The sequence below is a fragment of the Babylonia areolata genome, chromosome 26 (assembly GCF_041734735.1).
Source record: "Babylonia areolata isolate BAREFJ2019XMU chromosome 26, ASM4173473v1, whole genome shotgun sequence".
NCBI lineage: Eukaryota > Metazoa > Mollusca > Gastropoda > Neogastropoda > Buccinidae > Babylonia > Babylonia areolata.
In genome coordinates this window covers 45,857,247-46,001,425 of record NC_134901.1, presented here as the reverse complement: position 1 = coordinate 46,001,425, position 144,179 = coordinate 45,857,247, and the positions used below count along the sequence as shown (strand labels likewise).

General features: G+C 43.6%; 3 protein-coding genes across 5 annotated transcripts; 2 read left to right on the top strand and 1 right to left on the bottom strand.

Annotated features, from left to right (window-relative positions):
- The first annotated feature begins 3,446 nt into the window (after positions 1 to 3,446).
- LOC143300429 (katanin p80 WD40 repeat-containing subunit B1-like) lies at positions 3,447 to 35,023 on the top strand. Of its 2 annotated transcripts, none has more exons than XM_076614079.1 (20): positions 3,447 to 3,613; positions 4,525 to 4,655; positions 5,797 to 5,914; positions 6,251 to 6,351; positions 7,285 to 7,326; positions 7,640 to 7,723; positions 11,594 to 11,709; positions 13,604 to 13,675; positions 15,844 to 15,994; positions 18,800 to 18,853; positions 19,114 to 19,190; positions 21,263 to 21,298; positions 25,460 to 25,581; positions 26,156 to 26,206; positions 27,465 to 27,538; positions 28,376 to 28,534; positions 31,535 to 31,611; positions 32,441 to 32,515; positions 33,460 to 33,576; positions 34,746 to 35,023. In XM_076614079.1, the coding sequence occupies exons 1-20, from the start codon at positions 3,577 to 3,579 to the stop codon at positions 34,876 to 34,878; spliced, it is 1,827 nt and encodes a 608-aa protein (XP_076470194.1). In that variant the 5' UTR covers positions 3,447 to 3,576; the 3' UTR covers positions 34,879 to 35,023. The 2 variants fall into 2 exon arrangements, with proteins under 2 accessions (XP_076470194.1, XP_076470193.1); XM_076614078.1 differs by having other exon boundaries at positions 28,373 to 28,534.
- Positions 35,024 to 48,223: 13,200 nt separating this feature from the next.
- On the bottom strand, positions 48,224 to 92,169 carry LOC143300454 (core-binding factor subunit beta-like). Of its 2 annotated transcripts, XM_076614139.1 has the most exons (7): positions 92,044 to 92,169; positions 84,213 to 84,299; positions 76,788 to 76,907; positions 70,679 to 70,795; positions 64,922 to 65,038; positions 49,145 to 49,342; positions 48,224 to 48,360 (listed from the first exon to the last, which is right to left on the bottom strand). In XM_076614139.1, exons 1-7 carry the CDS (start codon positions 92,119 to 92,121, stop codon positions 48,334 to 48,336), a joined length of 744 nt encoding a protein of 247 aa, XP_076470254.1. In that variant the 5' UTR covers positions 92,122 to 92,169; the 3' UTR covers positions 48,224 to 48,333. The 2 variants fall into 2 exon arrangements, with proteins under 2 accessions (XP_076470254.1, XP_076470255.1); XM_076614140.1 differs by lacking the exons at positions 48,224 to 48,360; positions 49,145 to 49,342 and adding an exon at positions 56,779 to 57,033.
- Positions 92,170 to 100,289: 8,120 nt separating this feature from the next.
- Positions 100,290 to 126,766, top strand: LOC143300547 (phagosome assembly factor 1-like). Its single transcript, XM_076614299.1, has 14 exons — positions 100,290 to 100,469; positions 101,815 to 101,897; positions 102,341 to 102,424; positions 106,148 to 106,191; positions 107,702 to 107,781; positions 109,339 to 109,418; positions 111,174 to 111,280; positions 112,865 to 112,980; positions 115,422 to 115,498; positions 117,541 to 117,681; positions 120,949 to 121,031; positions 123,444 to 123,552; positions 125,220 to 125,351; positions 126,626 to 126,766. Exons 1-14 carry the CDS (start codon positions 100,406 to 100,408, stop codon positions 126,719 to 126,721), a joined length of 1,296 nt encoding a protein of 431 aa, XP_076470414.1. The 5' UTR covers positions 100,290 to 100,405; the 3' UTR covers positions 126,722 to 126,766.
- The last annotated feature ends 17,413 nt before the right edge of the window (positions 126,767 to 144,179 follow it).

The window sequence follows — 144,179 nt, the reverse complement described above, 5'->3', positions numbered from 1 at the left end:
GTCAGGTCTGGTTGTGCCTGTGGTTCCACAGTGACACAGGCTGCCTTGGTGGTGGTCATCATTGCCATGCCTTGTCAATACTGGCAGAAGTTATTTCCACAAGAGTTATAGATGTAAAGTTTGTGATGGTATCAGTATGTTGCAGCTAGCGTGTTGACTCATTTCTGTGAGCAAGATTTTACATTTGACTGTTTTTATCCATTCCTTTAGGCAGCCATATTTGTGAGAGAGCAGAGCATCATGAGTATGTTTGTGTTCACACCAAACACTCACTGGATAAAGCGATGTTTAGAATGTACATAATGGTCTGGCTGTGCATGCGAATGCACTGGCAATGAAAGACAGCACTGGCCAGTGTCAACATGAGTTGTATTGACCTGAGAAATGAGAACAATCTCCACCTTTAACATCACAGGCCCAGGCAGGTTTTGAACCATAGGCCTGACAGCTCCTCGGGATGTAATACTGACATGCTAACCTCCACGCTGTCTTGCTGGTTGTGTTAGTGTTATGTTGTCAAGTTGTTCATTAAGATCTGTTGGTGGTGAGTCTCAACGCAGAGTTGATAAACTGAAACTGGTCCCAGTTCTTTTTATTGCTCATTTCGTTACACCACACTTTACTTTTGTCTGGGGTTTTTTTTTTCATGTGTCATTGTTTGCTTCTGTTGCGAAGATATGTGAATTTGTAAAAACATTTTTTAAAGTAAATGGATGAAGATGAAAAAATAATTGATGTTATAAAATGACAAGCAACAGACTTTTTTGTTTTTTGCATCATTGAAACAAAATTATGTATTTTCAGAAATTTGTTTGAAAGATGTGTCTGCAGTAGTCATTGATTATGGTTGGTATAATTTAATGACGGTACAGAGTGAGATCTGAAGTTTGTTTTGGGAAGGGTTTTGCCATAACTCTGCTGCACTACTTTTGCTTTGCGTGAGGTTTTGTAGCCATAAATCTGTACTGGTCTCAGTGCAAGATTTATTGCTCGAAATCTGACATCAGTCTTGTGTCGTGCAAAGGTTAACAGCTGAAATCTGTTGTAGATATAGTGCAAGGTTTATTGCCATTGCACTGATATTGCTTCTTTTTTTCTTCTTCTTTTTTTGTTTTTTACTCTCTTTTTTTTCTTTTTTTACAAAATTTATTGTTGGTGCTTGTCTTAATGTGTGCAAGATTCATTGCTTAACCCCTCTGTTTGTGCAAGGTTTATTGTCATGAATCAATGCTTTTCTCTTCCTTTGTACAAAGTCGGTCTTATAGATCTGTTATTTTTCACTAGTCTTGCTTTGTGCAGAAATCTTATAGATCTGTTATTTTTCACTAGTCTTGCTTTGTGCAGAAATCTTATAGATCTGTTATTTTTCACTAGTCTTGCTTTGTGCAGAAATATATGTTGGCTCCGTCTTGTTTGTTTTCTTTTTTCTTTTTTTCATAAAGAAATGTTGTAATTATATTATTGCCAAAGACCGGTTGGTTCTGACATTTGTTTCTGCTGATACTTTTGACACCAATTGCTGTTGACAAAACAGTGAAGTAGACCGTGACCAAAGCAGTAATGGCTGTAACACTACCAGACCGGTCACAGCTGTATTGGAGGTAGAGGGAAACAATAGACTGTGCAAAAAGCTCAAACAACGGTTTATTTTTTGTTGTTTTTGTTTCATTGTTTATTGCTCTTTTTTTTCTCTTTTTTTTTTTTTTAATGAACTGGTGGTAACAGTCTTGTACATTGCCAGTCAGTATAACCTTGGGGTCAGTGAGGGGAGTGTATCATGGAATGTGTGCAATGAGCTCTTTTTCTGTCGTCCTGCATTTTGTCATTAAACCATTTAACTCGTCTGCCTCAAAGCTGTGTACTGTGTGGTTTTGGAGAGAAGAGTGAATGAGTAAAATTGATATACATAACATATGAGTATTCCACTTTTCTCATAACATATGAGTATTCCACTTTTCTCACAAATCAATCAGTCTTACAGACTTTTTTTCAGTTATAGTTTCAAGGACATGTCAAAGCATGTCGACCTATCCATGTTACATCACACCTGCATTAAAAAGAGAAAAAAAAGATGACTAACCTGCTGCACATAAACCCAATGCATTGGTCACACACTGAGAGCCTACCCCAGTTTATGAAACATTACCATGAAATGAAACATGATAATCAAACGAAATAAACAAATAATGAATACTTAGAACTATAATAATAAAAGATAATAAAAGATGATAGAAGACAAATGATTGTCATCTTCTTTTAACCTCACAACTTTACATTTAAAAAAATTTATTTATTAAGACATTTTGCAAAAGCGCATATTCTTGAAGTTCTATGTGCTTTACAATTTTGATATCCATGTCCTGTAGTGTACTCGGTTGCAATGAAATACTTTCACAGGATGCAACCACTGGTGGGAGCTGGTTAAATTGTAAGCACACTGTCTGAATTGGATTGGTGTTAACTGTTTTCTGCAAAATGTGCATCTGGTTCAACTGCAATTATCCATACACCACCAACACCACAAACTCGTTACACAAAATTCCTAAACCGCCAAGTGGATGATACCCTTAGACTTGAATGTAAGAAAGTAACTAGACACAATAAAACAAGACAAGAACATGCCATGAGTGTATGTGCAGTTCTCATTCTCTCCTCACTATTGTCACACTTCATTAAGATGTTTCACCGTGTGTGGACTGCTTCATACATGCTACAACACATCTGCTGAAGAAAAGAAAAAAAGATACTGATATACAACATCTATATAAAACCAGAATCAGGCTCAGAAAGCATGTGCAAGGTAAAACATAAACATAAAATAATGATGGTTATTTTTTTTTTTAGTTGTAACGAAATGAAAATTGATGAAAATCAGACAATAACTAAATAAGATAATGATGATAATAATCAGTGATGATAGATATAGATTAATTTTGATTAGATTTTTAAAATCTTAAAGGTGTGTGCATACGGACACTAGTACACAAACACACACACACCTTTGTGCCCTTCAGCAGATACTGACTGCCTTGTCGCTGACCCCATCACTGTGGGGACTGCATGTAAATGAAATCTTCGTGTTGAAGAGGTGCTTGAGATGTACTGGGTGCACTGCATGTGGGTACAAACACACGCACTCTCTCAGCAGCGGACAAAATGGTGCGTGTGTGTGTGGGGGGGGGGGGATTGAAGTATTTGAATTGCTTTCCTTTGAAATTTTTTACATTTGTGATATTCAACTCAAAATATTAGCCAAGAGACTATCGGAGACGTAAATTCCGCACTCCGGAATCGAAAGTGTGCTCCTGGGCATGTTTTAACGCCATTTCCGCACACTACAAGAAAGCAAATGTTTCATTGGATCGTTGTTATTAGACCAACCAATGAATGAATGACTACTGATCCTAGGCGCTTGGTTACTCCATACTTCCGAACCAAGCTCAAGAGATATGAAGCTGGCAAATGAGCTAGCTTTCTGACGTTTGTTAAGGATGCACGGCTTCGTTGAATGTCTTTTTTGTGAAGACAGTATTTAATACTAAAGTTCAATTGTTTTGGTGTATGATTTTGTAGAAAATGGCAGCTGCAAACACGAAACGGGCATGGAAACTTCGTGAGTTTTTACCCTACCTGAGCAGACTGACATCAGCATGACTTGTATAAAATGACACATGGATTATATGACAGCAGAACTATCTTTGTTTACTTTGAATGAGAACAGTGCCACAAGAGGCCATTCCTACAAACTATTAAAAGTTTCAGTAAAAACTTCCAGATTTGCACATTTCTTTACGAACAGAGTAACAAATGTTTGGAATAATTTGTCACAAGACGTTGTTTCCGCAGGAATAGTGAATACGTTTAAAAATTATCTTGATATTCATTTAAAAAAAATTAAATACAAAACTCATTTACATATTTATTGATTTTTCAAGCATTGCGCACTCAATGTTGAAAAATGCACCAGACATATGTGGGGACTCTCTTTTTCTTCCCCGCTTCAAGCGGGCACAAGGCCTTGTCAGGCCTGCACGCCTGGATATTGATATGATATGATACTTGTGACAGGCATTTCTGGATATCTCTCTCTGTATATATACATACATATATATACATATATGTATGAAATATTTTTTGCCGTTTGAGAAACAGAGCCAGGATATTTTCCTGTTTTAGTATCCTATAATCTGGGACCTATGTACACGAATTAAATCGTGTGTTTTGCACCCCAGGCATGTGTGAAATGATGTTTATCATGTGACCCATCCTTCTTATCAAGTTAGTTTTGAAAACTATGCGAAATTACCCATATCATTAACAAGAACTGATTCAAGTCGCTGTTTTTGTTGTTGTTTTTTTTAAATTGATTTTTTTAAAATTGACTTTTGCATGGTAGGAGAGCCATTAAAGGAAAAAAGATGCTCTCCAACTGATTGCATATATATTTTTTTTTTAGAAAATGTCTCTATATATGTATATATATGTTATAAGTGTGAAATTATATGTGTGTGTGCTGTGAAACAGAGGATTTGACTGCCCATGGATCAGAGGTGACATGTGTTGGCATGGGTCGCAAGACGGGGCGGGTGATGGTGACAGGCGGACAGGACAGGAAGGTCAATGTGTGGTCAGTGGGCAAGGATCACTGCATCATGGTCAGTTTATACCTCCCCCTTCACAGTCATGCTGCATTGATGTGCCGCTTGTCTGTGCTTGTGTGTCATGGCATCAATGTGTGTGTGTGTGTGTGTGTGTACATACAAAAGGAAAAAAATGTTTGACATTGTTTACATAAGGGAGATCGAGTGGTGTGTGTGTGTGTGGTTCTGTGTGTGTTTGTATGAGAGAGAGAGAGAGAGAGAGATTGTTTACATCAGGGAGGTTAAGTGGTGTGTGTGTGTGTATGTGACATTGGTAAAGTCAGTAGGTTGAGTGGTGTGTATGTCACTGTGTAGTGTGTGTGACAGTATTTTCATAAGGGAGGTTGAATGGCGTGTGTGTGTGTGAGCGGCATTGTTTACATCAGGGAGGTTGAGTGGTGTGTGTGTGTGATATTGTTTACATCAGTAGGTTGAGTGGTGTGTGTGTGTGATATTGTTTACATCAGGGAGGTTGAATGGTGTGTGTGTGTGAGCGGCATTGTTTACATCAGGGAGGTTGAGTGGTGTGTGTGTGTGATATTGTTTACATCAGTAGGTTGAGTGGTGTATGTGTGATATTGTTTACATCAGGGAGGTTGAGTGGTGTGTATGTGATATTGTTTACATCAGTAGGTTGAGTGGTGTGTGTGTGATATTGTTTACATCAGTAGGTTGAGTGGTGTGTGTGTGATATTGTTTACATCAGTAGGTTGAGTGGTGTGTATGTGACATTGTTTACATCAGTAGGTTGAGTGGTGTGTGTGTGACATTGTTTACATCAGTAGGTTGAGTGGTGTGTGTGTGTGTGACACCGTGTGTGACATTGTTTACATCAGAAAGGCTAAGTGATGTGTGTGTCACTGTGTGTGACATTGTTTACTCCAGGGAGGCTGAGTGATGTGTGTGTCACTGTGTGTGACATTGTTTACTCCAGGGAGGCTGAGTGATGTGTGTGTCACTGTGTGTGACATTGTTTACATCAGAAAGGCTAAGTGATGTGTGTCACTGTGTGTGACATTGTTTACATCAGAAAGGCTAAGTGATGTGTGTCACTGTGTGTGACATTGTTTACTCCAGGGAGGCTGAGTGATGTGTTTGCTTTTATCATTATTTATCAGGGAGGTTTAATGGTGTGTGTGTGTGTCACTGTGTGCAGAGTCTTACAGGTCATGCAGCCGTGGTGGAGGCAGTGCGATTGGGGAAGGATGAGGAGTTGGTGATAGCAGGCTCTCAGTCGGGCGTGCTCAAGTTATGGGACTTGGAACAAGCCAAAAGTAAGAGTATGCTGGTATCAGCAGTAGCTTTTATCACATGGGATTATCCAGTCTCTATGCTGACATTATCAGTTTTAGAGTCGTTGTTTTAACTCAGTCATGCGCGCACACACACACACACATATTCACTCCTTATACCCACATCCTTTCTCTCTCTCACTCTCTCTCTCTTTCTCTCTCTCTCACTCGCTCACACTGACGGGTCACAAGGCGGCATTCAGTGTGTACAGAGACCAGTAATACAGGGACATGTGTTTCAGTTTTACGCACACTGACGGGTCACAAGGCGGCATTCAGTGTGTACAGAGACCAGTAATACAGGGACATGTGTTTCAGTTTTACGCACACTGACGGGTCACAAGGCCGGCATTCACTGTGTGGCCTTCCATCCCTACGGGGACTACACGGCCTCTGGGTCCATGGACTGTAATGTCAAGGTCAGTTTGAGTGTGTCACTGTGTCCTGTTTCATTTATTTAAATGCCAGGGTCACTTGGAATGTCTTTATGATTCTGTGACGCCTCCTTGAGCTACTGAAACTGAAACTGAAACCATGATTCTATGTTGACGTCTTCATTACATCTGCTGTTTGTGCGGTAGGGAGAGAGAGAGTGACAGGGTAGGGAGGAGGAAAGGTTTGAATCCTAGAAACTAGCAGACTTTCATTTGGTAAATGTTCCAGAATCGTTTGACTCGAATGATTTGTGAATTTCAGTCGGTTTAGGTGAATAGGATATGAAATAAAAATCCAGTAAGCATGCATCGTTTATGATTTTGTGGGTGTATAGACAGCTGTGTTACAAAGGTTTGATGTCAGTCTGTTTGTTTAAGTATCACCGCTTTGTGGGAATTGATGTCTGTGTGCGTTACAGCTGTGGGAATTTATGTTGTCTGTATGTGTTACAACTGTGGGAATGATGTTGTCTATGTATTTGTTAAAACTGTGGGTATTGATGTTGTCTGTATGTGTTAGAACTGGGGGAATCAGGTTGTCTATGTATTTGTTAAAATTATGGGTATTGATGTTGTCTGTATGCGTTACAATTGCAGGAATTGATGTTGTCTGTGTATCTGTTAAGCTGTGGGAATTGACAATGTCTGTATGTGTTACAGCTGTGGGAATTGATGTTGTCTGTGTTACAGATGTGGGAGTGGGTGATGTATGTATGTGTTACTATTGTGGGAATTGATGTTGTCTGTGTATATGTTACAGCTTTGGGGATTAACGTTGTCTGTATATTAAGTTATAACCTTGGGAATATATGTTACCTGCATGTGTTACAGCTGCGGGTGTTGATGTCTTTGTGCTTGTTACAACTGTGGGAGTTTTCTGTGTTACAGCTGTGGGAAATGTCTGTGTGTGTGTTACAGTTGTGGGACGTACGCAGGAAGGGCTGTATCTACACCTACAAGGTCAGTGCATCTCCTCCGTTATCATTGAGTGGGGGTAGTGTGTGTGACTGCGTATTGAAGTGTGTGTCCTGAAGTGGGAGTGGTGTGTGTTGCTGTGTGTTGAAGTGTGTGTCTTGAAGCGGGAGTGGTGTGTGTTGCTGTGTAAGTGTGTGTCATAAAGTGGGAGTGGTGTGTGTTGCTGTGTATTGAAGTGTGTGTCGTGAAGTGGCAGTTGTATGTGTGAAGTGAGTTTAGTGCAGTGGGAGTGATGTGTGTGTATCTTTGTATCAAAGTGTGTGTCATGAAGTGAGAAATAGTGTGTGTCTGTGGGCAGGGCCACACTGGCTGTGTCAGATGTCTACGCTTCAGTCCTGATGGGCGATGGATCGCCTCCACTGCCGACGATGGACTGGTGAAGGTGGGGGCTGGTCCATTGGTCCTTGTGTGTGTGAGAGAGTGAGACAGGCTATATGATGAGAGTGTTTATGTGTGTTTTTGCTTGTGTGTATGTTGTTGTTTTTTGTGTGTGGTTTTTTGTTTGTTTGGTTGTTGTTTTTTTTGCTGTCCCATCTGCACCATTTGACTGGCATTGCTCCAGCACCACAAATTCCAAGTCTCCCATACACAGCCTCACCCAGCGTCAACAGTCCACAGGGAACTGTCCATGTCAGGTCGCCAGGGGTCCACCATACATCAGAGACCCTGCGTTTCTGTTGAGCCACTTCTGTGGTGTTCCATAGTGCCTGTTGTGATTTAACATATGCAGGACACCACTTACTAAGCCCCCCACTGACGACAGTCACTTCGTTGCAGAGCCAGACTGAGTGAACCCCCCCCAACCCCCAACCCATCCCTTCCCCAATGGAGACCACCACCATGTACCCTCCTACAACAGTCCCCCCTTGAATCTGCTGACACCAAAGACTTTTGACAGGATTCTCCCCAAGCATGGGAGCTTAGGAGGGTTGAAATTGAGGTTGCCATGAGAGCAGGACATAAAAGACCACAGAATTGGTGACAAGTGAGTTTTTTTCTGACAATGAAGATGATGCTGTTATGGAGGTACATGTTAGGTTTAGGACTATGTGACAAGGCTGTACTGGACACTTCTTTTCATGATATCCTGGTGTTAACCAAGCTGTTATGGAGGTACATGTTGGGTTTAGGACTATGTGACAAGGCTGTACTGGACACTCTTTCATGATATCCTGGTGTTAACCAAGCTGTTATGGAGGTACATGTTGGGTTTAGGACTGTGTGACAAGGCTGTACTGGACACTTCTTTTCATGATATCCTGGTGTTAACCAAGCTGTTATGGAGGTACATGTTGGGTTTAGGACTGTGTGACAAGGCTGTACTGGACACTTCATGATATCCTGGTGTTAACCAAGCTGTTATGGAGGTACATGTTGGGTTTAGGACTATGTGACAAGGCTGTACTGGACACTTCTTTTCATGATATCCTGGTGTTAACCAAGCTGTTATGGAGGTACATGTTGGGTTTAGGACTATGTGACAAGGCTGTACTGGACACTTCTTTTCATGATATCCTGGTGTTAACCAAGCTGTTATGGAGGTACATGTTGGGTTTAGGACTATGTGACAGGCTGTACTGGACACTTCTTTTCATGATATCCTGGTGTTAACCAAGCTGTTATGGAGGTACATGTTGGGTTTAGGACTGTGTGACAAGGCTGTACTGGACACTTCATGATATCCTGGTGTTAACCAAGCTGTTATGGAGGTACATGTTGGGTTTAGGACTGTGTGACAAGGCTGTACTGGACACTTCTTTTCATGATATCCTGGTGTTAACCAAGCTGTTATGGAGGTACATGTTGGGTTTAGGACTATGTGACAAGGCTGTACTGGACACTTCTTTTCATGATATCCTGGTGTTAACCAAGCTGTTATGGAGGTACATGTTAGGTTTAGGACTATGTGACAAGGCTGTACTGGACACTTCTTTTCATGATATCCTGGAACTGTTATGGAGGTACATGTTGGGTTTAGGACTGTGTGACAAGGCTGTACTGGACACTTCATGATATCCTGGTGTTAACCAAGCTGTTATGGAGGTACATGTTGGGTTTAGGACTGTGTGACAAGGCTGTACTGGACACTTCATGATATCCTGGTGTTAACCAAGCTGTTATGGAGGTACATGTTGGGTTTAGGACTGTGTGACAAGGCTGTACTGGACACTTCTTTTCATGATATCCTGGTGTTAACCAAGCTGTTATGGAGGTACATGTTGGGTTTAGGACTGTGTGACAAGGCTGTACTGGACACTTCTTTTCATGATATCCTGGTGTTAACCAAGCTGTTATGGAGGTACATGTTAGGTTAGGACTATGTGACAAGGCTGTACTGGACACTTCATGATATCCTGGTGTTAACCAAGCTGTTATGGAGGTACATGTTGGGTTTAGGACTGTGTGACAAGGCTGTACTGGACACTTCATGATATCCTGGTGTTAACCAAGCTGTTATGGAGGTACATGTTGGGTTTAGGACTGTGTGACAAGGCTGTACTGGACACTTCATGATATCCTGGTGTTAACCAAGCTGTTATGGAGGTACATGTTAGGTTTAGGACTATGTGACAAGGCTGTACTGGACACTTCTTTTCATCATATCCTGGTGTTAACCAAGCTGTTATGGAGGTACATGTTAGGTTTAGGACTGTGTGACAAGGCTGTACTGGACACTTCTTTTCATCATATCCTGGTGTTAACCAAGCTGTTATGGAGGTACATGTTAGGTTTAGGACTGTGTGACAAGGCTGTACTGGACACTTCTTTTCATCATATCCTGGTGTTAACCAAGCTGTTATGGAGGTACATGTTAGGTTTAGGACTGTGTGACAAGGCTGTACTGGACACTTCTTTTCATCATATCCTGGTGTTAACCAAGCTGTTATGGAGGTACATGTTAGGTTTAGGACTATGTGACAAGGCTGTACTGGACACTTCATGATATCCTGGTGTTAACCAAGCTGTTATGGAGGTACATGTTGGGTTTAGGACTGTGTGACAAGGCTGTACTGGACACTTCTTTTCATGATATCCTGGTGTTAACCAAGCTGTTATGGAGGTACATGTTGGGTTTAGGACTATGTGACAAGGCTGTACTGGACACTTCTTTTCATGATATCCTGGTGTTAACCAAGCTGTTATGGAGGTACATGTTGGGTTTAGGACTGTGTGACAAGGCTGTACTGGACACTTCATGATATCCTGGTGTTAACCAAGCTGTTATGGAGGTACATGTTGGGTTTAGGACTATGTGACAAGGCTGTACTGGACACTTCTTTTCATGATATCCTGGTGTTAACCAAGCCTGAGTGATATAGATGCTTGCAGTGTTGGCCAGGAAATTTATGCAACACACTCAGATGGATCCATGAAGTGGATGATACTGGACTTTGTGGTCCCAGTCTTCCCATTGAAGCCCATAGCATGCTCAGCCCTGGGCAGGAGCCGGCCACAGGCTGAAAACCCTCCACCTCCACTGGGAATCAAACCTGTGTCCTCCTCGCTGTCAGTCCTTGATGCTAACCACTTCACCACAGTGGTTGGATTGAGAGTGTGTATCTGAGAGAGAGGGGACAATATGGAAAAGCGATTATGTACGGGATGTTTGGTGTCATACTGTACCATGTCAAACTGATGCAAACCAGGCCGATCTGTTTGCTCTTCGTAGCCAAAATTTATCGCGGCAACTCAGTGATACGACATCTCGCCATTAGACTGCCGTCTGCTAGCCAATGAAATGCCATTTCCTGCAGGAGATAAACGATCATTCTCAAAGGCCGCCATTTTTCAGATAAGTGACGACATCGATCTGCTCTGTCTGGATGACTGGGTGGGTCATGAGGTGGGAAGTGTTGAGTGGGTATTTCTTTGAGACGTGTGCGTGTGAAGATAGAGTGCATGGTAGTACGTTTATGTGTATTTTCAAGTGTCCAAGATCTAACCAGCAAGAACAGTATGACCGCCTAAATAGCTTTGCGAAAACAGTCGGAGTGACAGAAGTTCACTATGGTGATACCAGCCCACAAACACAGAAATATCTGTGCATGTGCCTCCAGTCTGTTCTTTGGCTTTCTGTGTATATGTGTGTGTGTGTGTTGTGTGGGTGTGGGCGTGTAATGTATGTATACGCTTTATTTGAAAGCTGAATGTTTGAGAGAAGAATCTTCAAAGGAGTGACTGACAGGGTGGGAAGAGAGGAGGGGATGGTGGATGGGGGTAGTGATGATGATGGTGTGTGTGTGTGTGGCAGTTATGGGACCTGACGGCAGGCAAGGCCCTGACAGACCTGACACAGCACAAAGGGGCGGTCACGTGCGTGGAGTTCCATCCCCACGAGATGTTGCTGGCCTCCGCTGGTGCTGACAGGTTGGTCTGCTTGCTCCCGCAGCACGGTCACACACATTGTACTGTATTGTGTTTTTACTTTCTTTTGTCTCAGATTTCTCTGTGTGAAATTCGGGCTGCTCTCCTCAGGGAGAGCGCATCGCTACACTGGCAGCACCACCCATGTTTTTTTGTGTTTTTTTTCTGCCTGCAATTTTTGTTTGTTTTCCAATCAAAGTGGATTTTCAACAGAATTTTGCTAGAGACAACCTGTTTGTTGCCGTTGGTTCTTTTACGTGCGCTAAGTGCATGCTTTACACAGGACCTGGGTTTATGGTTTCATCCAAATGAATTGTGTCCAGACCACCACTCAAGGTCTAGTGGAGGGGGAGAAAATACTGGCAATGATGGGATTCGAACCAGTGCGCTCAGATTCTTTCGCTTCCTAGGCATTCACATTACCTCTAGGCCAACACTCCACTACATACGCACAGACACACATGTTCGCATGCAGGCATACGCACTCAACATCACATATGTAAGTATTATGAATAGTTTTTGAATATTTTGTGTTTGTTGTTGAGGAGTTTATGGAGGAGGGGAGGGTTGAGATTGATTTTAAGTTTTGTGACATTAGATGTCCGTTAATTCGACATTGTTATTATGAGACCAATTTAAGTATTGGTGATTGTATTTCAGTATTATGATATTGTTTAAAGTGATATGGAATTATTGTTAAGTATTGTGATATATCAACTGTGCATTATTTAGGTATTGCTATGTGTATGATGAATGTTCTGTTGCGTGTATGAGGATTTTTTGTTTGTGTCATGGGCTGAACACAGGAGAGGAGGCGACGATAACGGACAACACAGGAATCAAGACGGGCCAGTGTTGCACTGAAAAGAGACATTGATTTTTCATTGCATGCTGTTGTAGCTTTCAAAGTGGTGACCTGCGTTGATACAGGGCTGATGTTACTCTGGACAGAGAATGGTGGGACTTAAAAGGGGAATTTAAACGAACCTGGTTTTTTTTGTATTTTCTTTTTGTTTGTTTCTTTCCGTCTGATTCAGGATGGTGAAAATCTGGGAACTTGAGATGTTCATTTGTGTTGTATGTGTCTAGTTCTTGGACCTGGAGACGTTCATTTGTGTTGTTTGTGTCTAGTTCTTGGACCTGGAGACGTTCATTTGTGTTGTTTGTGTCTAGTTCTTGGACCTGGAGACGTTCATTTGTGTTGTTTATGTCTAGTTTTTGGACCTGGAGATGTTCATTTGTGTTGTTTGTGTCTAGTTCTTGGACCTGGAGATGCTCATTTGTGTTGTTTGTGTCTAGTTCTTGGACCTGGAGACGTTCATTTGGTGTCATATACTGTACCATGTCAAACTGATGCAAAATTTGGCCTATGGTTTGCTCTGTTTGGCCAAATTTCGCGCGGCTAACAGTGAAAAGACGCCCCTCTTAGTCTGGCCCACTCTTAGCCAATCAAACGCTTGGGTTGTTTGTGTCTAGTTCTTGGACCTGGAGACATTTGTGTTGTTTGTGTCTAGTTCTTGGACCAAGAGACGTTCATTTGTGTTGTTTGTGTCTAGTTCTTGGACCTGGAGATGTTCATTTGTGTTGTTTGTGTCTAGTTCTTGGACCTGGAGACGTTCATTTGGGTTGTTTGTGTCTAGTTCTTGGACCTGGAGACGTTCATTTGTGTTGTTTGTGTCTAGTTCTTGGACCTGGAGACGTTCATTTGTGTTGTTTGTGTCTAGTTCGTGGACCTGGAGACGTTCATTTGTGTTGTTTGTGTCTAGTTCTTGGACCTGGAGATGTTCATTTGTGTTGTTTGTGTCTAGTTCTTGGACTTGGAGACGTTCATTTGTGTTGTTTGTGTCTAGTTCTTGGACCTGGAGACGTTCATTTGTGTCATTTTTGTTTGATTCAGGACGGTCAAATTCTGGGACCTGGAGACGTTCAAACTGGTGTGCAGCACGGATGAGGAACCCTCCCCTGTCAGGTCTGTCACTGTGTGGTGGTGGTGTCGTCATCACAACAACGTTGAGGTGTGGGGAAAACATTACTTGACATACTTCATTGAGGTGTGGGAAAAGAAATGTGTCACTTGACATACTTCATTGAAGTGTGGGAAAAGAAATGTGTCACTTGACATACTTCATTGAAGTGTGGGAAAAGAAATGTGTCACTTGACATACTTCATTGAAGTGTGGGAAAAGAAATGTGTCACTTGACATACTTCATTGAAGTGTGGGAAAAGAAATGTGTCACTTGACATACTTCATTGAAGTGTGGGAAAAGAAATGTGTCACTTGATATACTTCATTGAAGTGTGGGAAAAGAAATGTGTCACTTGATATACTTCATTGAAGTGTGGGAAAAGAAATGTGTCACTTGACATACTTCATTGAAGTGTGGGAAAAGAAATGTGTCACTTGACATACTTCATTGAAGTGTGGGAAAAGAAATGTGTCACTTGATATACTTCATTGAAGTGTGGGAAAAGAAATGTGTCACTTGACATACTTCATTGAAGTGTGGGAAAAGAAATGTGTCACTTGACATACTTCATTGAAGTGTGGGAAAAAGAAATGTGTCACTTGACATACTTCATTGAAGTGTGGGAAAAGAAATGTGTCACTTGACATACTTCATTGAAGTGTGGGAAAAGAAATGTGTCACTTGACATACTTCACTGAAGTGTGGGAAAAGAAATGTGTCACTTGACATACTTCATTGAAGTGTGGGAAAGAAATGGGTCATTTGATATACTTCATTGAAGTGTGGGAAAAGAAATGTGTCACTTGACATACTTCATTGAAGTGTGGGAAAAGAAATGGGTCACTTGACATACTTCATTGAAGTGTGGGAAAAGAAATGGGTCACTTGACATACTTCATTGAAGTGTGGGAAAGAAATGGGTCACTTGATATACTTCATTGAAGTGTGGGAAAAGAAATGTGTCACTTGACATACTTCATTGAAGTGTGGGAAAAGAAATGGGTCACTTGACATACTTCATTGAAGTGTGGGAAAAGAAATGTGTCACTTGACATACTTCATTGAAGTGTGGGAAAAGAAATGGGTCACTTGATATACTTACTTCATTAAAGTGTGTTGAAGGAATAGAATCAATTGATAAATTCACTTCACTGAAGTATGGGAAAGAATAGAATTACTTAATATTCTCTACTCTTCATTAAAAAGTTGGAAAAAAATATAATCACTTGGTGTACTCTCTTCATTAAAGTGTGGGAAAAGGGTAGAATCATTTGATATACTGCATTGAAGTGTGCAAAAAGAACTTTATCACTTGACATACGCACTTCATTGAAGTGTAGGAAAAGGACAATCACTTGATATACGCACTTCATTGAAGTGTGTCAAAAGAATAGAATCACTTGATATACGCACTTCATTCAAATGTGGGAAAAGAATTTTATCACTTCACATGCTCACTTCATTGAAGTGTGGGAAAAGGACAGAATCACTTGACATACTCACTTCATTGAAATGTGTCAAAAGAATAGAATGACTTGATATATGCACTTCATTGAAATGTGGGAAAAGGATCGAATTAATTGATATACTGTACTCTTCATTGAAATGTTGGAGAAGAATAGAATCACTTAATACATGGGCGCAATGCTTAAGTGATTAAAGCGTTGGACTTTCAGTCTGAGGTCCTGGGTTCAAATCTCAGTAACGGCCCCTCATGGGTAAAGGGTGGAGATTTTTCCGGTCTCCCAGGTCAGCATATGTGCAGACCTGCTAGTGCCTGAACCCCCTTCATGTGTGTACACATGTAAAAGATCAAATAGGCATGTTAAAGTGTCTGTAATCCATGTCGGTGTTCAGTGGGTTATGGAGACATGAAAATGCCCAGCATGCATCAACCACAACAGAGTCGTCAGCAGATCGATGTTGGTCATCTAACAAACAGAAAAAAAGAAAAAGAAAGAGCAGTTCATCCATAGCTACTTTCGTTTCCTACGCATAGGCAGGTAGTAGTTTGCACAGGACAGGAATCAGACCCCTGCCGGAGTCTGCACTTGTGGGTCACAGTGAAGTATGTTAGATAAACGTGATTTTAGGGGAAAAAATTCCTTTAATTATGTATCTTACACGTTTGACAGAGAAATGTCATGGTGTGTGTGTTTGATGAGACAGGTGCATAGCCTTCCACCCTGAGGGCACCTGTCTGTACAGCGGAGGCAAAGACCGGCTGAAGGTGTACGGCTGGGAGCCGGCCAGGTGTTACGACACTGTGCCTGTGGACTGGGGCAACGTGGGTGACGTCAGTGTCTGCGACAACCAGCTGGTGGGTACTGTGGTGGTCATGACCTCATCAATTCACATCACATCAGGAACGCTTTATTTATCCACATGGAAATCAACATGTGCAGTCATCATCAGTGTCAGAATAGTGATGATGGTGAGGTGGTGGGCAGAAAGCCTGATTACCTGAAGTCTGCTGGCAAAAAAAACCCAAAGAAAGCAGCTGGCACCATGTCAGCAGTGATAACACTCATGATGGACAGGTTTTTGGGTTATTGTCGTCAACAGCAGTGATTTAGTTCTGTGCAACACAGGTGTGTCTTGTGACACATTGGTGTGTCTTATGTGTCACTTAGGTGTGCGACTAAAGTGTCTTTGTGTGACAGATGTGTATCATGTATGACATAGGTTTGTCTGTGTGTGACATGGGTGTGTCTATATTTGTATTTATTTTTATCACAACAGATTTCTCTGTGTGAAATTCGGGCTGCCACCCATTTTTTTGTATTTTTTCCTGCGTGCAGTTTTATTTGTTTTTCCTATCGAAGTGGATTTTTCTACAGAATTTTGCCAGGAACAACCTTTTTGTTGCCGTGGGTTCTTTTACGTGCGCTAAGTGCATGCTGCACACGGGACCTCGGTTTATCGTCTCATCCGAATGACTAGCGTCCAGACCACCACTCAAGGTCTAGTGGAGAAGGAGAAAATATCGGCGGCTGAGTCATGATTCGAACCAGCGCGCTGAGATTCTCTCTCGCTTCCTAGGTGGGCACGTTACCTCTATGTGATTAAAGTGTGTCTTGTTTGTGACATAGGTATGACTCACATGTGACAAAGGTGCGTCTCATATATGACAGGTGTGTGTCATGTCTGACACTGGTGTGTTGGTCAATGTGCTGCTGTTTGAAATGACTGGTGTGTTGGTCAGTGTGCTGCTGTTTGAAATGACTGGTGTGTTGGTCAATGTGCTGCTGTTTGAAATGACTGGTGTGTTGGTCAATGTGCTGCTGTTTGAAATGACTGGTGTGTTGGTCAATGTGCTGCTGTTTGAAATGACTGTGGAGTGTTGGTCAACGTGCTGCTGTTTGAAATGACTGGTGTGTTGGTCAACGTGCTGCTGTTTGAAATGACTGTGGTGTGTTGGTCAACGTGCTGCTGTTTGAAATGACTGTGGTGTGTTGGTCTTGGTCAACGTGCTGCTGTTTGAAATGACTGTGGTGTGTTGGTCAATGTGCTGCTGTTTGAAATGACTGGTGTGTTGTTCAGTGTGCTGCTGTTTGAAATGACTGTGGTGTGTTGGTCAACGTGCTGCTGTTTGAAATGACTGTGGTGTGTTGGTCAGTGTGCTGCTGTTTGAAATGACTGTGGTGTGTTGGTCAATGTGCTGCTGTTTGAAATGACTGTGGTGTGTTGGTCAGTGTGCTGCTGTTTGAAATGACTGTGGTGTGTTGGTCAATGTGCTGCTGTTTGAAATGACTGGTGTGTTGGACAATGTGCTGCTGTTTGAAATGACTGGTGTGTTGGTCAGTGTGCTGCTGTTTGAAATGACTGTGATGTGTTGGACAATGTGCTGCTGTTTGAAATGACTGTGGTGTGTTGGAAAATGTGCTGCTGTTTGAAATGACTGGTGTGTGTTGGTCAACGTGCAGCTGTTTGAAATGACTGTGGTGTGTTGGTCAGTGTGCTGCTGTTTGAAATGACTGGTGTGTTGGTCAATGTGCTGCTGTTTGAAATGACTGGTGTGTTGGTCAGTGTGCTGCTGTTTGAAATGACTGTGGTGTGTTGGTCAGTGTGCTGCTGTTTGAAATGACTGGTGTGTTGGTCAATGTGCTGCTGTTTGAAATGACTGTGGTGTGTTGATCAGTGTGCTGCTGTTTGAAATGACTGGTGTGTTGGTCAGTGTGCTGCTGTTTGAAATGACTGTGGTGTGTTGATCAGTGTGCTGCTGTTTGAAATGACTGGTGTGTTGGTCAATGTGCTGCTGTTTGAAATGACTGTGGTGTGTTGGTCAGTGTGCTGCTGTTTGAAATGACTGGTGTGTGTTGGTCAGTGTGCTGCTGTTTGAAATGACTGTGATGTGTTGGTCAGTGTGCTGCTGTTTGAAATGACTGTGGTGTGTTGGTGAAATGTGCTGCTGTTTGAAATGACTGTGGTGTCTTGGTCAGTGTGCTGCTGTTTGAAATGACTGTGGTGTGTTGGAAATGTGCTGCTGTTTGAAATGACTGGTGTGTTGGTCAGTGTGCTGCTGTTTGAAATGACTGGTGTGTCTGGTCAGTGTGCTGCTGTTTGAAATGACTGGTGTGTTGGTCAGTGTGCTGCTGTTTGAAATGACTGGTGTGTTGGTCAGTGTGTTGCTGTTTGAAATGACTGTGGTGTGTTGGTCAATGTGCTGCTGTTTGAAATGACTGGTGTGTTGGTCAATGTGTTGCTGTTTGAAATGACTGGTGTGTTGGTCAATGTGCTGCTGTTTAAAATGACTGTGGTGTGTTGGTCAGTGTGCTGCTGTTTGAAATGCTGTTTGAAATGACTGTGGTGTGTTGGTCAATGTGCTGCTGTTTGAAATGACTGGTGTGTTGGTCAATGTGCTGCTGTTTGAAATGACTGGTGTGTTGGTCAACGTGCTGCTGTTTGAAATGACTGTGGTGTGTTGGTCAGTGTGCTGCTGTTTGAAATGACTGGTGTGTTGGTCAATGTGCTGCTGTTTGAAATGACTGTGGTGTGTTGGTCAACGTGCAGCTGTTTGAAATGACTGTGGTGTGTTGGTCAACGTGCAGCTGTTTGAAATGACTGTGGTGTGTTGGTCAATGTGCTGCTGTTTGAAATGACTGGTGTGTTGGTCAACGTGCAGATTGGGGCATCGCTTCGCCAGACCAACGTGTCCTGTTTTGTTGTGGACCTTGAGGTGAGTTCTGTGCGTGTGTGTGTGTGTGCGCATGTATTTGTGTTTTTTTGTTCTTGTTGTTTTATTTTTGGGGGAGGTTTGGTGTGTGTGTGTGTGTGTGTGTGTGTGTGTGTGTGTGTGTGTATGCATACATGCTGTAAATTTATGGAAGTGAACATGATATGATACACAACATGCATGTATAACACCCACCTTCAGTTACACAGGTCTTCTGCAACTCACAGAAGTCAGAAGTAGTGATGTGTGTGGTGTGTGTGCAGAAAACACGACCGCTGGGAGGAGGGGAGGGGGAGGGGGATGGAGGCAGTCACCCCCCACACATACCTCCTCTATGTGGGTACGTCACTGCCTTCACTTCTCTCACTCATTCTCGGTTTTTTGTTGTTTTTTTCCAGTCGTTCATTCTGACTTTTATTGATTTTCTTCATTTTTTTTAGTTGTTCTTTGTTTTGTTGTTGCCAGGCATGGAACATGTACATCCAAGACACGAAGTCTGTTGAGGTATACAGTACTGATTCAATATGCAATTCACCACAGTGAAGTAGAAGAAAGAAAACTGCGTGTACAACATATTTCATATTTTATGTCCACCTTTTAAAAAAAATTTTTTTTTTATCTGCCTTCATTCTGTATGGAACGGTTTTCAGTAAGTTTCTAATATGTACACCACACCTCACAACATTCTGCGTATTTTGTTTCCATGGAATATGAATATCTTTCAGTTTCATAATTGTTATTAAGGATCTTTCATGAAATATAAGATTGATTGAGTTTTCTGTATCCGAGATTTCAAGATATACCACAGTGCGATGGAAAGTATCCCGTTAATTGTGTTCATCATTTCTAAAAGAACAGATTCCTCATTAGATTATTAGTGTGTGTGTGTGTGTACTTTGTGCCTTTTTCCTGCGATAATTCATATCTACAATTTGTAGTATTGTATTGGTGTATATAGATTTGTTTGTCCACTTCTGTGTCCTCATATACCGTAAAGTTCGGTCTATTGAGCGCACTGGTATATAAGCCGCACCCACTAAATTTTGGAAAAAATTGAACTTCATACATACATAAGCCTCACTGGATGATAAGCTGCACTTATTTCCGGTACCGGAACACATACTGATACTACAGAAAAGCTGTCAATACTGTAGGTTATGAAATAAACACAAGAGGGAACAACACAAAGAAAAGCAAGCGAAGATACTGCTAGTGCCACAGAAAAATAATAAATAAACGCAACAAAAATAAGATCCATAATTTAGGGTTAGTCACATTTATTCAACATCATCCTGCTCACTGAATCCACTAAAATCTTCGTCTTCAGTGTCTGAGTTTAAGAGAACCAGCACAGCTTCCTCCGCCATCTTGTCACTGACTTCAGCCTCGCTTTCACTTCATGAACATGAAGGTGGAGGTCGCTGCTGGTTCGTCGCTTGCACTGTCATCTGCTAGGTCGATTGCCTTTAATTTAAAGGCTGCATCATAGGCATAATGTCACGTTTTCGGCATGATGAGGGTGTACGCTTGAGTAGAGTAAAACTGAATGCTGATCTGAAGGCTTTAATGTGTGTAGATTTGATTTATAAAACGTGAACAGTTAGCACACTATCCTGAAGCTCATCCAAAAATTAATGGACAGAAATCATGATTTTGGTGAGTTGAAGGGCAGCTAAGAATAGACGAGAACATGACACTCCTGGGATCGTTCAAATCCTCAAATAAGCCGCATCATTGTATAAGCCGCAGAGGTTGAAGCTGGGGTAAAAAGTCACGGCTTATAGACCGAACTTTACGATACTCTTGTGTGGTACAAAGCACTATTGTGTATGTATTGTCTCATGTGAGGCACTTAGAGCCCAATATATGGAGAGTTTGCACAATATCAGGACAATATTTTTTTTATTATTGTTGAATGTCAGTGCTGTAGAAGTGGTGACATCATCTTTCCCCCAGCAAGTCCTCTAGGTTTGTCCAAACAGCTGGAAACACTTGCAGTTCCTTCGATAATGTTCTGTGCAATCCTTCAGCATCACACAATGAGCACTTATTGCACTTTTTTTTCTCAAATAGCCAAAAAAAGCGTAAGACGAGACAGAGCATAAACCTGACAAGATGGCGTGGAGAGCCTTGTTCAAAGGAATAAGGAATGATTCAGCGCTTATAGCTTTTAGAGGCGTTTGATTGGCTAAGAGCGGACCGGGCAAGTCGGCTCGTCTTTTCACTGTTAGCCGCTCGAAATTTGGCCAAGCAGAGCAAACCAATAGGCCTAGTTTGCATCAGTTTGACATGGTAAGTATATGTATCACCAAACAGAGTATAATACAAACTCCTCCTTTTGTGACCATTGCCATGGCAAACATTTCGGAGTGTCTGTGTGAACTGATGTGTGCATGGATGTGTGTGTTGCAGAAGCCGGAAGAGCTTCACCACAGAGAAAGCAGGCAGGTGAGCAATGACATGTGAGATCAGTCTGTGAGGTAAAGATGTCCTGTACAGGTACATTACTGTCTGCAGGTACCCTTTCCAATGTCAAGATGATGTATCATTCATGTGATGATCATCGGTGAATCATTCATGTAACGGTCATCAGTGAATCATTCATGTGACAGTCTTCAGTTGATCCCTTGTGGAACGATCATCAGTGACTCTTGCATGTAATAACTTTGATAAGTGTGCTTTGTCAGCATGGAGACAGTTATCAGCTTTGTCAGCATAGAGAAACAATTATCAGTTTTGTCAGCATGGAGGAACAGTTATCAGCTTTGTCAGCATGGAGAAACAATTATCAGTTTTGTCAGCATGGAGGAACAGTTATCAGTTTTGTCAGCATGGAGAACAGTTATCAGCTTTGTCAGCATGGAGACACAGTTATCAGCTTTGTCAGCATGGAGACAGTTATCAGTTTTGTCAGCATGGAGAAACAATTATCAGTTTTGTCAGCATGGAGGAACAGTTATCAGTTTTGTCAGCATGGAGGAACAATTATCAGTTTTGTCAGCATGGAGACACAGTTACCAGTTTTGTCAGCATCGAGGAACAGTTATCAGCTTTGTCAGCATGGAGACACAATTATCAGTTTGTCAGCATGGAGGAACAATTATCAGCTTTGTCAGCATGGAGGAACAATTATCAGTTTTGTCAGCATGGAGGAACAGTTATCAGTTTTGTCAGCATGGAGGAACAATTATCAGTTTTGTCAGCATGGAGAAACAATTATCAGTTTTGTCAGCATGGAGACACAATTATCAGTTTGTCAGCATGGAGGAACAATTATCAGCTTTGTCAGCATGCAGAAACAGTTATCATTTTTGTCAGCATGGAGACACAATTATCAGTTTGTCAGCATGGAGAAACAGTTAATTTGTCAGCATGGAGACACAATTATCAGTTTGTCAGCATGGAGACACAGTTATCAGTTTGTCAGCATGCAGAAACAATTATCATTTTTGTCAGCATGGAGACACAATTATCAGTTTGTCAGCATGGAGACACAATTATCAGTTTGTCAGCATGGAGACACAGTTATCAGTTTGTCAGCATGGAGACACAGTTATCAGTTTGTCAGCATGCAGAAACAATTATCATTTTTGTCAGCATGGAGACACAATTATCAGTTTGTCAGCATGGAGAAACAGTTATCAGTTTGTCAGCATGGAGACACAATTATCAGTTTGTCAGCATGGAGACACAATTATCAGTTTTATCAGCATGGAGACACAGTTATCAGTTTTGTCAGCATGGAGACACAATTATCAGTTTTGTCAGCATGGAGATATAAAAGCCATTGTATTCAGTGCCTCAGTACAGGTGACAAGCATGCTTTGTCTTCCTGGAGAAACGACAATGACAATGATAATGATTTGATTTTAAGTTACCTTTCCATGTGAAACGTGCTCTGTCACGCTGCACAGTGTAAAAACAGGTGATTAACCCTTTGAGCCCTGACCACCGCTTTACCGGTGGTGGGGAGGGGTGGCATAATGCCTGGCCACCAGTTGAGCGGTGCGTAAACACTTGTGTCGTGTTTTGCTATTGGTTGACTTATATTGAAGAGCCAATCAGAAAAACCGTAATATTCTGACGTCAGCAAACGTAGTACCAACATTGCCATGCTTCTTCACTGTGTTTTGTGCATGTGATTTGGATAAAAAAGATCGATTTCTACCATGAAGCGTGCAGAGTCTCAACCTGACACACCTCCTTTGATCAACTGATTCTGCATGCTCAGATTCATTTTCAACATCACTATCTGTAACAAAATCATCCGATTCGAATTCCACCTCACTATCAGAGTAATCATTGTCATACTCTACTTCTGATAAATCATCAAACACATCAGTTACTTGCTGCGTTGTGTCCAGTTGTTTTCTCGCACGTTTTGTCCCCGATTTCTGCCCTGACGGGCCAGGTTGAGACTCTGCATGCTTCAAGTGTTTACGCACCGCTCAACCGGTGGCTAGGCATTATGTCATTTTTCTCTGCCACCAATAAAGCGGTGGTCAGGGCTCAAAGGATTTAATACCAATTATTTGCAAATTTTGGTTCAGGAGCTCAGGCAGAAGGGTTAAAATTGCTCAGGAACTCAGGGCTCAAAGGGTTAAAACTTGATTTCTAACACAAAAGACTTACATGCATAACCCAGATCAAACACCCAACCAGACACTCAAACACTTCCATGTTCATACACACAAAAACATCACACAGTACGGAACGCTCCTCAGAAATATACATCACAATGCCTAACAGTGCACGTGTATCACAATACTTAAGTCAGTGCACACTCTGATCATACATATATCATCATAGTACCTAAGTAATGCATGTATATCACTCTGATTATACATATATCATCACAATACCTAAATAATGCACGTATATCACTCTGATCATACATATAACATCACAATACCTAAATAATGCACGTATATCACTCTGATCATACATATATCATCACAATACCTAAATAATGCACATATATCACAATACATAAGTTTTTCTTTAAAGACATTTGGTCAAAGGAGTTTTCAGTATCGAGCACCTTCTGTTTGGAATTCTCTTCCTCTGGATCTCCGGCACTCACCATCTCTGTCCTCTTTCAAAAGAAAACTGAAAAGCCAAGTGTTGAAAATGGCCTTTGGATGTGATGAAGCATAGTGTGATAGTTGTTTGTCTCCTCCCACCCTCCACACTCCCCTCGTGTCCCCTCCAGTATTCCTGTGGTGGGTGTGTGCTTGTGGGTTGGCGTTTGCTCTGTGTGTGTGTGTGTGTTGTGTGCTTGTGGGTTGGCGTTTGCTCTGTGTGTTGTGTGTGTGTTGTGTGCTTGTGGGTTGGCGTTTGCTCTGTGTGTGTGTGTGTGTGTTGTGGGTTGGCGTTTGCTCTGTGTGTGTGTGTGTGTGTGTGTGTTGTGGGTTGGCGTTTGCTCTGTGTGTTGTGTGTGTGTTGTGTGCTTGTGGGTTGGCGTTTGCTCTGTGTGTGTGTGTGTGTGTGTGTGTTGTGGGTTGGCGTTTGCTCTGTGTGTGTGTGTGTGTGTGTGTGTTGTGGGTTGGCGTTTGCTCTGTGTGTTGTGTGTGTTGTGGGTTGGCGTTTGCTCTGTGTGTTGTGTGTGTGTTGTGTGCTTGTGGGTTGGCGTTTGCTCTGTGTGTTGTGTGTGTGTTGTGTGCTTGTGGGTTGGCGTTTGCTCTGTGTGTTGTGTGTGTGTGTTGTGTGCTTGTGTGTAGGGTGTATTTTGTGCCTTTTTTCTGTGAGTAATCATGTCTGCAATTTGTAGTGTTGTATTGGTGAGTACAGGTTTTGTTTTTTTTCCACTTCTGTGCCCTTATGTGCTCATGTTTTGTTTAATGTACTATCCTGTATGTACTTCTTTTTTTTCTTTTTGTTTTTTTCAGTGTTGGATTTCTTCTTCTTCTTTTTTTTAATGAAGTTTTCTTTTTTGTATTTATCTTGTACAAGTACATACTTTGAAACAATCAAAGCGAACAGAAAGAATAATTGAAACATTTAAGCAAACGATATATACAAATGCATTATCATCAGCATCAATAACATAAGTGTTTAGCAGACTGTTGTATGTGTACTGTTTCGTGTGAGTCGCTTAGAGCCCATCTGTTTATTTATTAAGACTTCTTGCTGTAGCGCATATTCTTGAAGCTCTATGCGCTTTACAATAGCACTGAAAAAAAAAACTAAAAAAAAAACATTCACTCAAACATCCCCACACAAACATATGCATATAATTTGAAACATAGGTGAGAGAGAACAATTAAAATAGGTCATGTCAGTTGATTAAATCAAGAAATGCAACAGGTATTTAAAAAAAATGATAACAGATAGATAACAACAACAAAAGTAGACAATTGAAATTGAAAGCACACAAGCATGTATACGCATGCATATATACGGAGGTACATACATACATACATACATACATACCTACATACAAACACACAAAAACACACAACGTGTGCACACACACACACATACACACACACACACACACATACACGCACACACGTGCACGTGGGGAGTTTGTGCCATGCAAGTACAAGATACCATTATTAATATTCTTATCATAAGTGGTTGCACACACACACACACGTGTGTGGGCAGCGAGCCCCTCCAGAGGGAGGAGCCAGTGGACAAGGGCGAGGAGGGGGAGGAGGTGTCCGGGGCCCACATCCACAACGCTGAGGAGTTCCGCCACCTCTTCCAGCTGAACAACGCCCACAAAGGTCAGGCCCAGAGTCCTCCCTGCTCACCCCGCACCACCACGCTCACTGGCTCCTTGTACTCGGGTCCTCAGAATGCAGCACGCTTACAAGAGAGATACGCTGGCAGAAACAATAGCTTGTGTCTTTTCAAGAAACGGTTGTTGGTGTTGAAAACTAAGTCTGCTGATTAACAGTTTTATGAAACGGGAGTCCGCTGAAAACAGTTGTGTATGTTCTGTCTGAATTTAATGTCTTTTCACTTTGAGTGATGTTAGATGTATCATGTGTGTGTGGGAGGTGGGCGTGGGGACGGTAGTTAGAGTGGGATATACAGAGAAAGGATAAACTCAAACAATAGAATCAGCAATTTGTAAATATCTTAGTAACAGCAATAAACAACATAAACGACAACAAAAACAAATATCAGTAGGTCACATCATGGAAACAATCCTATTGGACTATGCAACAGGGATTCAGCAATTTCAAAGAATAGTAACTGATTGGATATTGATTTTACGTGTGTGTGTGTGTGTGTGCGCGCGCGTGCACATGCATGTGTGTGTGTGTAACTGTCCACGTGTGTTTGATGCTGCAGGTCAGGCTGGCCCCAGAAAGGTGGAGAGATTCCAGCCTCCAGCTGATGATGGTATGTTTGTGTCGGATTGACACATGTTTTGTGCCACTTTTGTGTAGTGTGCTGTATGTTTCACACACCATGAGTCGTGTGTGACATGTGTTGGGGTTTTTGTTGTCATTTTTTGATGGAGATGTGGAACATGCTGCATTAGCATGTGTAACATGTTTTCTGCTGTTGTGTTAAATAGTACTCATTCATTCTGTTGCTTCATTTAGTTTGAGAAGAGAACATGGTAGAGGTGGAATTTCTGTGCACATGATCAGATTAACAAAGGAAAACAACAACAATGTTAATGATGATGATGGTAGTCATAGTAATTTATATGCATGACGTCTTGTGTAAACGCAGAGATGACCTATGACACAGCAGCGTCAGTGATGGCCCATGACACAGCAGTGTCAGTGATGACCCAAGACATAGCAGTGTCAGTGATGGCCCAAGACATAGCAGTGTCAGTGATGGCCCAAGACACAGCAGTGTCAGTGATGACCCAAGACATAGCAGTGTCAGTGATGGCCCATGACACAGCAGTGTCAGTGATGACCCAAGACATAGCAGTGTCAGTGATGGCCCATGACACAGCAGCAGTGTCAGTGATGACCCATGACATAGCAGTGTCAGTGATGACCCATGACATAGTGTCAGTGATGGCCCATGACACAGCAGTGTCAGTGATGAACCACACCATTGCAGTGTCAGAGATTGGCATTGCAGTGTCAGTGATGAGCCATGAAATTGTAGTGTCAGAGATGACCTGTGACATAGCAGCTGACGGCAGTGACCCATGACAATGCAACACTGTCAGCAATGACCCATGACATAGTTGTCAGCAGTGACCAGTGACAATGCAACACTCAGCAATGACCCGTGACATAGTTGTCAGCAGTGACCAGTGACAATGCAACACTCAGCAATGACCCGTGACATAGTTGTCAGCAGTGACCAATGACAATGCAGCACTGTCAGCAATGACCCGTGACATAGTTGTCAGCAGTGACCCATGACAATGCAGCACTGTCAGCAGTGACCCATGACATAGTTGTCAGCAGTGACCCATGACATAGTTGTCAGCAGTGACCAATGACAGTGCAGCACTGTCAGCAATGACCCGTGACATAGCAGTTGTCAGCAGTGACCAATGACAATGCAGCACTGTCAGCAATGACCCGTGACATAGCAGCTGACAGCAGTGACCAGTGACAATGCAACACTGTCAGCAGTGACCCGTGACAATACAACACTGTCAGAGATGTCCCATGGTGTGCAGGAAACAGGGGAGGCGATCCACACCCAGCCCCTCACCAGGCACCACCACCTGTCCGTGCTGAAGACTTCCTGCCTGTGAGTGCGGCACGTAGAAGGATCAGCGTGTGGGGGTGGGGTGGAGGGGAATCAGGGGGGGGTGAGATGATTCGGGTAAGAAGGATTGAAACGCTTTATAGAGCAAAGAGAGAGGGGTGGTTAGAAAACCCTGTCAGTGAGGTGATATTTGATGGGGGTGGGGGGTGTGTGGAGAAGAGTAGTCTTGTTCCTCTGTGTCACCCGTTCAGTCAGGGTGCCTGCAGTTCGTGCAGGAGTGAATGCACACAGACATGTGTACACAGCCAGATGAAAACAGGTGTGTCATCAACTGTGGATACCATCAGATTTCATCTATTCCTCTGTTGTCACAACAGATACCTGCATGTGAAATTCAGGGCTGCTGTCCCCTGGGAGAGCGTGTCGCTGCAATGAGAGTGCCACCTTTTTTCTTTTTCTTTTTAATTTTTGTTGTTGTTGTTGTTGTCTTCCTGCGATTGTTTTTGTTTTCCTATCTAAAATGAATTTTCCTACAGAATTTTGCCATGGACAACCCTTTCGTTGTCATGGGTTCTTTTACATGTGCCAAGTGCATGCTGCACACAGGACCATGGTTTATCGCCTCATCTTTATGATTAGCGTCCAAAGGGGGAAGAGGAGAACATTCTGGCATGGGATTCGAATCAGTGCTTTCAGTTTCTTGCTTCCGAGGCCAACTGGTTACCACAAGACCAACACTTCATTGATCTGATGCTGAGGCTGGTTATGTGTTGGAATAGTTTTGGTTAGCGATGATGCAGTGATTTGATTTTATCTATGAAGACGTCTTGCTATAGTGAATCAGGGATGAGGTGACACAGGCACTGATGTTTCCAGAAGCAGGCGGCAGCCACCCCGGCGGCGGGGTCAAGGTCAGCGACGGAAGTGGAGCAGCAGGAGCAGTTTGTGAAGGGACATAACCCCATGATGGTGGTGCTGACTGCCAGGAACCACAACCTGCAGATCGTCCGTGCCATGTGGACCTCTGGCAACACCAAGGTGTCTGTCTGTCTGTCTCTCTGTCTGTCTGTCTGTCTGGTTGTCTGTCTGTCTGTCTGTCTGACTGCCTGGCTGTGTGTGTCTGATCTCAGTCTGATTGCCTGTCTGTCTGTCATAATGTCTGCACCATGTGTGTAGAGAGAATGGCAGTGTGGTTTGGTATAGTTGACAGTGACAGAGAGAGAGACAGTGTGGTATAGTTGACAGTGACAGAGAGAGAGACAGTGTGGTATAGCTGACAGTGACAGAGAGAGAGACAGTGTGGTATAGCTGACAGTGACAGAGAGAGAGACAGTGTGGTATAGCTGACAGTGACAGAGAGAGACAGTGTGGTATAGTTGACAGTGACAGAGAGAGAGAGACAGTGTGGTATAGCTGACAGTGACAGAGAGAGACAGTGTGGTATAGTTGACAGTGACAGAGAGAGAGAGACAGTGTGGTATAGCTGACAGTGACAGAGAGAGAGAGACAGTGTGGTATAGCTGACAGTGACAGAGAGAGAGACAGTGTGGTATAGCTGACAGTGACAGAGAGAGAGACAGTGTGGTATAGTTGACAGTGACAGAGAGAGAGAGACAGTGTGGTATAGCTGACAGTGACAGAGAGAGAGACAGTGTGGTATAGCTGACAGTGACAGAGAGAGACAGTGTGGTATAGCTGACATTGACACAGACAGACAGTGTGGTATAGCTGACAGTGACAGAGAGACAGACAGTGTGGTATAGCTGACATTGACACAGACAGACAGTGTGGTATAGCTGACAGTGACACAGAGAGAGAGAGACAGTGTGGTATAGCTGACAGTGACAGAGAGAGAGAGAGACAGTGTGGTATAGTTGACAGTGACAGAGAGAGAGAGACAGTGTGGTATAGTTGACAGTGACAGAGAGAGAGAGACAGTGTGGTATAGCTGACAGTGACAGAGAGACAGACAGTGTGGTATAGGTGACACACAGAGAGAGAGAGTGTGGTATAGCTGACAGTGACAGAGAGAGAGAGTGTGGTATAGCTGACAGTGACAGAGAGAGAGAGTGTGGTATAGCTGACAGTGACAGAGAGAGAGACAGTGTGGTATAGCTGACAGTGACAGAGAGACAGACAGTGTGCTATAGCTGACATTGACACAGACAGACAGTGTGCTATAGCTGACAGTGACACAGAGAGACAGACAGTGTGGTATAGCTGACAGAGACAGGACAAGGAATGGGTAAACCAGTGCCCTGTGATGGAAGAAATTTCACATCTCACAGTCAGAAGTTGAACTTCATTGTGTATTTGTATACATGGAACCAAAAATATCTCTGTATTCCATGAGCATCTTGTGTCACAAAAGCACTGCATTGACCTGGACAGGACTTGGGTTTTGATGCACGGAGACCGGTTTCTGGAAGTGGAAGGTTGAAACTATCAAAACCAAGATAAGTAGGCATAGCGGAATACAGTTACCTATACACACATGATTGTCTATACCTGGTACAGAGATTTGCATTTTGGCTGAAGGGCATGTCCAGCATAAAGACAAGGAAACCGATACAACATTTAAAAAAAAAAAAAGAAGATAAATTGGATGGCGCCAAACAGAAATAGCTATATACAAATATACAGAAAATAGAATTCTCATGCATCTAAATTGCAGTTAACCAGACCGTATTGCATATCTTCCCATGCCACACACACACACACACGCAGACACACACACACACTCTCTCTCTGTGGTTCCCTTAAAATTTCACTATTTGAATATCAGCAGGCTGACAATATTAAATGACAAAGCAGCACTTCCATACATCACTGAATGAAGAGGCAGCACAGTAAGACAACGTGAATTCATTCATACTAAGTCAAAGACCCCTAACACACCTTCCTCCCCCACCCCACCACCCCCATTTCCTCATCCCCCCCACTCCTAAAGAAGAACACCAGTAGGCCAAAGCTTATTCACACCACCTTCCTTCCTTCCCTTGCACACACATACAGTTTGTGAATACAAAGATAGTCCATAATTCACGTAAAATTCGCACACAAAAAAAAAAAAGCTGATTTAACGATATCCAAACTTAAAAGGCACCTCCTGAGTTGGCTGATAAAGCTTACATCCAGTCATGATGGCACCACATATTTCAAAGCAATGACTGACACTGTCCTGGAACACCGTCCAGTTAATGACAGTCTGTTGCAATACGACAGTCGGGCGCCTGTGGCCATGCAACATGAAACAGCTGTGACCTCAGTTCACTCACAGACTGACCAACCCTTAACTTTCCTGCACCATTTGTGGTGAGAAATTAGGATGTGAAACCATCCAAATATTCAAGTGAGTTCAGGTTTTGATTCTAAGTTGTGAAGTTTCTTTTATATGACGGGTGCATTAGCTGAGTGGTTAAAGCGTTGGACTTTAGATCTGAGGGTCCCGGATTCGAATCTCGGTAACGGCGCCTTATGGGTAAAGGGTGTAGATTTTTTGCGATCTTCTGGGTCAACATGTGTGCAGACCTGCTTGTGCCTGAACCCCCTTTGTGTGTATATGCACGCAGAAGATCAAATATGCAGGCTAAAGATACTGTAATCCATGTCAGCGTTCAGTGGGTTATGGAAACAAGAACATACCCAGCATGCACACACCAGAAAACGGAGTATGGCTGCCTACATAGTGGGGTAAAAACAGCCATACACACAAAAGCCCACTCGTGTACTTACGAAAGAACATAGGAGTTGCATGCGCACAAAATGTTACATATGTGTGTGAGTGTATGTGTAAGTGCGTACTGAAATCAGATTGAACAACATAGGAAACGAATGATGAGCGCTCAGCGGCATCTGTCAGTCAGCTCTACCCATGTTGGCAGCCTGTTGTGCAAATGACTCCGTGTTTGTAAAGCGCTTCGAGCTGGGTCTCTGGCTGAGGATAGGCGCTAAATAAATATCCATATCATCATCGTCATCGTCGTCATACATGTGTCCAGAATGAGATAAGAGTGAAGTGCCGTGTGACTGTTACAGACGGCAGTGGACACAGCCATCAGCATGAAGGATCCGGCCATCCTAGTGGACCTCCTGTCTGTTCTCAACCTCAAAACGTCAGTCACACTTCTGTCAGCCTGTTGTTTGTTTTTTTTCTTCTCTTTTCTGATTCTTGTCACTCACTTGACCATGCATCATGTTGGATTTTATTTAGTGTGTGTGTGTGTTTGTGTGTGAGCACCTGTGGCTTTGCTTTCCAGCAGTGCTGTATGTGTTGATGTGATGTTTGAGGCAGCATGTGTGTGTGTGTGATGTGTGAGGCAGTGTGTGAGTGTGTCCGTTTGATGTTTGAGGCAGTGTGTGTGTGTCTGTGTGATGTTTGAGACAGTGTGTGTCAATGTGATGTTTGAGGCAGTGTGTGTGTGTCCATGTAATGTTTGAGGCAATGTGTGTGTGTCAGTGTGATGTTTGAGGAAGTGTGTGTCAGTGTGGTGTTTGAGGCAGTGTGTGTGTCAGTGTGATGTTTGAGATGGTGTGTGTGTCCGTGAGATGGTTGAGGCAATGTGTGTGTGTGTGTCAGTGTGATATTTGAGGCAGTGTGTGTGTGTCAGTGTGATGTTTGAGGCAGTGTGTGTGTGTGTCAGTGTGATGTTTGAGGCAATGTGTGTGTGCCCATGTGATGTTTGAGGCAATGTGTGTGTGCCCATGTGATGTTCAAAGCAGTGTGTGTGTGTTAGTGAGATGTTTGAAGTAGTGTGTGACACAGTGTTATATATGACACTGTGTGTCAGTGTGGTGTGTGACACAGTAATATATGTGACACAGTGTGTCAGTGTGGTGTGTGACACAGTGTGTCAGTGTGGTGTGTGACACAGTGTGTCAGTGTGGTGTGTGACACAGTGTGTCAGTGTGGTGTGTGACACAGTGTGGATGCTGTGGTTTCAGGACCCTGTGGACCCTGGACATGTGCATCAGTCTTCTGCCACACCTGAAGGACCTGCTGATCAGCAAGTATGACAGGTAATCTGCCTCCATTCCTCTTCACCCTTCACCTTCACCCTCACACACTGTACATTGCCTTCACCTTCACCTTCACCCTCACACACTGTGCATTGCCTTCACCTTCACCTTCACCCTCACACACTGTGTATTGCCTTCACCTTCACCTTCACCCTCACACACTGTGTATTGCCTTCACCTTCACCTTCACCCTCACACACTGTGTATTGCCTTTACCCTTCACCTTCACCCTCACACACTGTGTATTGCCTTCACCTTCACCTTCACCCTCACACACTGTGTATTGCCTTCACCTTCACCTTCACCTTCACCCTCACACACTGTACATTGCCTTCACCTTCACCTTCACCCTCACACACTGTGCATTGCCTTCACCTTCACCTTCACCCTCACACACTGTGTATTGCCTTCACCTTCACCTTCACCCTCACACACTGTGTATTGCCTTCACCTTCACCTTCACCTTCACCCTCACACACTGTGTATTGCCTTTACCCTTCACCTTCACCCTCACACACTGTGTATTGCCTTCACCTTCACCTTCACTCTCACACACTGTGTATTGCCTTCACCTTCACCTTCACCCTCACACACTGTGTATTGCCTTTACCCTTCACCTTCACCCTCACACAATGTGTATTGCCTTCACCTTCACCCTCACACACTGTGCATTGCCTTCACCTTCACCTTCACCTTCACCCTCACACACTGTGTATTGCCCTCACCTTCACCTTCACCCCCACACACTGTGTATTGCCTTCACCTTCACCTTCACCCTCACACACTGTGTATTGCCCGCACCTTCACCTTCACCTTCACCCTCACACACTGTGTATTGCCCGCACCTTCACCTTCACCTTCACCCCCACACACTGTGTATTGCCCTCACCTTCACCTTCACCCCCACACACTGTGTAATGCCTTCACCCTTTGTGTGTCAACAGCTATGTGGAGACTGCAGGCAAAGCAGTCAAGCTGATCACTAGGAACTTTGGGCCCACCATCAAATCCAACATGGCCCCAGCTCACGCTCACGGCGTCGACATTTCCAGAGAAGAAAGGTAGGTGGTGATTGGTTTAGTGTGATTGCTGTCATAGTTTGTCATTGGTTGGTTTGGTGATCACTGTCATGGCAGTTTGTCATTGGTTGGTTGGTGATCACTGTCATGGCAGTTTGTCATTGGTTGGTTGGTGATCACTGTCATGGCAGTTTGTCATTGGTTGGTTTGGTGATCACTGTCATGGCAGTTTGTCATTTATTTATTTTATTTTATTTATTTATTTATTAATGACAAACTGCCATAATTTATTTATTTTTTATTTTATGTTTTGATTTGATTTGATTTATTTTATTTTTTATTTTTTTATTTTTTCTTTCTCAGGGCCTGACTAAGCGCGTTGGGTTACACTGCTGGTCAGGCATCTGCTTGGCAGATGTGGTGTAGCGTATATTGGTTTGACCGAACGCAGTGACGCCTCCATGAGCTACTGATACTGATGCTGTCATTGGTTGGTTGGTGATCACTGTCATGGCAGTTTGTCATTGGTTGGTTGGTGTAATGGCAGTCACAGCATGAAGGAAAGGGGGAAGCTGTTGAGACAGATGTCTGTGCAGATTAGAAGGTATTTAAGTCAGTGATGTTGATGTCCTGCTACACACAGTTGACTAGTCTGCTGTGATAAATCAGTGATTTCAATGTATTGTCTTACAGACAGTGGAAATGCGGACAGTGTCAAATCAATGATGGTTGATGTATTTTCCCACGGACAGTGGAAGTGCCAACGGTGTTAAATCAGTGATGTATAATGTATTTTTCCAGAGACAGTGGAAGTGCTTACAGTTTTAAATCAGTGATGTTGATAAATCAGTGATGTACGATTTATTTTCCCACAGACAGTGGAAGTGCCAACAGTGTTTAATCAGTGATGCATGATGTATTTTCCCCACAGACAGTGAAAGTGCCGACAGTGTTTAATCAGTGATGCATGATGTATTTTCCCCACAGACAGTGAAAGTGCCGACAATGTTTAATCAGTGATGCATGATGTATTTTCCCCACAGACAGTGAAAGTGCCGACAGTGTTTAATCAGTGATGCATGATGTATTTTCCCCACAGACAGTGGAAGTGCCAACAGTGTTTAATCAGTGATGCATGATGTATTTTCCCCACAGACAGTGGAAGTGCCGACAGTGTTTAATCAGTGATGCATGATGTATTTTCCCCACAGACAGTGGAAGTGCCGACAGTGTCACAAAGTGCTGACGGACATACGCAGTGTGGTGGAGAGGCGAAGGGAGGCATGTCCCCGACTGGGCAGTCTCTTTAAGGAGCTGCTGATCCTGCTGTCCACGCTGGGCTAAAGGTGTGTGACTGGTTCCCATGGTGATGAGGGTGTCAACAGTCTCCCATGGCGATGGCTGTTCCTCTCACTGACTGATGGACAGACTGAGGGGGGAGGATGGAGGATGTCACCGTTACCCTCATCATTTGTCTGTTTCTGTCCATGCCGTCATGGAATTTACAGTGGAGTTGGGAACATTGTTAGCGATAAGTAAACTTGGCACTGCTGAGTTCGCTTCATGCAACCCGCCCCAGGTCTGTCGGTTGCGTGTCAAGTTTCCGCGCCTCACCCACAAGTAAAAGCTTCACGATGTCTGCAATCTGGCCCCACTTGCCCAGTTTTAATGCTGTTTAACTCCTTTGTAAAAATTTTGGTGAAAGTGTATGTGTGGTGGGGAGGCAGTGTTGGGGGTGTGAGGGGGAGGGGAGGCAGTGTTGGGGGTGTGAGGGGGAGGGGAGGCAGTGTTGGGGGTGTGAGGGGAGGGGAGGCAATGGTGGGGGAGGGGAGGAGGGGAGGCAATGGTGGGGGAGGGGAGGCAATGGTGGGGGTGTGGGGGAGGGGAGGCAGTGTTGGGGGAGGGGAGGCAGTGGTGGGGGTGTTGGAGGGGAGGCAGTGTTGGGGGAGGGGAGGCAGTGGTGGGGGTGTTGGAGGGGAGGCAGTGTTGGGGGAGGGGAGGCAGTGGTGGGATGTGGGGGAGGGGAGGCAATGCTGGGGGAGGGGAGGCAATGGTGGGGGTGTGGGAGGGGAGCAATGGTGGGGGGTGTGGGGGAGGGGAGGCAATGCTGGGGGAGGGGAGGCAGTGGTGGGGGAGGGGAGGCAGTGGTGGGGGATGTGGGGGAGGGGAGGCAATGCTGGGGGAGGGGAGGCAGTGGTGGGGGTGTTGGAGGGGAGGCAGTGTTGGGGGAGGGGGAGGCAGTGGTGGGGATGTGGGGGAGGGGAGGCAATGCTGGGGGAGGGGAGGCAGTGTTGGGGGAGGGGGAGGCAATGGTGGGGATGTGGGGGAGGGGAGGCAATGCTGGGGGAGGGGAGGCAATGGTGGGGGTGTGGAGGGGAGGCAATGGTGGGGGTGTGGGGGGAGGGGAGGCAGTGGTGGAGATGTGGGGAGGGGAGGCAATGGTGGGGGGTGTTGGAGGGGAGGCAATGGTGGGGGAGGGGAGGCAGTGGTGGGGATGTGGGGAGGGGAGGCAATGGTGGGGGTGTGGGGGAGGGGAGGCAGTGTTGGGGTGTGGGGGAGGGGAGGCAGTGGTTGGGGTGTGGGGGAGGGGAGGCAATGGTTGGGGTGTGGGGGAGGAGAGGCAGTGGTGGAGATGTGGGGAGGGGAGGCAATGGTGGGGGTGTGGGAGGGGAGGCAGTGTTGGGGTGTGGGAGGCAATGGTGGGGGTGTGGGAGGGGAGGCAATGGTAGGGGTGTTGGAGGGGAGGCAGTATTGGGGGAGGGGAGGCAATGGTGGGGGAGGGGAGGCAGTGGTGGGGGTGTGGGGGGAGGGGAGGCAGTGTCCACATGGTGCATAGGGCACAGTGTGACAGACGTGCAATACAAGCTGTCAGAGGGTGGGGGTACAGTCCAAATTCATCCACCCTCAATATTAGGGATTGTCACATGCTGATGTGTTGTGCAAGGTTCTCAAGGATTGCCAGTACGTTGGGTTTACATGTAGGTCTGCCAGTCTTTGTAATAATCCCATTTTTTGGTTGTCTGTGTGTGTGTACATATTTTTGGGTGTCAGTGGAAAACTTTTGGACAAATTCATTTTCTCTTTATCTAGCTTAAAACAAGGAAAGAATTGGTTAATTTCGACATTCAGTCTCACGCAGTGCCACTTGAGGTGTACATCTAAGAACAAGTCAGTGTTTGTGAGGTGATCTGGGTCATCATCATATCTGCATTTTGCTTGCCTTGGTAACATGGTGATTGTAATGTGGTGGTCTTTTTGACAGACAAAAGCTCTGGGTTAATCTGTCCAGAAATGCTGTTGCATGCGGTGAAAATCAGCATTTTGTAGAAGTGCATGGCTGACAAGTAAATGATGTGTGTTTCTGAAAGTGCATTATAAATGATGTGTTGTGTATGTAATGTTTGTATCTGATATTGTGCATGTCTGTGAAGAATGTTTGTCAACAACACTGGTTGAACTTCTTCCCACTCTGGCCAAAGGTGGGGAAGGGGAGTGTGTTGTATTAAGAGAGAAGTCCCTATATGCAGAAAGAGAGATATCCCCATCTGTCCACAGTATTCCCTTCCGTCCACTAGTATTGAGAGGTTCATATACAGCAAGTGGATATTCCCTTCCATCCACTGGTACTGAGAGGTTTATATATATATATACAGCAAGAGGAATATTCCCTTCCGTCCATGAGTATTGAGAGAGAGGTATATATATATATATATATATATATTCACTTCCGTCCACCGAGCACTTTGTACTGCATAATGTCAATTATCTGCACCCAGATTGTACATGGCATGGGTGATTGGCTGTGAAGAGTTGGTCTTTTTTGGGTGTGCGGTAAATTGGTATCTAACATTTGTGACTCACACCAGTGGTTCATGCATTGCACAGTGGCTGGAGGTGTGGAGAAAAGCATTGTGATGTTAGCATCTTTATTGACACTCTTACCAGTATTAGAAGCCAGTCATCATGGAATTGTTCATTGTAGCATATGTGGTTGATCTTGATAGTTTGTGGTCTGTTGAACGTCTGTTTGTGGGTGCAGACTTGTTATTGTGGATTAGGTTTGTTTTTTTGTTTTTGTTTTTTTACTAGTGTGTGTATTGTGCTTTGTGGTCATCAGTTCTTTGTGTTTGGGTAAGATTGCAAGAAATTGGTCCTGTGTGTATACTATGCTTTGTGATTAACATTTTGTTTCCGATCTTGCTGATTACATTCCTAGTATCATGGATTTTTTTTTATTCGTTCTGTGAACACACTGAATTGAGCTGTTGTAATGTTTTTATGTTATGTTTATATCTGGCTCAATGATGTAAGACACTTTGAGCAGCATTAGTACTGGATATCACGCCATAGAAAAGTTATGAATTATTATTATTATGTTTTAGTTTATCAGTTTATTTCGAACCCAGCTGATTGCATTCCTAGTATTATGTTTGAATTGATCATTTTGTTTCCAATCCTGCTGATAATTGCATTCCTAGTATTCTGTTTGATCATTTTGTTTCCAATCCTGCTGATAACATTCCTACTATCATGTTTGCAATTCCCATTATGCTTTTACTTTGAATTGGTAGGTTTTCTGTTCTACTGGAAACATTTTCACTCTAGAACTTTGCGTCTTGACAGCACTCCTACAGGTGTGTGCGTCAGAAAATGGTGACGTGTTCACCTGGCGTGACAAGTCAAGTGAGTGTGTGGATACAGATCTGTCAGCAACAGTTCCACAAACCACCACCAGTAGTTTGTTGGAGGATGGTGGTCATGTAAATTGTTGTACATAGACGTGGACTGCCAGTGTGCCTTTGTGCATTGTCACTTTTGGTCTGGATTAGTGTGTGATGGGTGCAGTGATATTCTTCACATGATAGAGCTTGTGTGCAATGAGTGTGATTGTGTGCAGTGTGTTTTACTTAGACGATGGTACATGTTGGACAGATTTCTGTGCTGAATGGTAGTCAGTCATGAATGAGGTTGTTTTATAGAAATATATCTTAACAGGTGTGGACGTGATAATTTTCTTGTATAAATATATGTCAGTCATGGATGTGGTGATGGTGTGGAAATTTCGGTTTAAGGCTGCTTTAGCCTTTGAATGCAAACATGTTCAGACTATGTAGTTCTATCCTCTACTGGATTGTGGATGGACCATGCAAGATGTGCAAGTTGCAACTTTAGTGATACATGTTGTGATCATCTATTATAAGTTGTTGCTTGTGTGGTACATGTAATGGTCACAGAGTAAATGGCTGATAATCTTGAAGTTGTGTGATACATCATGGTAACAGAGTAGGACAGTTTTCCCCTATGTTGATGTCCAGTTTTCATGCAGTGACCAGGACTGTATTCCCCTATGTTGATGTCCAGTTTTCATGTTTTCCCCTATGTTGATGTCCAGTTTTCATGCAGTGACTAGGATTGTATTCCCCTATGTTGATGTCCAGTTTTCATGCAGTGACCAGGAATGTATTCCCCTACATTGATGTCCAGTTTTCATGCACTGACCAGTACTGTATTCCCCTACGTTGATGTCCAGTTTTCATGCACTGACCAGTACTGTATTCCCCTATGTTGATGTCCAGTTTTCATGCACTGACCAGTACTGTATTCCCCTATGTTGATGTCCAGTTTTCATGCAGTGACCAGGACTGTATTCCCCTATGTTGATGTCCAGTTTTCATGCAGTGACCAGGACTGTATTCCCCTATGTTGATGTCCAGTTTTCATGCAGTGACCAGGACTGTATTCCCCTATGTTGATGTCCAGTTTTCATGCAGTGACCAGGACTGTTTTCCCCTTCTTCTATGTCTAATTTTCATACAGTGACTGGACCAACGTTCTACAAGGTTTATGTCTAGTTTTTTGGCATTGATGAAGTCTGTATTCCCCGATACTGATGTTTATCATAGTCACTAAGTCTGTATTCCCTGATGTTATTGCCAATCCTTTGGTCCACTTCGTGTGCAGTAAATACCATGAAACAGATCTGCAGTGAAGTAAAAATATATTTTATATTTATTGACAGTCCAGTTTGCAGCAAACTTTTCTGTCACTGTAAACAAATTTTAAAGATTGTCCAGCTTGCAGTTTCCAAGATTCCTGTAGCTCATAAAAGTAGTTCAGTTTGCAGTTTCCAAATTTGTTGTCACTTTTTGAAAGACAGCCGATTCACAGCATGACAGAGGATGCCAGCCATAGTGCTGCAAAGTACTCAGTGGTGAAAACATTACTTTGCTAAGTACAGTGACCAGCATGTGTACAATATCACATGAGCCACTAGTTGAGTTTCGTCAAGTGTTTGCAAGTTTCCTGTGTGGTCAAAAAGCACTGTATAGTACTATACTGGCCTGTTTGGTATCCAGGACATGGTAGTACTGATGTAAACAAGTCACATTACAGGTCAGGGTCCGTGTTTTGAGAGAGAGAAAAAAAGGGTTGTGGCTCTTCGCTAAAAAGAAAAGCAGTGTCAAGAATAGCCAATCTGAATGAAAATGAGCTGTGCAGTTCGTTATTGAGGCTTTGTTCACATGTGAAAACTGTCTTCACACCAAATCATCTCTCCTTGTTTACTGCCCAGCTGATCACACAGGGACAAACACCAAAAAGCGCAATCCATGTTTGTAATTTGAGGAGATATGTTCACATTCTGCTTTACTACGTCTTTATAAAGTGACCACTCTTTGTGCAGTATCCCTGAAGCAATATATTTCGTGCATTCAAAAGTGGACCAATGGGGTTGGCAGGTCCCAATCTGAGCTTTACACCAGTAGTTTCCCTTGGTTGAAGGCACATTGTAATGGGACAGAATAGCTCCCATGTTCAGCAAAGGAGTACATGTGACATTTTTGTTGTAATGCCATTTTTTTTTTTTTTCAATGTAAATTCATTAGTTTTTGTAACCATTCCAAGGCTTGTGCATTATCTTATCAGTTAGCTTTTGCTAGGTCCCATTACCCATGGTGATGTGATTTTGTTCATACAGCAGTTTTGGTGTCATATACTTGTACCATGTCAAACTGATGCAAACTAGGCCTATTGGTTTGCTCTGCTTGGCCAAATTTCGCACGGCTAACAGTGAAAAGACGGGCCCACCCGCTCTCAGCCAATCAAACGCCTCTAAAAACTATAAGCGCTTAATCATTCCTTTGGCCAAGGCTCTCCACGCCATCTTGTCAGGTTTACGCTCTGTCTCGTCTTACGCTTTTTTTGGCTATTCAGCGTATCCTTTTGGCCTTATTTTGTTGCATGCGGCTTGTGTTTATTGTATTCTTACATTCTGTATACTCGATTCGACTTGGCACCCTCGATTCATTCGATTTTTTCTGCCTCTAAGTCGATCCTGTCTTTCCTTTCTCTGTTGGGGGTCGGCGCTGGGTGCCTAAGCGCGGGTTCCATGCCTCGTGTGCCATACCACGAAGGCAGGGGATCATGATGCTGGGATTGAGACTCGGTAAGAGACTCTCCCAGGCCCGGAGCTCATGATTCCTCCCGATACGGACCGCGGCGATGCGTCGTTAGACGCTGATCGCAGAGGCGACGTTCGTACCAGTAAAACGGTCATGAAGGGGACCGGGGGGAAAGAGGTACGAGCGTCGCCTCCCGAGGTGTCCCAGCGCGAGGCAGGGAGAAGGGTGAATGGCAAGTCATCTCCGTGTGGGGACTCACAGCTAGGCGCGGACTCCCAAGGGGAGGCCGCGCCCGGCCATTACCCGGGTCCCCACTCGGAGATGGCCCTCACGTGCCCCATTTGTTGTTCCCCCTCCTCCCTTCTCTGTCGACCCCCCTCCCCCACCTCCTTTTGGGGGGGGGAGAAAAATTTGGTTCCGGGGGGGGATCTCTACTGGGAGGGGATTCGGGGCGCGTGGCAACCTGCTCTGCAGGTCTTCCCGCTATCCGGCCGGTCTCCCCTGCTGGGGGAGGCCCGTGCGTGTCAGGCGGTTCCGGGCAGTCAGCCCGCTCGTCTTCGGGCGGGACTGACAACCAAGTCGGACCTGACCTCCCTCCGACTTGGCCAGGTTGTTCCCTTCATGGAGGTCAACGCACCAGTGATCCTTGGGGTTCGAGTATGGCTGGTGCCCACGGGTGGTTACCCCCATTCTACCCGTACTGGGGCGCACCTAGGGTGCACACTGGGTTGCCGGGAGCACCAAGGGCCAGCCCCTTGTCCGCTCCCCACCGGACCCAACCCAGCACATCTCACAGGGTGACACACACTGCCCCGACAAGTGGGATCGACTTCTTGTCGGTCAGGTCGAGCTCCTCGACCAATATTGCCACTCTGTCCACAAATCGGGCCTCTGTCAACCCACAGGTGACCTCCACGGTCACAACGGACCGACGGCTGCTCAGGGGCCCTACTCGGCCCGGCGGAGCCGGCAGTCCCCACCTGCCCAGCCCCTCGGTCCTACAGGTTGGACCTACGAGTGGCGGCCATGGTCCCGGCTCGGGATCGTCCCAGCTCATCCCGCTGGGCTGACCACAGCTCGTGGGAACAGTGTCCGGTTAATCAGGACAAGGGGTCTCCTTCCTCTGTCCCACCGGGCCTCTTCACCGACCAGAGGTTACACGCTTTTGGCAATAGGGTAGCATCTGGTCTCACGGCAGCTGCAAGACACAGCTACCAGCCTTCACTTCAATACTGTGCTAGCGCGGCGTGATGCCATTTTCAGCCTCTCTAACATTCCTGTGGAGGAGAGGGCTGCCCGGCGGTCCATCCCAGCACAAGCAGCACTCCCTCGGCCAGTTCCCGCCCCATTTTGTCAGCCACAGGGCAGAGACAAACAGGGAGGTGGCCTCATATTTGGCCCACACCTCTCATGGGCTCCAGGGTTCTATGCCATTGAAGAGACCGGCCACCAGGGCCCCTCCATATACCACGCCGCCTGTCAAGGCAGCGTGTGCTGAATCGGTGGCAGAGGAATAAACCACCTTATGTCCGTCCAAGCCGACCGGCCATGCCCAAGGCCAGAAGGCAGCACCCCCAGACGGGATTATGTCAGTGCTAGAGTCGGGGTACATGCTGTCTTGGGTGGAGGACCTCCCCCCTCTAAGATCCACTCCTCCTCCTTAGGTGCCCAGCTCGACGGAGCAGGAGAGCGTCCTAGAAAAAGAGATATCGCACCCACTCCTCATGGGGCTATATCTCAACTCTCGGATCCGGGCCCCGGTTTTTACGGCTGGTTGTTGGTGATTCCAAAGGTCTCGGGAGGGTGGAGACCAGTTTTGGACTTGTCCCCCCTCAACAAATTCCTCCCCAAAATCAAATTCAAGATGGACACACAGGCACAGATTCGGGAGACCATCCAACAAGGTGATTGGCCTACCTCTATCGATCTGGAAGATGCTTATTTTCATATACTCATCCATTCGGCATCCCGGTACCTGAGGTTCGTGTGGAGGGACAAGGGGTTCCAGTTCCCGGCCCTCCCATTTGGTCTGTCCCTTGCCCCTTTCCTGTCTACCAAGGTGGTGCGGGAATTGGTGTCCAGGACCTGCGATATACGGCCAGTCTTCTAGACCTTTGCTCCCAACTGGGCTTCCTCATGGACCAGCAGATATGCGATCTGTCCCCACGTCAGTCCTTCGACTTCTTAAGCGCCTATTATACACGTACAGGGCGACCGGACAGGTTTCTGGGCCGTAGGCGCAAACCCAAGGCCGAGGAAACCCGATGTATTATTACACGCAACGCAACACACTCTGGGTGAAACCTCAGTACATGTGTGTGTGCATCATCTGTTCCTGCTCCAGACAAATATGACTGCTCTTCCTTTTTCAATTCCTTCCTGAACGAACTCCTGAGATTGTTTATTTTTTTTGTCACAGTGTCCTTGTTTGCATTTGGATCAAATTCGTGACAAAATTGCACAAGTTTTTCGTAAGCCTTTTCCTTTAATTGTTTGTTGCTGTATTCTTTGGACTTAATTTTCCACAGACACTCCAAAGAACGATACATGCCGATGAAACGCAGAATGCAGTCCTTGGTCCAGACGCCATAATTTTCGATAGACTCAATCAGTAGGGTACAGACAGAATCGTCAATGATGAAATGCATGTCAAAAAAGAGACAGGAAATGAAAAGAAAAGAAAAAAGGGTAACTTTTAAAATACAAAACAAAACGAGTCCCACGCGAGTCATTTGCCTAATTTTGACGCGCTGATTCCAAATCTGGCATTATTTTTTACCTACGATGTGATTTTCTATAATTTTGAAATTAGTTCTGTTCTGTTGTCCTGCCTCGGCACACAACAAAAGAAACCGGATGGCCGGATGTCCAATTTACAGGCAGTGCCTGTGAGTTTGGACGAGAGGCGGATCGGATGTTCACCGGACGTTTTCCTACGGTTTTCTTAATTACACGTTACGATCGGCCTTAAGTTTGCCCAGAAACCTGTCCGGTCGGCCTGTACGTGTAATAGGCGCTTAAGGGATGAGATTCGACACGCGGTCTATGTCTAGATCACTGGGACCGATACAGCGCAGCGCAGACACTTTCTTCCCTCTTGGGCATGACGGAGTCCACGGCACCTCTCATTCTCCTGGACAGGGTTCTCAAGCGCCCTCACTGAGGTTACGCCGGTCCCAGAGCACTCAGCCGGGATACCCAGATATGTCTGGGCGAGTGGTTCCTCGAGGTGACATCAGAGTGGTTAATCACCCCCCTTCGGACACAGGGGGTGCCCTTAGCCCCACCTACTCTTCAGGTGGCTCTCTTCACAGACGCCTGGGCTGGGGAGCCCACATGGACTCACTCTATGCAGCAGGGACTTGGTCCCCGGAGGAGCGCCTGTGCCACATCAATGTTCTGGAACTGGAGGCAGTTCGCAGGACTCTCCTGCACTTCATGGGGGAGGCCACTGGCAAGACCATCCGCTTGTTCACGGACAAGACGACGGGTCGCATGTTATGTGAACAAATGGGGGGAGCGCACTCGGCAGACCTCTCCATAGCAAGGGCATTGCACTTTCAGCGAGACACTGAGCAGGAAAAACCAACTTCTTGGCAGGTCCAAGAGTGTCGTGGTTTCGGCTGATGGTGGACCTTGTTCAACAAGAGACTTCCCACTTCCGTCTCTTTGAGTCCCTGACACATGTTCCCACCCCAGGAACTTGAAACCAAATCTCATCTGCTGAGGCAGCCTCGCTCGGGCACTCCGCATTCCAATCCTCAACTGCTGCACCAGCACGCATGGCTGCTGTGCAGTCGGAACTGTCAGCATCACCATTGAAGGTCGGCCTCTGTGTCGGCTGTGCTGACCCAGGGGTGTGCCTCCTCTCCATAGTCACCAGAGCAAGGAGGCAGGGAACGGAGACTTTGTATGACTTTCGCTGGAAGAGGTTGCGGTGGTGTACAGCTCAGGGCATTACCCCTACGAACCTTATGAGAATGCAGCTGGCCAACTTTCTGGCTCTCTGCTCCTCGGTTCATCCTGTCTGCTAGTTCTTGTGCGAGGGTACAGGTCCGCCTTTGAAGCGGATTGCCTGCTCAGAGAGGTGGCTAGGGGTGCCCCTCTGAAGGAAGCTAGAGACCCCAGAAGAGTGCCCCTCTGGGACTTGTTCCTGGATTTCATTCGCAAACAGCCCTTCCTATTGGGGACGACATCCTCACCCTCAAGACCACTTTCCTTCCACTGCCGTCTCAGTTACAAGGGCTCCCCATATGAACCAGTAAGCGTTGCCCTCCTCCATTTGCTTTAAATTCTGCATCAGTTTGACATGGTACAGTATATGGACACCAAAAGGAAGAGTTTGTATTATACTCCATGTTTGGTGTTAAATATTAAGCGCCAATGATTAAGCGCTTATAGTTTTTAGAGGCGTTTGATTGGCTGAGAGCGGGTGGGCCCGTCTTTTCACTGTTAGCCGCGCGAAATTTGGCCAAGCAGAGCAAACCAATAGGGCTAGTTTGCATCAGTTTGACATGGTAAGTATATTTAACACCAAACATGGAGTATAATACAAACTCCTCCTTTTGTCATCTGGTTCATGTCGGGGGGAAAAAAGCAAGTGGGGCTAAAATAAACTGAATACTAATGGGGGTGGATTGTCTTTATTGTAATTAAAATGACCCCCCAAAATTTACCAGCAAGAGGAATATGACACGGTCATAAACAAGTATAACTTTGTGATTCACATGTTCCTCCCCCAGTAAATCTCAGTTTAAAGCTTTACCTACAAATTCTTTAAATGAAGTGGGGCCCTCTCACTGATGCTCAAAGGCTGTACAGGTACTAGTCCATTTCTGGAGAGAGCAGTCTGCAGTTTTAAATGAGTAGTGCTCCACAACTAAACATGCCATCGAAAGTGGATGACCCAGAGGCCTTCACCCTTCCGTCACTATATAAACACTAGATTAGGACCACTGAATCATTCACTTGCAATGACAAAATTTCCACACTTGCCTGGCATGCAACCGAAAGGACTAGCACAAAAGGACTAGCACCCATACCATCACCACTGAAAATGGCAGACAATGGATTGAAAAACGAAGAAATAAAATGGGAGAAAGGCAAGTGGAAAAATATGCACGCGCATAAAGGATTAATCTCTTGCACACATGTTAAACGGGGTGGGGGGGTTAATTCAACCCGTCTTCTGGAAATTGACTTTAAAACATATTTTCAAGCTGGTGAAAGTTCAACTCTGCTGCTGCTGCCGCCAAGTCGCTTTGGGTGGGGCTCATCAGTGCCTGTTCTGATCCAACATACGAGGAACATCGCCTACAATGCCCCCAACTGACAACAATAATGGCTTGGTTTGTGAGACTGTGGTGTTTTGCTGGAGACACTGATTGCTCTGATCAAAGCATTACTGTTTCACAGTGGAAACTGCCACCACATCCCTCCACCTGCAGTCCCCCATGAATCTGCCACAAACATGCATTGGAGGGAGGGGAGACAATGATTGAAGGCATGAAAGGTCTTACATTTTAGGACAATTACTAACCTGAATATTTTTTCCCTGGATAAAAGTGGGAAGGGTCTAGCAAGTAACACAAATTTGTTCGCTTCTTTCCTCAATAGAATTTTGCCATTTGTCAATACAGAAGCAATCCACTTGCGGTAACATATACACCACACAGCAATAGAAGTACATCAAAACCAAAGCCCTTGTCTGGCATTGTGTGATCCAACTAAATCAATACTGAGCAAATGATCAGATGCCTGAATACATTTTTGGAAGACACTGTCAGGACTGTTTAGAAAAATAAAATGTAGCAGCAATCAACACTTAGTGTATCTCAGATGCTTTAGGCACTGTCAGAACTGCAGACTGAAGGCCCACAACTGTTCTCTGATGTCTAAACTCGTTATAACTTGTTAACAGAACAAAGGATGTTATTTTGTGTTCCATATCATGCGGGAAAAGTACTCGAAAGATATCACAAGAAAATGTATGGTTTAAGGAAACCAATGATGTTCCTGAAATGAAAAGCAATTGACAGTGAAAGATCTGATGCTTCCAACACGGTCAGTGTCTCCAATCTCTCCACAGACAGACAGCAGATGACAACCACTGAATTGTCCTATCCATCTAAATGCCATGTGGCCTTCCTTCACTGCAAGACGGCTGCACCAAAGCATGCAGAGCAACCTCTCATAAATGGCATCCCCATTTGCCTGTTCCTATTTCATTATTCTTAATTTGCCTATCGCTATTCTCAATTCGCCTTCATGCTATCAAAAGACACCAGTTCCTCATTCATTAAAAAAAAAAAACACACTACAAGACATACATCCACTCGACAATGCACTTTGCATGCTTGTACATACACATATTCCATTCAGTTTATGTGTATGGCAGCAGATGTCTAAAAGTTAAATGCATAAGTGTGAAAGTTGTGAGAGAGACCTCTCCCACAAACAGTAGTTTTCAGCTTCTCCAATCCCTCACTTTTGTGTCTGCCCACCTCTTTGTCCTGCTGGCGGTATGTCTGGCTCTGTGCATTGATAAGACACACAAACATTTTTTTAATACTTGTCCACATATATGGATTGTGTGTATGTGTATATGAGAGAAAGGTGGAGTAGATGAAACAAATTGCATATCGGCAAAACAGGGCAGAGTTAAAACTATCAACAGGCCACCGAGAGTGACTGCTCCATGAGAGTAAGCAAAAACAGGAAGAGACCAAATATGAATAGGCGAATTGGATGTGCTCCCTTAAAAGAAGAATGATCAAGATTTCTATTCCATGCCACGCATGTCTACACCATTATCCCCTTATCACCGCTGTACACACTGCCTGACGGGGGTCCTGGTTTCCTCCAAACGGCCAGCACATGACGACATCCTGCTGCCAGTTTCACAGTGTGCATCCTGCAAACACAGCGTGTATACACACGCAGAAGATCAAATACACACGTTAAAGGTCGTTATCCATGTCAGCGTTCTGTGGGTTGTGGAAACAAGAACATAAAGGTCGCTATCCATGTCGGCGTTCTGTGGGTTGTGGAAACAAGAACATAAAGGTCGCTATCCATGTCAGCGTTCTGTGGGTTGTGGAAACAAGAACATACCCAGCGCGTTTCATGTTTCAGGGTCACTGATGGTACACAGTTACTTTGTACAGTGAGCCAACTTCCATGGGCAAATGGCAAGAACCTGTCCAGTATATACTCCTCAACAACCACAACGGGCCACTGTGTCAAGGCAGAACTGTGATGACTGGCGTAACTCGATGCAACACAATCATCTGAATCGTTTTCTTTGGCATGTCTGTGTCCACATGAGGGAGGTGTGGTTGCTTCCCCTGTGTCCTGGGTCACAGCTGTACGGGTCCCATCCACTCCGGCGCGTCTCCTCTTAAAGTTTTCCTCGAATGCTTAATCCCTGCACAGCAAATAGATAATACAGCAATATCAGAAATAATAAAATACATGTTATAAAGTAAATAAATCAGTTTCAGTTTCAGTAGCTCAAGGAGGCGTCACTGCGTTCGGACAAATCCATATACGCTATACCACATCTGCCAAGCAGATGCCTGACCAGCAGCGTAACCCAACGCGCTTAGTCAGGCCTTGAGGGGGGGAAAAAAAAAAAAAAAAGTGAATAAATGATAGATAAGCTTACACAAATAAATAATAACTATAATGTAAAAAAAATAAATAAATAAATAAATCAATATATCAAAATATATTTTTGAAGTTGTTCAGTTCAGTTCAGTTCCTCAAGGAGGCGTCACTGCGTTTGACAAATCCATATACGTCACACCACATCTGCTACACAGATGCCTGACCAGCAGCATAGCCCAACACACTTAGTCAGGCCTTGAAGCCCTTTTTAAAAATACATAGCAAAGCACATTTTAAAAAACAAACAGTATGAACATTCCTCATGGACGGAATTTCATGTTCACCACTGTAGGAAAGAGGTTTTTGTCTTCTTTTTATGTGTGTGTGTGTGTGTGGTCAGTGGTGAATGGTTAGTACAATGATTGGTCTCATAGATGACAAGGAAATGCAAAGAGAGAAAAAAGAGAAAAATCTGACACCCAAAAAGGTCCCTTGGGAATTTTCACCGACACACCACCATCTCTCAGGACCCCTATGCTGACCATTCCACTGAACGATGACGCCGCCAGAAACACAGAATGAACGGTCATGTGTGGACTGACCTGTGGAGAACAGTTGTATGGGCAGCTGGAGGTGTGGAGCTGGCCCTGATGACGGGTGGCACTGTCCTGGGTCACCACTGTCCTCCCCTCACTCCATTCTGCAGCCAGCACGTCCACAGAGGTCGGCCCCATCACTGGTGTCAGGCTGCTCTCTCCGTCTGACAGTGCCAGTTCTAAGGTCTGCCCAAAACTGCAACACTACATAATGATATTAGTGAAAAAAAAATGTGAAGTTTCTTCCCATGAAATTGATCCTGGTAACAGATGAGGTGTCCCTTTTAATTTATTAAAGTTCCTGAAGTTTTCAAACTGGGACTGTGTTGTCCACAGTTTCAGGGATTATTATTCAAAGTCTGCAGCAAACCTGTGGCAGTACTATGAGCATGCGTGGGAGGGACGTGAATGTGTGCAAGTGTGTGGATAATGGGAGTGCTAATGTAGCCACACAAATGCATGCATATGGCGTATGCTCTGTTTAATCAACGTTTTTTGTGTGTGCATGCGCAAGTATGTGAGTGTGAGTGCATGCATAATCTTACCAAGTGCCTCTCTGTTCATTTGTGAACAGCACTAAAGGTATTTATGCCAGTGTGTGTGTGTGTGTGCGTGTGTGTGTGTGACTGTGACTCAGTCTACTACATGTTGCATGTTAAACTTTGTCCGAAACAACTCAGCAAAGAGGCTGGGGGTGGAAGGTAAAGAAGAAACACCTTACCTTACTTCCATGGGCAACAAAGAATTCTGTGCACATTGAAAATTCACATCAGTACGTACATTTCATACTTATATACATGTAATGCTTCACAACAGGTTCTCTTCAATAATGGAAATAATTTCAAACAAGCCTTACATGACAAGCTGTATGTTGGCATTCTTCCCACTCCACATCAGGGTCTATGGACAGGGTGTGGTAAAACAGGCACACCCAAATTTCACCACATTTAAGAAATACTGACACAGGTCCTTTAGTTCAGACAGAAGACTACACAACTCTTACACTGAATTTTCCACTCCATGCCAACTGTGGCAAACACTTCATAGTGTGTATAAAGAGGTTGAAGAATAGCAAGTCACAGTTGTTTTTTTTCTTTACCATCCAAAATGTTGAGGATTCGTAACTGGAGGCAGTTTCCATTTTTGCATGCTAGTATGAACGTTTGTCTGCGCCATAACCATTCTATTTTCAAATTTCTCCTTGTACACGGACTGTTCCTTTAAAACTGGATTCTTCTCTCTGAGCTTGTGTTGGTTCACAAACTTGTAACTCTCATGGTGTGTTGCATGGCCTTTGAAAGCTCATTTTTTTCAGCTGTGGACAACATCAAGACCTGAGCACCTTACACTTTGACCCTAAGGTCTTTATCATGGGTCATTAACTCAGTTCTACTGGTGTGTCAACTTGAGTGTGTGTGTGTGTGCATGTTTGTGTACATACCATGCAGTCTGCATGTACTGGACTAGCAAGGCAGATCAGAACAACGTCCTGCCTAAAGTGACAACAGCTCTGAAAATTCTCGGTGTCTCTGTCTGCCTCTCCGTTTGTATATATGACCTGTTGGCATACATCATACTATTCTGGCCTCCATTTTTTTTCTGATTTAAAGCACAATAAAACAGACTGTTGAGTATGCAACACAGATGGTACTAAAGAATTCACATATGCTCATGCAGTTTTACTTTTTGTGTGTGGTATATGTAGCTTTGCATGCATGTCTTATAAACCTTGTTAAGGTTTAACTGACATTAAAATTGATTCTGATTCTGATTCTTGGGATAGACGGAAAAGGTTCTTTTTCAGTGAATGAGAAAGAACTCAATCAGTTCTCTTATTGTTCAATTTTTGGAAGGTGAAGTCTGCGTCTAACTGACAGTAAAATGTGTGTTTGCACGTCTGTCTGTATGAGTGAATATCTGTGTGCACATGTATACAATGGTAAAATGTGAGTTCTTTATTTCTGAAGATAATAAATAAGTATTAAACTGTTTTTTTTCATTCAGTTCCCACACTAAATAGGGTCTAGTCTACACAATACTAAATAAAAGTATAATCACTGCGGTTATGACATAAAGAGGAATGAATATGACATATACATCAAAATACAGGAATAGTGTTGTTAGGTTTGGAAGGAATGAGAGAAGAAAAACATAAATACATAATTGTATGAAACAGATATAATGTATACAATTAAATAACAGGGCACTGTGAGTAACAATGAACAAGTGTACTGATGGAGATACACATAGAAATAATGAGAGAATATTGCTGATAGAGATACACATAGCAATAATGTGAGAATATTACTACAGCACGGTAAGCATGAACGCTAGAGAATGAGAGAGACACACTTTGACACTTTAATTTCATTGGCATCAACATATCTTCATTGCATAACAAAATATCAGAATAAAGGAATGAATATGGTGAAAGCAAATATTGAAACAAAAAAGTTCTTTCCTTAGTGGTAAAAATGGTAGCAATCTAGAGGCCACCTGACACATTATAACTCTATTCATTCACTCATCAATGAAACAAATTCCTTCAGGTGGTTACAGAGGAAAATGTCAAATCTGAGAGGAGAGTTTCGTAAGCAACCATAGAATACAAATAAACAATAACAGCATCAACAAGATGAGTCAGATAAGAAACATTATGGCATAAGGTGGATAGGTCTTCTTTTTTTTTAAGCTGGTTGGGCAATGGTGTACTTTGTCTCTGGGAGTGAGTTCCACAGGGAGGCACTTGAGTCAACCTAACCAGACTTAAACATATCAATCATTGGTTTGGGACAGGAACTTTTGGGGTGTTTCTTGGTGGATTAGTAGGAAATTGTTTCATAAATGTTGGTCATGGATTCTCCGTCATAATCTTGTGCATTGTGATTCCTTTCTTACACTCTAACCTATGGATCAATGCGATAATATCTTATTTGCTTGTCTAGTCGGCCCAGAGGTCTTTTTAACCCATTCAACCCTGCACCCGCCTGAGAGGCGTGCATTGCTGATCGCCGTCCTCCGCCTGTCAGGCAGGTGATGAAACCCGTTTATTCAAATTGGTTTGTCAGCTCATTACAATGCATTAAACTGCTATGTAAGGGAAGTAACTCCAACTTAACTTCCTTCCTCACTTGCACACGAAGTTTCGCTCTGAGAATCGAACAATTAGTGTGTTTTTTATCTGGTTTTTCACATGGACATGGTAAAACGTCAAAGGCTTACTGCACAGTAAGTGCCGAGTGAAATCATGATGGACTCTCGCAGCGAATTCGCCCCATATAATGACGATTTGTCTAATAAGTTCATCCGATATTTCTTGGGCAAATGAAGGAGATGAAATTAGCAACCAGTCTGGACAAAGCCTACAACCTTTAACACTGACAGAAGCTGACATTAACTATTACTGTTAATTTTAAGTTACAGGTAAACTAGCGCATCCCTTGTCTTGAGACTTCAGCAACTTGTGTCAGAATCATATTTCAGTCATTATGTGAAGCTTGGTAGCCACTGACTGAGTGGTTGCTATAAATTTGTGCCTGAAGTGAAGCACCCCTTCCTGTTGATGCAGCCAGGCAGGGAGGACTTCACAGGCAGAAGACCTTCAAGGGCTGAAAGGGTTAAGCAGCACAAGCTTCAGCCCCTGTTTCTTAAGGTTAAGTAATGGCTTCATGGTATTTGCACTTGCAGAGTCCCATAATGGGCTGTATGGACTGTATCATCCGCAAAGATTTCACATGGGGGTTTAACGTGGAGAGGCAGGCCATTTATGTATATTGAGAATAGTAAAGGGCCTAAATCAGACCCCTGAGGAATGCCATAATCAAGGGCTATTGATACAGAGTTTAACGTACCCTTGTCATGCACTGCCATCTGTTAGTGATATATGGCTCAAACAAACTAAGAGTACTGGTTGACAGACTATATGGTTCATTTTATGAGGTTGTTGATATCAAATCAAATGGTTTTCTGAAATCTACAAACACAACAGTACAATATCTGTTCTTACTGATACTGGAAAACCAGTCATCTAAAAGATTCACTAATTGTGTATTGCATAAATGTTTCTGTCTGAAGCCAGACTGGGCTGAATGTAAAAGCTCATTACCATCAAAATGATGTGAAATGTGTTTTCTGTGTGCATTTCTATCAGTTTTAGAACAATAAAAATAATATAAACTGGCCCATGGTTTTAAAGAACTTAGAATTTGAGGCATTCCCTGATTTTTGTGTATGAAGTCACACTGAAGTATACCTGATTCACACAACACTTTCCATGGTGTGACTGAAATTAGATGAACTATTCATATACAAAAAAAGGAAAATGCTGTAGAAGGTAAATTACGTCACACAAGGCATATCTGACTCACATTGCTCTTTCCATTGCATGAATGGATTAAGGTGAACTGCTTGCATACAAAAATAAGAATACTGTTATGCGAATTATGTAAAACAGAAACATATCTGATCAACTTAGCTCTTTCCATGGTCCATTTAGAATCATCAGCAAACTATACTGTCAATCCTTGAAAATAATTATAACAGAAAAACATATTGCACTTTCCCCCATGACTGCATCAATGAAGAAATAAATGGATTCAATATACCAATTAAGAAGAAAAAACACACACACATAAATGGTACAAAATGATGAACAACAACAACGACGAAACATATTGCACTCTCCCCATTGAATCCATATATAAGAAAAAATGAGACATTCACATATTACCAAATAAAACAAAACAGAATTTCCCCACTGTGTGTCTCATAGAGAACAGATTCAGAATATGTCAGTAAAATCACAAAAAAACAATAAAAAAAAAAAAGGATTAAAGTTGTTTTTAAAGACAACACACATTGCACCATAGTTCAAATCAATTACTTCACTCCCCCACACCCTGCCAGAGTTCTAAGGAAAGGCACACTTGGCCTGCAAGTATCAATATGTCGACCACAACTCAAAGAATATGGCCACAAGGACATGGCAACTCATCATGATCATCATGAATCATTTAGTGAACAGGACACTGAAGGACACATCTGGACCAGCAGACTGATCACTGACATCTGTTGTTACAAAGCTAACGTTTGCTACCGTTAGAGGCATTGTGATAAAGTGTCATGTTGAGAACCCTGGCTCCTCATCAATGGCTTTTCGACTGAACACCTTTTCCTGAAACCAGTTTTAATTAAGTGGTCCCATCTGCAGACAGTTTTTCCACCAGGTCTGTTCCAATTTCAGGCTACTTTTGCTGATCCAACAATCATTTCTCCTTGGTCCCTTGCTATTTCAGGTTACTTTTGCTGATCCAACAATCATTTCTCCTTGGTTCCTTGCTATTTCAGGTTACTTTTGCTGATCCAACAATCATTTCTACTTGGTTAGTGGCTATTTCAGGTTACTTTTGCTGATCCAACAATCATTTTCCTTGGTTTGTTCCACTTTCTGGCTTCTTTTGTTGAACTAACAATCATTTTCCCTAGGTTTGTTCCACTTTCCGGCTACTTTTGTTGACCTAACAATCATTTTCCCTAGGTTTGTTCCACTTTCTGGCTTCTTTTGTTGACCTAACAATCATTTTCCCTAGGTTTGTTCCACTTTCCGGCTACTTTTGTTGACCTAACAATCATTTTCCCTAGGTTTGTTCCACTTTCTGGCTACTTTTGTTGACCTAACAATCATTTTCCCTAGGTTTGTTCCACTTTCTGGCTACTTTTGTTGACCTAACAATCATTTTCCCTAGGTTTGTTCCACTTTCTGGCTACTTTTGTTGAACTAACAATCATTTTCCCTAGCTAGGTTTGTTCCACTTTCTGGCTACTTTTGTTGACCTATCATTTTCCCTAGGTTTCTTCCACTTTCTGGCTTCTTTTGTTGAACTAACAATCATTTTCCCTAGGTTTCTTCCACTTTCTGGCTACTTTTGTTGAACTAACAATCATTTTCCCTAGGTTTCTTCCACTTTCTGGCTACTTTTGTTGAACTAACAATCATTTTCCCTAGCTAGGTTTGTTCCACTTTCTGGCTACTTTTGTTGACCTAACAATCGTTTTCCCTAGGTTTGTTCCACTTTCTGGCTACTTTTGTTGACCTATCATTTTCCCTAGGTTTGTTCCACTTTCTGGCTACTTTTGTTGAACTAACAATCATTTTCCCTAGGTTTCTTCCACTTTCTGGCTACTTTTGTTGAACTAACAATCATTTTCCCTAGGTTTGTTCCACTTTCTGGCTTCTTTTGCTAAACTACCAATAAAGATGACAGCTTCCGTTCTGAGCTTACTGTCCTCACTATGACATTAACAAAATGTGTTCAATGCTCAAACTGCTTGTGTTCAGATCTGAATGTTCTGACACTATGGTGTTAACAAAGTGTGTTCAATGTGGAAACTCCCTGTGTTCAGGTCATTATGTTCTGACATTATAATGTTCACAAAGTGTGTTCAATGTTCAAATTCCTGATGTGCAAGTCTGAATGTTTTGACACTGTGATGTTCACAAAGTGTGTTCAATGTGGAAACTCCTCGTCTTCAGGTCCAAAGTGGAGTGATGGTCTAGAGGTAATGCGTCCGCCTAGGAAGCAAGAAAATCTGAGCATGCTGGTTCGAATCACGGCTCAGCCACCGATATTTTCTCCCCCTCCACTGGACCTTGAGTGGTGGTCTAGATGCTAGTTATTCGGATGAGACGATAAACTGAGGTCCTGTGTGCAGCATGCACTTAGCGCATGTAAAAGAACCCACGGCAACAAAAGGGTTGTTTCTGGTAAAATTCTGTAGAAAAATCCACTTCGATGGAAAAAAATAAATAAAACTGCACAAAGGAAAAAAATACAAAAAAATGGGTGGCACTGTAGTGTAGCGACGCACTCTCCCTGGGGAGAGCAGCCAATTTCACACAGAGAAATCTGTTGTGATAAAAAGAAATACAAATACAAATATCTGACACAATGATGTTCACAAAGTGTGTTCAATGTGGAAACTCCTTAGTCTTTGTGTTCAAGTCTCTCTCAAGGTCTCAAGATTCTCTCTTATCGTCTTCCTTCTAACAAAAATGAAGAGAAAAAAAAATAGGACTGAAAATTATGGCCTCTCATTGTATGCACAATCTTCACACATTTTGTTTCCACTCAAAACATGCTGGCACCAACTCAAATAAGGAACAATTACAAGACATAAAAATGTTAGAGCAATGTCACAACCTTGTAACTGATTTCAGCTGACACCATCTAATGTCATACATTTATCCTCTTCAGTTTCAAAAACACTTATTTCATACATTCTGGTTCTGTCTTCAGCTTTAAAACAAATAGGAGGAGTTTGTATTATACTCCATGTTTGGTGTTTACATATACTTACCATGTCAAACTGATGCAAACTAGGCCTATGGTTTGCTCTGTTTGGCCAAATTTCGCGCGGCTAACAGTGAAAAGACGCCCCTCTTAGTCTGGCCCGCTCTTAGCCAATCAAACGCCTCTAACAGCTATAAGCGCTGAATCATTCCTTTGGCCAAGGCTCTCCACGCCATCTTGTCAGGTTTTCGCTCTGTCTCGTCTAACGCTTTTTTTGGCTATTAAGCGTTTTCATTTGGCCTTATTTTGTTGTATGCGGCTTGCATGTGTATTGTACAAATATATAAAAAAATGAGTATGAGGAAAACTGACTGTCCTTTGTTAAGGTCCTGGTCTGAAAACAGACACGTCTCAGCTACAGTACACAGCGTGGCATTCTCAGAGCAGGCCATAGCATCACCATGCAGCCTGCACAGTGATTGTGTGTGGGTGGGGCAGGTGAGGTGAAGGGAGGAGGAGATGGTGGGCGGGTCAGTCGGCCAGGGAACGGCCCTCCCCTGGGCTGTCCTGTCCTGAGGGGCTGGGACTGCGGGGCTGTGATGGGCCCTGCAACACCACACACACTGTAACGTCATTCACACTGTAACGTCACACACACTGCAACACCACACACACTGTAACGTCACACACACTGTAACGTCATTCACACTGTAACGTCACAAGTACAATAACGTCACACTTAGAGCAACACCACACACACTGCAATGTCGCACATACTGTAACATCGAACACAGAGCAACATCACACACACAGCAACATCACATACACATACCAACATCAAACACAGAGCAAAATCACACACAGAGCAACATCAACCAACCACCATCACATCCACACACTGCAACACCACACACACTGCAACATCACACACACAGCAACACCACACACACTGCAACGTCACACACACTGCAACATCACACACACAGCAACACCACACATATAGCAACATCAAACCACCACCATCACATCCACTCACTGTAACGTCACACACACACCCCAACATCACACACACTGCAACATCACACACACAGCAATATCACACACACACCTACATCACACATAGACTCAGAGCAACACCACACACACACTGCAACGTCACACAGCAACACATACACGGAGCAATATGAGACACAGCAACACCATACACATACAGCGACATCACACACCTGGAGCATTGACAAACACACAGCAATGTCACACACACACACATCACACACACAGAGCAACTTCACACACAGAGCAACAGAACATCACAGACACAAACACACACATTAACACAGAGCAACACCACACACACACACTGCAATATCACACACACTACAGTGAAAAAACGCACACACCCACAGTGACATCACACACACACACAGAGCAACATCACACACACACAGAGCTCTTACCCTGGGACACCCCCAAACCTAACCATGGACACGCCCACACCTAGCTACAGTGAAAAAACGCACACCCACAGTGACATCACACACACACACACACACAGAGCAACATCACACACACACAGAGCAACATCACACACACACACACACACACAGAGCAACATCACACACACACAGAGCTCTTACCCTGGGACACCCCCAAACCTAACCATGGACACGCCCACACCTAGCTATGGACACCCCCACACCTACCTAGCAAGATCCCAATACTTACTCATGGACACCCACACACATACCAAGGGGCACCCACACACCTACCTAGGGACACCCACACACCTACCAAGGGACACCCACACACCTACCAAGGGACACCCACACACCTACCAAGGGACACCCACACACCTACCTAGGGACACCCACACACAAACCAAGGGGCACCCACACACCTACCTAGGGACACCCACACACAAACCAAGGGACACCCACACACATACCAAGGGACACCCACACACCTACCTAGGGACACCCACACACAAACCAAGGGACACCCACACACCTACCTAGGGACACCTACACACAAACCAAGGGACACCCACATATCTACCTAGGGACACCCACACACAAACCAAGGGACACCCACACACAAACCAAGGGACACCCACATATCTACCAAGGACACCCACACATCTACCTAGAGACACCCACACCTACCTAGGGACACCCACAGAACTACCAAGGGACACCTACACATCTACATAGGGACACCCACACCTATCTAGGGACACCCACACACCTTGGGACACCCACTCCCACCAAGGGACACCCACACACCTACCTTGGGGCACCCACACACCTACCAATGGACACTGACACCCCCACACCTACCAAGGGGCACCCCCACACCTACCAAGGGACACCTACACACCTACCTTGGGGCACCCACACTGGACACTGACACCCCCACACCTACCAATGGACACTGACACCCCCACACCTACCAATGGACATTGACACCCCCACACCTACCAAGGTACACCCCCACACCTACCAAGGGACACCCCCACACCTACCAAGGGACACCCCCACACCTAACAATGGACACTGACACCCACACACCTAACAATGGACACTGACACCCACACACCTACCTAGCTACACCCACACACCTACCTAGGGGCACCCACACACCTACCACACACCTACCTAGGGACACCCACACACCTACCTAGGGGCACCCACACACCTACCACACACCTACCTAGGGGCACCCACACAACTACCTAGGGACACCCACACACCTACCTAGGTACACCCACACACCTACCTAGGGGCACCCACACACCTACCTAGGGGCACCCACACACCTACCACACACCTACCTAGGGGCACCCACACAACTATCTAGGTACACCCACACACCTACCTAGGGGCACCCACACACCTACCTAGGTACACCCACACACCTACCTAGGACACCCACACACCTACCACACACCTACCTAGGTACACCCACACACCTACCTAGGGACACCCACACAACTACCTAGGGACACCCACACACCTACCAAGGGACACCCACACACCTACCAAGGGACACCCACACACAAACCAAGGGGCACCCACACACCTACCTAGGGACACCCACACACCTACCTAGGGACACCCACACACCTACCTAGGTACACCCACACACCTACCTAGGGGCACCCACACACCTACCTAGGTACACCCACACACCTACCTAGGGGCACCCACACAACTATCTAGGGAGATCCTTACATGTAGCTAGGGACACAATGGAGGTTGTGTATGGATAATGCAGACAAGAGTTAATTGTGGTTTAAAATAGATAAAGCGAGGTCTTGACAAAGACATTGTTGCTGAAGGGGTGTATTTTCAACCAGAAGGAAGCACTTACAGTTGCGTTAATCTGTTTAATGAACTTTATAATTGTTGTAGACTAGGATGCCAGTGGTAAAGACTGTCACATACTACTATTTGGTGATTTTTATTCTTATACTAAAGCAAAAGAAATGATGATTTTATGGAGGACAAATCATTCTATTTTGCATACTATTGTGACTAAACTTTTAGAATCATTTTCTGGTGAGAACTATAATCCCACCAAATGACATTCCCAGTATGAACATGAAATTAACAATTACAGATACCTGTTGTTAGAATCTAGCAAAAAAGTATTTTTGAGTTAAAGGATGGGTTAAATAAATGAAAATAGTACAACCAAACACAATCAAATCTGGTAAGTCAAGGAACATAAAACATTTCTAATCCATTTTTTCAATACCAGGTGCCTTTATGTTCCTTAAATATTTAACAGCTCTTTCAACATCATGTCTGTTATCTGAGCACTGTGGAAGTCAGAATCATAGTTTATATCACTGGTAATAGGTGGATTCTCATCTTTTTCTTTGTCCCAATATTAAGCTATTTGAAGTGTTCTTACAGTTTTAGAATCTACTGGGCAATCAGGCTTTCAATGAACTTTCAGTCATACCCAATATTCTTTGCAATTATCAGATCGCATTTGCTTAAATTCCTCGTGCATTTTCTTTTTCATTTGTCTAGCATTGCCACCACTGCTTGTGCATTGTGAACAATAGCAGAATACAGTGCCAGTTTAGCTTTTTACCAGCCAGTGACTGAATCTCAGAGATTCCTTCAGTGTTTGTAGGCAACTTACACCTTTATGTCACTGATGTTATGCAGTAGTGTGGCCTTTTCTAATGAAATCAAGATCTGATTAAGATACCTACAAGCACACTTTTATGTGCATGACCTTTTTCATTTCATCATTTTAGCAACCATACTTAGTTTTTTTGGTAAGCTGGTGTTTCCTAGCCCACTATATACATACTTACATAGATAGAATTGTCTTTATGGTGTATCTTATCTTTTCTTCCTGTGTATGCACAAAAACAGAATTCCGCACATTATGCTGGTATGGTATCTGAAAAAAATGTCAGACATTCTGCATCTGTGAAAATTTGGATTTCCACAAAGCAGAAGAAAATGCTTTCCTAGAACAATAATAGCAGGCTAACACAAGTGACAGTTACGCTGTATATCTGATGTCTTTTAGCTGTACTGCTAAGCTCTTGTTTCTACTTTATCCTTTGTACTGACCGGACCATAATGTGAACAGTTACTATCCATAGAAGCCAGTATAAATTAAGTATGTGTAGTTAAATTAGTGTATCTATATCAGCATTGCAGAACAAAGTTTTCATTATGATACAGCAAACAGCAATTATATATATATATGTGTGTGTGTGTGTGTGTGGTGTGGTGTGGTGTGGTGTATGTGTGTGTGTATATGTGTGCGTGCGTGCGTGCTTGCGTGCGTTGTGTTGTGGTGTGGTGTGTGGTATGTGTGTGTGTGTGTGTGTGTTGTGTGTGTGTGTGTGTGTGCATGTGTGTACCATTTCACACACCAACAAGTGTGATGGACAAAACACAATCTCAACTACAAATTTGTTGGGGGTGGAGTGACCCCAAGGGAGTGCCTGAGTGGGAAAAAAGGGATTGTTTTTCTGAGCTATTCATTTCGAAAATGACCAATTTGTTTTGTGGTGAACCTATCAAGTTACTCACTGTGTCCTGAACCAAACCTGAACTTGGAATGGTTATAATCAAAACATACCTATCTCTGACAAAGTGGTGAATGATTATGATCAAAACTTACCATTATCTGACACAGTGATGCTCTGTGAATAATTAGGCTCAAACATACCAATATCTGACAATACCTGGAGTGGTATTCTGATCAAAGAAAAGCCAACTATCAGGAAATAAACTGACCACTGCAAAATAAAAATGCAGACTTTCACTCCTCCAAAAAGACATGCACAATTATTTTTTGAAATGCAAGTACATCTATTCAACCACTTCATCAGTGACATCAACAAAAATGATCAAGGCTAAAGTTCACAGCTGAAGAAATATATATTATAAGCATTCAACCCCACAAACTGATATGAAACATCTAAAAGTAAATAACATAGAAAGTGTCTCAACTTTCTAGATTAAAAAATTCAAAATCCAAAACAAATGATCAAGCAGACATTTGTTGACTGACATTAACAAGTTAACTTCAAACAATACAAAAACACCACCAATATTTGGTAAAAATATAAGTAACAATATATTTTTAATGCAAGCATTCACCAATATTTAAAAACATAACAATAATACCATTTTACCATAAATCAAAATGCAGCCACTGATTTACCAAGTTTTCAACAAAATACCAAAATCAGAATTTGAAAACACAATTCACAACTAAAATTATTCCACAAAAAGTTCAAAGAAAAGCATTAACAAAAAGTTGTATAAAAAGACATAATCTGACAAATGAATTATACACAGAAATAACCGCAATTGACTCTGAAAATAACACCACTAGCATCAGTCAGAAACAAATACCATGTATTTGGCAATAAATATACATTTTCAATAATTTCATCTCATTAACAACTGTCAGCAACAACACAGTACAACAACAATTTAACACCACAAAATAACAACAACGCATTCAACAATAATGGATACAGTGAAATACTAAATATAATTATTCACACAAAGGCAAAGAAAACCATCCTAGGTTTCAACTACTCCTTGTAGTGATTCTTCACACCAAATAAAATTAAAATGCTCAACAAAAAATACTCTCGGCATTAGAAAAGCAAAATTGGTTCAACAAATAAATACATAAGAAACAATGCAAGCGCTGAAGGCAAACCATAAGCCAGACACTGAACACTGAAGCAGACACAGCTCAAAGAGCTCACAATGTCAATGCAACCAGTAACAACAAAGAGATGAAGGGCACACAGCTACATGTGTTCACAGATGTAACTGTGTGTGTGTGTGTGTGTGTGTGTGTGTGTGTGTGTGTGTGTGTGCACTCCAACATACATATATGAGAGAAAAAAGAAACTGAGAATGGGGAGGGAGGTTTGAAGGGAATTACCAAAGAGGCAGAATAGAACTTACTCACCTGTGATCAACTGAGAAATAAAAACTGTCAGACTACTTCAGATAATAAGCTAGTGGACACTGGGTTAAAGCTAACAAAAAAATTACAAAGTTTAAGATGAAGAGTAAAGTATTTCTGTTGTTGGAAAGTATAGTGTAAGGACAGACAGTGACCTCTAAGGCCAGACACACAGGTGTGAGGACAGACGGTGACCCCTAAGGCCAGACACACAGGTGTGAGGACAGACAGTGACCCCTAAGGCCAGACACAGGTGTGAGGACAGACAGTGACCCCTAAGGCCAGACACAGGTGTGAGGACAGACAATGACCCCTAAGGCCAGACACAGGTGTGAGGACAGACAGTGACCCCTAACAGTGACCCCTAAGGCCAGACACACAAGTGTGAAGACAGACAGTAACCACTAAGGCCAGACACACAGGTGTGAGGACAGACAGTGACCCCTATGGCCAGGCACACAGGTGTGAGGACAGACAGTGACCCCTAAGGCCAGACACACAGGTGTGAGGACAGACAGTGACCCCTATGGCCAGGCACACAGGTGTGAGGACAGACAGTGACCCCTATGGCCAGGCACACAGGTGTGATGACAGACAGTGACCCCTAAGACAGTGACCCCTAAGGCCAGACACACAAGTGTGAAGACAGACAGTAACCTCTAAGGCCAGACACACAGGTGTGAGGACAGACAGTGACCCCTAAGGCCAGACACACAGGTGTGAGGACAGACAGTGACCCCTATGGCCAGGCACACAGGTGTGAGGACAGACAGTGACCCCTATGGCCAGGCACACAGGTGTGATGACAGACAGTGACCCCTAAGACAGTGACCCCTAAGGCCAGACACACAAGTGTGAAGACAGACAGTAACCTCTAAGGCCAGACACACAGGTGTGAGGACAGACAGTGACCCCTAAGGCCAGACACACAGGTGTGAGGACAGACAGTGACCCCTAAGGCCAGACACACAGGTGAGAGGACAGACAGTGACCCCTAAGGCCAGGCACACAGGTGAGAGGACAGACAGTGACCCCTAAGGCCAGGCACACAGGTGTGAGAGGACAGACAGTGACCCCTAAGGCCAGACACACAGGTGTGAGGACAGTGACCCCTAAGGCCAGGCACACAGGTGTGAGGACAGACAGTGACCCCTAAGGCCAGACACACAGGTGTGAGGACAGACAGTGACCCCTAAGGCCAGACACACAGGTGTGAGGACAGACAGTGACCCCTAAGGCCAGACACACAGGTGTGAGGACAGACAGTGACCTCTAAGGCCAGACACACAGGTGTGAGGACAGACAGTGACCCCTAAGGCCAGACACACAGGTGTGAGGACAGACAGTGACCCCTAAGGCCAGACACACAGGTGTGAGGACAGACAGTGACCCCTAAGGCCAGGCACACAGGTGTGAGGACAGACAGTGACCCCTAAGGCCAGACACACAGGTGTGAGGACAGACAGTGACCCCTAAGGCCAGACACACAGGTGTGATGACAGACAGTGACCCCTAAGGCCAGACACACAGGTGTGATGACAGACAGTGACCCCTAAGGCCAGACACACAGGTGAGAGGACAGACAGTGACCCCTAAGGCCAGACACACAGGTGAGAGGACAGACAGTGACCCCTATGGCCAGGCACACAGGTGTGAGAGGACAGACAGTGACCACTAAGGCCAGACACACAGGTGTGAGGACAGACAGTGACCTCAAAGGCCAGGCACACAGGTGTGAGGACAGACAGTGACCCCTATGGCCAGGCACACAGGTGTGAGGACAGACAGTGACCCCTAAGGCCAGACACACAGGTGTGAGGACAGACAGTGACCCCTAAGGCCAGGCACACAGGTGTGAGGACAGACAGTGACCCCTAAGGCCAGGCACACAGGTGTGAGGACAGACAGTGACCCCTAAGGCCAGGCACACAGGTGAGAGGACAGACAGTGACCCCTAAGGCCAGACAGACGTCTGTGGAAAGCCTGCTGAAGCAGAGGGGTCAGAGATGCACAACAAAGCCTGCACTACCTCGGCCTCCGCCTGTCGCTGCTGCTGCTGCTGCTGGTATTGCCGCTGTCGGTCCTCAAACTCTCTCAGCCGCCGGTTGTACGCCTCTATCTGCTCCCTCAGCAACGCATCCTCTGCCTGCACACAACAACATTATCAGTTAAAGTCACTACCGTACAACGCATGCAGCATCGGGAGGAAGTACTGGCCAACACCGACAGCAGTGGAAGCCAAGCTGTATGGCATCCTGGAAGAGCTGCGATGGACAGCAGCCTTCATGGAGGACACCGGGCTGCTCATCTAATGGGAGGCAAACGAGGAAGAAGAAGAAGTCACTACCCATGTTGTTTCTTTTTCTTTTCTTTCTTTTTCTTCAATTCTCATGGAAAAAATAATTACATGTTGATATTGCCATTTATTTATGACATGTGAGAAATTTGAATGAGATCTAAAATGCACGCCCACGCCCACACACACACAACAGGAAAAAACTGAAGAAGAAGCAACATTATCCTTGATGAAAAAAAAAAAACCCTAAAAAAGATCAATAAAAGGAAAGAAAACAAACCAGAACAAAAGACAATGAGGACAGGCATATACTGAAACAACAAATGAGTGAAAGAAAAACTGGCAAAACAGACAATACGACTGCCAGCTAGTGAAGACACTTTTTCTTATGAAAAAAGATTCATTAGTTTAAACAGGAAATAATATCGAATGTACACAAGTAAGTCATGGACTAAGGATATGAGTGGAAACACATGTACATAAACAAATGTACATACAAATATATGAATGTGAATACCTACATGTACACAATCAAACACACACACACACACACACAGATAGATAGATATATATATATATATATATATATATATATATATATATATATATATATATATATATATATATATATATATATATATATAATATACATATATTTTCTTTAACAAACTAGACCTGATAGGCAAGTAGAAATGCTTTACAAGGGAGAGAAATACCCACTCCTGTGATTGTCCATCTACACCTGGTGGACAAGTGGAAATGCTTTCATACCAGGAAGTGAAATACACACTCCTCTCACTGTTCAAATAGCTGGAACTTCTTGTGAACAAAATAAAATGCTTTCATCAGGCAACCAGTTTTCAACTGGCAGCACTTCCCTCCTCCCATCTTCACTTCATCACCTGTCCCCCATCCTGCTGTTTCTCAGAGCGGAACCCAAGCAGTCTTACTGAGGCAAGGTGTGTTTTGTACACAAAAAGTGCCAGCACAGAAACAATATATCCACTCCCTTTATTTCTCCCTATTGGGCAAATGTCACAAGTACAGAGCATGCTGTTACTGACATATCTTAATCTAACTGGCCATGTATTTTTCTGTCATGTGGGCCTAGTTTACAGCAGTCAGCAACATTTTCCTGTTCAAGTTTCATTGTTGTTTTTCTCTAGCTCCACAATTTGTGAACTTTCAACACCAAAATGAGACTATCAGAAGAAAAAATCAGGGAAAGAAAGAAATACAACCAAGAAAACAAAAAGAACATTCAGGAATCATGATGAAAAAAACTTAAATGGCTCACTCTACAACGAAAAGAAAAGCACCATCAGAATATGCTGCTAAGACTGATCAAACATCAGTTTTAGTTGCAGGCTGTCTTTCACTTGTTTCAGATATGATTCTGTAACTGTGCATAAAAAAGTGAACTTCACATACTTCTTGTATAATGAATTATGCCAGCTGACTTGTCATTGCACTACCTGTAGTCACTTTTATTAACCATCCCTTTACTTAGGGAGGACAAACAGAAAGCTGTGTGGGACAAGTTGTTTTTCAACTGCTGGTCCCCAGGACAACTAAAAATTATCTGGGAATTTCTAGCCATAATATACATACAAAATAAGAAATTCAACTGATCTCACACATTTGCCTGATTTGGTCATATTCAAGCTGCAAAGAAATACCTGGTGTGCACATGTCCATATATACACACACACTATACACACATACATTTCAAAGCATGAACAAAGTAATAAAAAAAACTGGGGGGAAAAAGAAATAATAGCTAGTGGTTCACAAATAGTATCATGTAGCAAAACCAGCTGGATATTAGTTTATCATTACTTTTTCATATGAAAAAAATATATGTTCTATTTTCACATCATCTGTTTAGCTGCTTCAGAAATCTCTGAAAATAGGAGTACAACTTTTCTAAAATGCACATGTGCACAAAATGTTTGGCAAGCAATTAATCTGCACAGGCAAGTGACCTTCGATGCAAATGCCCCCACTCCCATCCCCAGGAATGATGTACTGTCCTTAAAGGGTCTTTGGTGTGTGCTGAACTCTTTTTTTTTTTTTTTTAATTTTTTTTTTTACATGTTCCCAAGTGCAATATATGTTTGGTGTGTGCTGCTCTTTTCTGTAGGTTCCCAAGAACAATATATCTCTGTTGTGTGCAGAACTCTTTTAACATGTTCCCAGGAACAATACAGGGGGTGCACTAGAATTACAGCCATTGGCGTAATGGGTTGAATATACAGAAATGAAATATCTTTCATACATTCTTTCACAAGTTAGGATTGTACTAGCCTACAATACAAGCTTTGGGAAACAATGTAAATATTCTGCTTTTATTATCACTTCAATATCAAACTTTTCAAAATCATTTTTATGCTGAGACCTCCAGGGGTATTTTCTGAATTATTTCATTACATTTGGTGAAATTTTTACCACGCCAAGTCTGACCCTAATCTTTGATCACTTTTAACACAAAACCACCATGTACAGAGTAAAAAGTGTTTTTAAAATCTATTTTCAGGAGTAAACAAGGGTTATTATTATAATTTAAATAATGCATTATATCACATATGAATATAAATGTTACTACCCAGTCATCACCCTTATATCTGTTTGAGATAAAACCATTTGAATCTTCACTGATTAATGTAGGGTGTACACACATTTTTACAATTTGCAATGTACTTTGAACCAATTTTGAATACCACATTTAGTAAATAAATACTGGTAGGTTGCTAGATTTTTTTTTTTTTTTTTTTTTTTTAACAAATTCTCATGGTTTATTTCCTTTTGGTAAGAATGTAATTATACCTTCTTACCCTTTCAGAGCCACTATTCATCCACTCTGGCAACAAAGCTGCATGTTTCCAGATTTTTTTTTTTTTAACTCTACAGTGTGAAACAATCTGAACCTGGATTTGTGTTGATTTTCATGTTGTTTAATGTAACTTCTAACTTATCTGTGTCTGAATTTTTCTTGTAATATTCAACAATATATTATCAATCTGGAAATCATCTGTTAGAAACTTTCTTTATACCACTTTCCATAAAAATTGTTCATTCGTAATATCTTTTTGTTCCTATATTTCATAGCCATTGTCTATTACCAACTTCCTGGTGTATTTACTCACATGGTGCCTTTCTTCTAGATTGTTAAAAACTTTTTTTTTTAAGTTGTTGCCTTCTGCTGTCCATCTGGCCTGTTTCAAGATTAATTTCTGTCAAGTACTTAACATCTGCTGGTGGTAATGTATAAAATTTCCCAGAAGTACTTCTTTTCACATGACTCTTGAAAGCAAATTTAATAATCACACTGAATGATCCTGCACCCCACTCCCACCCACCCCCCACCCCCATTCCCACAAAGACTAGTGTCCCTTTCTCTTCAGCCAAGGAGGAGTGACTTGATGATGTGGTGAAAAGGGAGGCTGCAACACCATAAGGTTATCAAAACCACAGGAACACAGATCAGGGCCCAGCTGCAGGGCTGGGGAGGTTTAGGGCGGAGGGTGTGGTGTGGGGGGTGGTACGCTGATGAACACCATGTGCATCAGGGTAATGACCCCTCCATCCCAAGCAGCAGCCGCCTCTTCAGGACACGTGGACCAGAAAGCAGCTCACCACAATGTGCATCACACTAATGGGCCCCCTCCAACCCAAACAGCAGCCCCCTCTTCAAGCACCATGTGGACAAGAAAGCAGCTCACCAACCAAGGACCAGTGTCAGCACACAGGGGTGTTGTGTGCAGGGTGGCAGGAGAGGCAGACAGTGGGTCAGGTGGTCATGGAACCACACACAGCTGAAGATGGAGGGACCAGGAGAAAGTCTTCAGCTGCTGGGGATGGTGACAGCAGACAAAGCCCCCCAAGGGATAATTGGCACCACAATATCTGATAATGGACCTCACCCACCTTCTGCAATATCCCCCACCCCTCCCAATGTCTGGACCTGCTCCCCACCCTCACCCCCTTCCCCATGAAGGACAAGAGGGGAAGGAGGGGGAAGGGGAGACAGCTGACAGGGCCCCCTCTCCCTACATTATTGATTTTTCCCCCCTTTGTCTTGATTGGGACCCAGCAGGTCTGACAGTTCAGCTGGGTGAGCTGTGTGCCTGTCCCTCCTCCCCCTGTGCTCCAGCCCACTGTTTCCTGCCCCATTAGGCAGCTGAGGGGCCTCGCCAACAGGTGTCTGCTGCCTCACACCACTTCCCCCCTTCTCCCATTGTTTCCCCCCAACCAACTCTTGACAGTGGGGCAGATGCATCAAAGTCCACACACAAGGCAGCACAACTGGCCCTCAGAGAAAAAAAGAGATCTGTCAAAGAACTAAGACCCCACTACAGCTGCTACTAACCCACGCCCTAACAGGACTTTTTACTGAAAAAGAAAGTGTTAAAAGTCTTGGTCATATGCCTCAGTCTCTAGAGAGGCCCAGCCAGGACAAAGGAGTGAAGAAAGCAGGGAGGGAGTCTGCTCCAATCTGCAACCCCCAGCAGCTCCTGTCTGGGCCTTGTTTGTGTTCAAACAACAGTTACCTCCCTTCCACTGCAAGCTGCCTCCATCAGGCCTACAGAGAAGTGAGGTCGTTCACTCTCTCTCTCTGCCCACCATGTCCCTTCTCTCCAAACCAGTCACCTTCTCTTTCTTCTTCTCCTTTCAGTTCACACCCATACCACATGGCTGCCATTTTCTTTGTTTGATTTATTCTTTTTTTGTAACTTTTTCTTCCAACTGATTTACACTAAATATTGCTTGATACAATAAGTAGTTTGTCCATCTGTTCTGCGTCAGCAGAGTACATTTAAATCTGATTGCTCTTTCATGGCAGAAGTGAATCAGCTTTATAGAAACTTCTTTCTGGCCATTAAATGCTATCAATTTTTTATAACACAGTAAGTGAATTAGTAAAAAATATATAACTCGATTAACAAATACCACCAATTTCAGCCAATTTGTCAACATCACCACTCTCCCCACCCCTAAAAAATGTCAATGGAAAGGGCAGAAGCATGAAAGACTAAACATTGAGAAACTTTATTTTACTTTTAATTTTCTGTTTATTCTGTCATGTAAGGTCACCACCCTTCCTGCTAATTCTGAAACCAGAACTTACTTCCTTCATCTTCTCTTGTCTCTTCATGTCTTGCGAAAAAAAGAAGATCCTGATGACAATGGAAACTAGGATGTGATTCAACTCTAATATCCATATTTTGAAAAATATACAGGTATCTTCCTTGCAATATGTATTAGGAAAAATATCTAGGAAAAAAACATTAAGTAATGTACAAGCACAAGACAAAAAATACAACAAAAAAGAACCCAAAACCAGGTGTTCCATGACCTGCTTTGCTGCCCTTCATGCCAGATGACATAACGAGCAGTAAATATAGCCGCTTCTAACCAAGGTGAGAAAAAAAGGATGGGATGCAGGTGTACACTGCACCACATGACAAGACTAAAGAACACAATCCTCACCTCTGCCCTTTCCTCGTCAAAGTCCAAACAGCCAATGCCATCCAGTCGATGCAAGTCGATCCATCCCCTCCAAATCACACACACCCCGTTCAGAATGAACTGCGACTTCAAGTGGACCTGCCGCAAGAAAAGGAACAGACTTCATCTCAAGTTGTACAGTGCCCTTTAAGCCGGAAACAAAAACCAACACTGTTGTTATCTTGCATCATTGTCCATAAAGAAAACATGTGCAAATGCAAGTTTCCATTTCTTGAAAACACACAATATATACATGTGCATAATATCCACATACTGACAGGACAATACTTTCGCGCTGTTCCCACAATATTAAATATATGTATACAAATACAATGCACATGTCACTAGCCATCTTTCTCCCGAGTTCATTTCAGATAAATTGAATACACAGTGAACTCCAAAACACAATGTATAGATGTTAATTTCACAAAGGAACTTTTCAATTCCAGCTTCCAATTTTCTTTTAATAAAAAAAATTACTTTGTTCACTCTGCAGTTTACAAGACTGACAGATGTGTGGATCCTGCTCCGCTCTTGTTATTCTTACAATAATTTTCCTGTCACAATGGTCATTTGATTCATCAGTTATTTTCTTTTGCAAAAAACCATCCAAAATAATTACATGAGTATACATTAAAATCCACTCAAAATATCAGACAGCTTTTGAGCACATAACTGCTCACTGGATCAGCTGTTCAAGTCCAGAATAAATGTCTGACAATAAACTATAGAGCAATCTTTAAAAAAAAAAAATTTTAATACAAAAATAAGAAAAAAATGCAAAGTATACTCTCAATACTATAATTTACAACTCAGCTTACATAACTATTTCCATGGACACCACTCTACCAAAGTACACACAGGACTATAATACAAAATAATTAATTATCATTTCAATTATAGTTGCTGTTGTTGTTTTTTGTTTAATTCTTGCTGTCAATAACTGTATCCATGAATTTATATTGGGGATAAGATTCAAGTAGTTATTATTTTCTTCAATAGCAAATAACAATTATCAAAATACCAGAGGATTAATTAAGGACAGAGAGGGGATGCGGGGCTAGGAAAAGGGGGAGATTCCATTCTTGTCATTCAAGTTCATTCCATTCCCTTTCTTAAAAGTAACCCCTCCATGCATTCATTTCTGTATAGCAGGGTGCTCAGAATTCTAGTGACAAGGAAAACAGGTTTAGTCTAGTTAATATACTGTGTAGTAAACACTTCAAAGTCAACACCAAAATAGTTGCAAATCATTATGACAGTGAACAGATTAATTCATTCTTTTTTGTTCTTGACATTTTGTATGGTAAAGTGGGTATGTGGGTATTTGTGTGCGTGTGCGTGAGTGAGTAAGAGAGAGAGAGAGAACATTTGTGTGTGTGTGTGTGTGTGTGTGTGTGTGTGTGTGTGTTCTTATGTGTGTGGGTGTGTGTGCATCAGATCTTAGCGGGGAAACAATGTTTTGCTGGGAAAAACACCAATTTGAATTCACTGCGAAGAAAGTGCACGAATTCCTTCCCTCCTGCTCCACCTCAGCCCCAGTATCGGTCACAGTAAAATTTTAAGAAATTAAATTTTTTTTAAAGTGCGTGTATCTCCAGGCAAGGACAATGCACTGCAAAACCTGTGGCACATGGGTGGGTGCACATCAAACAACACACTCGAATCTACCCAACACAAGTGACACAGGCTCCCCATCCAGCTCGGCCCCCCTGCCCTGTCACCCACCAACCCAGATCCACCTTTCGCTTTCACTGTGCAAAACCTCTCCGTCGTCAACACTGCCAAACAGGAAAGATTCTGCAACAGCGTTTTTCCAACTTCCTCCATTTCTTCTGTCAACACTCAACTCATACAAGTGTCGTCTGCCGAGATTGCCCGGGAAGCGGTCAAGGTCAGTGGTGAAGACGAGGCGACAGTGACTGACACATGGAGACGACAGGTGCAGTGAGAGAGGCACGCCACGAAGAATTGACTCACTTGCCACTTGATCCTCACTGCTGCCAACAATGCTGGCACGGTACAAGTTTTCAGGGCATTCCCTTCAACAGGAGGCCGGCCGGCCAATACATGGGAAAGTTTATATAACTGGCTTCATTTAAATCTGGCCGCCGTGCACAGCACTACAGTAGGCCTACCAACAAAAAATTAATTAGTTAACACCGGTAACAGCACAGATACGGAAATGCACTACCAATTGAGACTTAACTTGCACGGAATTCTGTTTAAAAAATCTTCCTGATATGAACATCTTTTTTGCTTCTTCTTTTTTTTCTTTTCTTTTCTTTTTTTCTTTTTTTTTTACGAATAAATTACATTGAATTATCGAGAGAGAAATAGCACATGCGAATCCCACCACAAATAATGAAAAAGAGATAGCCTATATATTGAAGGAGACATCAAGACCGTGAGGACTAGGCAGACAACCTGCCAGTCCCTACACTACTACTGCTACTATACATGGGGCCTACTCTCTTGCCTCTGGACAGAAAGGAAATCTTTATTTGGTGTCATATACTGTACCATGTGTTAGTGTCTGTAGACTATATAAATAGGAATGTGTATAGGCATAATAATATCAGATTTGAGAATCAATCTTCCATTATCAGATTCCTTACCAATGTAAATCCATTTACCGTGACGTGACTGACACATCACGACGTTATAACAGTCCCCGATCCCATTAATTGTTTCCATGGTGAAATGGCTTATTGCCTTAAACAAAAAATTTATTAAAAAAAAAAAAATTAACACCGTCAATAAACATCTCTCTCTCTCTCTCTGTTTAAAGCATTCAGACTGCGATCAACTCTGATGTCTTAGAATTCTGAACTAAGTATGTGTCTTGTTGACATGACCGCGTATTATTCGAGTTGCTGTTTTGGTTATGTGTTCATGGATTTGCACCCCTTCATGAGGGGCAATGGCCTATACTTGAATGAATTCTCTGTATCTGTATCTGTATATATATATATATATGTGTGTGTGTATCTGTATATATATATATATATATATATATATATATATATCTTGTATACGGCGCGAATACGGCCTGACCATTCACGGAGTTCCAACTTCAGGAAGACGGTGGACGCAGTATCAGTGGTTTTGGTGCTAAACCGACTGCCAATACAGTGCCCGTGAGGGTCTTGGTTCGAATCCCATTATCGTCCTTTCTACCAAGTTTCAGTTGACTGCAGACTGTGAATCAAACTGTGCATCAAATCATTAGGATCGTGAGACGATGAACGGAGGTCCCCCTGTTTGCAGCATGCACTGGAAAAGAACCCATAGCAACACTGCTAAGTGCTGGCTCTGGCAAAATATTGCAGATGAAATCCTGTCACTCTGATAAGTACCAATATATATATATATATATGTGTGTGTGTGTGTGTGTGTGTGTGTGTGTGTGTGTGTGTGATGTAGTGTAGTGTACATGCATTTGTCCAAATGCAGTGACGTCTCATTGAGAAACTGAAGCCGAACTTGACTATATCCCCTCCCCCAACCACCCTCTCTATCTCTCCACCCCATCCCATGCCCAGACGGGGATGGATGTAGGTCAGGCCGGGCTGGGAGAGTGGGGAGTGAGGGGGTGGGGGTGGGGGGGGATGCACTGGAGGACCACTCAGGGGGTGAGGGGGGGGGGAGATAGGGGAAGGTGGTCTGGGGTTCAAACAAGGACAGTACAGTTCCGGTTCACCGCCCCGGCTCCTCTTGTCCCCGGCCCTTCCCGGCAGTCAGCGGGACAGACAGACAGAACGTCGTGCAGCAGACAAGGGAGGCATGGCAACTTGACTGACATGCACGACATTTTCATCTCCATGGGGACCAAAAAAACAAACAAAAAAAAACAAACCCCACTATATATTGCTGCACCCCAAGACAAAGTAATTAAGCTGAGTGAATGCAATATACATACATTTCTCTACACACACACACACACACACACACACACACATATATATATATATATATATATATATATATATATCTTTGGCTGCTTGTATGCGGCATCCGAGGGTGGCGGGGACGGAGGGAAATGATTGTATTGTGTGAAACGTGTATCGATCTCTTTCAAGTTGTTTTGGTACCCCCCCAGGAGGGGAGGCGGGATACACAGAGACACACAGGAGACCTGTGCTTCATGGAGAACAATACTACGGGATCATGACAGCCATGGAGAGAGTGAGAGACAGACAGACAGCGACACAGAGAGATACAGACAGACAGACAGAGAGAGACAGACAGACAGACAGAGACACAGAGAGAGAGAGAGACAGAGAGAGAGGCTGGGAGAAGGAAACAGACAGACCAGACTTGTGCTTTCTTACGTGCGCCATGGGCTGACAACCGCTACCACCATGACAGCTATAGAGAGAGAGGGGGGAGGGGGGAGGTTAGGGGGTTGGGGGGGGAGGGCACGGAGTAGGGGGCGAGGGGGAGACATACAGACAGATAGGAGTTCAGTTTCAAGAAGGTGTCAGAGCGTGCGGGCAGATCCATATACGCCACACTACATCTGACCTTCCTGCATAAACCAAACGCGCTGATCAGGCTCTATAGAGACCTTGATTCGTTTTCAACAATCTTTATTGAAAGAAACACAAACGCAGCCGATACACCAAATGATGAAAGAGAGACTTCTGCTTCTCAAAGAGCGATACGCGAGGCTGACAACCACCACCATGACACTCATGAAGAGAGAGGGAGATGGGGGAGGGGCAGATGGACGGACAGATTGAACAGAAGGTGAACGCGCTTGTTAGCCAGACGGCCATGGGTGTCTTGTGCTGCGAAAGGAGAGGTATGAAGTCACTGACCACCCTCAGAGGCGCGGAGAGGTGGGAGGGGAGGGAGAGAGAGAGAGACTGGGAGAGAGAGAGGGGGGGAGAGAGACAAACACAGAGAAAGAATGAGAGAGTCTGAGAGAGGGGGGGGGGGTGAGAGAGAGAGACTGAGAGAGGGAGAGAGAGAGAGAGACTGGGAGAGAGACGGAGAGAGAAGGAGAAAGAGAAATAGACGGACAGGGACTGAGAAAAAGATAGAAATAGTAAGACAGAGAAGCCTCATATACGCTGCCCAAGGAGTTAAGAAGTGACATAAACCACTACAAAGGGTGTGGAGGGAGAGAGAGACAGAGAGACACAGAGAGAGACAGAGAGAGACAGAGAGAGAGAGACAGAGAGTGGAGTGATGGCCTAGAGGTAATGCGTCCGCCTTGGAAGCGAGAGAATCTGAGTGCGCTGGTTCGAATCACGGTTCAGCCGCCGATATTTTCTCCCCCTCCACTAGACCTTGAGTGGTGGTCTGGACGCTAGTCATTCGGATGAGACGATAAACCGAGGTCCCGTGTGCAGCATGCATTTAGCGCACGTAAAAGAATCCACGGCAACAAAAGGGTTGCTCCTGGCAAAATTCTGTAGAAAAATCCACTTCGATAGGAAAAACAAATAAAACTACATGCAGGAAAAAATACAAAAAAATGGGTGGCGCTGTAGTGTAGCGACGCGCTCTCCCTGGGGAGAGCAGCCCGAATTTCACACAGAGAAAACTGTTGTGATAAAAAGAAATACAAATACAAAAACAGAGAGAGAGAGAGGCGCGGGGATGGAAGAGACGGCGAATGGGAGAGAAAGAGAGGAAGAGAACAGGCAGACAATCAGGAAAAGACAGAAAGAGAGAGAAGCCATGGAATGACAAGAACAATCATGACCGTTAACCCTTTCACCGCCAAGCTCGCATTTATGCACAGGCGTGGTAGAGGACCCATGTCACTGAGAGATGACCATTCATTGGTCTGTTATCCATGAACCTACTGTTCTTAATGTTCGGTGGAAGGACAGGCCATATTTTCAATACATCGCAAGGGAAATCCCCAGCTATTCTTAGCTACTGTCTTTTCTGTGTTTATACCACAAGGGAATTTTGTACTCTAAATTGACTGGCGGTGAAAGGGTTCAGGACGGACGGAATCTGGCAGACAGACGCAGAGACAGACTGAAACAGACAGAGCGAAAGAGACAGACAGACAGACAGACAGACAACCAGCCACACAGAGATCAGACACAAAGCCAGGGTTCCCACTCACCTTCCCGGGTTCCCTGTCAAAGTTGACAAACTCTCGGGTGGGGATTCGATCCTCCGGCCTGTCAGACCAGGCATTGGCCGAAAACTGCAGCTGCAGGTTGGTCCCCGTCGCTACAAACGCCTAAATGATATAATAATGGTAATAATTTATATCATATAACACACACACACATATGTATGTATATGTATATATGTGTTATGTGGTCTGCAGTGATATAGCGTAAGTGGCGCCCATCTGTTACTGTCTGCTCTGTCTGGGAAAGAGCTACCCGCAAAGTTTTGTATTTTGCATTTTGTAGTTCTTTTTATCACAATAGATTTCTCTGTGTGAAATTCGAGCTGCTCTCCCCGGGGAGAGCGCGTCGCTACACTGCAGCGCCACCCATGTTTTTTGTATTTTTTCCTGTGTGCAGTTTTATTTATTTTTCCTATCGAAGTGGATTTTTCTACAGAATTTTGCCAAGAACAACCCTTTTGTTGCCGTGGGTTCTTTTACGTGCGCTAAGTGCATGCTGCACACGGGACCTCGGTTTATCGTCTCATCCGAATGACTAGCGTCCAGACCACCACTCCAGGTCTAGTGGAGGGGGAGAAAATATCGGCGGCTGAGCCGTGATTCGAACCAGCGCGCTCAGATTCTCTCGCTTCCTAAGCGGACGCGTTACCTCTAGGCCATCACTCCACATGTGTTGTTTGAATGATATTATAACAGCTAATCGCTCGGAGACAGATTCTCCTCCTTCTTCGTTCAAGTTCGTGGGCTGCAACTTCCACGTTCACTTGTAGGCCCCACGAGTGGGCTTTTACGTGTATGACCGTTTTAGAGGGAGAAAGGGGGAGGGAGGGGGGGGGGATGGGGTGCGGGGGGGGGGGGGGGGGGGGGGGGAAGGAGAATTCTTTTCTTTTTTTTTTGTCACGACATATTTCTCTGTGTGAAATTCGGGCTGCTGTCCCCAGGGAGAGCGCGTCGCTGCACTGAGAGCGCCACCCTTTTTTTTTCTTCCTGCCTGCAGGTTGGTTTTTTTTTTTTATTATTACTTTTGTTTTACTATCGAAGTGGATTTGTTCTACAATATTTTACCAGGGACAACCCTTTTGTTGTCGTGGGTTCTTTTACGTGCGCTAAGTCCACACTGCACACGGGACTTCGGTTTATCATCTCATCCGAATGACTAGCGTCCAGACCACCACTCAAGGTCTAGTAGAGGGGTAGAAAATACTGGCGACTGTGCCAGGATTCGAACCAGTGCGCTCAGAATCTCTCGCTTCCAAGGCGGACGCGTTATCTCAAGGCCATCACTGTGTTGTGTGTGTGTGTGTGTGTGTGTGTGTGTGTGTGTGTGTGTGTGTGTGTAACTCATCACAGAGAAGAAAATATGTATGCCAAGCTTTTGGAAATGTTGAGGAAGTCCCGTCTTTGTGTGTGTGTGTGTGTGTGTGTGTGTGTGTGTGTGTGTGTGTGTGTGTGTGTGTGTGTGTGCGTGCGTGCGTGCGTGCGTGCGTGCGTGCGTGCGTGCGTGCGTGCGTGTGTGTGTGTGTGTGTGTGTGTGTGTGTGTGTGTTTCATTTGTCAGTCTTTCCTTTTTCCGTCACAGGAGAGCTTAATCGTCAGTGGAACAGGCTGCAGACATGTCAACTGATGTGCGGTTAGGGTCTCGGCGTAGTCTTCAGCCTCACTCGTTACAGTCTGTTTCCATCAGTTGTAAAGGTCACACACTGTTTATATGACTCGCTTAAATGGATTCGCAGGTGTTTCCCCCCTCCCTGTTTTTGGATATTTTTATTCCTTTCTTCAACTTCTCTCCCCCCCCCCCCCTGCTCCCCAGCCAGCCGACATTTATGGGGAGGTCAGTCAATACTATGTGTCCATGAGTTGTCAAGGCCTGGCTCCCCTCCACATGAAGAAGACATTTCACTACTCTGGAGGAGAGGCGTTTTTTCTTTTTTCCTTTTTTTTTGGGGGGGGGGGGGCGTGGGGGGGTGTGGGTGGCGGGAGCCGAGGGGGGCTAGAATAACAAGAAAGGGGAAATATATACACACATTTTCAAACGCATTCATATTTCTAATCTTTCAGGCTTTATACAAGTAAATTGTAGTTGTTTGTTAACGTGTTCCTTCGTGGATGACGTTAGTAAAGACTGTATAAACAGGGACTGCATGTGATATTTTAAAGCTATCAGCTGATTTCTAAGATCGCTTAACACTGGACAACAAAGTACAAAGTGCAGTTAATTCTCTTTTACATCAAGAGCAAATAAGAATCGCTATCTTTATGCTGCCTGTAACGGTAATAATGCGTACAGAGACAGATGAAAATTAATATATGTATATTTCAAGCTATGCTCAAGCAATAAAATCTGAATCTGAATAAGCATGTACAGTTACAAGAACAGTAATAAAGATTAACGCAATTTGAACAATTGTAGTCACCCCCGAAACCGGAGTATGGCCGCCCACAAGACGGTGTAAAAACGGTCATACACGCAAAAGCCTTCTCGTGTACATACGAGTGAACGTGGGAGTTGCAGCCCACGAACGAAGAAGGAGAAGAAACAATTGTAGAAGTCATAAAGAGTTTGAGAGAGAGGCGGAGATAAGCAGAAACGTAGGCCAAGACAGACAATGAGAGATAAAAGACAGATATGACGTCATTTATGATCAGTAATACATGTTAATGTAATGAACAATAAATCTATACAAAATACATATTCATGCACACCTACATGAAAACATAAGGCAATCAATGAGAGACACAGACATTTTACTGAAATGGATTTCGATACGACATTTACTATCACACACGTAGAGAGAGAGAGAGAGAGAGAGAGAGAGAGAGAGAGAGAGAGAGAGAGAGAGAGAGAGAGGAAATTACTCGTGCGCAATTTCTAGAAAGCCGTCATAAACCTGTCAATTACTGAGAGAGAGAGAGAGAGAGACAGAGACAGAGACAGAGAGACAGAGACAGACAGAGACAGACAGAGACAGAGACAGAGAGACAGATAGAGACAGACAGACAGACAGACAGGGGGGGGGCGGGGGGGGGGGGGGGGGGGGTTCTTGTGCGCAATGCCGTCACAAACTGTCAAATGCTTATGGAATTGCCGTGTGGGAGGAAGGCAAGAGAGTGGGAATTAAAGGGCCGGCTCACTTGTCATCCGGAGAGGGGAAAAAAAAGAAAGAAAAAAAAGTTCCCGATGTGACATCACACGGCACACGGCAGAAGAGCTGTCAGCTTTTAAAGATCCCGCACACAGTGTGCGGTTAGCTTTTTTTCTTTTTTTCTTTTTTCTTTTTCTTGTAGTACGTTACGTTCTTCACCTCCGTTAATTAAGACGACAGAAAAAGGTCACCATCGTGACATCAATCCTGTGTGGGTTGTCTGCCTTATCTATATGTGTGTGTGTGTGTGTGTGTGTGTGTGTGTGTGTGTGTGTGTGTGTGTGTGTGAGTGAGTGAGTGTTTGTGTGTGTGTGTGTGTGTGTGTGTGTGTGTACGTGCGTGCGTGCACGCGCGCGCGTGTGCGCGCGTGCCGTGTGAGAGAGAGAGAAGGAGAGACAAGACTGACAGACACTGGTAGAGTGTGTGTGCACCCACGCGTTCTTGTGCGTACATGTACAAGCGCGCGCGCGCGTGTGCGTATAATGTGTGTGGATGGATGCTTTCTACCCCCGAAAGCGGAGTATGGCTGCCTTCGTGGCGGGGTAAAAACGGTCATACACGTGAAAACCCACTCGTGTGGATACGAGTGAACATGGGAGTTGCAGCCCATGAACGAAGAAGAAGATGCTTTCTACATTAGTTTAACTCTCTCCATACGAACGGCGAAAGAGACGACTGGCGTTAACAGCGTTTCACCCCAATTACCATCATCAAAGTATTGCAAGCGGAAGGCTCTTATACTGAAGAGGTGAATGTTGACAAAGAATACCACAATTCTGACGACAGAAGCTAAAGGTTGGGTCATTGAGACACCCACTGGACATCCGAGGGGTCTGTGTAGAGGAGAAGAGAGGACTGGCCGTACTGAGTGAGTTAAAGAAGTGGGTTTCAAAGGAAGCCGTGAATAAAGTGAAGGAAGAGAAGTCCCTGATCTGCAGAGGGAGTTAGTTCCAGACAGTTCTGTGGTGCCAACTTGCTTCAGGAAAAAGGGGGAGAGACCCACTGCACCAAAAACACCATGCAGTCCGCTTCCTTTTCAACTTTCTGGATTGGGAAAACCAATGTATTTCCGCAATAAACAAATGCTCTCTTGCCAAGGTTTGAAGCGAAACTGTATTGTAAACAAGCAAAGCAACACGTTGAATCCTCCAACGAAACCTCAACCAAACACGGGTAAAATTTTCAAGACGGGAATTTCCGCAACATATTCTCTCTTCTTAAAAAATAAATAAATAAATAAATAAAAAAAATTAAAAAAAAAAAATTTCTACTCATTTTTTCCAATTTTTTTATCAAGATTTTTTTGTTTTGTTTTTTTGTTTTCAAATGCCTGTTTTCAGATTATATAACAAAGATGGTGTGTGTGTGTGTGTGTGTGTGTGTGTGTGTGTTCAAGTATTTTTGTGTATTCAAACATTTGTTTTCGAATATAGAATGAAGAATTTTTTGGTATTTGAATGCTTGTCTTCAAAATATATAATAATGAATTTTGTTTGCATCGAAATGCTCGTTGTGTGTGTGTGTGTGCGTGTGTGTGTGTGTTCAAATATTTTTGTGTATTCAAACATTTGTTTTCGAATACAGAATACAGAATGAAAATGTTTTTGGTATTAGAATGCTTGTTTTCAATATATATATATATATATATATATATATATATATAAGAATTTTGTTTGCATCGAAATGCTCGTTTTCAAAATATATAAAGATTTTTTTTTTTATTCAAATACATAGTTCCGAAATATATAATGAAGATTCTATCTACTCAAATGCTTTTTTGTGCTATATAACGAATTTAAAAAAAATTCAAATGCTTGTTTTCAGAGAGTTTATAATGGATATATTTTTGAGATTCAAGTGCTTATTTTCCGGCAGACTATAATTATAATGAATAAACAAAACACATTCGGGGAAGGTATTATGCCAACAAGGAAAAAAACAATTTCAATACGAACGAAAAACAAAGAAAAATCCATCCAGCCTAATACATTTCATCGGCTGAAACTGGAAACCACAGTTTTTATCCAGGGGTGCTCAAAGCTTTTGGGGGGACTCCAGCGTTGAGAGGGACCCCCTCCCCCTTCTCTCTCTCTCTCTCTCTCTCTCTCTCTCTCTCTCTCTCTCTCTTTGTGTCTCGTGTGGCTTTAAATTGATAGCTATGATATTGTGTGAGTCGTTTGATTTTAAAACAGTTTTGCTTTATTGATGAAAAAATATGTTTATATACTTAAAGCACTTCACTTAGTTTCTCTGTTGATAAAAATATCATGTGCGTTGCGTAATTCAAAGCATTTCAATTTGCTTTTACGATAGAATAATTATTGTGTGGTGTAGGCCTATAATTCAAAGCACTTGATTTTGATCTATTGGTAAAAATGTTGTGCGTTCTGCCTACTTCAAAACATCTGATTTTGCTTTATTGATAAAACGTATTGTGCGTCAGTTGTAGGCCTATAATATAGACGACCTGATTTTGCTCTATTGAGAAAACATATCGTATGCTGCACAGAATTCAGAACATCTGATGTTGCAGGTATACATCTATTGATTCGATTTTCTCGTCTTTGCCCTTAGGAATAGATAAAAGTCTGCTTTTACCAATACTCTCTCTATATAAAATTAATGTTGTTTCCTCTCTCACTCACTGCGTACGAGCGTGTGTGTGTGTGTGTGTGTGCTTGTGCATATATATGTTCTGAAAACATTTCTTGGAGTGTTCCCACCAAAATCAAATGATCAAGTCTATGGTGAGACAGATGCCGGATATATTTGCAGTCAGCTATTAAACTGATGCGTTCAGTACTGGCTAAAAATTAGCACAAATTAACGTTCACAGACAAGTCAGCTTGTAAAGCATATGAAACGTAGTTAGATTTAATTCACAGGGGTAAGAAAAACCGGAGTTTGAATGTTAGGGTCAAGTAGTGCAGGCCAAAAAGCTTCCCCCCCCCCCACCCCTCCTCCCCGTGCGTTTCGTGGAAGACTCGTTGAAGGCAGTTGTCTGTCTCTGTCTCTCTGTCTCTCTCTGTCTCTCTGTCTCTGTCTCTCTCTGTCTCTCTCTCAAGATTTTGGCTACGGACATTTGGTTTCAATGCAAATAAATTGTGGTTTCAACCTGCAGCATCCACAAAATCGCTATGTCCTTTGTGTGCATCTAGCGTAGATGACGAAAAACATTTTTTTGTTTCGTTGTAAATTATACGATATAAGTGTACATTTTTAAAATCTCATCTCAGCTAAAAGACATGACGTTTTTTTTCTGTTTTATCGTCTGATGATGAATATATCATACTGTCAGTAGTTAAATTTATCTCAGAAGCACAAAGAATAAGGCATAATCACAATGATCAGAACATACCAGAGTAAATGAGGAGGATATCCATGTGTAAATTTTATTTTCTTATGTTAATTTGGTAAGGTATATAATTGATATACTGAACTATATCATTGCCAGAATTAATGATCGAGTTTGTTTGTATGATTAGTTTCTTTGTGTGTGTGTGTTTGTTCCGCTTGTTCAATGTATTGTGAGAGAGTGATATTAGGAGATTTTTTTGTTTGTTGATGAAACACTTTTAAGCAGAATGTTATTTTGCACTTAAGGGGATTTAAGAATTATCCCTCGTCACCCCCTTGTCAATAGACCCTTACAGGTAATGACAATCAAATGTCAAAGCGTGAAAGCGTCTCTCCAACTGTATGTCTCTGTCTCTCTCTCCCCCCTCGGTGTCTGTCTCTCTCTCCCCCCTCTCTTCCTCTTCCTGTCTGTCCGTCTCTTTCTGTGTTTGTCTGCCTGTTGTGTATGTAGCCTTAAGTCTTTCTTTCTTTCCCTGTCTGTCTCTGCAACTTCACTTTTCACAGCGTGTCAAGTGCCTCGGGATCTGGCCCTCCACACAATTCAAACTTCGAAACACACACACGCACGCACGCACGCACGCACGCACGCACACACACAACGCGGCTAAGTAAAGGGGAGATAAATAGAGAGAGAGAGAGAAAGAGACAGAGAGAGAGAGAGAGAGAGAGGCACTGACAGAGAGAAAGAGAGATAGAGAGAGAGGCACTGACAGACTGACAGAGAGAGAGAGAGAGGCGCGCGCACACACACACACACACACACACACACACACACACACAGAGAGAAAGAGACAGAGCGAGAGAGACAGAGACAATAAGAGAGGGTCACTGAGAAAGGTACACACCGAGAATGACACAGAGAGAGGAAGACAGAGATGTTGGTTGTGATTATGTGTACGACAGATACTCACAATGTCGGCGTGTCCCTCCCTGCATTCAGTCTGGAAACGCAGCTGTCGCTCGTCTGGCGGTCGGTCTCTGAAGCCCGTGTACCGTACCTATAATCACAGCGTGCAACATGCAGTGTTTAATGGAGAAGTCTTGCTTCACACGTTGGCTGACGGACTGACATAGAGCCTTTGATATTTTTCATTCTTACATTGGCTGACTGACATAGTACTTTTAATATTTTTGAAATTCTTACGCTGGCTGACAAATATAGTATACCAACCTCAAATAGTTTTTATTTTTAATTTTTTAAATTTTTATAATTCTCACGTTGACTGAATTGGCATATAGTATTTTTATTCTTACATTGGCTGACTGACATAGCCTAGTACCATTCTAATTTTTATTTTTACGCTGGCTAACTGACATAGTACCTTTGATGTTTTTCATTCTTGCGTTGGCTGACTGACGGACATGGAATTTTTAATGTTTTTGTTTTGGGTTTGTTTTTTGTTTTTCTTACGTTGACTGACTGATATAGTGTACACCTTTGACATTTTTTTAAAAACATTCTTACGTTGGTTGACTGACATAGTATGTGAATATTTTTTTTCTCATATTCTTATGTTGGCTGAGTAACATCAGTATTATAGTACCTTGAACATGTTCTATTCATACGTTGGCTGCATAGTACCTTTTTTCTTCTTCTTCATTCTTACGTTTTCTGATTGATATAGTTCCTCGAATATAATTGCCCCCTCTTCTTTTTCTCCCAAAACCAGCACCAGTGGCTGGTGATTTTGTCCTTGTTGGTCCGTATTGCCTGCCTGGGTGAATCGTGAGAATATCTATACTCACGTAATCCTGTTTTAGTGCAGTCAGTTGATCTATTTCATGTGTCTGGGCGCGCGCGCGCGCGCGTGCGTGCATGTGTGTGTGTGCGACTGACGGAGTGTGAGTGTGCGCGCGCATGTATGTGTGTGTCTAAAAATGTGTGTTTTTAAGGAATGTATTTCTTTTTAATCTAAGCATTATTTACTTGATATTTTTATTGTTTGGTGGATCATGCTTTTTTATTCGTTCTGTGAACGCACTGGATTGAGCTGTTGTAATGTCGTATGTTATGTTTATATCTGGCTCGATGATGTAAGGCGCTTTGAGCAGCATTAGTACTGGATATCGCGCCATAGAAAAGTTATGAATTATTATTATCACTGGTAGGTTGATCAAGTGACTAACTGGGTGTCCGTACTGCCTGCTTGGGTGAATAATGAGAATGATTCGTACGACTGATAAGTTTATTAAGTGACTCAGTGTACAACTGCCTGCTTGAGTGAATAATGAGAATGAGAATAATTCGTACGACTGGTAGGTTTATTAAGTGACTGACTGAGGTACCCATCGAACGATTAGACTTGATAGAGGAAAAAATAACACGGCCTTCATATTTATGTCTTTTGACTGTTGCCTGACTCAACAGCCAGTGAACCAATCAAATGGCGTCGATTCTTCGTCTTCGTTGGCTGTCACCCCCACCTACGTTGGATCGTTTAAACGGGTGGGCTTTCACCATAACCGCCTGTTTCTATCCTGCCTATCAGGCAGACATAATCCGTTTTCGGGGTAGATAGCCTACATGATGAGTGTACCATGGGTTCGTGTTTCCACAAGGCCGTCGGATACTGACATGACTAGTTTCTTTATTCTATTACTGACTTCAGAGTGCTCATTTGAGAACCAGAAACTGACATGACTCGCTTCTACTATAAATTTTTGAAGTGTAAATAAACAAACAGCGCGCCCACTTTAACTCATCCTAAAAATAACGAACACACATTTCTCCACATAAAAAAAATAATCTGGAACACGAGGTATTAGTATTTGTATACCACATTAAAATTAAGATAAAATGAAAAGACTGAGAACAAGGTGGCGTGTGTTATGCGTTGCGATGTGTTCCAGGCTGTTGCTGTTTCACTGCACTGCACTGCCTTCTGCACTGCGACAGTTGCGTGGACTGCGCTGCGCTGTGTTTGTTTGTGATGTGTTGTTGCACTGCTTTGTTACAGAAACACATATCTCAAAGACTGGACTGAGAAAAAAAAATCAGGTTTCTGTCCCTAGTAAAAACACCGGACTTGCCAAAGCGCCGCGCAACCTTCTCTGTCTGCGTGCACGCACAATTTTTATTGTTCTCTACCAACATAGATTCTTATTCTGTGTACTTTTCGATACGGAGAATTTCCATGTGAGTAGTTTTATGTATTTGATCATGTGTGTGTGTGTGTGTGTGTGTGTGTGTGTGTGTGTAATTCTACACGTGTGGTAAGTGCAACTGACTGATGTGCACGAGGGACCTCAGTTCCTTGTCTCGTCTCAAAGCCCAGCACCAGGATGACAAGTGAACGTCCATGGACGGGGTGTGTGGGTGGATGGGAGCAACAGGGATGGGTGGGAGGTTGAGGGAGGGGGGCGGAGGTTGAATTGGAGGCCATTAAAAACCTCGTGCAGTTCTTTTGCGAATCGAACCTAGAACTCCGGCGGGCGCTGTATGTCTCTGGGGACACTTGTGAAAAGCATGCACTCGCTCGTGCATCACGTGTAGGTGTACCTAGTATATGTACGAGATCTGTGCGTGTATTTCTGCACGCTGGATCCGAAACCATAGCAACCAGTTTCAGTTTCAGTTTCAGTAGCTCAAGGAGGCGTCACTGCGTTCGGACAAATCCATATACGCTACACCACATCTGCCAAGCAGATGCCTGACCAGCAGCGTAACCCAACGCGCTTAGTCAGGCCTTGAGGAAAAAAAAAAAAAATATATATATATATAAGCTTACATAAATAAATAAATAATAATTATGATATCAAAAAAAAAGAAAAGAAAAAAAGGTAGTAGTAATGAAAATAATGATAAAATAATAATAATAATAAATAAATAATTAAATAAATAAGACAACAATGATGATAAATAAGCAAATAAATATAAAACATGAAGACACCAGCATAGGCCAACAATAAGCAAGCCAAAACGCTGAAATTTATTTTATTTCTGGAAGGAGAGAGAGAGAGAGAGAGAGAGAGAGAGAGAGAGAGAGAGAGAGAGAGAGAGAGAGTGCTAGCTCCATAAAGTCAAAGAACGAGATGCGGCGATTTGGTTTTCACACTTCAGAGTTGTTGGGGTTTTTTTTCACCATGTAATCAATTTTTTTTTTCACCATATGATTATGTGTGTGTGTGTGTGGTCACATTTTGGTGTGTGTATGTAACATAGATATAATGTTTTATGTTATCAAAAGCGTTTTTGTAAAGCACCTAGAGCAGATTTCTGGATAGTGTGCTATATAAGTATAATAATAATAATAATAATGGTACTTATATAGCGCTAAATCTTGTGCATAAACAAATCAAAGCGCTTTCGCACCAGTCATTCTCACGCAAGCATAACTCTAAAACTGAAAAAAAAAAAAAAAAAAAAAAAAAAAAAAAAAAAAAAATCTAAAAAGACAAGGAAGAGGCAGGGAAGGGAGGCGATTTTGGGAAGAGGTGGGTTTTAAGGCCAGACTTGAAAGAGCTGAGTGTGGAGACTTGACGAAGCGAAAGAGGAAGTTCATTCCAATTGCAAGGTCCAGAGACAGAGAAAGAACGGTGGCCAACAGTCGAGAGTTTGAATCTGGGTATGTGTAAGTGGAGTGGATCCGAAGCTGATCGTAGTGAACGAGATGGAGTGTAGAGGTGAAGGCAGCCACAGAGATAGGAAGGGGCTGATTTGTGAATAGATTTGTAGCATAGAGTGCTGATCTTGTACTTTATTCGGTGTGAGACAGGGAGCCAGTGGAGATGTTGCAAAAGAGGAGTGGTGTGCTCAGATCTTTTCTTTCTGAGGACGAGTCGGGCAGCAGAATTTTGTATGCGCTGAAGGGACTGAATGGATGAAGCAGGCAAACCAGACAATAGAGAGTTACAGTAGTCAAGGCGAGAGAGAATGAGAGAAACGACAAGTCTAGATGTTGCGTCAGTGGACAGATATTTCCGGATGGAACTGATGCGCCGCAGTTGACAGTAGCAGGATTGACATGTCTGATTGATAAATGTTTGCATGGACAGTGTGTTGTCAAGGACAACGCCGAGGTTCCTGACTGAAGTGGACAGAGGGATGGATGTACTGCCAAGTTTGATTGTATTAGTTGTAATGGAAGAGAGTTTTTGTTTAGTTCCTATGATCATTGCTTCAGTTTTGTCCGCGTTCAATTGTAACTTATTTAGAGTCATCCAATTTTGAATATCCAGGAAGCAGTTAGATGTTTCTTGCAAGAGCGACAACAGTTTTTCAGGTGTATCACTCTTCTGGAGTTGAGTGTCATCAGCATAAGAATGATGACTGACATTATGGCGGTTGATAATTTCAGCGAGAGGAGCAGTGTACAGTGTGAAGAGCACTGGGCCTAAAACAGATCCCTGTGGGACTCCATGTTCAATTTTAACGGGTTCAGACTGGAAATTATCAACAATGACAGACTGGAATCGATCAGTGAGATAAGATTTGAACCAGTTTAGAACAGTGCCGTTGATACCAAATGTAAAATGAAGACGGGAAAGAAGGATTGAATGGTCTATCGTGTCAAAGGCGGCTGACAAGTCGAGAAGAGTGAGAAGGGAGATCTGTCCTGAGTCGGACGCTAGCAGTAGGTTATTCAGGATGTGGAGGAGAGTGGTTTCGGTGCTGTGGTCAGCACGATAGGCAGACTGAAATGGGTGGATGAGATTGTTGAAACAAAGGTGATTGTTGAGCTGCTTCAGGACGGCTTTTTCAAGGAGTTTGGACAGGAATGGAAGATTAGAAACTGGTCGATAGTTTTTCAGAATGTTTGCGTCAAGGTTGGATTTCTTCAGAAGAGGCCGGACTATTGCAGTTTTGAAAGTGGATGGAAACGTTCCAGTGAGAAGGGATGAGTTGACAATGTTGGTGATTGTGGGGAGAAGCTGTGAGACACACTGAGAAAAAACAGAGGCTGGTATAGGATCGAGCTCACAGGATTTTATTGTCATTTCTTTGAGGATTTCATGGACATCTGTTTCAGTTAATGGATTAAAGGAATGGAGAGGAGTGCCGTTGAATTGAGGATCAGGATGAGTAGGTTGGAAAGGCATTTGGTCTAAGATGGTACGAATGTTCTGGACTTTGTCAAAAAAGAAAGAGGAGAAGACATTGGGGAGTTCAGATAAAGTGTAGGTAGAAGGAAGAGGAGTCTTTTTTGCAGTGCCGAGAAGATTTGACATGATAGTGTAAAGAGATTTGGTGGATGTGGCATCGAGAACTTGAGAAGAAAAGAAGTTTGTCTTCGCTGATGAGATCATATGTTTGACTTTATTTATTTGTTTTCGGAAGATTTGATTGTGGACTTTCAGTTTTGTTGATCGCCATCGCCGTTCCAATTGGCGACGTTTGCGTTTTGCAATTCGAATGTCTTGTGTGTACCACGGGGCGGAAGGTCTATCAGGGAGCATGCGGGTAGTGGGGGGTGCATGTTCATCCAGCAGTTGAGAGAGGACAGAGTTGTAGTGTGTAGAGACATTGGTGTGGGAAGAAATTTTGGAAAGGCGTTCAGCAGCTTGAGAAGAAAAAGTGTTAATGTTGATGGATTTCAGGTTGCGACGAGTAACGGATTTTTTGGTTCTGGTAGGTTTTGAAATATTAAGCAAGAATAATACAGCAGAATGGTCGGAAGAGAGTTCGTCAGTTACAGTCACTGACGCAATCATAGCATCAGAGTCACGTGTGATGAGCCAGTCCAACGTATGGCCAGATCTGTGTGTTGGTTCTGTAACGAGCTGAGAGAGAGAATGATTGGACAGAGATAGACATAGGCGTTTGACATCAGAGGAAGTTTGGTTGTTGAAATGAAAATTGAAGTCTCCGAGGATGATAAGTTTACCAGAACGAAGTATCCATTATTATTATTATTATTATTATAAAGAACTCAGGCTGGTTATGAATATAGGTATACCTACCTGTTACGAAAAAGTAAACTCACGTCGGATCTGTGTGTGTGTGTGTGTGTGTGTGAGTGAGTAGGTGTGGGTGTAGGTGTGTGGATGGGAAGGAGGGTATGCATGCGTTCACGGGCTTCATGGGTGCGAGGATTTAAGCGATCGACAACAAAACGTGTTTCTGGGTGAACTGCGAGCAAGAGCGCGCGCGCGCGCGAGTGTGTGTGTGTGTGTGTGTGTGTGTGTGTGTGTGTAGTGTGTGTGTGAGAGAGAGAGGGTGTGTGTGTGTGCGAGAGAGAGAGAGAGTGTGTGTGTGAGAGAGAGAGAGAGAGAGAGAGAGTGTGTGTGTGTGTGTGAAAGAGAGAGAGAGAGAGTGTGTGTGAGAGAGAGAGAGAGAGAGAGTGTGTGAGAGAGAGAGAGAGAGAGAGAGAGAGAGTGCGTGAGAGAGAGAGTGAGAGAGAGAGAGAGTGTGTGTGTGTGTGAGAGAGAGAGAGAGAGAGTGTGTGTGTGAGAGAGAGAGAGAGAGACAGTGTGTGTGTGAGTGAGTGAGAGAGAGAGAGAGAGACAGTGTGTGTGTGTGTGTGTGAATATGATGCAAACATAAGTGTGTGTGGATTCCCAAGTTTAGTTTTCAAAGTCTTCCCAAACACACCTCTTCCATTCTGCCTTCCATCTTACTGACTTTCGTGCTTCCTCAACTTGTGTTGCTGGCGATGTGTGAGCGTGTGTATGCGTGCTTGTTTGCGTGTTTGTTCGTGGTATGTCGAACTTGAATGTATGTGCACCTATGTACATATAGCTTCTGTTTTAAACGGCACGAGATTCCTGTGTAGGAGGTGTGAGTGTCGGCCTGCATTATCTTTTTTTATTTTTTTTATATTTTTAATCTCATCATCTGCACCGTGTCAGTGGCATTACTCCCACGCCGCTCATTTAGATTCCCCCATTCACGGCCACACCCGGGTTCGTCCGTCACAGTTCCAGCCTCGGCAGTCCGCTGCATTATCATTATTGTTATGGATGAGAAAAAAAAGGCAGAGGGGAAGTAAGAGGAAAGCCCAGGGACAGACCGAGAATGAGGGAGAGAAATAGATACAAAACAACGTGAGTGCGTGCGTGTCTCTCTCTCTCTCTCTCTCTCTCTTTCTGAACTAAGTATGTTTCCTGTTGACACAACCGCATATCATTTGTTGTTTTGGTTATATGTTTCATGTGTTTGCACCCCTTCATGAGGGGCAATGGCCTATACTTGAATAAATCATCCGTATATATATATATATATATATATATATATATCCCTCGTCTCTCTTTCCCTCTGTGTGTGTGTGTGTGTGTGTGTGTGTGTGTGTGTGTGTGTGTGTGTGTGTGTGACCGAGAGAGAGAGAGAGAGAGAGAGAGAGGCAGACAGGCAGAGAGACAGAGAAAGGCAGGGAACGACAGAGAGGATACAGAGAGAGAGAGACAGACAGACATAGAGGAGACACAGGGAGAGAGAAAGAGCCAGAGAGAGCCAGAGAAGAGTGAGACAGACAGACAGACAGACAGACAGAGTGAGATACAAGAGATAGAGAGGGAAAAAAAACTATTTCAGTGTGCATGTGCCTGGGAGGGCTTACAAGCCCGATGTAACAATCTAATGCTGTCCGAAGCACATTTGTCTTGGCGTTTTCCTGTTAACTTGGAGGTATTGATCAGTAAGCACTTGAGCAAGACATGCATTGGACTGACTGAAAAACCTGAAGTCAGTACAAAATTATCGATATGTTCAGTCTATGGTCACAAAACTGTGGAAAGCTAACCTCCATTCAAGTGCTGCTTGGCACAAGTCATGCTGTCAAACCGGCGACACTCGTCACCACTTACCTCGCATTCACGGCTCAGTCTGCGGAAAATGTCGTCATTTTGGAACTTGGCTCTTTGGTTGGACACAACTCGGGGCATTGTCCAAAAGTGGTTGTCCTTCTGGGGTTTACAACAACACGCACTAGGCTCAAATAATAACATGGTCCTTTCCTCTGTGTCTGCCATTTGTTGATCACAACAACCAATGTGACTGGGCGGTACCCGTACTCCTCTCTGATTGGTCGGCTAATTTGCTTTCGTGCAAACTTCCGACATGACCCGAATCCTGCTTTATTCCAAATATGGTAATTTGCGGTCTCCGGTCATTGAACGATACATCGATCTGTTTGTTGGGCGTTTCACGAACTTGGGAGATCAAGTTTCGTGCGACGGAAACAGCCACATTTAGAATATTCCGTCAGCCTAATGAATAATGCATGACTTCCGATGGGCGGCTGGTAGGATTCCGACAACTCACGTGGTGGCAAAACCGCGTGTTTCACGGAAGTTGACATACAGCACGAGCTTTCAATAATTTGAAGGCAGCGTGCACAGCCAGTGTGTGTGACTGTGAGCGCGCGCAGCATGGATTCAGCGCGCGCCACTTGTTCCTGGCGTGAGTTCTTGACGTATCAACTGCAGGTTGCAAACCCACGACTTCCAAATGTCATGAGGTTAGAGGGGAGAAAAAAAGAGAGAAAAGAATGATCGAATGATTTCTGTGGTAAGTAAAAATGGCGGCTCGTCTGACAGGTGTGGCAATGCTGCTGTCATTTCTTTATGGGGGAAAAAAAAAAAAAATTGAAAAAAGTGAAGAAAAAAGGGAAGAATCACGTAGGTTTTCCGGTTGTTCTTCCTCATTCCTCACTTTACCCGCCCACCAATTGTGACAGGTGACGATCGAGAGGCAGAGTGAAAAATCTAGGACAAATACATGACGCCGGAGCGCGCGCGCGCGCGTATTGTGTGTGTCAGTGTGTGGATACAGTGGTGTGTGTGTGTGTGTGTGTGTGTGTATGTGTATGTGTGTGTGTGACGGTGTGTTTGTGTGTGTGTGTGTGTGTGTGTGTGTGTGTGAGTGTGTGTATCAGTATCAGTATCAGTAGCTCAAGGAGGCGTCACTGCGTTCGGACAAATCCATATACGCTACACCACATCTGCCAAGCAGATGTCTGACCAGCAGCGTAACCCAACGCGCTTTGTCAGGCCTTGAGAAAAAAAAGAAAAAAAAAAAGGTGAATAAATAATAGATAAGCTTACATAAATAAATAAATAATAATTATGATATAAAAAGGTAGTAGTAATGATAATAATAATAATATGATAAATAATAATAATAATAAATAAATAAATAAGACAACAATGATGGTAAATAAGCAAATACTGAATGTAAAACATGAAGGCACACATTCACACACACACCCACACATGCATAACAGATATGCACCAAACATGCAGTTTCACAGATATGAAAGCACAGTCAAATACATATAAACGTACATGAGCTCCAACACACACACACACACATTACCCTGCACCTCCTCTACCCCCCTCCTCCACACACTCATTTCTAGTCTATGTATCGCAGCTTCCACTGCACACACACACACACACACACACACACACACACACACACACACACACACACACACACACAAACAAACACACACACACACAAACACACACACACAAATGAACACTTACTTGTACAAACACACACACACACGCCCATATCTCCCACCCCCAACCCCACACACTATATACGTTCCAATATCCTGTTGCTCCCACAGTGTAGGCATGCATACACTCACATACCTCATCCTCTACCCCACCTCCTCCCCGCAACCCCACCTCCCCCTCACACACACACACACACACACACACACACACGCACATGCACAGAACTCTCCTGACACTTGTGTACACTTACACTCTCGCGCATGCACAAACGCACTCAAAAACACAGACACACACATACACACAAACACACACATACACACACGCACAGAGGCTGCCACTGATTGGCCGCAAGAGGGATGGGAAAAGATCTCTGATGCCAAGAACGTGGCGTCTGGTGTGTTGCTCAGTCTATTGTATTTGGAAAAGCCCACAGAGACTCTGTTCCGTTTTGAAGAAATTTGCGCAATGTTGGTTTGGAAATGATGCCGATATTTGTTTGATTTGCAAAGCATCATGCTCTACCTTGCATGTTAGACTTACGGCCGCTCCCTCTCTCTGCTTTTATTTCTTTGAGGCGATCGATGGTGTGATGGCCTTGTACCTGTTCTTTTTGATATTCTTGGACTTTTTTGAGGATTTCCGATTTTCCTAGATGTAGGCCGCTCGTTGGTGTTGCGTTACCAGCAAGTCTGTCAGCTCGCTCATTTCCCTAAACACCTGCATGTCCCGGGCAGTATGACCATGTGAGTTTTTTAATCTGAAAGTTGCGCATTGCCTTATGCCACTCTGGGCTCTCCACTCCGTTTTCAATTTTCTGTATGAGGTTCATTGAGTCGGTTAGAATCATGGCATGTTGGTTTCCGGGCGTATGGATGGACGATAGCCACTGGAGGGCAAGTGTCACAGCTTCATATTCCATCGTTAGGCTGGAGGTTGTGACTTTGTAGGCAGCATTCTCTTCCCTAACTGTTTTTCCATTTTGTTTCGCAGTGAATCCCCAACCGGATTGGTCTTTGGTGACTGAGCCATCTGTGTATATGATGATGTCCTCTTCTTTACTGTTTTCTTCTATGAGTAGCTTCACTTCCGCATCAGTTTTGCCCTCTGGCCATTCCCGACAATGTCTTCCTAGTGTGTGTGTGTGTGTGTGTGTGTGTGTGTGTGTGTGTGTGTGTGTGTGTCTTAGACTTGACAAGTTATTCAAGATCAGTCCGAATGAATTACGCACCGGGCTGAATTATCAGCTTGATTACACTAAAGTGTACTTGTGATGTTCAGCTGATCTTTTTTCTTTCTTTCTTTCTTTGGGTTCTTTTTTATTCGTTTATTTTACAAAATTCACCTTTAATCAATAGAACAGAGAATGTTTAGTTATCAAACTTGAGTTAAATCACATTTTGTGCTGTGATTTCATCAATTCATGTGCTTGAATTTTGTTCCACGTCAGTCCCCAAAAGAAGGCAACATGATTTAGATCAGTCGGCTTCAGTTAATCAGTGTGTTGAAACTGCTCGTCAGGCCACGCTCTTGAATAGCGGACTGGACACACACACACACACACACTCTCTCTCTCTCTCTCTCTCTCTCACACACACTGACACCGACAAGCAGACAAAGAGAGACTCATTGAGGTACACAAAGAGAGTTTATGTTCGTCAGCATCTCAGTATAACCGGCCGTGTGTGTCAGTGTGTGTGTGTGCGCTCGCGCGCGGCGCGCGTACGTGCGGTGCGTGCATGACGGTCATGCCAGTGTCACAGTGTGTCAGTGTCCGTGTGCGCGGCAGTGCGCGTGAGCTTGCTTGTGTGTGCACCAGTGTGCACCGGCGATGTGTATGTGCGTGTGCGTGTACTTCACTGGAGCGACTGAGCTCTCGAGACCAGAAGAAGAGACTGACTGAAAAAATAAATGAGCTGGAGAATAAAAGACACACACAGATAGCTAGACACACAATGTAGACTCGGAGAGAGAGAGAGAGAGAGAGAGAGAGAGGGGGGGGGGGGGGGGGGGAGAGAGATCGAGACGATGATCAATCAAACTGAATTTAAGCGTTGAGGTAAAGTGGATACAAAATCCGTTTAAAAACAATTAACACCCTGACGGACTGGTTTAACCGGAGAGAGAGAGAAAGAGAGAGAGAGATGCGGATGCGGGTGTTTTATTCACAGTATAAAGGCCATTGCTTCCGGCGGCCTCCGCATGAACGGGTAGGCTACAACTATACACAAACAAGCACAGTCACTGAAAAAAATTATCAAGTTGCAAAAGATCTTAAATGCAATGCCTTGAACAAGTATATTGACAAATTCCTTATGACGCTTAGTTTTTTTTTAGATGCTAGGACGGTAGACTTAAACGACTGAAATTGATTGGGATATGTATAAAAAGCAGGTGGGATAATACGCGTACTCTCAAACCAGGCTTGTTAAAGCAGGACAACATAACTGACCTGACAAAATGCAGCTCATCTTCACTTTCCACTTTTGCACAACGGACACATTAAATCAAGTGTAGAATGTTTCCTGTAACGATAATAATGCTGGGAAATTTCTGAAATACTAAAACGAAATCTTGTCATGATAAATTTCAAGTGTCTAAGTTCATACGCAGGTAAATCTTAAAGTCATGACCAGTACAAAATGTCCTATATATATATATATATATATATGAGAGAGAGAGAGAGAGACAGAGAGAGAGAGAGAGTTTATACAACTGTGATTGAACCTAAAACAGGCCTCGGATTCTCAATGGCAATTGACACGTACGGCTTTCGTCGGATCTCTTCTGTGCCTCAATGTTTTGAATGTAACGCAGAGACGGACGCACACAAAATTAACTTGTACTGAGATAGACACCAATTAAAGCGGCGGAGAGAGAGAGAGAGAGAGACGGAGAGAGAGAACAAGAACAACTGAGAATAAGAACAAGAACAAAATTAATGGTTTAATTGCGTATAGGCCTGTGACCCGTTGCAAACATAATAATTTATGAGAGAGAGAGAGGCATTCACATGGAATGCGAGAGGTGGGCAGCGGATCGGTAGACAGTCGGAGAGAGGCAGAAAGTGAGAGAAAGAGAGAGAGAGAGAGAGAGAGAGAGAGAGGGGTGGGGGGCCTGGGGGGGGGGAGGCAGACAGACATACACTGAGACAGACAGTACAACTGTAAATCTAAAACAGACCCCCGGATTCTCATTGGCAATGATCTCTTCGACCTCTTCCATGTGACGCAGATCAGTTGTGGGCTGCATGTTGTTCGTCCGTCGGGATCGACGAGGACCATCTAGTCATCCTGGGGGTGGGTGGGTTGGGCTCTGTGGGTGCGCAGATGACTGATCAGGCCAATTCGCGCCCGGAAGGTTCTGACGCAGTGTGGACAGGGGGTGGTGGCGGCTGTCGGGGACTTATTGGCCCTGCTTTTCCTGGCCTGCCTGCGTTGCTCTGCTGCAGCGATTCTGTTGGCCTCACAGGATTTGGTGCCTTTGTGGACAGCTGAACGCCACTTTGGTCTGTCCATTGCATTCAGCTCCCATGTGTCGTGGCTGATGTTGAAGGCTGCATGTAACAGGTTCTGCACTGCTCAGTCTGCTCTTGTTGACCAGAACAGCAATACAGCTGCTTCGGATAGCTCTGCCGGGTACTTGTGCAGTTTTCCTGACTTAGCCGCTACGAGAAAAAAAAAAAAAGTACTGTGATGATCGGTAACATTAGCAACACCAACAAAGGACCTTTACCTGCCTAGTGCAGACAGTCAGGTAAAATATAAGCGTTACGAGAAACAGCCCTAGAAACTTCGTCATAAAAGGAAGCTCTTCATACAAGCCTGTCCTTCATGTCACACTGCTCTATGGATGTGAATCATGGACAGTCTACAGACGCCACGCCAAAAAGCTGAACCACTTCCACACCACCAGCCTCAGAAAACTTCTCGGCATAAAGTAGCAAGAGAAGATCCCTGACACAGAGGTGCTCACTCATGCAAACTTGCCCAGCATCTACACCATCTTGAGGCAGGCCCAGCTGCGCTGGGCAGGCGATGTAGTTCGCATGCCAGACCACCGGCTCCCCAAGAAACTGCTGTACGGCGAACTCCAACATGGCAAGCGCTCCCATGGAGGCCAAAAGAAGCGCTTCAAAGATACTTTGAAAGCTTCTCTGAAGGCCTTCAGCATCAGCCACGACACATGGGAGCTGAATGCAATGGACAGACCAGCTGTCCACAAAGGCACCAAATCCTGTGAGGCCAACAGAATCGCTGCAGCAGAGCAACGCAGACAGGCCAGGAAAAGCAGTGCCAGCAAGTCCCCTTCAGCCGCCACCATCCCCTGTCCACACTATGTCAGAACCTTCCGGGCGCGGATTGGCCTGACCAGTCATCTGCGCACCCACAGAGCCCAACCCACCCACCCCCAGGATGACTAGATGGTCCTCGTCGATCCCGACGGACGAACCGCACTTGCATAAACAGCAACTGGGCGTGACGCACGATAAACATAGTCATATATTTACCTAAATGGGAACCATGCCGACGTTCATCTCACTGAAATTCTGTGTTTCAAGAACGTCACCAACTGCCATCCACAGATCATAAAATAATAGGCGACTGAATGCGCTTGCTCGACCTTGCCCTGTCTTATCTCGGGTTGCACTCAACTTGACTGAGAGAGCCGCTTGTATGTTTCGGCCGCCAACGCCGCGTTTTGACCACATGTGTTTCGCCTACTGCACGTACTTCTAAATAACGCTCGTTTCGCCTACTCCTTGTGCACCAGACTACAGTACTGCAATCATACAAATTCATCTTGATTTAGTTCATCAATGGCATCAACACACTATGATGTTAATGTGCACAGTTCTAAAGGCTATAAACGATAATTTCACAATGAGCGTGCGTCCAGCATTTCAACTGAGGGATTCAAGTCAGTAACAGTGAATGAAGCAAATCAAATCCTTTCCATGTGTTTGTCTGCAAAATGCTGTTCTTGGTAATCCGTCTTCGTGTTCACCAACAGTTTAAGAGCTCAAGTCAAAAGACAACTTCGAATGCACTTAGATTTCAACTGTCTTATCACCTGAGCGTTTTACATGATATTCGTAATAATATATAATTATGTTCATTTGTAAAATCAATAGTAAATTTCCAGTCCGATGAATGAAGATGTGTATTATCCGTGCAAAACGCGTGGCTGATTCTGTTTGTGAAGTTGAATTTGAACAACGACAACAACAAAAATCTATCAGGAAATGTGAGCAGTGATGACTTCGTCTGTTGGCGAAACCAATTTTAACGTGGGTGCGAAGGCGAAACTGCGCGAAAATGAGGGTGTGGATAGCAGGCGGAACGACCCTGCCGACACAATAACGGTAAAGGAGGGGGCCGGTTTTTGAGAACAAAACGTAGGCGAAATGCGTAGGCAACTGAGACATGTGGCACCTGTCACAGTGTATGGTATTTGTAAGCAAATAAGGTTAGTAATGATTTTACCGATAGCCGGTTGATTAGTGTGATATGCACAACTGGAAGGCCACTTAGGGCTAAGTTCGGCTGGAGAAAGGCGGCAACTACTTAAGTACTATATATATATATATATATATATATATATATATATATATATATATATATATATATATATTATTTTTAAAAAAAACATTTATATATATATATATATATATATTTTTTTTTTTAAAGGATATCGACTCACTGATCTTTTTCGCGCACTGCATTGAGTTTGTGTCCAAGGGAAAACATTTGTGTGTTAAACCGTGTATCATTCCTAGCTGGGATGGAACTTCACATACGACCGTCGGTTCATCAGCAACATGTTAACATGCTGAATTTAACTTTTAAAAAAAGGCCAAAATTTCATATATGATCCACTGAGTCTCCACCAAAAAAACAAAACAAACAAACAAAAAAAACCCACCTCATTGTTCGAACAGCCTTTCAGTTAACACTGCTTTTGGACCGAAGTACACACACACACACACACACACACACACACTATTCAATACAAGAAATAAGTCTTTTTTGGCTCTTGACTTCCCAAACCGGCCAGTGTCAAGGCCGCTGACCGAGATTTGACCATTCATCACTGAGACCAGAGCGATAAAAATAGCATATCAGCTGCGAAACCAAAACACCAACAACTTCAAGCATTTGCTTCATTCAAGGGAACCAGCGACTACATGTTGGGAACCCATACCACTCATGTTTGTGGTTGCGTAAAGAAGCTAGTTGTCCGATGTCAACTTGTTTGTATTATAAAAACCAAGTATACAGTGTGTAGATCGTGACTGTTTACGTTCTCAAATACAACGTTGCAGAGCAGACGATCATTCCTAAGTTGAAAAAGTAAAAAATAACGAATGGAAAACCATACAAACAATGATTAATAAGTTACAGCTTTAATGTCAAATTTTTACATTATATTACAAAGAATGGAGAGAATAGATTTAAAAATATGTTTTTAAAAAGTAACTTACATTTCGGAATATTTGTTTTTATATATTTTTGTTTTGTTTTCATGTTCCAATCAATTGACCTTCCGCTCCTTGTTTTGAAAGTCATCTTCAGCTGACAAAACAAACATGGCACTGGCTGGACTGTAGAATTTTGTAAACAAAGAACACCAGAGCTAATATAAACCATCTGAAGTCATAGTCCACTTCTGAACACCGAATGGTTTCTCTACAGGTGTCATAGCCATGCTCGAATTGGAAGTGTTTCCGGAACGATCGTTGGGAAACGAACAATGGGAATTCGTGTTGGGTGAGTTGTGACCTGGTTTTGCATGGCTGCAGATGCTATTTATGCCCATAACGTCACCCAGTCAGCTGTAGTACTGTGGACTAATGACCAGCCGGACCTCAGTAACGTCAAGTAATATCAAACACGATTGAACTATGTTGCATGACCTTATCTTAAAGTTTAAGCATCGACCCTCTCAAACTGCTCTTATAAAACCACACTGGCTGTTGTCGGGCTTGCCTAACAACAGCAGTCGACGAGAAATACCGTAAAATGTGAACAAAGGCAGGAAGAGGTAAAGGGCAGGGGATAATTTCATCCACCATTAGACTAACAAACAAAGAGTGTGTCTGCTTGCCTTTAATACTACCTTTATGATGAATAATGGCACTGTTTCATACCATCATGACAAAGTTGTCATCGCTGACAGCAGCATGTAAACAAATTGAAAAAAAGGAAAAGAAAATCCTACATATACGTTATAAAGCAAATACGCAACACAGAGATGATTAAAGTGAAGATAGCTGGTATTTGTATTACTTTCTTGTAACAAAATTTTCTTTGTGTACAATTTTAAGATTGCTTTGAGTTAGAGCAAATTGTCAGTTGCCACAGTCAAGCCCCATAAATCTTTTTTCTTTTTTCCTGTCTGTACATGTTTCTATGCCTGTCAAAGTGTTTTCATTGAGACCTTTATAAAAAAACAAAAACAAAAAACAACTGCAAGAGACCACTGAAAGCATGGGTTCCTATTGTGTGCTACTGTTAATCTGGGGCATGCTGCAGACTACATCTTGGTTACTTTCTTTTTTTTTTCATCTGACCCCTGACCCAGGACGCTATTCATGGCATTGAATCGAAGGGAATGGGAGCTGTTCATTAGCTGTAGCTGTCAACTGCCTGTGTAAACTGACTGGTCACAATAATAGTCACTGCTCATTCAGGATTTGATAATAATAATTGATAGTAATTAGTACATATATGGTGCAAACTCCCCATGTAATGGGCTCTTACTCTTAGTGCTGTACATGAAACAACATATATACAATAGTGCGTTAATAACATACCTCTGCACATGAAAAACAACAACACATATATGTGTATCTATACACCCAGACAATACTACAAATTGCAGGTATGAACAAGCACACACACACACACACACACACACACACACACATGACAAAAATACCCTAGGAATGTGAAATGCCCACTGACTGTTTTTTTATTTTTATAAAAAAGGTGTTGTTTTTAGAAGTTTTATTTGTGCTGAACCCACCAAGTGACATTGACATAAGAAAAAACTGTGTGTGTGTGTGTGTGTGTGTGCATGCGTGCGTGCGTGCATGTGTGTGATGGTGGCCAGGTATGCCGTTCTACCAAGCGGTGAACATCTTGCAGCGACAAGATCGTAGCATCAGGGGTGTGCAGGTGTGGTACAGTGACCAGGTAAGGACTGAGGAATTTGAGAGAGCTCTGCCCTTGCCCATGGTTTCTTGTCTTTCTGTCAATGTGGTATAGACACAATGTATGTGTGTTTGTGTGTGTCCAAGTGTGTGTGCTTATCTGACTGTACTTAGACAAGTAAATGATAATTTATGAATTTGAATCTGTCAGTCAAGTGATCATTTTGTTAAGTTGGCTGGTCAGTTATAGACCTGTCTATCGTTTATTTGGCATATTAATCAGCTAATTATTTACTGACGCTTGCTATATAATATGCTAATTCTTATCATCTCAGTTTATGATTTAGATTTATAAACAAATCAACCAGTTAACCAATGTACCAATGAGCAAACCAGCTACGCTAGCCAGCCATTTAAAACTTGACCCATCTGACCAACTGTCAAATCACTCACTTGTCCAAATCCAGTTACTCCATGATGTTGCAGACTCCCCTGGATCTGGATCTGGTGCTTAATCTGTCTCAGGATGGAATCCGTCTCCTCTTTGATCCTGTCTCCCAGAGACTTAAGGTCTGTGTACAGTGCAAGGTGTATGTAGGTGTGTGTGTGTGTGTATTTTCTTTTTTTTCTTTCTTTGTGAATGTGATTAAGGAGACAAAAAGTCTGAACATCAGGGAAAAAGTTGTTAGATTTCACAGATTATTTGAGGAAGAACTCTGGTGGGAATTGTGCAGCATGTAGTGGAAGGAACAAACTGGGTTATTCAGGTTCATCAGGTCGTCAGACATTCCCATGTTCCCTCCCAGTCTTCTGTGTTTTCCACATCACTGACCTTCAGTCACCAGACTGTCACTGTATTAAGTTACATGCATTGTCCACACGATCGATTTTCAGTCATCAGACTATTATTAAGTTACATGTATTGTCCACATGACTGATTTTCAGTCATCAGACTCTTACCAAGTTACATGTATCGATCACAATGAACACACCTCATAGTAAGCTGGTGAGTGACTGACGTGATTCACTTGAAGACTAATCAGTGTATTGTATACTTTTGGCCCCATGAGCACTCTTGACCCTTCCAAAGTACTGTCTGTGCTCACTGAAGTCTGAACAGTGCCATCTGCTTTCTGGTCTCTGGGACTCCGGTCTTGGATAGCTGACTTGGCTGTACTTTGCCCACATGACAGTAACCTCTTCACGACAGTACTTGGGTTGATATTGGAAGAGTTGTAAACTTGTATAGTATTGAAAGTTTGCTTTAGAAACTTTGAAAAGAACTTCAAGGCTTTGACTTTTATCCTTTCACCCACTTGTAAGGCAGGGTGGATAAGTTCTGGCTTGTTAATGAATCGGAATAGGCTCAGTTGCATTATATCTGAATCAAGTGTTACTAAGTTCATGTGCGAACCGAAACACACACGGTGAAAGTAGTCAACTTGTTATCATGATAGTGTATTTTTTTTAAAAAGAAGATGATACAGACTTCACACACACACACACACACACACACATACAGACACACACACACACACACACACACACACACACACACACACACACACACACACACACACACACACACACACACACACACACACACACACACACACACACACACACACACACACACACACACATACAGTGTATAACACTTCATGGAAGCAAACTATGTTTTCATAAAATGTATTAAAAAAAAATTCAGAGAAGATTCAAATTACGCTGGCTGTATTTTATGGACTGCCTACCACTAGACTCTTCATTGAATATACAAACAGCTGTTTCATGTACACATGCACTATGAACAGCTTGAAAAATGAGTTTGAAAAAAAAAATCGATGTTTCAGCCAAAAGTGTGCAATTATTCTTTTGTTAATAAACAACAGCAATGGATTTATACTGTAAAAGAAAGAAAAAGAAGAAAAAAAAAGTAAGTGAATGTTCAAGAAAGCACCCCTGGTTATAAGCGGTGCTCAGTACCTTGGCAGCATACACCCCTGTTTCCTAGAAATTTTGCATCATTCGAGTGGGTCCTTAACTTTTAGTGAACCGTGTAGAAAGCTTTCTTTCCCCTGGACTATTCCATATATGTGCCATCAGTATGTAGTTGTTCATGTTGTAGTGTATGGGCCATGCACATGTGGAGAAACAGTTCATTTGAGCATGAATGTAATTGTTTCAAACATCCTGAAGCATCTTAAGTCTGTCAAGGAACAAAGTGATTTTCAAACATTTTTTTGGCTTGCCGTCTTTGTCTCCAAGATTGTTTTGTTTTGTTCCTTTTTTTTGTTCTAAATATATTTGTTTGTTAATGTTTCTGCTTGTGTTGTTGGTTAGAGAAATTTTCATGTGGTCCTGTTTTGTGTGTGTGTGTGTGTGGGAGAGAGGGGTAGGGGGTGTTGGGGGGGGGAGTTTTTCTGTGGTCCTGTTTAGTATGTGGAAGAGAAGTTTCCCTGTAGTCCTGTTTTGTGGGTGGAGGAGAAAGTTTCCTGGGGTCCTGTTTTTGTGTTGGGAAGAGAAGTTCTGTTTTGTGTGGGGGGCAAGAGAAGTTCTCCTGGGGTCCTGTTTTGTGTGGGGGGGAAGAGAAGTTCTCCTGGAGTCCTGTTTTGTGTGGGGGGAAGAGAAGTTCTCCGGTGGTCCTGTTTTGTGTGGGGGGGAAGAGAAGTTCTCCTGGGGTCCTGTTTTGTGTGGGGGGGAAGAGAAGTTCTCCTGGGGTCCTGTTTTGTGTAGGGAGGATTGTAAGTTTTCCTGTGGTCCTGTTTTGTCTGAGGCGGAGAAAGAAAAAAAAGCAGTCAGTGGTGGGAACAAAGGGGACAGATTCTGGCATTGTGTGCTTCGGTCTTTGTCTTTCTTCCATCTTCTTCTGTATCTCTCTTTGTCTTCCTCTCTGTCTGTCCGTGTGCCTTTGTTTCTTGATGGTGTCTTTGTCTTTCCTCTCTGTCTCCTTGTTTATAGATCTCTATGATTTATCTGTCTCTCTGTCTTGTCTGTGTGCCTTTGTTTCACCATGGTTTGTTCCACTGTGTTTTCTTTATCTCCTTGTTTGCCTCTATAATTTATCTGTCTGTCTGTGTGCCATTGTTTCACCATGGTTTGTTCCACTGTGTTTTCTTTGTTTATCTTTATAATTTATCTGTCTTTCTGTCTGTGTGCCATTGTTTCACCATGGTTTGTTCCACTGTGTTTCCTTTATCTCTTTGTTTATCTCTATAATTTATCTGCCTGCCTGTCTGTGTGCCATTGTTTCACCATGGTTTGTTCCACTGTGTTCAGTCTCTTTGTCTTTCCTTTATCTCTTTGTTTATCTCTATAATTTATCTGCCTGTCTGTCTGTCTGTGTGCCATTGTTTCACCATGGTTTGTTCCACAGTGTTCAGTGTCTTTGTCTTTCCTTTATCTCTTTGTTTATCTCTATAATTTATCTGCCTGTCTCTCTGTCTGTGTGCCTTTGTTTCTCTATGCTTTGTTCCGTTGTGTTCAGTGTCTTTGTTTTTCCTTTATCTCTTTGTCTGTGTAACTTAGCTGTCTCTCTCTCTGTCTGTGTGCCTTTGTTTCACCATGGTTTGTTCCACTGTGTTCAGTGTCTTTGTCCTTCCTTTATCTCTTTGTTTATCTCTATAATTTATCTGTCTCTCTGTCTGTCTGTGTGCCTTTGTTTCACCATGGTTTGTTCCACTGTGTTCAGTGTCTTTATCTCTTTGTTTATCTCTATAATTTATCTGTCTCTCTGTCTGTCTGTGTGCCTTTGTTTCACCATGGTTTGCTCCACTGTGTTTTCTTTATCTCTTTGTTTATCTCTATAATTTATCTGTCTCTCTGTCTGTCTGTGTGCCTTTGTTTCACCATGGTTTGCTCCACTGTGTTCAGTGTCTTTGTCTGTCTTCCATCTCCTTGTTCATCTCTCTCTCTGTCTGTGTGCCTTTGTTTCTCTGTGCTTTGTTCCGTTGTGTTCAGTCTGTCTTCCCGTTGTCTGCCTGTGGTATTTTTCTGTCTGCCTCTTGAGTTTCTCTCTCAGTGTTTCTGTCTCTGTCACTCTTCATGTGATGATCTTCTCGGTCTTTTACTGAAAGATTATCATCTCCAGTGAAAGTGCTACCCTTTCTTCTCAGACTCGTCACCTGTATCTCTCTCACCACTCCTGTCAGCTCCGCATTTCTTAAGATTAAATCATTAATGATGGGAACAGTTGGGATTTTTTGATATATAAAAAAAAGAAGTTTTATTCAGTCACTTGATGGCTTCAGAAATCTGTCTGTGGTTTATTAGCATTGGTTATGGTTTTATTTTCAGTTGATTGAAGTGAATAATATGAGCAAGGTCAAGCTGAAATACTGGTAAGTCGATCCCATTTATACGTGTCAGTGTGTGTGTAAATATGTGTGTGTGTGTGTGTGTGTAAATGTGTGTGTGTGTGTGTGTGTGTGTGTGTGTGTAAATGTGTGTGTGTGTGTGTGTGTGTGTGAAAACACATCAGTATGTATTTCTAGTCATAACACATTGACACACTATTCCACCCACCCCATTTTTGGCAAACAGGTGGACACAAATATGTTAGAACGTACAAATGCAGTGTTTTACCGAAACAGATACAGTGTATCACTTTCCAGTCAACTCACATTCACCAGTATAGCATCACCTATAAACCTTGCACACTGCTGCTGCTGTCTCTTCATTTGTACTCTTGGGCTGTGACAGATTTCCAGATACATATTTGGAACAATAAAGAGAAACAAACTCATTTTTTCTCCTGGAGGATAAATAGCATCAAGCCAATATTTTGTAGCAGTGAACCATTAACTCTCGCCATACTAACGGCGAAAGAGACGACGTTAACAGCGTTTCACCCCAATTACCATCATCAAAATATTGCAAGAGGAAGGCTCTTATACTGAAGAGGTGAATGTTGACAAAGAATACCACAATTCTTATGACGGAAGCTAAAGGTTGGGTCATTCACACACCCACTGGACATCCGAGGGGTCTGTGTAGAGGAGAAAAGAGGACTGGTCGTACTGAGTGAGTTAAGGAGCAGAACTGATTGCAGTATTATTTACTGTTGATTGTTGGGTTACGCCGCTGGTCAGGCATCTGCTTGGCAGATGTGGTGTAGCGTATGTGGATTTGACTGAACGCAGTGACGCCTCCTTCAGCTACTGATACTGATACTGCTGCTGATTCTGTTATGGAGCAAAACATAGTGTTGTTGTATTATTTACTGTTTATATATAAAGGTCTCAAGGAGCAAAACTTACTGTTGTTGTATTATTCGCTGTTGAATATTTCTACTGAGGAGTGAAACTGACGGTTGTTGTTGTATGATTTATTGTTGGATGTTTCTGGTCTCGGATTTGGCCTCAGTTACATTATTATTGTCTTTCATTTCTGAGTGTGTCAGAGTTATACATATGTAAGTTGGATGTGAAGAAGCTGTGATTCGTTTCCACATAAGATATAGCGTTTTATAGTATATAGATTTGTTACGATTATATTCATGAACACTGATAGATTTATCATAATCATTGTTCACACTGACAGATCTATTGTGATTGTTATTGTTAACACTGATCAGTATTTATTGTGATTGTTACTGTTAACACTGATCAGTATTTATTGTGATTGTTACTGTTAACACTGATGCATTTATTATGATGATTATTATCGTTAACACTGATAGATTTATGATTATTGTTATTGTTAACACTGATCAATATGTATGATGATGATTATTGTTAACACTGATAGGTTTGTCATGATGATTGTATTGGTTAAGCTGATAAATTAGTGATGATTATTGTTGTGGACACTGTGAGTGAAGTGAAGGTGAAGGTTTGAGCCGTGTTGCAGTGGCATGGTGTTCAACACACCCCAGGCAGCTCCCACCATTGAGAAAATCGACCAGTCCTTCGGGGCAACACATCCTGGAGGTCTGTCTCCATGTCTGCTTCCATCTCTCTCTCTCTCTCTCTCTCTCTCTCCCCCTCTCTAAACTCCAGTCTCAGTGTCTACAAAAGACTATGTCAGTATATGATAAACATCTAATATCAGAGCTAATTTTATGAATTCTTGAGGCTGAAAAATGGATGTATTCTCAGTATCCTTGTCTATGTGTCTATCTTTTTTCCTTCCTCTTTCCTTTCTTCCCCCCTGCCCCCCCCCCCCCCCCCCCCCCCCCCACACCCCCCCTCTCTCTCTCTTAGCAGTTTCTCCTCTCTCTCCTTTGTATCTCTTCCTTCTTTACCGTCTTCCTCCCCTCTCTCTTTCACGCATGCGCATACTATGTTATTTTGTGGAGAACTGTGTATTTTCTATGCCATTTATTTGTTCTTTTGTTTCTGTTTTTGTTGTTGTTGCCATGCGATTTGTATGCTTTTTTTTCTACTTTTTTTCTTCTCTCTCTTGTATTCCCTAGACCAGTTTAAATGTTTTCTTTATGAGGGTAGGATGAAGACTGGCCAATAATTGCCTATTCCTTTTCCTTGAATTACAAATTTTTTGATTTTCATTTAGATTTCTCTCCCCCTCCCTCCCTTCTCTCTCTCTCTTTGTCTCTCTGTCAGTCTAAATCTGGCTAGGTTTGTTTTGTGCCACTTGTTTGATATTGTCATAATGAATTTATCTCTTTGGAATATACTTTTGAATAAAAAGAACCAACTATATTTTTCTTTGCATCTGTTTGTGAACACCGGTTTTGTTTGTAGGAAGCAATCAGTCTATCTTTAAGTTCAGTAATAAACTTATCTTTATACCCACTTGTTTGATACTGTCATAATGAATTTATCTCTTTGGAATATACTTTTGAATAAAAAGAACCAACTATATTTTTCTTTGCATCTGTTTGTGAACACCGGTTTTGTTTGTAGGAAGCAATCAGTCTATCTTTAAGTTCAGTAACAAACCCATCTTTATACCCTATACCCTACGGCACAACCACACAATTCAGAATCCATTTTCTATCAGTGCCTTCTCCACAAAGTATGCCCAGGTTTGCTGCTCTGCTTCCTCTTATACCAACATAATTTCTTAAGCTTGTCTTCATAGCCTTGATGTTGGTATCATATACCTTTCTTTGGTTACCTTGGTGACTACCTTTTGTGTTCCATACACACACAAACACTAAAGCACATGCATGGATAATGCACATGCATGCACATGCTCCCCACTTACACCTATATATATATATGTACATATGTCTGTTGGTCAGTCTGTCTCTTGGTGACTTCTGTCAGTCTGTTGGACATATATTGATACAGTCAAGTGTTATTTATTTGTTTTATTATATGTGAGTGCAAACCTTCATGTATCATTCATTGACTGGTTGTGTGTGTGTGTGTGTGTTTAGTTTATGATTTTCACTTCAAAAACATGGAAACTGAGAGAATTGCTCAAAGTATCAAAGACTATGATGAATGAATTGATCTGTTGTAGTGTGGAGTTGTGTGAAGGATCCGTTGGCTGTAGTACATGCATGTTGGGTGTTGCAGTGTACAATGCAGAGAAACATTTGTTTGTTCTCAACTTCCGAGGCCTAACCTTTGATTTCCCCATCGACTCCAAGTTTGAGGTGAATACCAGCAGTGTTTTAGTTTTTCTTTTCTTTTAATTAATCATTTTGTTTAGTTCTGATTTCCCCTTTCCATCCCCACACCCCCTATCTCCTTTCTTCTTCACCCAAATAATGGGTGTTAACAAGGTGACAGTGCTTTGAGGTTGTTTATGTGTGGGTGTATATAATGGGTGTTAATAAGGTGACAGTGCTTTGAGGTTGTTTATGTGTGGGTGTATATAATGGGTGTTAATAAGGTGACAGTGCTTTGAGGTTGTTTATGTGTGGGTGTATATAATGGGTGTTAATAAGGTGACAGTGCTTTGAGGGTGTTTATGTGTGGGTGTATATAATGGGTGTTGATGTCCTGTGAGGTGTTTATGTGTGGGTGTATATAATGGGTGTTGATGTCCTGTGAGGTGTTTATGTGTGGGTGTATATAATGGGTGTTAATGTCCTGAGGTGTTTATGTGTGGGTGTATATAATGGGTGTTAATGTCCTGAGGTGTTTATGTGTGGGTGTATATAATGGGTGTTAATAAAGTGACATTGCTGTGGTGAGGTTCTTTTTTTTAATGTCTTTTCACTTAGTGATACTAGACATGTTTTTCTGTGTGGGTGCGGGGTGGAGGGGGTTGCAGAGGGGGGGAGAGAATTGGGGGGCGGGGTATGGTGGTTAAAGGGTGATACACAGAGAAGGGATAAACTAGTACAGTGGGATCCACAATCTGTAAAAATAAGTGTAACAGCAATTAACAATGTGAACAACAACAAAAAATGAAATTGATCACCTGTTGGTTGCATCATATTGGACTGTGTACCCGGTATTCAGCAGTTTGAGTGATGATAAATGGATAAATGGTTGGGCATTATTTCTATTATGTTTTGTTCTGAAGAATTACTAACTTTACATGACTGTGGAAGCAACCTGACAATCCTTTGACATGAAATAAAGTGTGGTTTCGGGTGATCTGTTTACCACATACACAATAAATGTTTCAGCTGAACTTGGTCTTGAAAATAGTCAGTCTTACACGAGACACAATAGAGGCTACCAGTCTGTGATAATATGATGGGTAATCCATCATTTTTTACTCACTTGTGTAAACAAAGTGAGTCTATGTTTTAACCCGGTGTTCGGTTGTCTGTGTGTGTGTGTGTGTGTGTGTGTGTGTGTGTTTGTGTCCACGTGTCTGTGTGTCCGTGGTAAACTTTAACATTGACATTTTCTCTGCAAATACTTTGTCAGTTGACACCAAATTTGGCATAAAAATAGGAAAATTCAGTTCTTTCCAGTCTTCTTGTTTAAAACAATATTGCATCTCTGGGATGGGCACAAAAAAATTAAAAAAAGAAGCCTAATTATATGCAAACTGCATTTACTGTTAAATTTATATTTTTTGAATTCTCTAAACTTGGCACTTTGACCTCTTATTTGACACAACAACAAGAGGAGTCATTATTATCATTTTTTGTTCAAACAGGAACTTCTTTTGCTAAGCATGGAAGTTTTATTTATTTTGCAAATGTTTTGGTGCAGATAGTAAAAAAGGGAAATTACTCTGTAATTAATGCTAGGAGACTTAATTTGCTTTAAACTGATCTTTCTCATCTTAAACATTACATTTTGAAATTATACTCAATACATAAAAAGCTTTGATTTAAAAAAAATTTTTTTAAAGTGTATCACAAGTGAGTCTTGAAGGCCTTGCCTCTCTTGTTTGTTGTGTAATTTGCTTTGTAAACTGTCTTTTCTGTGTGTGTGGATGGCAGCCCCGCTATGCCCGCGGTCTGGGGTCCCTGCAGTTCCCTAATGGGGCGTCACCTGTAGTGTCACGCATGTCCATCTACAGCGGAAACACCAGCATTGAGGATTGCAGGTGGGGGCTTGAGGGGAAGGGGGTGGGTGGGGTGTGTGTGTGTGACTGTGTGAGTTGGGGGGATGGGGACTCTGTGTGTGTGTGTGTGTGTTGGGGGGTGGGGACTGTGTGTGTCTGTGTGTGACTGTGTGTGTTGGGGGGTGGGGACTGTGTGTGTGTGACTGTGTGTGTTGGGGGGGGGGGACTGTGTGTGTGTGTGTGTACTGTGTGTGTTGGGGGGTGGGGACTCTGTGTGTGTGTGTGTGACTGTGTGTGTTGGGGGGTGGGGACTCTGTGTGTGTGTGTGTGTGTTGGGGGGGTGGGGACTGTGTGTGTGTGTGTGTGTGTGTGTTGGGGGGTGGGGACTGTGTGTGTGTGTGAGACTGTGTGTGTTGGGGGGTGGGGACTCTGTGTGTGTGTGTGTGTGTGTGTTGGGGGGGGGTGGGGACTGTGTGTGTGTGTGTGTTGGGGGGTGGGGACTCTGTGTGTGTGTGTGTGTGTGTGACTGTGTGTGTTGGAGGGTAGGGACTGTGTGTGCATGTGTGTGTGTGTGTTGGGGGGTGGGGACTCTGTGTGTGTGTGTGACTGTGTGTTGGGGGGTGGGGACTGTGTGTGTGTGCGTGTGTGTGTGTGTGTGTGACTGTGTGTGTTGGGGGGTAGGGACTGTGTGTGCATGTGTGTGTGTGTGTTGGGGGGTGGGGACTCTGTGTGTGTGTGAGACAGTGTGTGTTGGGGGGTGGGGACTGTGTGTGTGTGTGTGTGTGTGAAGGAGGGAATGAATTAGGTCAAATGAGAAAGGCTGTCCAGCTGTCTCATTTATGTGAAAGCTGCTTATTCTTCTTGCCTCGTGCCACATTTTCCATGTGTGGAAATCTGAGTATACAGATGCACCCATTTTAGACACTTCATCAAACCTAGCAACTTCTCTTGAAACCAGATCATGGTGCTCCTAGTTTTATAAACCACTTTTTCAGCCAAAAAGACACGCTGTGCTTGAATCAACTTTTAGCCCAGATAGTTGGGACAGCAGTTGCCTCCTCTGCCTTTCTGATGGTCATAGTTGGACACAACTGACTATAGTACATTTCATGTTGTTAAGTGAGCTTAAAAATATATGTTATGTTTGTTTCTTTTCTTTGACGGGCGCAATAGCCGAGTGGTTAAAGCGTTGGACTTTCAATCTGAGGGTCCCGGGTTCGAATCACGGTGACGGCGCCTGGTGGGTAAAGGGTGGAGATTTTTACGATCTCCCAGGTCAGCATATGTGCAGACCTGCTAGTGCCTGAACCCCCTTCATGTGTATATGTAAGCAGAAGATCAAATACGCACATTAAAGATCCTGTAATCCATGTCAGTGTTCGGTGGGTTATGGAAACAAGAACATACCCAGCATGCACACCCCCAAAAACGGAGTATGGCTGCCTACATGGTGGGGTAAAAACGGTCATACACGTAAAAGCCCACTCGTGGGCATACGAGTGAACGCAGAAGAAGAAGAAGTTTCTTTTCTTTTTTTTTTTTTTCAATCTGATTTTTCTCCTCTTTGTTTAGATAAAATGGCAAATGCGTGTGTTTGAACTGAAAATCAGCCGGACCTTTTTTCAGAGCCCCAGCACTGCCATTGACTTGTTTCCATGGCAACTGCTTCCTGGAGAGCCTGGAGGTGTTGCGTAGCAACAGCAATGTCACCAGAGGGGTCAAGGTCACGATGATCACAGAAGGTAAAAGCCTGCAGTAGTAAGGATGGAGGAAGCGTGGGGGTGGGTGGGGGTGGAGGGTGTCGGAGGGGGCTTACGGGGGTGGGAGTAGGGTGTGATATTGGTGAATGTAATTAATGTAGAAATTGCTGTTAATGATGGAGTGATGGCCTAGAGGTAACGCATCCGCCTAGGAAGTGAGAGAATCTGAGCGCACTGGTTCGAATCACGGCTCAGCCGCTGATATTTTCTCCCCCTCCACTAGACCTGGAGTGGTGGTCTGGACGCTAGTCATTCGGATGAGACGATAAACCGAGGTCCCGTGTGCAGCATGCACTTAGCGCAACAAAAGTGTTGTTCCTGGCTAAATTATGTAGAAAAATCTACTTCGATAGGAAAAACAAATAAAACTGCACGCAGGAAAAAATACCAAAAAAATGGGTGGCGCTGTAGTATAGCGACGCACTCTCCCAGGGGAGAGCAGCCCGAATTTCACACAGAGAAATCTGTTCTGATAAAAAGAAATACAAATACAAAATACAAATACAAAATACACATGTTTGGAGAGGGTGTTTGTGTCAGCATAATTACGTGCTACCTTCACCACAGGTGATATCAGACAGTTTCCTGCATGGAGCTAACCTGTGCTTCTTGGCACAGCTCCAGGTCTCTTCCACTGTTGGTGATATCAGACAGTTTCCTGCATGGAGCTAACCTGTGCTTCTTGGCACAGCTCCAGGTCTCTTCCACTGTTGGTGATATCTGACCATTTCCTGTATAGAGCTAACCTGTGCTTCTTGGCACAGCTCCAGGTCTCTTCCACTGTTGGTGATATCTGACCATTTCCTGTATAGAGCTAACCTGTGCTTCTTGGCACAGCTCCAGGTCTCTTCCACTGTTGGTGATATCTGACCATTTCCTGTATAGAGCTAACCTGTGCTTCTTGGCACAGCTCCAGGTCTCTTCCACTGTTGGTGATATCTGACCATTTCCTGTATAGAGCTAACCTGTGCTTCTTGGCACAGCTCCAGGTCTCTTCCACTGTTGGTGATATCTGACCATTTCCTGTATAGAGCTAACCTGTGCTTCTTGGCAAAGCTCCAGGTCTCTTCCACTGTTGGTGATATCTGACCATTTCCTGTATAGAGCTAACCTGTGCTTCTTGGCACAGCTTCAGGTCTCTTCCACTGTTGGTGATATCTGACCATTTCCTGTATAGAGCTAACCTGTGCTTCTTGGCACAGCTCCAGGTCTCTTCCACTGTTGGTGATATCTGACCATTTCCTGTATAGAGCTAACCTGTGCTTCTTGGCACAGCTCCAGGTCTCTTCCACTGTTGGTGATATCTGACCATTTCCTGTATAGAGCTAACCTGTGCTTCTTGGCACAGCTTCAGGGCTCTTCCACTGTTGGTGATATCTGACCATTTCCTGTATAGAGCTAATCTGTGCTTCTTGGCACAGCTCCAGGTCTCTTCCACTGTTGGTGATATCTGACCATTTCCTGTATAGAGCTAACCTGTGCTTCTTGGCACAGCTCCAGGTCTCTTCCACTGTTGGTGATATCTGACCATTTCCTGTATAGAGCTAACCTGTGCTTCTTGGCACAGCTCCAGGTCTCTTCCACTGTTGGTGATATCTGACCATTTCCTGTATAGAGCTAACCTGTGCTTCTTGGCACAGCTCCAGGTCTCTTCCACTGTTGGTGATATCTGACCATTTCCTCCATGGGCTGTTCTCTCTTTGTTTGGGAACGGAAACAGTGAGGGCTTTTCCTTCACCCTCCGTTCGTCGCCACGTGTTCCTAAACGCTTGGTAGTTGTGCAACCTTTTATGAAGTAGTTCCATACTTTTTTTTTTTTTTTCTAACGTCGGTGGTTTCTTGGTGCGTCATGCTCAGACTCAGTGCTCAGCAGATGAGCTGTGTGACTGGGCTGAATGGAACTGTGCTGTGTGATTCTGCTTGTGCCATCTGTTGGTGAGCAGAGTGATGAGGGTTGATCGTGTTGTTTCTCTGTGTGTGTCTGTGTGTGTTTATGTTATTTATGTGTGTGGATGTGTGTGTGTGTGTGTGTGTGTGTGTGTGTGTGTGTGTGTGTGTGTGTGTTTATGTTATTTATGTGTGTGGATGTATGTGTGTGTGTGTGTGTGTCTGTGTGTGTTTATGTTATTTATGTGTGTGGATGTGTGTGTGTGTGTGTGTGCATGTGCATGTGTGTATGGATGTGTGTGTTATTTATGTGTGTGAATGTGTGTGTTATTTATGTGTGTGGATGTGTGTGTGTGTGTGTGTGTGTACATGTGTGTGTGTGTGTGTGTTATTTATGTGTGTGGATGTGTGTGTGTGTGTGTGTGTGTGTGTGTGTGTGTGTGTATAGATGTGTGTTTGTGGCTGTGTATATATATATATATATGTACATGTGTGTGAATGGATGTGTGTGTGTGTGTGTGTGTGTGTGTGTGCAGACACAGACGTGGGGAAGGATGAGGAGAGCAGGAAGAAGGTGATGGAGAAGGAGGTTCTCTTCGGTCATTCCTGTCAGGTCAGTGGCTTTCAGCATCACTGGATGCACACATCCACGTCACTGGATCCACGTCACTGGATCCATGTCACATCCACGTCACTGGATCCATGTCACATCCACATCACTGGATCCACATCACTGGATCCATGTCACTGGATCCACGTCACATTCACATAACTGGATCCACATCACATCTGCATCACTGGATCCACATCACATCCATGTCACTGGATCCACATCACTGGATCCACATCACATCCACATCACATCCATGTCACTGGATCCGCATCACTGGATCCACATCACATCCATGTCACTGGATCCACATCACATCCGCATCACTGGATCCACATCACATTCACATCACATCCACATCACTGGATCCACATATCCATGTCACTGGATCAACATCACATCAACATCACTGGATCCACACATCCACATCACTGGATCCACACATCCACATCACTGGATCCACATCACACCCGTGTCACTGGATCCACACATAACACATCACTAGATCCGCACATCCATATTACTGGATCCACATCACATCCATATCGCATGATCCACACATCCACGTCACTGGATCCACATATCCTCATTACTTGTGCAACTCATAGTGCTGTCAGTGTGTGTGTGTGCATTTGTGTGTGTAACAGTGGTGTGTGATTGTGCATGAGATGTATAACACATAGTGTTGACTGTGTGTGTGTGTGTGTTGTATATGTGTGTGTTTGTGCATGAGGTGTGTAACAGTATTGTGTGTGTGTGTGTGTGTGTTTGTGCAGGTGTGTAACAGTGTTGTGTGGTGTGTGTGTGTGTTTGTTTGTTCAGGAGGTGTGTAACAGTGATGTGTGGTGTATGTGCATTTGTTCAGGAAGTGTGTAACAGTGTTGAGTGATGTGTGTATGTGTATGTGTGTGTGCAGGTGTGTAACAGTGTTGTGCATGTGTGTATGTGCAGGAGGTGTATAACATTAGTGTGTGTGTGGTGTGTGCAGGAGGTGTGTAACAGTGGTGTGTGATGTGTGCAGGAGGTGTGTAACAGTGGTGTGTGATGTATGCAGGAGGTGTGTAACAGTGGTGTGTGACATGCTGTGTGCAGGAGATGTGTAACAGTGTGCTGTGTGACGTGCTGTGTGCAGGAGATGTGTAACAGTGTGCTGTGTGACGTGCTGTGTGCAGGAGATGTGTAACAGTGTGCTGTGTGACGTGCTGTGTGCAGGAGATGTGTAACAGTGTGCTGTGTGACGTGCTGTGTGCAGGAGGTGTGTAACAGTGTGCTGTGTGACGTGCTGTGTGCAGGAGGTGTGTAACAGTGTGGTGTGTGACGTGCTGTGTGCAGGAGGTGTGTAACAGTGTGGTGTGTGACGTGCTGTGTGCAGGAGATGTGTAACAGTGTGCTGTGTGACGTGCTGTGTGCAGGAGGTGTGTAACAGTGTGGTGTGTGACGTGCTGTGTGCAGGAGGTGTCTAACAGTGTGGTGTGTGACGTGCTGTGTGCAGGAGGTGTGTAACAGTGTGGTGTGTGACGTGCTGTGTGCAGGAGGTGTGTAACAGTGTGGTGTGTGACGTGCTGTGTGCAGGAGGTGTGTAACAGTGTGCTGTGTGACGTGCTGTGTGCAGGAGGTGTCTAACAGTGTGCTGTGTGACGTGCTGTGTGCAGGAGGTGTCTCTAACAGTGTGCTGTGTGACGTGCTGTGTACAGGAGATGTGTAACAGTGTGCTGTGTGACGTGCTGTGTGCAGGAGGTGTGTAACAGTGGTGTGTGACGTGCTGTGTGCAGGAGATGTGTAACAGTGTGCTGTGTGACGTGCTGTGTACAGGAGGTGTGTAACAGTGTGACATGCTGTGTGCAGGAGGTGTGTAACAGTGTGCTGTGTGACGTGCTGTGTACAGGAGATGTGTAACAGTGTGCTGTGTGACGTGCTGTGTGCAGGAGGTGTGTAACAGTGTGCTGTGTGACGTGCTGTGTGCAGGAGGTGTGTAACAGTGTGCTGTGTGATGTGCTGTGTGCAGGAGGTGTGTAACAGTGTGCTGTGTGACGTGCTGTGTGCAGGAGGTGATGTCGAACCTGGGAGCCCCCAGCAAGGTGTTCTTCAAGTCGGAGGACAAGATGAAGATCCACAGCGCCAGCGCCCACAAGCGGCCAGACTCCAGCACTGCAGACTACTTCTACAACTACTTCACCCTGGGGCTGGTGAGTTCTCGTGGGTCACACACACACACTGTGTCAGAAATAATCACAGAAAGAAACACGTTTGTTCTACGAAAGCAGCATGGTAGTAGATGAAAACAAATGCAGGTTAACAACTACTTTGTCATGAAATGGCATTACAATAATTGTTTATAGAATTAAGATGAGAATTAAACTCATTCGCCCGAGAATTGCTAGGGTGTCAGAGTCGTTCAGTTAAAACGGTTGCTGTGTTCCTACAAACGTGTGAATGGCAAGCAAAGGGAACTAACTGCTACAGTATTTCCAGGTTTGTCAACAAGTGTCAATATGAAGAACAAAAAAAAGAGGTCAATTTCAGTGTATTTTCTTATTTCTGCTGCATCCGAATGAACTGGAAGCCTGCCGAGGATGTATACTCCCCAGGGCTGAATCGGTTAAGGATGGGTGAGTTGAGGGTGAGTGAGATCAAAACCTTTGATCTCGGGGTCATTGGAACTAAAAGGGAGAGACTGATAAATGATGCCGAATTTTGATTGATGAACTGCGTCTGAAAAACTGAGGAAAAACATGAGAAGGAAATGAATTTAGTTTACGAAGACTTGTGTATGTCTTAGCCAAACAGTTGGTGTGGCCATTGTCAACTATTATAAGTAATTACAATACCAAATGTTATTTGCTTATTTATCATCATTGTTGTCTTTTTTTATGTATTTATTTATTTATTTATTTTATTTTTATTATTATCATTATTATCATTATTATTATTATTATTATTATTATTATTATTTATATATATATATATATATATTTTTTTTTTAAATTTATTTAGTTAGTTATTTAGCTAGTTATTTATTTATACATTTATTTATTTATTTATTTTGTACGCTTATAGTTGACTTCATCAAGTATTTGCGCCTTATACATATTATTATTATTAGTAGTAGTTCTTTTTTTACGTACTTATCTTTTTTTCTTTTTCTTTTTCTCAAGGCCTGACTAAGCGCGTTGGGTTACGCTGCTGGTCAGGCATCTGCTTGGCAGATGTGGTGTAGCGTATATGGATTTGTCCAAATGCAGTGACGCCTCCTTGAGCTACTGAAACTGAAACTGAAAGTTTTCACGTACCCCCACAGGGTTTCCTGAACTAAACACGTCTTGTCTTGTCTTGTCTTGCCTTGCCTTGCCTTGCCTTGCCTTGCCTTGTCTTGCCTTGTCTTGTCTTGTCTTGTCTTGTCTTGTCTTGCCTTGCCTTGCCTTGCCTTGCCTTGCCTTCTCTTGCCAAGATTTAAGTCTTATTTTGTTCAGACAGATGTTGTAACAAAGGAAGGATACCGATCATCGTTATTTGTTATCTTCAAATCATGTCGACATCATTTTCAAAAGGAAACGATGGACTGTGTGGTTTTTTGGTCCGTGTCGGAAGAGGAGGAAGAAGGAGGAAGGTGGCAGAATGGTCAAGACAGCTCAGCTGCCAATACAGAGAGTCTGTGAGGGTGTGGGTTCGAATCCCACTCTCGCCCTTTCTCTCAAAGTTTAACTCACTCAGTACGGCCAGTCCTCTCTTCTCCTCGACACAGACCCCTCGGATGTCCAGTGGGTGTCTGAATGACCCATCCTTTAGCTTCCGTCGTCAGAATTGTGGTATTCTTTGTCAACATTCACCTCTTCAGTATAAGAGCCTTCCGCTTGCAATATTTTGATGATGGTAATTGGGGTGAAACGCTGTTAACGTCGTCTCTTTCGCCGTTCGTATGGAGAGAGTTAACAGGAGAATCAAACTGAGTGTCTAGTCTTTTGGATGAGATGGCAAACGGAAGTCCCGTGTGCAGCACACACTTGACGCACTGGAAAAGAACCCATGGCAACAAAAGTGTTGTCCTCTGGCAGAATCATGTAAAAAGAGATCCACTCTGATAGATGCACCAATACATAAGCATGCACGAAAGGCCTGACAAGCGCTTTTACTTATGCTGCTGCCAGGCATCTGCCCAGCAGATGTGGTGTAGCATGTATGGATTTGCCCGAAAGCAGTGACTCCTCCTTGAGAAAGTCAAACTGAAACTGCAACTGTTGAAGATTGGAATGCACTTAAGGAAGAACATGGTCCTGTCTGTAATCTAATTTTCCGTGTAGAAGAACTGTTGTGAAATAAAAAAAATAAAAAATAAAAAAAGGATTTCTTTTGCCAGGAAAAAAAGGAAACGAGAAGAAAATATATCATTGGCTTTTTTGATGGCAGTGTGTGTGTTGTTCTGTGAGAAAAAGTGTGTCTGCTGCAGTGTGTGTGTGTGTGTGTGTGTGTGTGTGTGTGTTCTTTAGTTTCATGTGTTTGCACTGGAATTGTGTGTGTGTGTGTGTGTGTGTGTGTTCTTTAGTTTCATGTGTTTGCACTGGAATTGTGTGTGTGTGTGTGTGTTCTTTAGTTTCATGTGTTTGCACTGGAATTGTGTGTGTGTGTGTGTGTGTGTGTTCTTTAGTTTCATGTGTTTGCACTGGAATTGTGTGTGTGTGTGTGTGTGTGTGTTCTTTAGTTTCATGTGTTTGCACTGGAATTGTGTGTGTGTGTGTGTGTGTGTGTTCTTTAGTTTCATGTGTTTGCACTGGAATTGTGTGTGTGTGTGTGTGTGTTCTTTAGTTTCATGTGTTTGCACTGGAATTGTGTGTGTGTGTGTGTGTGTGTGTTCTTTAGTTTCATGTGTTTGCACTGGAATTGTGTGTGTGTGTGTGTGTGTGTGTGTGTGTGTTCTTTAGTTTCATGTGTTTGCACTGGAATTGTGTGTGTGTGTGTGTGTGTGTGTGTTCTTTAGTTTCATGTGTTTGCACTGGAATTGTGTGTGTGTGTGTGTGTGTGTGTGTGTTCTTTAGTTTCATGTGTTTGCACTGGAATTGTGTGTGTGTGTGTGTGTGTTCTTTAGTTTCATGTGTTTTCACTGGAATTGTGTGTGTATGTGTGTGTGTGTGTGTGTGTGTGTGTGTGTTCTTTAGTTTCATGTGTTTTCACTGGAAGTTGTGTGTGTGTGTGTGTGTGTGTGTGTGTTCTTTAGTTTCATGTGTTTGCACTGGAATTGTGTGTGTGTGTGTGTGTGTGTGTGTGTGTGTTCTTTAGTTTCATGTGTTTTCACTGGAAGTTGTGTGTGTGTGTGTGTGTGTGTGTGTGTTCTTTAGTTTCATGTGTTTTCACTGGAATTGTGTGTGTGTGTGTGTGTGTGTGTGTGTGTGTGTGTGTGTGTGTTCTTTAGTTTCATGTGTTTTCACTGGAAGTGTGTGTGTGTGTGTGTTGATGTGCAGGACATTCTGTTTGATGCAGTGACGCATCGGGTGAAGAAATTCATCCTTCACACCAACTATCCTGGTCATTACACCTTTAACATGTAAGTTTATCATTGATCGTTTGTGATTGTCTGTATAATGTGTGTTTGTGTGAGTGTGTGTGTGTGTATGCATGTGTGTGTGTGTGTGTTTGTGTGTGTGTGTGTGTGTGTGAGAGAGAGAGAGAGAGAGACATCCAGCTGTGGTGTTTTGAGAGACTCTTCTGTCACTGTTAGCTGGCTGTTTGAGTTCCTAGAGAGACCCGAATCTATCATTACAACTCTTGTTGCTGTCGGCTGTTTGAGTTCCAAGAGAGACCCTAATCTATCATTACAACTACTGTCACTGTTAGCTGGCTGTTTGAGTTCCTAGAGAGACCCTAATCTATCATTACAACTATTGTTGCTGTCAGCTGTTTGAGTTCCAAGAGAGACCCTAATCTATCATTACAACTACTGTTGCTGTCAGCTGTTTGAGTTCCAAGAGAGACCCTAATCTATCATTACAACTACTGTCACTGTTAGCTGGCTGTTTGAGTTCCAAGAGAGACCCTAATCTATCATTACAACTATTGTCACTGTTAGCTGTTTGAGTTCCAAGAGAGACCCTAATCTATCATTACAACTACTGTTGCTGTCAGCTGTCTGAGTTCCAAGAGAGACCCTAATCTATCATTACAACTATTGTTGCTGTCAGCTGTTTGAGTTCCAAGAGAGACCCTAATCTATCATTACAACTACTGTCACTGTTAGCTGGCTGTTTGAGTTCCAAGAGAGACCCTAATCTATCATTACAACTATTGTTGCTGTCAGCTGGCTGTTGCTGCATTGCCGAGACATGGAGCTCCATGTTACAGCCACCATCACTGACAGTTCCCAACACCTGTAGTTAGAATACTTTTCAACTCTTTCATTGTATTCCACAGATATGTGGTTTAATTACACATGCTTAACCGTGACCCACTAATGCAGACTCCGGCAGGGGTCTGACATACCTGTCCTGTGCAAACTACTATCCGCCTATGCAGAGAAAATGAAAGTAGCTATGGCCGATAACCTCCCGGAAGTAGGTAACCTCCCCTTTGCCCCCCTGACTAGTGCCCTCTTTTTCTGGAAGCCATTATGACTCCTGTTCCTGTGCTCTCCATACGGCTAAGTCTTTTTTCGTATTTTCTCTCTGTCTGTCGATTCTCTGGCGTCTTGTTTTTTGTCAAATTATGTCTCCAACCAGAATGTTACAGCCCCAATTACTGTCAGTTAAAGATTGTTTAACTGCTACATTGCATTCCAATCACCTATGGTTGTATAATTTGAGGAGGAAGGTGGCAGAATGGTTACGACGCTCAGCTGCCAATACAAAGAGTCCGTGAGGGTGTGGGTTTGAATCCCACTCTCGCCCTTTCTCCCAAGTTTGACTGGAAAATCAGACTGAGCGTCTAGTCTTTCAGATGGGATGGTAGACTGAGGTCCTGTGTGCATCACACACTTGGCGCACTGAAAAAGAACCCATGGCAATGAGAGTGTTGTCCTCTGGCAAAATGATGTTAAAAGAAATCCACTATGGTAGCTACACAAATATATCGGCACACACTCAAGGCCTGACAAGCGCGTTGGGTTATGCTGCTGTCAGGCATCTGCCTGGTGGATGCGGTGTAGCGTATATGGATTTGTCTGAACGCAGTGACGCCTCCTTGAGAAACGGAAACTGTGGTTGGATGCTACAGCCATCGTCACTGTCAGTTCACAGCACCAGTTGTTAAAGACTGTTCAACTGTTTCACAGCACCAGGTGTTAAAGACTGTTCAACTGTTTCACAGCACCAGTTGTTAAAGACTGTTCAACTGTTTCACAGCACCAGTTGTTAAAGACTGTTCAACTGTTTCACAGCACCAGTTGTTAAAGACTGTTCAACTGTTCACAGCACCAGTTGTTAAAGACTGTTCAACTGTTTCACAGCACCAGGTGTTAAAGACTGTTCAACTGTTTCACAGCACCAGGTGTTAAAGACTGTTCAACTGTTTCACAGCACCAGGTGTTAAAGACTGTTCAACTGTTCACAGCACCAGGTGTTAAAGACTGTTCAACTGTTCACAGCACCAGTTGTTAAAGACTGTTCAACTGTTTCACAGCACCAGGTGTTAAAGACTGTTCAACTGTTCACAGCACCAGTTGTTAAAGACTGTTCAACTGTTTCACAGCCCCAGGTGTTAAAGACTGTTCAACTGTTCACAGCACCAGTTGTTAAAGACTGTTCAACTGTTTCACAGCACCAGGTGTTAAAGACTGTTCAACTGTTTCACAGCACCAGGTGTTAAAGACTGTTCAACTGTTCACAGCACCAGTTGTTAAAGACTGTTCAACTGTTTCACAGCACCAGGTGTTAAAGACTGTTCAACTGTTCACAGCACCAGTTGTTAAAGACTGTTCAACTGTTGCCCTGCATTCCAGAGACCAGTGGCCATGTTCATGTTCCAGATACTGTCGCTGCGAGTTCCAGCTTCCCGTGGCTGTGGACAGGGGAGAGAAGAGCCGGAAGCAGCACGGAGACCAGCAGGGCGTCGTGGTCATCAGTGCTTTCACCAAGGTGAGCGTGTGTGTGTGTGTGTGTGTGTGTGTGTCACAACAGATTTCTCTGTGTGAAATTCATGCTGTGTGGTTTGTCCTTCGGGATCGACGAGGACCATCTAGTCATCCTGGGGGTGGGTGGGTTGGGCTCTGTGGGTGCGCAGATGACTGATCAGGCCAATCCACGCTCGGAAGGTTCTGACGCAGTGTGGACAGGGGATGGTGGCGGCTGTCAGGGACTTGCTGGCACTGCTTTTCCTGGCCTGTCTGCGTTGCTCTGCTGCAGCGATTGCATTCCAGTGACAGCGCCACCCATTTTTTGTATTTTATTCCTGCCTGCATTTAAAAAAAATTTTTATTTGTTTTCCTGTTGAAGTGGATTTTTCTACAGAATTTTTCCAGGGACAACCCTTTTTGTTGCTGTGGGTTCTTTTATGTGCACTTAGTGCATGCTGCACATGGGACCTCAGTTTATCATCTCGTTTGAATGACTTGTGTCCCGACCACCACTTGAGGTCTAGTGGAGGGGGAGAAAATACTGGCGATGGTGCTGGGATTCAAACCAGTGCGCTCAGATTTGCCTGCTTCCGAAGCGGGCGCATTACCTGTAGGCCATCACTCCACTTCAAATCTGTGTGTCATAGCGACTGTGGCTGCCAGTTCTGTCCATGTGTGGCAGCATGTTTGAGCTGTCGCTGGTGCCAGGTAACAGTGATCCCACTTTCGTCACAAACAGTGCACGGATTTCACAAAAGGAATTTGCAGAAATGCAAGGCGTTGATTAGAAATGGCAAAGTGGAATCAGGCAACGTCTTGCTCCAGTTTTCTTCAGAATGTTCTGATGATGACGGTGGTGAGAATGATACTGATGATGGTGATGACAGTGACAAAGATGGTGAAAGTGATTATAATGATGATGACAATGATGACAGTGACAGTGATAATAATGTTGTACTGATTATAATGTGACAGTGATGGTGGTGACGATGCTGATAATCGTGTGGTAATGGTGATGATGATGATGATAATGCGATAAAGATGGTGACAATGGTGGTGATGGTGATGATGATGATAATGTGACGATGATGGTGACAATGGTCTGGTGATGGTGATGATAATGTGACAATGATGGTGACAATGGTGGTGATGGTGATGATAATGTGACAATGATGGTGACAATGGTGGTGATGATGGTAATAATGTGACAATGATGGTAACAATGCTGACAATGGTGTGATGATGGTGATGATGTGATGATGACAGTGGCAGTGCTGATAATGGTGTGGTGATGGTGATGATGATAATGTGACAGTGATGGTGACAATGCTGACAATGGTGTGATGATGGTGATGATGTGATGATGACAGTGGCAGTGCTGATAATGGTGTGGTGATGATGATAATGTGACAGTGATGGTGACAATGGTGTGGTGATGGTGATGATAATGTGTCAATGACAGTGACAGTGCCTATGATGGTGAAGATGATGATGATGACAATAATGCAACAGTGACAGTGATAATGCTGTGGTGATGATAATGATTATGTGATAATGATGGTGACAGTGCTGCTGCTGCTGCTGATAATGTGACAGTGATGGTGACAATGCTGATAACGATTTGAAGATGATGCTGCGATGATAATGACAATGACAATGCTGATGGCGGTGTGGTGGTGATGACGACAGTGGTGGGAGGTGCAGTCGTTGTTGCTACGCCCTGAGCAGAAGCCGGTGATTGTGAATCGGTCCTCCTGCACCAACACCAGCAACCCCTTTGGGTCCACCTTCTGCTACGGGGTGCAGGACCTCATCCTGGAGGTCAGCCACACTGATTTTTGACTCACTTGTGTGTGTGTGTCTGTGTGTGTGTCTGTGTGTCCGTGGTAAACTTTAACATTGACATTTTCTCTGCAAATACTTTGTCAGTTGACACCAAATTAGGCATAAAAATTTAGGCATAAAAATAGGAAAAATTCAGTTCTTTCCAGTCATCTTATTTAAAACAATATTGCACCTCTGGGATGGGCACAAAAAAATAAAAAATGAAGCCTAATTACATGCAAACTGCATTTACTGTTATATTTATATTTTTTGTATTCTCTAAACTTGGCACTTTGATCTGATATTCTGACCCAGCAACAAGAGGAGTCATTATTATAATTTTTTGTTCAAACAGGAACTTCTTTTGTTAAGCATGGAAGTTTTATTTATTTTGCAAACGTTTTGGTGCAGATAGTAAAAAAGGGAAATTACTCTATAATTAATGCTAGGGGACTTAATTCGAATCTGGTTAGGACTTTAAAAAAATTTTTTTTAACACGAAGCTTTATAATAACAAATACAGAACACATTTTAACAATTAGATTTTTTTTTTAAAGTGTATCACAAGTGAGTCTTGAAGGCCTTGCCTCTCTTGTTTTGGTTTCTTTTTACTGTCATTGTCAGCACAGTGTCACAGATGCGTAAGTGACCATAATTACGTGTCAGTTGCTGTTGTGATGTGCCAGTCGCCACAGTCAAATGTCAGTTACTATAGTGATGTGTCGATAACCGCAGTCATGTGTCGGTCACCATAGTGATGTCTCAGTTACAATAGTGATGTGTGAGTCACCATAGCGATGGGTCAGTCACCATAGTAATGTGTTAGTTACCATGATTATGTGTCAGTTGCCATAGTGATGTGCCAGTTACTGTAGTCAAATGTTGGTCACCATAGTCATGCGTCAGTCACCGTAGTCATGTGTCAGTCGCCATAATGATGTGTCAGGTACCATTGTCAGATGTCAGTTACTGTAGTCATGTGTGGATAACCATAGTCATGTGTCAGTTACCATAGTCATGCGTCAGTCACCATAGTGATGTCTCATTTTCCATAGCGATGTGTCAGGTTCCATAGTGATGTGTTGCTCATCATAGTCATGTATCAGTTACCATAGTCATGGGTCAATCACCATAGTGATGTGTCAGTTATCCATACTGATGTGTCAGTTGCACAGTCAAATGTCAGTGTCAATAGCCATGACTTGATGTGCCGTGGTGACATTCAGTGACCATGGCGATGTGTGGTGGTGGTGTGTGGTGTGTGGTTTCAGGTGATGCAGAACCAGCACATCGCCTCGGTCACCCTGTGTCAGCCCCCCACCCCCTCCCCCTCCCCCTGCCCCTGCCCCTGCCCCTGCCCCTCTTGATGCCAGACCACACGACCCCTCCCACCTCCCCACCCCCTTACACACTGCCCCAGCCCTCTTCCCCTTTTTGTTTTCTTGCAGCAACAACAACTGGCTTCTCCACATGGGCAGTCCAGCCAGCCAGTGACAGTGTCAGTGACAGTGACAGCCACTGCTACAGGGCTGCTTGCTTGCTTCTCGATTCACCTCCTCCCCACCACCCCACATGGTCTGAACCTCCCCTCAGGCCAGTGACTGGTGGAGACCCTGCATGGTGCGAGTGTCGTCCCCCCCTCCCCCTGCTGAGGGCGTGTGGTTGACAGACACTGTGCAGCAGTGGTGGTGGTGGGGGGGGGGGGGAGGGGGTCAGGGGCATGGTGGAGGGTTAGGGGGGTGGGTGGAAGGGGTGGGGAATGGCCCTTGCAGTCAGCAGGGCAGTACACCAGGTGGTAGTGTCATGTGTGTGTGTGTATGTGTTGCTGGCTTGAGTGCTGTTTGTGTGTGTGTGCGATAGAGAGAGAGGGGGGTGAGAAAAAGGAAATAGTGGACAATCTGTCAGCACTGTGATGCAAGGAGGGTAGGGGTGAGGGTGGTGTGTGTTAGGGGTTGAGGGTGGTGTGTTAGGGGTGGTGTGTGTTAGGGGTTGAGGGTGGTGTGTGGTGGGGGTGGTGTGTGTTAAGGGTTGAGGGTGGTGTGTTAGGGGTGGTGTGTGTTAAGGGTTGAGGGTGGTGTGTTAGGGGGTGTGGGTGGTGTGTTAGGGGTGGTGTGTGTTAAGGGTTGAGGGTGGTGTGTGGTAGGGGTGGTGTGTGTTAAGGGTTGAGGGTGGTGTGTGGTAGGGGTGGTGTGTGTTAAGGGTTGAGGGTGGTGTGTTAGGGGTGGTGTGTGTTCAGGGTTGGGGTGGTGCTGTGGTGGGTGGTGTGTGTTAAGGGTTGAGGGTGGTGTGTATTCGGGGTGGTGTGTGGTAGGGGTGATGTGTTTTAAGGGTTGAGGGTGGTGTGTTAGGGGTGGTGTGTTCTAAGGGTTGAGGGTAGTGTGTGGTAGGGGTGGTGTGTGTTAAGGGTTGAGGGTGGTATGTATTCGGGGTGGTGTGTGGTAGGGGTGGTGTGTGTTAGGGGGTGAGGGTGGTGTGTGGTAGGGGTTGAGGGGTGTGGGTCATAGTCCTGCATTGGAGTTGAAAGTCACAGCTAGTCGTTTCTACACAGCAGTGTTGTCACACGATGTGAGTGACTTGAAGTCCTCTCTTGTCTTGTGACTTCATGGAGTGGTGGACATTGTGTGTGTTCAAGTCAGCATACTGCTTGGAGGGTGTTTCTTGTGTTGCATCATCACATGCTCTCTTCCCTCTATCACACACACACAGTCACACACACACACACACACACATACACACACACACACACACACACAGTGACACACACACACACACACACTATTTTCGCCACCAAAAAAAAGGGATTTTAGAACATCTCTTTGTACACTTCTGTATAATTACAGTAGCTGGGTTTCACTCAAAGATGGGGATGTGGCAAACTGTGAAACCATCAGAAAACACACAACTAGGGAAAGCTGGAGTCTGCCAATGACTCTGGTCCTGTCTGAAGGAGAGGACAGTTTAACATGGACAGTAAAAAGAATGGAATGTGATTTTTGTGGTGTATGCCTGCACATGTGTGTGTGTGTGTGTGTGTGTGTGTGTGTGTGTGCATTCCCATGCATGTTTGTACACATGGAAGCTATGCCTGTGAGGAAACCCAGTGTGAAGTGTATGCAGTTACACAGGTACGAGGAGACAAGTCCTGTATCAAAGGTAGAGAAAAGATGGCAAACCACTTTTGGAGGATGCTCAGTGTGCACGTTTGTGTCCTATGTTTGTGAGGATTGTGTCAGTTGATTGTACCAGTGCGTTCATGCGGTTCAGTTGTGTATTGAAACATGAGGAAACAGAACAGGTAGGGAGTGTCAGGTCGAAACACTGAATCAAGAAAAAAGCAACAACAACAAAACAACAATCCATGGATACTTAACACTGTGCCATGATGTGAAATGTGTTGTGTTTGGTGACTTTGTGCAATAGACCACACCCAGTAATGGTCATGCAGTGTGTATATCATCAGTTCCATGTTGTGACCATGGAAGGTGTGGGTCACACTGGGTCATCCACTAGCAAACGTGTGTTCTGTGGTCACCCAGTGGAAGCGCACTTGTCTAGCTCTGGCTCAGGAACAGAGTGACTTTAGCGTGTATGTATGTAGGGGTGGGGTGGGGTGGGTGGTGTTTCCATGGTCATCTTTAACACCAGCATTTTCTCAGGAAACACAAATGACAGAGAAAACCTACCTAGCAGTATGGTAGATTGGGATCAGACTGTCTTAGCTGCTGTAGTTCTGAAACACTGCACGTGGGGAAAGTCATCAATGCACGGGATCAGACTGTCTTAGCTGCTGTAGTTCTGAAACACTGCACGTGGGGAAAGTCATCAATGCACGGGATCAGACTGTCTTAGCTGCTGTAGTTCTGAAGCACTGCACGTGGGGCAAGTCATCAATGCACGGGATCAGACTGTCTTAGCTGCTGTAGTTCTGAAGCACTGCACATGGAGAGTGTCATCAATGCACGGGATCAGACTGTCTTAGCTGCTGTAGTTCTGAAGCACTGCACATGGGGCAAGTCATCAATGCACGGGATCAGACTGTCTTAGCTGCTGTAGTTCTGAAACACTGCACGTGGGGCAAGTCATCAATGCACGGGATCAGACTGTCTTAGCTGCTGTAGTTCTGAAACACTGCACGTGGGGAAAGTCATCAATGCACAGTCAGATTTTTAACAGTGATTTCATGTTTGGAAATAAACTTTTTTTTTCCCCAGAACCAGTTATGACTAAAAATGCTGGTTCCTATTGTTGTTAAACATCTGATATGTTGATTAGGTTTTTCAACTGATTTTAGTGTTTGGAGGGAAAAAAAACTTCTTTTCAGAATAGTTATGATTATGACTTGTGCTTACAATCCTGGTTAACAAGTGATACAAAGTGATTTTTCCAAACAGTGTTACAGAAAGTATTAAAATAGATCCTGTGGAGATCACACCAGGCTAGTCATGTTGGTTCAGTATTTATGCTCTGCACAATGCAGAAGTGATATTCCAGTGGAAATTAACTGGAGAGCGATATTCCAGTGGGAATTAACTGGAGGGCGATATTCCAGTGGAAATTAAATGGAGAGCGATATTCCAGTGGAAATTAACTGAAGCAACAAAAGGGGCCAGCTTCAGCTAGGAGTAAGTCAACCCTTTGAGCCCTGAGTTCCTGAGCAATTTTAACCCTTCTGCTTGAGCTCCTGAGCCAAAATTTGCAAATAACTGGTATTAACCCCTAGGCTGCCTGCATGACGAGATAACTCGTCATGGCAAGCATGTATGCTTCGCTGCCTGCATGACGAGATAACTCGTCATCGAAATATTCTGACTTTTCCCTGCTTTGCATTCAGTTCGTTGACAAAAATGCTGGTAGCTTTAGCTTGGGGAATCTTTCTGGATTCTATTCATAGCTAGAAACACCATCTGCGTCATAAGGCAGTCCTTTATTTGAACGTTTTGGGTGGGTTACTGGCCGCAGTCTTTGCCTGGCTCCTCTCCTCGCTCGCTCAACAAAATGTCGGACTGACTCCGTGCTCAAGACATGCGCTCGTGGCGAACTAAATCAACCAAGATTACTTTCTTTAGCTAATGCTCAGAAAGAATTGGAGCATAAATTCGAAGGAGAAGACAGTGGTGAACATTTATAGGACGATTTGATAGAAAATAAAGGGAGCAATCAAGAGAGTGGCCAAGATACAACTATCAGTGAGTGATGCAGGCTGTTCAACTCTAGCAGACGAATTTTTAGCAGGGCACCGTATGAGCTATTTTCTTGGCACTCAGCCAACGCGGTCTGATGAAGTGACGGTGTGAGAGGGGTGAAGAGGGGGGGGGGGGGGGGGGGTGGAGACTGAGGGGGCGTGGCCTCACATCCATATTATCACTTGCAGAAGTCACAATGCATCTATTTCTTTTTCAGTTTTTTTTTTATATTGTGGTTGTTCTAGTATAATTTTGTGTGTGCAGATATCCATTTGTCCAGAAAATGATATTTTTGTGCAAATTACCAGACTTATGTTTGTAATGAACAAGTTGAAAATGGGACAAAAAACAAAACACTGATTTCAAAACAACAGCATGTCACTTAAAATGCATAAAATGGGAAAACATCATGTGTTTTGTATTCTTTATTCATTTCCCTTTCAGAAAATATATACTTTTATGGGTCTTTCTCCAATAACAAAGAGCACAGAATTTTTTGAAAATTTATACCCGTTTTTTGTGAAAAAACCCTGGCAAATAGATTTCACCTAAATCTTATTTTCCTGGCAGCGAAAGGGTTAAACCCTTTGAGCCCTGACCACCGCTTTACCGGTGGCAGAGAAAAATGACATAATGCCCGGCCACCGGTTGAGCGGTGCGTAAACACTTGAAGCGTGCAGAGTCTCAACCTGGCCTGTCAGGGCAGAAATCGGGGACAAAACGTGCGAGAAAACAACTGTACACAACGCAGCAAGTAACTGATATGCTTGATGATTTATCGGAAGTAGAGTATGACAATGATTACTCTGATAGTGAGGTGGAATTCGAATCGGATGATTTTGCTACAGATAGTGATGTTGAAAATGAATCTGAGCATGCAGAATCAGTTGATCAAAGGAGGTGTGTCAGGTTGAGACTCTGCACGCTTCATGGTAGAAATCAATCTTTTTTATCCAAAGCACATGCACAAAACACAGTGAGGGGGCGCGGCAGTGTTGGTACTGCGTTTGCTGGCGTCGGAATATTACGGTTTTTCTGATTGGCTCTTCAATATAAGTCAACCAATAGCAAAACACAACACAAGTGTTTACACAGGCCAGACATTATGCCACCCCTCCCCACCACCGGTAAAGCGGTGGTCAGGGCTCAAAGGGTTAAAGGTGTGCTGGCCTATACACTGTCTCACACACACTGCCACAGTTCCTGTCACACACAGCACATCAAAAGCCTCTTAAATGATGCTCTATCACTTCTGGTTTGATCCAAATCTTTTCTTTCTCTGTTGTTTCTGTGAAGAAACTGGGGAAGGTTTCATCTTTTCTTTTTTTCTAATCTAATCGATTGAAACTGTGACATTGTTTTTAGCATTTATTGAATGGACATTTAAAAAAAACTGACATTGTTTTTATCATTTATGGAAGAGACCAAAAAACAAAAACAAAAAAAAATCTTGTATTATCATTTATTGGATATACAATATGATTTGGTGATGGCACTTTAGTTGGACAGTATTATTTCATTATCATCCACGTGTCAGTCAAGTTTGGTCATGTTTATCATATGGATAGTTGGATTGCATGAAATTACTGTTATGACATAAGATCATGATGTTATATCCATTACAACCATGATATTGTTTGGTGATCATGTACTGGTTATTTTTTTTATTCACTTTTTTTATGGTTCAAGATGAAAACACTTTCATCAGATATTGACGACATTACTGTTTCGCTTTCATGGACTGGATGGGAGAATTTTTAAAAAAAAGAAGAAACTTACATACTTTGATATTACACGTGAAACATAAAGACTTAGATGTGTACAACAAATATTTTGGATGGGTTTCGTGATGAAATCTGTTTTGTATTTCGTGTTGTTGTCTTTTTGTATGGCAGGGTAAAAACAGTCATACACATAAAAGCCCACTCGTGTACATGTGTACGAGTGAACGTGGGAGTTGCAGCCCACGAACGAAAAAGAAGAAGTTGTCTTTTTGTGACCAAAGTTGTGAGTACATTGTTATTGGTTGTATAATGAAGATGGTGATGAGTTTATTGTGTGTGGTGACCTTGAGGTGAATGAACAATTATGGCTGTGGTCAGTGTGTGTGTGTCAGTGTGGGGTGTTGTGTCTGACACACCGTGCAGGCTAGACCAGCACTGACACTTCAGTGTATCTGACACACTATGCAGGCTAGACCAGCACTGACACTTCAGTGTATCTGTCACACTCTGACGGCTAAACCAACACTGTCTGACAGTGTCAGTATATCTGACACACCGTGCAGGCTAGACCAGCACTGACACTTCAGTGTATCTGTCACACTCTGACGGCTAAACCAACACTGTCTGACAGTGTCAGTATATCTGACACACCGTGCAGGCTAGACCAGCACTGACACTTCAGTGTATCTGTCACACTATGCAGGCTAGACCAACGATACCTGACAGTGTCAGTGAAATTGCCACATTGTGCAGGCTAGACCAACACTTTCTGACAGTGTCAGTGAAATTGCCACATTGTGCAGGCTAGACCAACACTTTCTGACAGTGTCAGTGAAATTGCCACATTGTGCAGGCTAGACCAACACTTTCTGACAGTGCCAGTGTTACCTGCTCTGTGCTCATCTGAATGTGTGTGTGTGTGCGCGCGCTTGCGTGTGTGTTGGTATTCCTCTTGCCATCAGTCGAGCTTTTCAGTGTGGTTCACGCATAATGTATCATTCACAATTGTTCAAAATCTCAATGATTGTGTGTGCTGTTCCAAGCCATACCTATGACAGCTCCTTTATTTTCTGTGATCAGTGTTTATGCTATGTGAAAGTACAACAGCAGTTTATATTTTTGTATGTGTGATTATACTGTGCCGCTTGTTTTTTGTTTGGGTTTTTTTTTGTGGCATTTTTGTTGTGTTTTTTTTAAACTTGTGTTGTTGTTTTTCCCTGTGTAAACATATTGTTGTAGAGAATTTAATCAGGGATGATACCCTTGACATCCTGAAGTGATGTGCTTCTCATGGAGGGTTAGTTTGTGTGTGTGTGTGTGTGTGTGTGTGTTTATCAAGACCGACTGGGACTCTGATCAGTACTTAGGATATGGTGGAGGGAGAGGGTAGGGGGGAGGAGATTAAGGAGCGCTGGGGGGGGGGGGGGGTTGGGGGGGGGGGGGCAGGGGAGGGGAGGTGGTAAAGTGTCACTGCCCACTTGAGAGATGGAAGCCGAGATCTCTGTTGGGGGTTTTTTTTCATTTGTTTTTTCTTTCTTCTCTCCTTTTTTTTTTTCTCTCTCTCTCTGTGAATTCAGTGCTCTTTATGAATGTGTTGCTCATCATTCCGTTGTCGTTTCCATCAAGTCCACAGTCCATGATGTGGATGATTCCTCAACCTTCTCTCTGTACCATGTGTGTGGGGGTGGGGGTGGGGGTTGGCCGGGGGTGGGTGGGAAGGAGGGGGGGGGGGTTGTGTGTGTGTGTGTGTGTGTATGTGTGTGGTTCAGATGGGGAAGTAGATGGGATGAAGGTTTAGATCTGTTTCTTGAATCACATTGCTGCTCAAGACCGCTTTCAATGTACACTGCAGCATTTGTTTCCTTTTGTGACCAAGCAGAGACATCATTCTGTGTGTGTGTGTGTGTGTAAATGAGTGAGTGTGTGTGCACGTGTGTGTGTGTGTGTATAAATGAGTGAGTGTGTGTGCACGTGTGTGTGTGTGCGTGTGCGCGCGTGTGCGTGTGTGTGTGCGCGTGCGTGTGTGTGTGCCCTTGTGCGTAAGCATGTGCATGTGTGTGGGTGGGTTGGGCATGCTGTTAGGACTGCCTGGGTACAGAGGCCTTTAAGACTGCTCACAAAGTATTGCCTGTTGCGTTCACTTCTTGAATTCCACATGACATCTGATTGTTTGCAGAGTATTGTATGTTACGTTCTCCCCCCCGCCGGCCCCCGTGGGATGCCGGGGGTCTTTCAGTATGAATAACATCCCCGCCTTCTGGAAATTCTGTGCTAGAAATTTCCTCTAACCTATTGCTCTCTTTGTGTTGTTTTTTTAAAATTATTTTAAAAAAATTTTTTTGTTGTTGCCATTTTATTCAAGAATGGCGGAAAAACAACAAGACGGCCAGTGTGGATGTGTGCATGGTGGTGAGAATTGTGAAGATGGACAAGGGGAATGAGTACACTCCCTTCTCTCTCTTTATTTCTGTCTTTTTTTTCTTCCTTCACTGTTCTCTTTTTTCTGCCCTCCCAGCCCATTCCCTTGTCGGCAGTCTGTGATGTACTGTCTGTGCAGTTTTGCTTTGGTCATTAGGTAGCAAGCTGTCAGCACTGTGATGGGGGTACTAGCTGTCTATTCTGCAGTGTTATTTGCCTCTGTGTCCTTTTATTTTATTTATTTTTTTGTTTTCTTTTTTATGATTTTTTTGAAATGGGGGATGATAAATTAAGCAGAAGGACTGATGTTCTCTGCACAGCCTAGTCTTATCTGCCCTTGGGAACGAAATGGTTAAGATAATGTGTCATGAACTGTATTTTGTAAGTTTATCTCTTTTTTTTTTTTTTTTTTTTTTTTGCATTTTATAAATGTGACAGTTCTGTGTTTATTGCGGTTAAACATTTGTATGATTAAGCAGTCCTGATATGGCCCTGTGTGGTTGGCTGGACTAGAAGCAACAAGAATAATGATGATGATAATACTACTTTTAGTTCTTGAACTCCAGCAGTGGTGGTTGTAGGAACATGGATGAAGTTGTGTTTAGGCAACATATCTTTTGTGCATGTGTCTGTTTTTTTCTTCCAAACGTAGTTTTGAGCTGGACTTATTTTGAAAGTTCCGATTTGCTCACAACTGATGACCATGCTGGGCACTGACCTAACGACCAAGGCATTTTGTCAGCCATTCCATGAGTGTGTCATGTCCCCGAGTTCCATGACACACCTTTCTCCATCCTCCTCATCCTTGTTATTCTCGTCATCCTCACCATCCTTGTCATCCTCACCATCCTTGTCATCCTCGCCATCCTCGTCATCCTCGCCATCCTCGTCATCCTTGTCATCCTCACCATCCTCGTCATCCTTGTCATCCTCGCCATCCTCGCCATCCTTGTCATCCTCGCCATCCTTGTCATCCTCGCCATCCTCGTCATCCTCGCCATCCTCGTCATCCTCGCCATCCTCACCATCGTCGTCATCCTCGCCATCCTTGTCATCCTCGTCATCCTCGTCATCCTCGCCATCCTCACCATCGTCGTCATCCTCGCCATCCTCATCATCCTCGCCATCCTCCTCATCCTCGCCATCCTCGTCATCCTCGCCATCCTTGCCATCCTTGTCATCCTCGCCATCCTTGTCATCCTCGTCATCCTCCTCATCCTCGCCATCCTCCTCATCCTCGCCATCCTCGTCATCCTCGCCATCCTTGTCATCCTCGCCATCCTCGTCATCCTCGTCATCCTCGCCATCCTCGCTGTCAGTCTGCCGGCATGTTCCTTGACCTGTCTGCACTGTTTCACAGCCTGAATCATCACCATCATCATCCTTGTTCATCACCACCATCATCATCCTTGTTCATCACCACCATCATCATCATCTTTGTTCATCACCACCATCATCATCCTTGTTCACCACCATCATCATCCTTGTTCATCATCATCATCATCCTTGTTCAGTCATAAAGTTGTATTGTTTTTTTTCACTGTTGTCATCAGCTGTTATTGACTCATAATTTTTTTATGTGTTTTTAAAAATGTTTATATTATATTCTGATATATATTTGTCTAGAACTGTTTTTTCAACATAGTTTGGTAACTGTACCGAATCTGTATGATGCTTTTAATGAGAAGCACACACACTTGTTGTATCAGGTGACAAAGAACTAACATGAATGACATGGGGCTGGGGGTGGCTCATAAATTGTCTGTGTAACAAACGATTATTGTTGTCAGTTTGGGGGCTGAGCAGGTGGTGTCTTGTTTATGTTGAATCAGTGCAGGCAATACTCAATGCAGTTAAAGAGACTGCAGCAGGGCAGGGTCTCCTCTGGTGTGAGGCCTTTTATCATAACCCCTTATGCACGGTCAGCATTGTTAAGATTTAATGTGAGGCACTGTTGATTTTGATCACCTTGCCGTGTGATTGGCTGAACAGGAATGGTATTGCCGTGCGATTGGCTGAACAGGAATGGTATTACCGTGTGATTGGCTGACCAGGAATGGTATTGCCATGTGATTGGCTGAACAGGAATGGTATTGCCGTTGTGATTGGCTGACCAGGAATGGTATTGCCATGTGATTGGCTGAACAGGAATGGTATTGCCGTGTGATTGGCTGACCAGGAATGGTATTGCCGTGTGATTGGCTGACCAGGAATGGTATTGCCATGTGATTGGCTGAACAGGAATGGTATTGCCGTGTGATTGGCTGACCAGGAATGGTTTTGTCGTGTGATTGGCTGACCAGGAATGGTTTTGTCGTGCTATTGGCTGAACAGGAATGATATTGCTGTGTGGTTGGGGGAACAGGAATGGTATTGCAGGTGTCTATACAATCCCCTCCCCCTTTCCTGTGTTGTACACATCGTTGACACAGGGTTGCAATGTAGTTGCCAGTAGGGGGAATGGTGAGTTGCAGTTTCTCAAGGAGGCGTTATTGCGTTCAGACAAATCCATATACGCTACACCACATCTGCTAGGCAGATGCCTGACCAGCAGCATAACCCAACACACTTAGTCAGGCCTCAAGTGCATGCTTATATATTTGTGTACCTACCAGAGTGGATTTCTTTTACAGAATTTTGCCAGAAGACAACACTCTCATTGCCATGGGTTCTTCTTCATTGCACGAGGTGCATGCAGCACACAGGACCTTGGTTTATGATCTTATGCTAATGACTAGACACTCTTCAGAGAAAGGGCGAGAGCAGGTTTGAACCGACACCCTCAGGGACCTCTGTACTGGCAGCTGAGCATCTTGCCCATGCTGCCACCTTCCTTACTGGAGTGGTGAGTGCTGTGCACACAGCAGTCAGCAAGGCAGCCTGGGCAGTACAATGTGTACACTGTCAACTAAGGGTGGTGTTGGCTCCTTCCTTCTTTCCTTTCCCTGAAAGCAGAAACGATTGTCAGTCGTGTCTAGCCACCACCAACTGTTGCCCTGATTATCTGGGCTGGAGTTGGCTTGCTCTCCCTTTCCTTTTCCTGAATGCAGTATGATGGTCAGTCGTGTCTAACTAAGACCAACCACTGTCCTGTTTATCTGGGCTGGAATCTGATTATAGTGGAGAGTGTCTTGCCCAAGTTACATCCCCACTCTCTCGGCCATGAGGGTTTTGAGGACAGTCGGCGTTGGTGATGGTCCCCAAAGGCCAGCTGGCCCCCGAGGCTGCTACACTGAGAGCCAGTGCAGTCTTGCCTCTGAGTTTGAGAGTTGTAGTCCTTCACAAAAGACTAAGCTGTAAATGACTGGCCATTGCAGGGAGAAACCATTGATGATAAAGGTTTGACTTTGCTGTTGGCTCAACTGTAAGCTAATCAACTGTCAGTCTCAGTCGGCAGTATGCTGTCAACACAGGGTGGTAGTTCATTCCTTCTGTCTTGTGTTTTCTACTCATTCTACTCCAGGTATGAGTTGACTCGCTGTCTTGTGTTTTCTACTCATTCTATTCCAGGTATGAGTTGACTCGCTGTCTTGTGTTTTCTACTCATTCTATTCCAGGTATGAGTTGACTCGCACCTTGATTACTTCCCCTGTGGACCAGGTACCAGTATTCTCATACCAACGCACTATTCTGATTTTGTTCATTTTTTGCTTGGTACAGTTGCCATTCTAAACTGAACCGTTTACGGATTCTGGAAGCATGAAAATGAAGCTTTCTTTGACTGATTAAATCAACAATCCTCCATCAGTTTTTGCTGTTTTAGTGCGCCACCCTGTTTTTTCTGCAGTGGTCTGATGTAGTGCTGGTCCAGGGGAGATGTAGCAGGCAGGTAGGTGTGGGGTGGAATGAGTTAAGTCTGTACACAACACTGCACTTCCTGTCACCTTGATACTGTTATGGTAGGCATCCTTCAGTCTCGGAAGACTATGGAGTTGCGCTCTAGGTGTTTATTCTGGTACAGCGTCGGGTGTGGCTGGCCAGTCTGACGCGGGAATGACAGTCCCTGTGGCAGAGGGCACAGATGAAGTCTGACGCTGGTCTGTCTGCCTGGGCTGCAGCCTTTCTTCTCATTCTCTTTTCCTCGTGCTGCTGAGCGAGTGTCTCTTCGAACTTGGAAAGACCTTTCTGCACAGTCTTGATATTGTATTGCACGCTTTTTTTTTTAGTATTCAAATCATGTCAGACCTCTAACGCTTTAACTGTGATGATAACCTGTGGTTGTTTCGTCAATTGTTGGTCTCTCTAAGTCTGTCACTTTGCTGCTGTTGTCGTTCTCCTCCTTCCCGTCCCCACCCCTCCTCCCCCCCTCCCCCTCCCCACACACCCTTCTTTCTGCACACACCTCTCTCTCTTGACTGTCACCAGCAGCTTGTTTTTAGCCTCTTTGTGTGTGTGTGTGTGTGTGTGTGTGTGTGTGTGTGTGTGTGTGTTTCTGTCTTTGATCTGTCATATCGTTTTACACACCATGGTCTGAATGTGATAATAGTTATATTTTATTTTTTCAAAACTTGTTGAGCAATTCTGTGTCCATGATGTTGCCTCCTGAATGGGGTTTTTTTTTTTGTTTTTTGTTGGTTTTTTTTTGATAATCGTGTAAATACTTATTGATGGACTTCTTTGTGGAAGTTCTCGCTAGGGTGTTTGTGGAAGTTATAATTTACAGGTTTTGATTAAGCAGTAATGAACAACTGCAGCCTGTCAATGTGTTAAGCATGTACATAATTATAGTAATCATCTGGACCCATGTGCATACTAATGTCTTTCCACCACGGATATTCTTTCATGCTGTCTTTACTGTGATTATATTGCTTGGCCTTTCTTTTCTGATGGCTTTGTATATGTGTGCATGCATGTGTGTGTGTGTGTGTGTGTGTGTGTGTGTGTGTGTGTGTTTATGAGAAGGAGAGAGAGAGAATAAGTGACTTGGAAGGTGGTGCCTTAAGAATGTTGAACAGTGACCTACATGTGTGAAAAATTAGAATGAATGTGTGTTTAAAAAAGAAAAAGAAAAAAAAACCCACTCATGTGCTACACACACACTCACACACACATGCACACTCACACTCACACACACACACACACACACACACAGTGCACAGACACAGACACACACACACACACACACAACACACACACACATTAGTGCACAGACACACATATTCACTTTTGTCTGATATCACTTACTATGAAAGAAATGAGCAAACGTCCATTAACACAAAGAGTTGTGCTACATACTTTTTACTTTGCTGTACATAACAGCTGGCCTGCTAATGGTGTACATCCTTCTCTGTTGGCACACTGTACCTTTCCTTTCTCTTTTTCCATATGCTATATTACAGTCTAAAAATCCTGCTACATTTTGATATGCATGACAATGGTTGTCTATGGGGGTTTTTTGGGGGTTGTTTTTTCAAAGTGTTTTCTCTTTTTGTACTTTTGAGCACTATTCGGTGTTGTGTGCATTGTTCACCTACATTAATTCTGATCATTATTCTGTGTTGTGTGCACCATCCACACACACACACACACACACACACACACACACACACACACATATATATAATCTGATCATTATTCTGTTTTATGTGTGTTATTTGTGTACATTCATATGTACTTGTGATTTTTGTATGATTTGATTCCAAAACAGTCAAGAGAAATATGTTTGTCTTCAGTTATGCAGATATAAGCAAACGTAGAGAGAGAGAGAGAGAGGTGGGAGGGCTGGGGAGGGGGGGGGGTGTATTCCATGGTTTGTGTGTGTGTGTGTGTCCAGCTATGTTCAGCAGCATGTGTTGTGTGTCACAAGATGTGTTTTATCGACACAGTCCGTTTCAGACAGTGGAAGGAAACACAGCAGCACGTGTGTTGTGTGTCACAAGATGTGTTTTATCGACACAGTGTGTTTCGAACAGCGGAAGAGAACACAGGACGGAACTTTGTGACATTTCCACTGGATGCAAAGTGAGTCAAATGGACCGGACAGAGTCAGTCACATGCTGTTTGTTTGTAAGAGAGACAATGTTGAGGAAAGAGAAGGCGGGGTGGGAATCACAGGAAAAAGAAAATAATGGGAAGGGAGTTAAAGAGGGGTGGGGTTGGGGGCTCCGGATCAGACAAGGGAGGAAATTCCTTCAGACCGGTTTAGTCTGTTCTTTTCTTTTGGGGGGTGGAGGGGGTGGGGGGGAATGGAAAGGTTAAGTGTTTGGTTGGCTCTGAAGGTCTGAACAGCATGTTGGGTCTATATGTAGATCAGGCATCCCCCCCCCACCCCCCCTCCACTCCCCTCCTCCCTGTTCATATTTTTTGGGGAAGCGGATGTATAATGTGTCTAGATCAGTCTGCACGCTTTAATGCCTCCTTGAAACGGTAAGGGAATGTACAAATTTGTTGGCGATGATCTCTGTGATTGTGTATGTGTGTGTGTGTGTGTGTGTGTGTGTGTGTGTTTGCATGCGCATGTATTCGTGCGTGCACATGTGATGTGCTTGACTTGAAAGCTACAGGAGAAACTCGTAAAGGAAGTGTTTGTCATGAGGTGGAGTACTAAATATCCAGAAAAGTGCTATTTCCTCATTGTTGAACACCACCGAGGAGCAAAGAATAAGAGGAGAGGGGAAGATGATGGTGTAGAGAAAGTTATGAACTTCTTTGTGGTATGGAGTGGGAGAGTTGTGGATTGGTAGTCAAAAGAGAGATATATATATATATTCAAAGTGGGAGAGAGAGGAAGGGAGGGGGGACGGGGGAGTGTAATAAACTAACTCAGGAATATTTTTCTGATCTCTTGCTCAGGATGGACCAGAAACAATGAGCACAGGAAAAAAAACCCTCTTGATAATTGCAGTGGTGCCGTTCCTGTTTTCCCGTTCCGGTCTCACACACTGACTTAAGTCTGTGGCTTTTGCAAACCCATCACTTTTCTTTTCAGTTTGGCAGCATGCACAAGAGAAAATGCCAGGGTGGATGAAGAGGAAACAAACTGATCAAGTGGAGCAACAGGAGAAAGAAGACTTTTGCTTTGCTTGTCTGGCTTGATGTCCAGCTTGTTGGAAGAAGAGTAGTCTGAATGTTGGACAGAGGCAGTGGTCAGTACACGTCCATCTTCAGTTCAACATTACACTTGTCAGTGTTCCTTTAACCGCTGGTGTCCGCATTCATGTCAATCTTCCCTTCACTACTGGTGTATCACATGTGTCCTTCCTTATGGGATCTCTTTCAGTGTGAATAGCATCGCTACCTTGCGGGTTCTCTTTCCATATAAATAGCATCGCTTCCTTATGGGGTCTCTTTCAGTGTGAATAGCATCGCTACCTTGCGGTTTCTCTTTCCATATAAATAGCATCGCTTCCTTACGGGGTCTTTTTCAGTGTGAATAGCATCGCTACCTTATGGGGTCTCTTTCAGTGTGAATAGCATCGCTACCTTATGGGGTCTCTTTCAGTGTGAATAGCATCGCTACCTTGCAGGGTCTTTTTCAGTGTGAATAGCATCACTTCCTTATGAGGTCTCTTTCAGTGTGAATAGCATCACTTCCTTACGAGGTCTTTTTCATTGTGAATAGCATCGCTACCTTGTGGGTTCTCTTTCCATATAAATAGCATCGCTTCCATACAGGGTCTCTTTCCATATAAATAGCATCGCTACCTTACGGGGTCTCTTTCCATATAAATAGCATCGCTACCTTACGGGGTCTCTTTCAGTTTGAATAGCATCGCTACCTTACGGGGTCTCTTTCAGTGTGAATAGCATCACTACCTTGCGGGTTCTCTTTCCATATAAATAGCATCGCTACCTTACGGGGTCTCTTTCAGTGTGAATAGCATCACAAACTTGCAGGGTCTCTTTTCATATAAATATCATCGCTACCTTACGGGGCCTCTTTCAGTGTGAATAGCATCGCTACATTACGGGGCCTCTTTCAGTATAAATAGCGTCGCTACCTTACGGGGTCTCTTTCAGTTTGAATAGCATCGCTACATTACGGGGTCTCTTTCAGTTTGAATAGCATCGCTACATTACAGGGTCTCTTTCAGTATAAATAGCATCGCTACCTTACGGGGTCTCTTTCAGTATAAATAGCATCGCTACCTTATGGGGTCTCTTTTCAGTGTGAATAGCATCGCTTCCTTACGGGGTCTTTTTCAGTGTGAATAGCATCACTACCTTGCGGGTTCTCTTTCCATATAAATAGCATCGCTTCCTTATGGGGTCTCTTTCAGTTTGAATAGCATCGCTACCTTACGGGGTCTCTTTCCATATAAATAGCATCGCTACCTTATGGGGTCTCTTTCAGTATAAATAGCATCGCTACCTTATGGGGTCTCTTTTCAGTGTGAATAGCATCGCTTCCTTACGGGGTCTTTTTCAGTGTGAATAGCATCGCCACCTTCCGGAAAATCTGTGCCCGAAATTTCCTTTTTTTTTCTTTCCCTTTTGTTGTTTCTGGCTTTTTCCTATTCTTTCTGTCATCTTTCTTTCCTATTTTTTGCCTTGCTGGTGCATTAACCAGTATTTTTTCACTTGCTTATATTTCTGCACTTTTTTTTTTTTTTTTTAAGACAACGTTTTCATAATTTAGGACTTTTAAAATTTTTTTTTTAAGACAACAATGTTTTCATAATTTAGGACTATCGTCTTTTCATAAATCACAATTTTTTTTTTCAATTTTGTATGTCTACTTCTGAATGTGACTGTGTGTGTGTGTGTGTGTGTAGTTTTAAAATTTATGCATGTCTCTCCAGTGAAAAGTGTGATGTACAGCGTGTGTGTGTGTGTGTGTGTGTAGTTTTCAAATTTATGCATGTCTCTCCAGTGAAAAGTGTGATGTACAGCGTGTGTGTGTGTGTCTCTGTGTGTGTGCGTGTGTGTGTAGTTTTCAAATTTATGCATGTCTCTCCAGTGAAAAGAGTGATGTACAGCATGTGTGTGTGTGTGTGTGTACATGCACCATATTCATGCAGGTTTCCATTATTGTGATATTTTAGCTATTTTATTCATGGCAATGTCTTCGTTGTGAAAACTTTAAACTTCAGGTATTAGTTAAGTTGAAATTGACGTCACAAGTATACATACTCTTTCTGTTTGTGAACAGGAAGTTAGGTATATTATTTGGATGCATGTTAACACTAACCTTTTTTGGCGAGCACTATTGATAAAAATCTGATTATGATTATTTGTGAGTCCCTTGCCTGGGTAGTAAATGATCCAATAAAGGCCAGTAAAGAGTAATGCAGTGCATTGATAATGGATAAAGAACATTTAATGGTTGGGTGGTGAACTCTGTCTGTCTGTATCCAGCAGTGTTATCATGTTTTCCTTGTGATGCTGACCTTGAGGCAGTGAGGACCACTTTGGTTTCTGGTATTTTCTTTTACTCACTAATATATGTCTGACTGTCTGCCTCACACCTCTCTCTCTCTCCCTGAGAGGCTGTGTGTGTTTGTGTGTGTGTGAAAGAGTGAGATAAAGAGAGTGTGTGTATGGTTAGCACAGTAAATTTG

Excerpts from the sequence above, each read along its gene's own strand:
- LOC143300454 (XM_076614139.1), bottom strand. The coding sequence starts at position 92,121 with ATGCCCCGAGTTGTGTCCAACCAAAGAGCCAAGTTCCAAAATGACGAC. Across the intron at positions 70,796-76,787 it reads TTGACAGGGAACCCGGGAAG|GTCCACTTGAAGTCGCAGTT; the intron begins GTGAGTGGGAAC and ends TTCTTGCGGCAG. Across the intron at positions 49,343-64,921 it reads AGCGACAGGCGGAGGCCGAG|TGTTGCAGTTTTGGGCAGAC; the intron begins GTAGTGCAGGCT and ends ATCATTATGTAG.
- LOC143300429 (XM_076614078.1), top strand. The coding sequence starts at position 3,577 with ATGGCAGCTGCAAACACGAAACGGGCATGGAAACTTC. Across the intron at positions 7,724-11,593 it reads CCGACGATGGACTGGTGAAG|TTATGGGACCTGACGGCAGG; the intron begins GTGGGGGCTGGT and ends TGTGTGTGGCAG. Across the intron at positions 31,612-32,440 it reads TCTGTTCTCAACCTCAAAAC|GACCCTGTGGACCCTGGACA; the intron begins GTCAGTCACACT and ends CTGTGGTTTCAG.
- LOC143300547 (XM_076614299.1), top strand. The coding sequence starts at position 100,406 with ATGCTCGAATTGGAAGTGTTTCCGGAACGATCGTTGGGAAACGAACAA. Across the intron at positions 101,898-102,340 it reads AGGTGTGGTACAGTGACCAG|ACTCCCCTGGATCTGGATCT; the intron begins GTAAGGACTGAG and ends ATGATGTTGCAG. Across the intron at positions 107,782-109,338 it reads CGGGGCAACACATCCTGGAG|TGTACAATGCAGAGAAACAT; the intron begins GTCTGTCTCCAT and ends TGGGTGTTGCAG.